At 37.7% G+C, this 144,179-nt stretch overlaps 6 protein-coding genes across 10 annotated transcripts; 3 read left to right on the forward strand and 3 right to left on the reverse strand.

Moving 5' to 3' along the window:
• Positions 1-2,596: 2,596 nt before the first annotated feature.
• Positions 2,597-35,345, reverse strand: MAPK13 (mitogen-activated protein kinase 13). Its single transcript, XM_083359743.1, has 12 exons — positions 35,061-35,345; positions 31,358-31,487; positions 29,461-29,519; positions 24,866-24,974; positions 20,277-20,306; positions 17,336-17,383; positions 14,326-14,440; positions 13,197-13,268; positions 10,973-11,052; positions 9,300-9,378; positions 6,762-6,938; positions 2,597-3,816 (listed from the first exon to the last, which is right to left on the reverse strand). Exons 1-12 carry the CDS (start codon positions 35,177-35,179, stop codon positions 3,737-3,739), a joined length of 1,098 nt encoding a protein of 365 aa, XP_083215869.1. The 5' UTR covers positions 35,180-35,345; the 3' UTR covers positions 2,597-3,736.
• A 3,276-nt stretch (positions 35,346-38,621) lies between these two features.
• Positions 38,622-83,216, reverse strand: MAPK14 (mitogen-activated protein kinase 14). Of its 4 annotated transcripts, none has more exons than XM_083358079.1 (12): positions 82,531-83,205; positions 75,203-75,332; positions 71,630-71,688; positions 68,082-68,193; positions 66,252-66,281; positions 65,788-65,835; positions 65,293-65,407; positions 63,971-64,042; positions 50,808-50,887; positions 48,654-48,732; positions 42,875-43,048; positions 38,622-40,656 (listed from the first exon to the last, which is right to left on the reverse strand). In XM_083358079.1, exons 1-12 carry the CDS (start codon positions 82,644-82,646, stop codon positions 40,589-40,591), a joined length of 1,083 nt encoding a protein of 360 aa, XP_083214205.1. In that variant the 5' UTR covers positions 82,647-83,205; the 3' UTR covers positions 38,622-40,588. The 4 variants fall into 4 exon arrangements, 2 of the variants coding, with proteins under 2 accessions (XP_083214205.1, XP_083214204.1); XM_083358078.1 differs by lacking the exon at positions 50,808-50,887 and adding an exon at positions 54,173-54,252 and having other exon boundaries at positions 82,531-83,203; XR_014491955.1 differs by lacking the exon at positions 38,622-40,656 and adding an exon at positions 50,596-50,720 and having other exon boundaries at positions 42,988-43,048; positions 50,808-54,252; positions 82,531-83,216.
• Positions 83,217-84,745: 1,529 nt separating this feature from the next.
• On the forward strand, positions 84,746-115,452 carry SRPK1 (SRSF protein kinase 1; the record flags this gene model as incomplete). 2 transcript variants are annotated; one of them, XM_083358305.1, is made up of 16 exons in its annotated part: positions 84,746-85,055; positions 85,532-85,592; positions 97,926-98,044; positions 101,277-101,385; positions 101,950-102,037; positions 102,579-102,666; positions 103,208-103,314; positions 105,085-105,250; positions 106,462-106,487; positions 107,629-107,839; positions 108,288-108,695; positions 109,318-109,418; positions 111,412-111,519; positions 111,995-112,064; positions 112,955-113,047; positions 114,634-115,452. In XM_083358305.1, 16 exons carry the CDS (start codon positions 84,746-84,748, stop codon positions 114,816-114,818), a joined length of 2,250 nt encoding a protein of 749 aa, XP_083214431.1. In that variant the 3' UTR covers positions 114,819-115,452. The 2 variants fall into 2 exon arrangements, with proteins under 2 accessions (XP_083214431.1, XP_083214432.1); XM_083358306.1 differs by lacking the exon at positions 84,746-85,055 and adding an exon at positions 92,388-92,481 and having other exon boundaries at positions 85,556-85,592.
• Positions 115,453-122,157: 6,705 nt separating this feature from the next.
• On the reverse strand, positions 122,158-126,848 carry LHFPL5 (LHFPL tetraspan subfamily member 5; the record flags this gene model as incomplete). The annotated part of the gene is made up of 2 exons (XM_083357364.1): positions 122,158-122,481; positions 126,437-126,848. The coding sequence occupies 2 exons, from the start codon at positions 126,846-126,848 to the stop codon at positions 122,204-122,206; spliced, it is 690 nt and encodes a 229-aa protein (XP_083213490.1). The 3' UTR covers positions 122,158-122,203.
• Positions 126,849-135,195: 8,347 nt separating this feature from the next.
• Positions 135,196-141,235, forward strand: LOC310637945 (colipase-like). The gene is made up of 4 exons (XM_083358579.1): positions 135,196-135,465; positions 136,917-137,039; positions 137,474-137,625; positions 141,098-141,235. Exons 1-4 carry the CDS (start codon positions 135,382-135,384, stop codon positions 141,162-141,164), a joined length of 426 nt encoding a protein of 141 aa, XP_083214705.1. The 5' UTR covers positions 135,196-135,381; the 3' UTR covers positions 141,165-141,235.
• LOC310638853 (colipase-like) lies at positions 141,235-142,245 on the forward strand (the record flags this gene model as incomplete). Its single annotated transcript, XM_083360214.1, has 2 exons — positions 141,235-141,326; positions 142,120-142,245. Exons 1-2 carry the CDS (start codon positions 141,258-141,260, stop codon positions 142,243-142,245), a joined length of 195 nt encoding a protein of 64 aa, XP_083216340.1. The 5' UTR covers positions 141,235-141,257.
• Positions 142,246-144,179: the final 1,934 nt, after the last annotated feature.

Below are 144,179 nucleotides of genomic sequence, written 5' to 3' on the forward strand. Positions count from 1 at the left end.
GATCCTGGCGCTTCCGCTGAACCCTGACAGCCTTGCAGCTCCAGCCATCTCTCGCTCAGGCTTGTGCAGTGCTGCCACCGGTTCAGCTCATTCCCCTCCCCCGCTACCACTTTTCTAGGATGGTCACGTACCACCTGCCAGGTGCCAATGTACCACAGGTGGTACCCGTACCACTGGTTGAAAAGCCCTGGCATAAAAGAGCAATGGTAAACTTAATTAATAAAGGTACAGAGATAATGTAATTTCTGAACTGGATGTTGAGCTTCTTGGATCATTTGGCACTGAACATGCTCCTGAGGAACAGTTGGGGCTCTTTTGGAGTACTTAGGGACATCTAGTTGCTGTGTTGGCTTATTGTCATGCAGGAAAAGAAAATCCAAAGCTACAAAGAGAAGATTACAGTGGGAACATAGAATGCAAGCATAAACATGGGAAAGTTCAACACAGAGAAAGATGAAGTAAAGTGGCTTCATACTGATATTTTCACCATCAGAAAATGGACAATTCAGTTTACTACTTGGGGCACAAAGATCAAGTGTTGCTTTAATAGGAAGGATGGAGCAAGAACTATTTGGGTACAATACAGTCAGTGGCTGAATAATACCAGACTTCACAGACAACCCTTTAATGTGATAGTTAAGTTCATGTTCCAATTAGTGATGTAGAAAAGGAGGTTCTGATATGTTTTATGGTCAAGTTCAATCTGACATCAAGAAAACATGTAAGATGTGCTTCATGTGACCCTGGGACACTGTGACTGTCCTGAATATGAATCAGCTGCCAAGCATCTGAATGTAAATCACAAGACCCTGGAGATGCTGCAACATTCCAGCTTATCAGCGCTTCTTCTGGGCTCAGAAGCGCCAGGTTCAGCGCCAAGCTCCAGCTGGAGCCTGGTGCTGATCCTGGCGCTTCCGCTGAACCCTGACAGCCTTGCAGCTCCAGCCATCTCTCGCTCAGGCTTGTGCAGTGCTGCCACCGGTTCAGCTCATTCCCCTCCCCCGCTACCACTTTTCTAGGATGGTCACGTACCACCTGCCAGGTGCCAATGTACCACAGGTGGTACCCGTACCACTGGTTGAAAAGCCCTGGCATAAAAGAGCAATGGTAAACTTAATTAATAAAGGTACAGAGATAATGTAATTTCTGAACTGGATGTTGAGCTTCTTGGATCATTTGGCACTGAACATGCTCCTGAGGAACAGTTGGGGCTCTTTTGGAGTACTTAGGGACATCTAGTTGCTGTGTTGGCTTATTGTCATGCAGGAAAAGAAAATCCAAAGCTACAAAGAGAAGATTACAGTGGGAACATAGAATGCAAGCATAAACATGGGAAAGTTCAACACAGAGAAAGATGAAGTAAAGTGGCTTCATACTGATATTTTCACCATCAGAAAATGGACAATTCAGTTTACTACTTGGGGCACAAAGATCAAGTGTTGCTTTAATAGGAAGGATGGAGCAAGAACTATTTGGGTACAATACAGTCAGTGGCTGAATAATACCAGACTTCACAGACAACCCTTTAATGTGATAGTTAAGTTCACGTTCCAATTAGTGATGTAGAAAAGGAGGTTCTGATATGTTTTATGGTCAAGTTCAATCTGACATCAAGAAAACATGTAAGATGTGCTTCTATTGGAGACTGGATTGCCAAAGTTGGAAATAGTAAGGAGGAAAATCTTCTGAGCCTAAGAAACAGAAATGGATCTGGAGGACAAACTTATCAGTTTCTGCCGATCGAATGATTTCATTGTTAACACAGCTTTCTTACAAGCCTATATATGTGTACGTTACCAGAGGTAATATCTAGAAATTAAAGTGGCTGTGCAGAAATTGATCTCTATAAGGAGTTGTCAAAAGACTGAAGATAGTATTAGGAATGGAAAATGAGTCTTCCAAAATAATCTCTGAACTCAATTGGAGGTTCCATGCTTGGATTGGTATACTAAAAAATACAACTGGACAAATAGACCTGGCTCTCTGGAGAAGTCTAATGTTGGGAAAGGTGGAAGAAAAGATAAAAGAGGACAACCATCAGCAAAGTGGGTGGATTCAATTCCAGTGGCAATGGGTGTAGCTTCAGAAGATCAAATGGGCAAAATGGGAAATGGATCATGCTAGAGAAGTTCTATCTATGAGGTTACTAAGAGTCAACACTAACTTGATGGCACCTAAGCAAAATAATAAAAACTAATACATTAGCTGCACAGTTTGAATAATTGGTGCTTTACTGTCTGAATATTTTTGGAAATCATGTCTTTAAAGCAGTCCAAAATGAATGTTCCTAGAGTTTTGTATTTTATCAATACACCAGATATGACTGCAGAAAGTTGAATGCTGCTAAATTTCAACACTTGTTCACAGGAGCCATTCCCAAACTAAAGCTGCCTCATTTTTACGTTGCAACTATTTGTAATTATTGAAACATCTCAATTTAGAATCATTTTTTTTCTATTTCTAAAACTATGTTACAAATCAGCAATAAAACACACTGAAAGGAGAACAGAAAAATGCAAGATTTCAACACTGAAATATATTGCTCACTAGTGATAATAGAACAAAGTGTTCATAAAGAGAATAATAAAATGTTTTGAAATTTTTTTAATGCAATCTTCTGCATTTCCAAATAAAAATGTGGGGTGAGGAGACTTTTTTTATTACAAGACATTCTGCAGTTTGATTTTCATTTTCTTAGCATTTCAAATTGAAAATTGAAGTGACAATAAACATGAATTATCATAAAATGCTTCTGAGTATTACAGTAATATGAAAGTACCCTTCATTTCATTGCATTATACATTTCAATCATTTTAAAGTACTAAATATTGCCAAATGATCTATAATCCAACAGGATATTTAGCTCTTCCCCTTTTTATCTTAAATTGTAAATCACTGGCTCTTTGTGTGTGTGTGTGTGTGTGTGTGTGTGTGTGTGTGTGTGACATACCTGTGCACACACACACATTCCAAATCATAAATTACAATAATAGAGTTAACATTCACAAAGAAACATACTGAGATACTTGTGAAAATCATGCCAGATGGGTATTATCAATGCTTAAAGATGTAAATGCTTCCCATTTACAATTCTATATGGCTAACGTACGGCCATTAAGAAGTGAGAGATCTGTTTCAAATGTAAAATATTTAGGCAGAATGAATCACAAGGAACATAATGTAACTGCTCTTTGCAACTGTTCCTTTATTATATAAATTGCTAAGCACATTGGTTTGTGCTTAAATTGTAAGCCGCCCTGAGTCTTCGGAGAAGGGCGGGATATAAATGGGATTAAAATAAAAAAAATATTTTTCATTTTTGAAGCATTGTGCTTTTTTATTTATTTGGAAATATTAGAAGAAAGAAGATTTTAGCAACATGTAGAGACATTTACTTTAACTTTTTAGACCAAATCTATGGAACCAGTTACAAAAAGTACAAGAAAAGGAAAAACATAGCCGTGACAGAGATTTAATGAAAATCACCTTGACTTGCAACACTCAAGGTTGTGGTATCACTCTGATGTTCAGAGCAAAATTGGCCTCTATTGATTCACTATTCTTGTGCTATATGTACATGGACTTTTTCATCCTGATTTATATTTACTCCTCTTTAGGATCAAAACACCGATGGTTGTTTATCATTGGAAAGATTTATATTTACTCCTCTTTAGGATCAAAATACGGATGGTTGTATATCACTGGAAAAGTTGATCAGCGTTAGACATACAAGAGTCTATAAGGTCATTCCACTTCTCCTCTTGGAATCTTTCCGAGCAATTGGGCTGAATGACAGTATTTCACTGTAAATATGCCCTTTAAAAATAAGCAAAATTTACATACATGTAAGTGCATTTTTGTTCAAACAATAAAGGCACACTGAGCACATTTTAACAAATTATAATGGATGGAGGACCGAATGCAGCTGAAAATAACTGTTACTATCCTAGTATAATTTTTAAACAGCAATAAAAACAATAGTAACAGGTGGCAATATTTCATCTTGTAATACATAGGCCCTCCTAAACTGCTCAATTTTTAAAAGTTTGTAAAAGACCAATTCTTACTAGCCCCTTCTATTGAATTTCCTCTCACAAAGAGATGGGTAATTTCTCTTGCTGTATTTAAATGATATTTAAGAACATTATTATAGGTGGCATTTTATGTTACTTTTATTAGGTATGGAGTTAGTTGACTAGCTGCTTTTTAAAACCTTTTAAATGTTATGATTTTATGATCCCACTATATTGAATTGTATAGTATTATACTGTTTTGACTGCTATCTTGAAGATAACAAATAAAAAGGTAAAGGGTACCCCGCACATGTGTGCTAGTCGTTTCCGACTCTAGGGGCCGGTGCTCATCTCTGTTTCAAAGCCGAAGAGCCAGCGCTTGTCCGAGGACGTCTCCGTGGTCATGTGGCCGGCATGACTAGACGCCAAAGGCGCACGGAACGCCGTTACCTTCCCACCGTAGTGGTCCCTATTTTTCTACTTGCATTTTTACGTGCTTTCGAACTGCTAGGTTGGCAGAAGCTGGGACGAGTAACAGGCGCTCAACTCTGTTACGTGGCACTCTGGATTCGACCCACCAAACTGCTGACCATTTGATCGACAAGCTCAGCGTCCTAACCCACTGAGCCACCGCGTCCCTAACAAATAAAGGTAAAGATAAAGGTTCCCCCGCACATGCGTGCTAGTCATTTCCGACTCTAGGGGCCGGTGCTCATCTCTGTTTCAAAGCCGAAGAGCCAGCGCTTGTCCGAGGACGTCTCCGTGGTCATGACTAGACGCCAAAGGCGCACAGAACGCTGTTACCTTCCCACCGTAGTGGTCCCTATTTTTCTAATTGCATTTTTACATGCTTTCGAACTGCTAGGTTGGCAGTAACAAATAATACATGGCTAAGAAATGCTTTAGATATGTGACTACTTAATAATCAAATATGGACTAAAAAAATGGACCTGTCATTGATAAACCTCAATTTATTAGATTTATCAGTTCATCTCTTCAAGTATTAGTGAGTCCTGTTCTAGCTTGTCATGCCATATCATAGACCCAAGAATGTACCCACTGCAAGGTGGGCTGTTCACTGCCTTTATTAAGGTTTTATAGGAAAGGATTATAAATCAAGATCTGCTTCTTTAAGTTTTCATTTTATCTTTCAAACTAGGCCATTACCCGCTGGCTCTTACTTTTATCTAGTAGATTCATTTTCTGCTGCATACCCCAGGCTTTAAGCAGTTAGGGTTATTTAATTTTTAACATTATAAAATGTTATATTATGTGAAGAGTACTCCAAATGTGGTTTATCCATAAATTCCCAAGAATTTTTCTATCTGTCAGAAAATGGAAGAGTGCCTCATTTCCTTTTTCACTTGCTAGAAAGATACCACCAACCAGTTTTTGACTATATTCTTTCCATACATGCCGTGTTTCCCCAAAAATAAGACCCAGTCTTATATTTTTCCCTCCAAAAAGGCAGTAGGTCTTACTTTCAGGGGATGTCTTATTTTTCCCCCGACACCTGCCTTGCCTCGTGGCGGTGGCACTAACAGCCCCTACTTGTGTGGCCACTTGCAGCCCCTCGCAGCAGGAGGCCATGTAGCTCGCTTCACTGTGCCAACACCACGAGGCGCAGGTGCGGGAGGGGGTGGAGCTGCCCCAAGCACCTCAGAGGTGCCCAAACACTTTTTGCACAGACGGAGAAATGACGGAGGCTGGAAGCTTCATCTGTTTGAAAATCGGGTGATTGGAAATGGAGTGAATCCCTTGGTTTCCAAGCGCCCCATTTGCAAGCATATGAAGCTTCCAGTCTCCTTCTGGGCAAAAAGCACACAGAGCATCTGGACCACCTGCCTCCCCCCGCCTCTGCCTCCGCACTGGACTTACCTGCGCTGCTCCAAGGATCCAGTGGGCTGCGGCTGCTGCTGGACACTGTTGCCCCCCATGTGGTCGCTGCCACTTGTGCTGGCCACACCTACCCACCCCTGGGCTTATTTTTGGGGTAGGGCTTATATTAGGCCCACCCAAAAAAATCAGGCTAGGGCTTATTTTGGGGGTCGGTTTTATTTGGGGAAAAACACGGTACATGAAATTTAACATGCCCATAGTTGCCAACTAGGCCAATAATCATCATGTTCATGTCCTATTCACAAGATTCCTAAGTCTAATGAGAGGTTGTTTGTTTTTTTAAGTATTCTGGTGAGATCTGAGCTGCTTGTGGCATATAATTTGGTGGTGTCTTTAGAAAGTATTCCTTTCATTACTCTTTTTTTTTTACTTTCCCCTTTTGAATAGTCCCTGGTCTTTATACTTTAGGAGACTTATTTCCCAAGTGCTTCTTGTTTGACACTCAATCTTAAACCTAACATGAGAAACGTGTTGGTGGATTAAGTGTCCCTCGTTATGGTGACAACGAAATGCAGTGTGGTGATGTTTCCATATTATATTAAAGTGTGCTGAATTTTTGTGTTTCTTCTTATCCAAAGAATTATGGGGTAACTAACAGTGGTAAAAAAAAAGACTGGGGGAGTTACCCGCAGGATTTTTCTTAATTAGTATTTGTGTAGGCCAAGTTGCAGTCTATACTCCTAGTTATGAATTTTATCTACTTCAGAGAGAACCTTTACTTCAGACTGTATTCAAAATTAATATAGCTAGTTATTAGGTGTGCAGGAACTGGAGGATTTCAGGTTCATTAATTCTGATGAGGATTGCACTAAGGGCAAGGATATATAAAAACTGTCCAGCTGAACTTACTTCTCCATTCATTTATTGAAAGCTTTGTACTCCCTATGGAATCATCATAGGAGTGCTGGGCTTCTGTCTCTTCCTCAACATCCCTGAATGGATTAAAGTATGAATGGGCCAGAGCCTGAGTTGCTGTGAGTCGTTTTTCTACATCGAGATCCAACATTTTGTCGAGCAAGTCCACGGCTGCAAGGAAAGATATAAATATTGTCAAAATTAAAGAAGGCTATAATTGTGTATTAGAGGAAGGATAAATCTAAAAGTTTAAAATGGCTGGCGAACTAAATTGGCTAAATTTGCTTCATCCAGTTTTCACATTTCAGTAAACAAATATAAACAAATATAAGTGGCTCACTACTATAGCTAAAGCTTATTGTAGAAGGACCTTGAAGCAATATCCTTGAAAAACCTCAGTACTAGAGCCCAAATATAAGTTAAGTAACTTGACCTATATATGATAAAGCTTACAACATAGTTAAATTAAGTAGAAGGATTCAGCTTGATGCATTGTAAATTGGCATGTAACTTCAATGAAGTTTAACTTTTAAAACGTCTTTTAAAAGTTGTTGTTGGAGTTACAGGCCACTTTACAACACATCAAGCTGAACCCTTCTATCTAACTACTTTATAATTTGGAATTTGAGGCAGGGTGAAACCCAAATGACTTGACCCATTTTTGTAAATTTTACCGTTACATTACTGGTCAGTTCTCATCATGGAGCCCGTGAAGAGTTTCTTCTCATTAAAGTAGAAGTTTTGGGAAAGTGCTCTTATCCAAACCATAGTGGGGAGGTAAGAGTAAAATTTAGAAATATTAGGAAGTAGAAAATACTTTTAATTTGAAAGTCAAAATAAAATCCAAATAGTCTTGAAATGAAACAGTGGAAATGGGACCACCTAATGTTCCCTTCAAAATCACAAAACTGTGCCTCACTTTTTTTTTGGCCATGAGGGGGGAATTCACTGGAGAAAGCAATTATGTTTAGAAGAGTTAGCGGTGAAAGGAAGGCTGCCAAAGAACATGGTGACTGGACACCATCAAAGCTGACACCAGTCAGAGCTTAGAATAACTCAAAGAAGTAGTGCTAGATCAGAAGATGCAGAGAGACCTGACCCATAGAATCACCAAGAGTCAGACATGACTGAATGGATAACATTATCATCATCATCATCATCATCATCATCATCATCATCATCATCATCCCCTTGTTTTTCATCCCAAACTCAAGAGGAAATTACAGTGTAGAGCATAGTGACTGCTGCTAGGCAATGGGCAGAAAAAATGATCAAGGTATGATTATTCAAAAAACAAATCCCTACTTGAAACAAGAATACAGACCTGCTCTTATCCACTGAGAAGAGAGTTACAGCTGCTTACAATATGTCAGCAAAATCTATATCTTGTTTCAGCAGGAAAGTTTCTTTCAGTTCTGTTAAATAAATCTTGAGGTACTGAGATAATCTCTGGTGTTCCTTTCAATTAATTTTTTTTTTCCAGTCTGAAGATGTAAGGCCACCAAGTGTTCAAATTCTATTTCCATAAATCCCTATCAGGTTGCCTTAACGTTTTCAATATGTGCCTGCCAAACTTCAACAAGCCACAACAACATTATTTTATTTATTGTTAAAGCAATTTATTATTATATTTATTTGCTGCCCGTCTCACAGTTTGAGATGATTCTAGGCATGTTGCAATGCGATAAAATTATGCTAGTATTCTTAGTGTTTATGTAACATCAGCACTGTTAACAAAACTTGTGTCAGAAGCACACAGTACATATGTAGATGCATTTGGCTTGCCTGCTTGCAAAATTAAGCACAGATAGTACATACGAACTTTAACTGGGATCCATTCACTTGTAAATGCTAATTTTCCCTAACAGTTTTATTTTAAACAGGGGAAAAAAACATATTGGCCAATCATCTGGCTCAGAGCAATCTTTTCTCTGCTCATGTGCTTAACTACCTCTCAACACTCACTCCCATATCATCAGATCCTGTCTAAGCAAATTGTAGCAGAGGTATGGTTGGCCCCTGCTGTCATATTGGCTCAACTAGAAAACATATGGGTAAGAAAAGGGAACCCCGTCACAAGGCACAAAGCAGCCCAGTTGGAGTGCTAGCAGTACTTGGAAGACTCCACCACATGACACTAGTTGAAATGGTAAAGTTATACTCTGGGATTGGATCCAAACTCTTGCAACTCCTGTTTTGTTTTGAATACCAAAAATGCCACTTGTGGCTGCTAAGCTGGAGAAGACTGGCATGTACTACAACATTTACTTTAGAGCATTTCCCATTATACTCAAGGGGATTTATTTTGACAACAACATCCAGAGGGTAATACATTATTCATGCTTAATTACATTTTGAAGATTTCTGTGTTATCAAAGCCGCACAGAATATGCTGGCTTGGCTAGAATCATAAAAGAGATTGTTTTGACATGTTCATCTGTCATCTGAATAAAAGTTAAATAATACATTTCAGTTATATCTTTCTGAGGAATGTTAGTTTTATCGTAAATTAAAACATATAAAAGAACTTACCCAGAGGACTGGCTTTGGGTAAAAGCAGAGATAAATCCATTTTGGGAATTTTAGGAAGTGTCTGTATGTAGTTTTTAGCCTAAAAGAAATAACATTTTCATACAACCATACAAATATCACCTTTGAAAAGTTACATCATATAATCAACTCTTTACTGATCGATTAGAAGCCCACATAGACTACTTCTTTTATATGAAGTAAAGGTCCACATTAGCCTCCTTTGAGCTATGTTGTACATAAGACAAAGTAATAATTTTACTGTACTAAGAATAGTAATATGACTTCATGGCTCCTAATATTTGCATCTCTCTTTATGTCAAGATGAAAGCTTGTAATCTAATGTATAATATATTGCCTAATTTCATATAATGAGAGAGTTTAGAAGGCAGGCAACTGGGAGAGAAACTATTCAGCCCTCTAATAAGAGCGGCCTCTTCCCCCTGCTAGTTAACTAGATAAGGTGGGCAATATAGTGAAAATGGGATTCAGGAAAAGAAAGAAAAGACATCTTTAAGGAAGAGAAAGAAAGTGCATCTTTCATCCCTATCTGGCTTTGGTGCTGATCATCCTAAAAGCAATGATTACCGCTTCAAAAAATAACTTTATGGTTCAGATGACAGTTTCTGCCTGTTTGTCCTGATTTCTCCAAGTAAATAAGGTGCAATACTAGTCAAAAATTAAAGCAAAGTAGGATTTGCATCTAAATAAACATGCGTAGTACTCCATCTTCAGTTTATGGAAATGAGACCTTTCAATTTAACTGATCTCTGAATGTCTACATTCCTTTGCTATTTTCATAAGAAGAATCTGTCTGTCTACAAAGATACTTTCTCGTGCTATGTTTATAGCAAGCACATTACAACTTATTTTGGCCTTTTTTCAACACTTTTGTCATTCCTTTTTCAATTTTGATAATGCAATAGCCTGTCCATGACAGAAAAACCTTCCTATAAGGGCAGGGAAGCCGTTTTTCATCAGGCTGTGGCAGTGGTGGGATTCAGCCAGTTCTCACCAGTTCAGCAGAACCAGTAGCTGATTTTTTGTTTCCCAGGCCCAGAATGGACTTCTGGAAGCAGCATCCACAGAGAACCGGTTGTTCATATATTCAAATCCCACCACTGGGCTGTGTGCAGAACAGGCAACCCGAGGCCATTTTCCCTTCGCAATTCTGCTTTAGAGAAGGAAAGTCTATTTGCAGATGTCTTTCTCTAGCTGTTAGAACACCAGTATTTCATTTAATTTCAGACTTGGTGTTCAATGATTCTTGTCAGGAGTTGAATGCAGCCAACAATCCTCAACAGCGATGCAGGAATGAACAAGTACTAATGACTATTAATAATGCATATTATAAAACTCAAAAATTATTAAAACAAAATGCTGGTATAATATCATTCAGCTTTCTTGTCAGAGAAGCTTACAAGGGTGGTAGTTTAAAGCACTTGATTAAAGCTAGGAAGATACCCATCACATCAGTTTTCTCTATTTTATCTGACAGGGTTGTTGGGAAGATTAATGGGTCTATGAGAAAGCACAGTACTTTGAGTTAATTAGAGGAGCGGTGGATATATATGTACAATAAGAGTTCATTTTAAAAAGTTGGGCAAAAAGTTAGACCTTCTAAAACAATAAAAACCTATGAGTTTGCCTCTAAAATGCAAAACAGAGTTTCTTACCGCTTTGTCTTCCAGTTTTTGCACAAACTCCTCTCCAGGACTTCCTGTCACTTTCAGGATCTGGGTTAGCTGATCAAGATCTGGCAGGCTGAATCAAGTATTACTAACAGAGGCCAGACGTTGAATTTGACAACCCCCCTTTCATAAATGGCTCAATTTACCATATATTTATCCTACTTTTTTCTATAAAAGGGCAAGGTATATACTCATTGTTTGCATCACTAGGCTGAGAGATATTGAATCTTTTCTGCTAGATCATTGACTGTTAGGGAGAATAAAGCCTGCAACCCACAATTGTTTGTGTTAAAGTATAGATAGTCCTCGACTTACAACAGTTCATTTATTGACTGTTCAAAGTTGACCATTTTTCACACTTACAACTGTTGCAGCATGCCCATGGTCACATGATCAAAATTCAGATACTTGGCCACTGACCCATATTTATGACGGTTGCACTATCGTGGGATCATGTGATCCCCTTTTGCGACCTTCTGACAAGCAAAGTCAATGGGTAAACCAGACTCACTTAACAATTGTGTTGCTAACTTAACAACTGCAATGATTCACTTAACAACTGTGGTAAGAAAGGTCATAAAATGGGACAAAGCTCCCTTAACAAATGTCTCACTTAGCAACATAAATTTTGGGCTCAGTTGTGGTCATACATTGAGGACTACCTGTAATATGAAAAACTTTAGAATATCAATTTATATCAGGAATGTTTAACAGCATAATCTATGATCTCCTGCCTAAAAATGCATTTCCATCAACAGAGATAAGTGTGCAGGTCAGTCTTCAGAGTGCTGAAAAGGTTGGCAGTTATCCAAGCAATGAGCAGATGTAGGCTGCCTCACCTGTATAGAAGCAGCAGGCCTCTTCCCTCTTCCTAGCCCCCTCCACCATAGGCACAATCAAGGGTTTACTGATTATTCATAGATGCCTTATTTCAAAGAACAGCAGTTGCTAGAATTCTTGTGTATATAGTAACCTTAGCCTTCCTTCTAGTGCAGGGGTGTCAAACTAGTGGCCCGTGGACTGAATGTATCATGCGCAGGCCATACCCACCCTGGCTCCACAAAGGCAAAAAAAATTGCAATACGTCACGATCCGTATTGAGTTTGACACCTGTGTTCTAGTCAATCTTGGAACTCTGCAAAGAAGGGAAGGAGAGAGAGGGGATGCTGGATGTGGTTGTTATAGAAGACTTTATAAATATAAATGTGGTTGAACTATGTCATTTCACAGAAAAACTGTGTTTGGTTTAAGAAGCTGTGCAGAAATTGAGATTTGATGAGTGAAATGTCATTTGGAGAACATGTGGACATACACAAGGGCGTGCATGTCAGGAGCGCCTTCAGCCCCGCATGACTTTTCCCAGGATTGTTTGTGGAGATTCTCAGTCATCCAGGTCATAGTTGTCCCAAAGATGATTTTTCACAACTGAACTTTCTTGTTTTTCTTTGAAAACGTTTCGCTTCTCATCCAAGAAGCTTCTTCAGCTCAGTGAAGCGAAACGTCTTCAAAGAAAAAGAAGAAAGCCCAGTTGCCTTGTGAAAGAGCATCTTTGGGATTTTCCCAGGATCATGCATCAGCTGAAGAGGCAACTCCATGAGTCTAGAAATAGAGACAACAGTTTTAGGATGTTGCTGACAAATACAACATGTGCCCCCACGCTTGTTTTTAATCCCATTCTTCCCACCACACCCTGATCTCTGCCCATCCTGGGACAGGAGCTATATTGGTGCTCAGTGCTCCCTGAACTAATTTTTGGTTTTGAAAATGAAGTCCATTCTACACTGACTGAACACAGCTAAAGATCCACCTGTAATGAACATCAAGCATCAAAGGGAGAGAGAAACATTAAATAAGCTCGTTTGCCACAATTTTGCCATTACTTAAAATCCTGCAACATGTGAAAATAGATTTTTAGATTAAACAGAGCCCACCGTAATTACTTTTTGCAAGTATAAGTGTTTTGAATTTTCATACTCAACTTCTTCCTACCGGTAACCCTCTACGTCAGGGGTGTCACACTGCCAGCCTGCGGGCCGGATGTGTCTCACAAAAGCCGCGCCCACCCCATTGCCGGCAATGGCAAAACCATCCTGATACATTGCGTGATGTCACGTGACGTCACAAGTTTGACATGTCTGCTCTACTTTGTTTACATTTTCAGCCCAAAGTATGAAAGCATCAGTTTCAGACGGGTCACAGAAAAGGATACAGTCTTTACCCTTAAACAGAGTTTTGCCAGTCAACATTTCTGCCATGATACAACCAACAGACCAGATGTCCACTGTTTGCAAGTGAGAGAAATATACAAGAAAGGATTTAATGCTAAGGTTTGAAACTGCAGCATTGGAAACTAAAATACACATTTTACGCATGCTTGTAACAGATCTGCTTGTTTACAAATTACATTACTGTAGCTTTAGCTATCAGACCTGGGCTGCAAAAATCCAGACAAGATGCAGCCAAGAGATACAGAAAAGTCTGACTCCTTGCTGCCATCTTGTGGTCATCCAGATTTTTTCAACATAAAGCTGATAGTCCTACTTGTAATATTATCTTTTATTATTCTTATTTTATAGTTTTGAAATCCTCTTTAAGTGATATGAGACAATGAGCTGTTTTGCATAAAGGCAGTTTTTTCCCAACTTGCTGCGCGCGCACACACACACACACACACACACACTCGATGGGCTGTGACATAACTTTTTCACAGTAGTAATAGTTTTGTCAACAGCTGCATTTGAAGCACAAGTGTCCACATATCACAATGCAAATGAGTTAGACATTACTCATGCTGATTCATTTACCAGGAGACACAGAACAGGATTCTGTTCTGTTCTGTTCTGTTCTCTGCAAAATAATTGGACTAGATTAATCTGAATGTCAGGAATTAATAGCAGTGAAAATCAAATTATGTAACACAGTCCATCGTAGCTGTCTGCAGTTTATGGAAGATGAGAATTCAATTCAGATGAAATACTTTATTCATCTATCTGGGTATAAGCATCATTGAAAAGAATACAACTTCTCAGTAAGCCAAGTAGGGGAAGCAATAGTATAATTAAAGTTTGAAGAAAAGTAGACTGCAAACAATGGGCATATCATTTGCAAAACTATATACTATGTTTTCAAACTGTAATTATTGGGATCATGCAATCTGAAATGCCACAGCTTAATACAGTCTGAATCAGGACACCCTGTGAGGGTTTGTATTGTACTAAGTGAAAAAAGGGGAAAATTAAATACATTAATAAATCACATAGAAACACCAGTGTTATCCAATAATCCACAACTTATTAAGAATTTCCCAAACCTCTTAATGAATAAATAATTTAACCCACCAGTCTGGTTGTAATGCATCCAGTTCAGAATCACTTCAGGTGCTCTATACCAACGAGTTACAACATAGCCCGTCATCTCTGTGTCTGTATGTCTTGCTAAGCCAAAATCCAAGATCTAAAAACATTTTTAAAAAAATCTTTTGTACAATGATGAATTTACAGAACAGAGTTGCCATGTATCCAAAACAATAGCAAAAAAGAAGCAGCAGCAAATTTTGTTTTTTTTCCAGAACGCTCCAAAGTTTCTTCAGTTCTTCCTAGAAGCAATAGATTGCTGTTATAAAGCCATTGCTTTATGTGATGGCTAAAAGCACCTTTAGTTGGCTTTAATGATGCCAGCTGGGAGCCCTTCCCCATTGTTGAGCCAAAGGGCAATCCACCCATCTTTGAGTCAGCAGGAAACTACACTGGCTCGCAATGTGCTGCCTATTTACAATGCCTAACCTGCCTCTGTTGCCATCTGTTCTAAGTCACTATCAACTTGTGTTGTCTTGATTTTGTGGGTACAGCACGTGATAAGCCAACAATTAGTTGATCCCTCTGGCTGTGCTGTCCTCTGTCTTCAGCATGTCATCAGTCACAGCACTGCAGCAGGACAACATCTGTCATTTCTCCTACCTGTGCCCTATCCTCTGGCATCCCAGTCTGTCATACTCCACATGGAATAATAATTTAAAAGGAAGAAAAAAAAACAGGCTGGAATCAGGAATGACTCCGAGTCAAAAAATAACACTTATTTAAGACTGCCCTCTTCTTCCTTTTTCAGATATACCACAAGTGCCATTTTTCAATGTTCTGTTATGAGAGGCAAAAGAGGGGTTGATCCCATCATTCAATGCCATTTTTCCCTTGGATCAAACCAGTAAAGGTATAGAATTAAAGAATTTACAGTAATGCCAACTATAGTGTGCAATGCTATTGCACAATTCTGATAAGCCAATGGCACTACACTGTGTCCAGTTGCTAGAGCAGAAATGGTGCAGAAAAGGGTGAAAGGAAGGGAGAGGATGTGCCTTCATCACCTGAATAGTCAATAATAATTCTCTGAACACATAGTTGACCTCTGTCATGTATTGGTGGAAAAGCATAACAAATTTTGCCCACCTTGATACTGTCATCAGATGCTGTTGGTATAAAGGGAAAACAGTGCTTTAACACTGGTATAGCTGAGGATAATTTAAACCAGCCTCAGCCATGGGCTAGGGACAAGAGGAAAACAATCTAATGAGAACAGAGAAGCAAAAATACATTGCCAGGGCATGTTTGTTCCATGACTAAGTACAGGTGGGAAAGGCCTGAGGGAAACCAGTTCTCTTTCATTTTTTGAGTGTTATAAACTTGTTTAGCCAAGACTCAGCTATTTTGCCAAAACACGTGTTCTAAAGGTGTGCCAAGCCTAGCTATAAATCAAGGGCAGAAAGTATAGCAATAGCAATAGTACTTAGAGACTTATATACCATCCCATGTTTTACAGTGCTCTCTGGGTGGTTTACAATATTAGCATATTGTCCCCAATAATCTGAGTCCTCATTTTATCAACACTGCCTTGGTGGAGCAGTGGGCTAATGCCTCGTTAAGTAACACCAGCTGCCTGCAAATTAGTGCAGGTTCGCATCCCACCAGGCTCAAGGTTGACTCAGCCTTCCATCCTTCCGAGGTAGGTAAAATGAGGACCCAGATTGTTGGGGGCAATTAAGCTGACTTTGTAATAATGCCGCTTGGGGTGTGTGTGTGAAAGCCCTAATAAGCAGGCATATACATAGAATGAAGGCTACTGCTAAGCTTGTAAGCCGCCCTGAGTCTTCGGAGAAGGGCGGGATATAAATGGAATAAAAAAAACCATCAGAAGGATGGAAGGCTGGGTCAACCTTGAGCCCCATCAGGATCAAAATCCAGGCTGTGGGCAGAATTAGCTTGCAATACTGAATTTTAACCACTGCACCACCAGGACTCCTTCCTGTATACTCCATTCTTTTGTATTATATTGACGTTTTTAAATACTTTGTAAACCGCCCTGAGTCCTATGGGAAAAGGGCGGTATATAAATTCAATAAATTCAATTCAATTCAATTCATTCCCAAGCACTGTATTCTTCCATAGAAAGAGTTCTGACAAATCATTCAAGATGCCATTACAGTGCGATTCTAAAACTGAGAGTGGGTTGTAAACTGCATTAATATTACTCTGCAATTGAATTCTTAGCCCTTTGCAGTGTAATTTTAAAACTGGGAACAACATTAAACTCTAATTCTATGTACTCTTATGAAATACAAAGGTTCTTCCAGGTGAAGGCTCTTTGTGAACATACTTTTTTTCCTATTTAATAGAAAATACATTCCCTGCCCCCCAAGGAAAGAAAATAGATCGAAAAATAATAGGAAATATGGGAAGTTTCGATGATGTCACCTAAAATTCCATTTCAAAGAAAGCAATTGCTTAATAAAATTCAATAAATGTGTTGCCCAGGTGCACTTTAAATTGGCTGGTTTCAGTGAATCTATCTTTAGATATCCCATCAAAATAAGTAGGTGTTATTTCCAAATAAAGGGACGTGGTGGCTCAGTGGGTTAGGACGCTGAGCTTGTCGATCAGAAGGTCGGCAGTTTGGCGGGTCAAATCCCGAGTGCCGCGTAACAGAGTGAGCGCCTGTTACTCGTCCCAGCTTCTGCCAACCTAGCAGTTCGAAAGCGCGTAAAAATGCAAGTAGAAAAATAGGGACCACTCCAGTGGGAAGGTAACAGCATTCCGTGCGCCTTTGGCGTCTAGTCATGCTGGCCACATGACCACGGAGACGTCCTTGGACAAGTGCTGGCTCTTTGGCTTTGAAACGGAGATGAGCACCGGCCCCTAGAGTTGGAAACGACTAGCATGCATGTGCGGGGGAACCTTTACCTTTATTTCCAAATAAACACACATGTGTTGCAGGAGAAGGTGAACTGAAGATTCAGAACAACATAGTGAAACCAGCAATGCAATCTACTTTTTCATTAAACAAAAACAAAAATCCTACCTTTAATTCACAGTCTTCATTCACTGCTAAATTGCCCGGCTTTAGATCCTGCAGAATATGAAACTCCATTGTGACTATCACAGTTTGATCCTAGAGTAGGTAATTACATAACAAGCACATTCTTTCCTCCCATCCCAGAGCCATGAATTGGGTTTTCTCCCCAACAGGCATTTAACACGACCCAGGTTGTCTGCTGCCCGTTTGGTCCTCAGCACTGAAAAAGCAGTTTCCTTGGCTAAAAATTTGAATGTGACCAGCCAGGATATTCAAAGGAAAAATCTGTTACTGATTACTATATAGATTGTCAACAAGGAAGGTGCTATAAGATTTAGGTACTCTGTTCCATCAATCTTTTTTTTAATTTTATTTTTATTCAAATAATTGTTAATCTATCCATTTTATAATTACTGGCTGGAATCAAAGAGGTTGTTTTTTCTTAATTGCACCTGGATTTGTACAGCCTTGATGCAGCTGCTCCGCACATAAATATTACTAAGTTGAAGATGTTAGCGTGTATGAGAGACATGTTGAACTATGGAGTCTCTTACATACATTCACATCCTTTCTCTCAAAACATTTGTGGCTTGTTGATCTGCTGATGAGTCACCCTTTCAAGCCATCTGCCATGTTTGTGTCTCTTTGCTGCCATCTCAGTGTTAATTGGGTCTGTACAGGCGAACATCACTGTATGTGGAAGCCATACCTTTTCCAGGTTACATTCTATGATGGGGTTGACTTTTCAAAGAACATCCTGTGAGGAAGGGAGGCAGGACTTCCCAAAAGCAGAATATCCATTGGAAAGGGAAGTGCAGGCTGCAAAGGTGCAAGAGCCAGGTCTATTCAATTAACCTTTCAGCTAGGGATAGGCTAGTCAAGCAAGGGATAGGCTAGTCAATTTGAGGTCTTTACACAGTCTAGATCGGCCAAGTTTGGCTAAAACACACTGAAGAATATGTGCAACCCACATGAGCCAGATGAAGGGAAGGATCCCACAGCAGAACTGCTAGCCCAAAGGTACCAGAGCAGAGAAAGAAGGTAATACATGACTTCAGCCTGCCATAGCAATGGGCTGACTATGAGATGGAGGCTGTGTTGTGAAGAAATGTCCTTGGGAAACAGTAATGGGGTATGCTTGTGCTACAGTAAGGAACTGCCAGGGATGAGTTCTTAAACTGTAATCTGGTTCATGCTGATTTAATAGTTTTCTTTTAAGCTCAGAAATTGGATACAATTTAGATTGCACTCTTCTTGCTGGTTGACAGCAAGTTTTTAACTCCCCTGACAGCTTTAGCAATATTTTGCCAAAGGGAGGGAAGGACACCAAGCCGGAATCTTCCTGCTTTGCCAATTCTCCACTGGCATAGATGTTCTACTAACAGTGCTGCAGGTGGATTTGCCAGATCTGAATGTCCTTATTCTTCTTAACAATTTTCTCCCAAACACCCGATACCATGTTGGCAAATTGCCTTCCATTTCATTCACCAGGAGGGAAACAGAGAAAACCTGTTTCCCTGTCTCTCCCTACTGTGCTACAGCAGCAGCATAACAAGCCAGAGGGGATAGTAGTCAGTCTATAAAGACCTTTCATTTCCCAATTCCTCCGTTGCAATTATTAAGAGCTAAATTCCTCTCCTTCACCACAATTAACGAGACTATGAATGGTCTCTGAGGTTCTGAGTATTGCTCTGCAATTGTGTGGTATGTACTAATAGGACAGCGTGAAACATGGCTGCTCCATGTGTTCAACCAGGGAAGCATTCTTCCTCTTTGAAAGGTACCTAATCGTCTCTCTCTAGACATTCATTTTCTCTCAATTCTGCAATGTTTTCATTGGATTATTTCCATGTTTAAAAACTGGCCTCAGGGCACTCACAAGGTCTGTCTAGTGATGTCTTCTGCTTGGGTGGCATGTAATATGTTTTCTTCAGGCAGTTTTCAACTGCCATAGAAAAAGGTGAGCCAACAGGCTGGATTACAGGGTTTGATGCTAAAATGCATGCGGGAAATGTCAAATGCAGTACATCTCAGTGAGGATAGAATGTATTTCCTAAGCGGAGGCATGCCGTGTAGCTCCCAACTTCCATCAGCAGCAGGGGAAAGGAAGACGGGAGACTGAAATTCTTATGTGAACATTGCACCGAGACTTGTGTTTATTAAAACATTGGCCTGAGCATCTTGTGGGGTATGATCTGGGCCCTGCTCCTGACAGCAAAAAGTTTTGGATCTGCACAATGATTTTTCCCCCCTCTTTCTAAGGACAGATATGTACAATTGGCAGGTTCCCATATTAATATGGTTTGCTAGTCTTTGGCTTAGCTTGTAAAGTGGGAAGCATTGCTAAACAAATCCCGATTTAGTTAACTAATTCTATCTTTGTAAATATATGGAAGGAGAACACCTCAACTCTTCTGTTGCTTTCCAAATACTGGGGATGGGTTATTTTATAAGGAAGAATCAGTGGGCTAAGAAAGAAAAAAAAAGGAATTTAGCAATTTTACACACACACCCCTCTATATTCTTGCATAAACATGTTTCTCCACATTAATGTTACAAAGGAAACAAGTTGGGGATAGGAGGATATCAGTTGAATAGGAGCAGCTGTGGTTATTTGAAAGATGCTGGTGGGCCCGAATTAGAACATTGCCACCAACTGCCAAGAGGCTTCTAGGGAGATGTGCAGGTTCTCTTCTGGGGAACGGAAAACGAAGGTCATTTGCTTTTAGCACAGCAATAGAGATTAGGTGATCTTTTTACATACCAAAGTGGTTTGAAAAGATTGACAACAAAAGAAGTTTAGGAATACGCACTAGTGCAGTCTTCCATAGCTTGGTGCCAATGGTGTTTGTGGCTGGGAAGATTATGCGAGCCACACCTGGATTTGGAAGGCTGCAGTGGTAAGCTGTACGCTCTAGAAAAGAAATAACTTTAAAAAAGAACATACCCTATGAATGATTCCAGCAGAGTGAATATACTGCAAAAGAAGAAAAACACCACATGAAGATTACATACAGCCTCCTCCATAACTGATATTAATCAAGATTCCCCATGATAGAGCATGTTCTGTGTAGTATCTTAGGGTACACAATGCATTTTTGTATGTGGATTAATTGTCTCAAAACAATCCTTAGAAAATGGAAACACAGTTTCTACTGAAAAGAAAAATAATCCAATATTCTTGAATTCTCAAATTCTTAAAAGCTTCTTGCCAACAAGCATAAAACAACCCTAATGAGGCCTTTTGTTCTTGTGAGGGTGACTCTGGTGAAATAAACTAATTTCTCTGCAGCTTTCTCTTGCCTTATTTTTGCTACGTCATGAGCTCTGGCAATCTTCCATTACTCTTCATATGCTGAATAATTAGCCCCACAATCCCCAGGGTGTGTGGTCACCGCTGGAAGGGCATGATAGGAGGTGTGAACCAAGGTGAGGACACTGATAATGAACAATTAACCACAGAGATAACAGCCATCTTGCTCATAACCAAGCTATCTTGGTTACAGACTGATGCTGTGGATGGGAATGATTTGTATTTCAGAAACGGGAGATGCTTCTGAGATGAGAAACTGCAGCTACTGTAAATGATGGTGTCCACTTCATGTGGACATAAGTATGTAAAGCAATAGGCCAAGCAAAGCAAGGATTTGTCTCCATACAAATGCACAAAATATGAGGAGCAAACAAGAAAAAATAGAAGGCTTCATGCAGAAAAGTGATTATGATTTAGAAGGCATTATAGTACTGAAATTTGGTGGGACAAGATTCATGAGTGGAATGCAAGGAACTAAGGATATTTTGATTTATTATTTAGTTCACAGTACAGGTAAGCCTCAACTTATGTCCACAATTGAGCCCAAAGGGTTGTTAAGTGAATCTGTCTCTCCCATTGACTTTGCTTGCCAAAAGGCCACAAAAGGTGATCACATGACCCCAGGACACCGCAACCGTTATAAATGTGAGTCAGTTGCCAAGCTTCTGAATTTTGATCATATAATCATGGGGATCCTGCAATGGCTGTAAGTATGAAAATCGGTCAGAAGTCACTTTTTTCAGTGTCATTGTAACTTTAAACAGTCACTAAGTGAATGACTGTAAGTTGAGGACTACCCGTATTTATCATTCAACCACCAAAGTAAGCAGACTTGAATACAATCTTCCTGTATTAAATTACAGACCTTTTATGGCAAAGAGATACAGGAAGATTTAAGCTACCTGGACATCTCTTAGAAAACCAGTTCAGCTAATACTGTAAAGTCCCCACGTTTGCTCTGGGGCCTTTTTGATTGTTTCATTTCCCAAAAAGCTGAGGAAGAGACAATGGAGTTGGCCCTTCTAAATCTTATCCCAACCAATAAGAAACAGCTGGTTGAAGAGATAAAAAACAAGATTTTGGGAGGAAGTGACAGTATCTCCTTGGGATTGAAGATACTGCAATTGGAGCACTCCCATACAAGGACACTAGATTTCTGAAGAATGAGTTTCGATAAGTACTGGGCAGGATCCCATTGATGAAATGCTCTGGACAAAGGAAGCACAGGAGGGTTGGAAAAGTCTCAGAAATAAAATCCTGGAAGCCCAGTTACAAAGCATTTCATTGAGAGAAAAAAAAATGAAGGGAGCAGTTCAAGAAATTTGTGAATGCATAGGAAGCTTTCAACTGAATTAAAAGATAAAAGGGAAATGGAAGCTTATGACAAGCTTTGCCTAATGGTTTGCTGAATTTATTTATTTATTTATTTATTTATTTATTTATTTATTTATTTATTTATTTATTTATTTATTTATTTATTTATTAATGGGATTTATATCCCGCCCTATCTCCCGAGGGAGTCAGGGCGGCTAACAACAACAAAAATTAAAGGTCTCTGTACAGTAAATTAAAATTAAAAATTGAAATAAATTAAAGATTAGTGTTAAAATTGTAAACATAATTAAAATCCTTGTCAGTCCAGGTCAGCCAGGTGGAAAAGGAGTGTTTTGAGGCCGCGGCGAAAGGACTGGAGATCTTGGGCCATCCGAAGCTCAGGAGGGAGCTGGTTCCACAGGGCTGGCGCTCCCACAGAGAAGGCTCTTCCCCTGGGGGTCGCAAGCCGACATTGTCTAGCCAACGGTACCCTGAGGAGGCCTTCTCTGTGTTATATAATTAGTAGTATGCTGCTAAATGTTTTAAGAATAAGCTCTGCTGGCACAGTTGCCATTGATGAGGCACACTCCTAGGTACAGAACAGCTAGGTGTCAAGGTTACCTCTGCTGTCAACCAGCTCACAAAATTCCAGAAAATTTAGCAATCAGCTCTTGCAAACACATACTGTATAATCATGCAAGAGGTACATGGAAATCCAAAAGGGTAAAGCACAAAAGAAGTTTAAGGACACAAGGGAAGTAAAAGCAACAAAAAGATTTTTTTTCCTGGCCGTTTCAATAGTAAATGAGGAAAAAGAAAAGAGATGAGCCCACTTGTAAGAGAAATGGTAATGTAGTAGCAGAAGACAAACAGAAAAAAAGGCTCTTTTCAACCTCTTTTTTCTTTCGTCTTCCTTGGGATATTTTTATTGCTTGTTCTATTAAAAGACAGTTCCCTCTAGGGAGGAGTGGCAATCTGTTAGGGAGCATGTGACTTCTGTGAACATGTTTAAATTGCCAGGTCAGACCAGATGCATCTGAAAATCTTGAAAGAGTTTGCAGATGTTACCCCCAAGCCCTTTTCTGTGATCTTTGAGAAATTATGGAGAATGGAGAAGGGCAAATGTTGTTCTGATCTTCATATAGGAATGGGGGGCAGTGGGGGGAGGGAAGGACCAGAATCACCAACCAGTATGCCTGTAATTGACACATGACAAAACTCTGCAACAGATTATTAAAGAATTGGTTAGGGAGAATTTAAAAAAAAAACATAAATTACTTGGCAGAAGCCAGCAAGCATTCCTCAAGAAGAAATGTCAAATTAAGTTGATCTTTTTGGACAAAGTAGCTAGCTTATTTGACTGCGGGAGTGTACCTTGAGCTCAGCAAACCACTAGGCAAGGCTTGTCATAAGACCTTAATAGGGGTGGGAGGGATTTGGGGATATTTTGTAAAATTTTGTTTTTGTAAAACTCTTTAATAAAAAAAAAGACCTTAATAGAGAAAATGGCACAAAGTTGACTGCCTTATGCTGTTTTTAGATGGAAACAGAGCGTGTACAATCACAATGAGTGCCATCATGCCACTATCAGGCTGGAAGGAATTATTGCAGGGGTGCATTGTAGGAAATTGGCTGGAATTCTTTCACCACATCTGCTTTTATTTTAATAAAGCTTCCTAAAGAGAACTTGGAGAGATCCACGTTTAGGAAAAATCACTTTCAGGTAAGGCAGCTATCAAAGTTCTGACAGACACAAAGGGTGTCTGTGTGTTGTGTTGAGGGAAAGTGTCAAGTGGCATATCACCTGGGTTAAACCCTGTGTTATTCAACATATTTATTACTGTCTAGAATGAAAGATTAGAAAAAAGTAATTATCACATTTGTAGATAGCAAATGTATGAGGAGATAGCACATGCCTTAGAGGACAATATCAAGATTCCATAGCGTCTTGAAAAGTTGAGAAAATGGGCAGAAACCAGCACAATTAATTTCAACTGGGACAGATGTAAAATCTTTCAATCATGTAGGAAAAACCAAAGGATTGGTTATAACTAATAGCAGACCGTATTCCACATCAGGACATGGAAAACAATCTGTATGTCTTGGTGGATTTATTATAAAATAATTATGAGCTAAAAGGCATCTGCCAAAAAGAAAAGCCACACCAACAGATGTAGCATGTCAAAACAAGAAAATCATTCCTCTCTATTTTGCATTGGTTTCACTGCACCTTGAATAGTTCTGACTATCACATTTTAAGAGGTTAGTCACAAAATTGCAACCAAGACCATAAGATGACTTGGATAGCAAAATAGATGAGAAACAGCTGGTGCTGGATGTCTTTAGCTTGAGAAGAAGTTTGGAGAGAAATATGATAGTGAAGCTGTCACAATATTTGAAGAGCTATTGTAGGGAAGACAGGGCAGAATTATCTAGAGTTGTTCCAGAAGACAAGAAAAAATGATATAAGTTAACAAGAAAAGGATACAGTAAGAGTCTTTTCATCAATCCACATGCTGCTTGATTGGAGGTCTTTAATAGCAGCTAGATGGCTCTTGTCAGGGATACTAAAGTAGTGGATCCAGTGGTGGGATTCAGCCAGTTCGCACCAGTTCAGCAGAACCGGTAGCTAATTTTTTGTTGCCCAGGCCCAGAATGGACTTCCAGAAGTAGCATCCACACAGAGAACTGGTTGTTCACGTATTTGAATCCCACCACTGAGTAGATCCATAAACTAGGCAGAGAGATAGACTTTATTATCTCTAAGTTTCCTCTCACTCCTTTCAATGCTATGATTCTATGTTCAGAATCTATTAAAAGATGTTGTCACTACAAAGTTACTTAAAAAATGAGATCTTTTGGAAAAGCTGGCAGAAATCTCTGTTCTGAATTTTTCTGAAGTTACTTACCTTCAAGCCTTTCAAAACCTGGTAGATCAGATACTGAATCTTTTCTTCACTGAATTGGTGTCCCATTATCTTTTGTAAATCTGTTTGCATGTATGGCATCACCAGGTAACTAAAAATATTTAAAAAGGAAGTATCAGGGCAAAATGTAAGTTATAATATGGTTATATAGTTCACTAGAAATAGTAGCTAATTCATGCCAAGACACGTACTGATTTTATAAAATTCCACTTCTGAAAATAAGAGTGCATGGCTATAATTTAGAACCAGGAATGGGAATACTAGATCATTAAATAAAATACTGTAGCAAACAGTGTTATTCCAACTTAATCTTTATACTTCAGTCCATGACAAAATCATCTGAACTTCTCTGAAACCACTACTTTTATTATCTTAGATAAGTCTATTGTTAATTTAATAGTTTAGTTGATGTGAGACTCACACTGCTGGCTTTTCAGATTCATTTAATCTATGCTTTTCCATTTCTGGCCCTGTGTCTGATACAATGCATACAACACAAAGGACTACCAGATAAACTAGCTATTGACTGGAAGCTGAGGGGCAGTTGATTTGCACTGACTTCTTATGTAGTTACCAATTACATAGGGGTAAGTGTCTTTGAAACCCTTAACTATGGTACAAACCATGGCACGAACATTTCCTTATGGTATTGCTTTTATATCCCAAGCCCACAGCTATGGCAGCTTAAAGTAATCTTAAACTGAACTGTTTCAACTTAAAGTGGTGTCCTGACACAGTTCTTGCTCTGGACACAATCTAGCACGTTTCATTGATGATATGGGTGATGGTCAGGATTTGGAACTTGCCCATCTTCTAGTGGATGCTCTAAGCTGCTATGGGCATCCTCTCACCCTCTAATCATGGGGACTGCCCTCCACAGTCATTTCAATTTGGACTGCAGTAAGCACGAGAGACATAGCTTCCACAGAGATACTTGCCTACATTCCAGATCGGCACTTCCTGAAGTATTTGTCAGATGTTATGCAGACTTCTTATAAAGATAGGCTTAGTGCCCTTTTGAAAGAACACTAAACTTATTATTCAAAAACAAGATTGCTGCTCAGTGCTGCAGAGAAGGTTGACTTAATCTGGGGAACAGGTTGGATTTTGCTAGTTCTGTCAAGTTTGGGTGCATTATGGGTCTTCTGTCAATAAGTATCTTTGTTTAGTTCTATATGTTATTGTTTCCATTACAGGGACATGGGGAATGAGTTCTATTTTGACTACTTCTTCATTATTTTGTCTGTATCTGAAAGCTCTGTTGATAGCAGTGTCGTTCTCCTTTATTAATTAAAACCAATTACTAATTAAAACTTCCAATTTCACTCTGTGCCCCACTTCCATCAATTTCAGAAGAACGCTAGACCCATGTCTGGAAATCGAACAGGCAAGAATATCAGAAAACAACAGCAAAATTTTAAAAATATTGTATTCACAAGTTGTACTCTGCAGCTTTTAAAACCAACGCACATTAAATATATAACTATGTGTTTGTTGTTTTGCATAAAGACTTTTTAAAAATGAGTAGCCCATTTTTACATGTATTTGAATATTATATATTCATATTTTGCCTTAGTGCTGCTGATATTTGTTTTACTTTTAAATTTATGTGATTAGTTTAGACTTTGAACAATTGTTTAGTATTCATTGTTCCTTCAAAGAATATAAAAAGGACAGATGTATAAAATTACAAGAAAGCACATCCTAAGTTAACATCCTAAGTTACCGCTTATGGAAAAATCAACTGCCTTGAAATGTAAATGCTAGTTGTTGCCCTGATATGCAGTGGTTTCTATTAAAGGCATTTATGTAGAAGTTAGATTGTGTCAGCACAGTGTAAGATTTGTATTTTAAATCATGCATCAAGCAAGTTTCATGAGACGACCTCTAATGTCTCTTCCAATTATGTTTTTATGATTAATTAATGAACATATTATAAATATCACCTCAATCAATCACCTCAGATTTTATTAAATATTGCAGGTCCCATAATACAGATTGTGTTTAAATTCCTGATTGGTTTTTGTGTGACACAGATTGCTCTCAGCAGGCATTTTTTGTATAAATATTAAATATTAAAACATTACAAGGATAAAAGCTCGTTACGAGATTCCAATTCTGGCAAAGAGCATATTCTCCTCCTATGTCATTCATTTTTCAAATGTAAATCTCTGTCATCAAAGCTCCATTTGAAAAAAATGCATGGCAGGGTGAAAATACCATTTCTTCATTGGGGAAGTTGGAACCAATGGGAATAATTTTTTAAAAATGTAAAAAGACAGGACATCTGATTATGGATAGCAATTATTTCATTAGATTGGCCCCAGAAAGTTTGTAATTTAAAAGCAACAATTAAAGACAGAATTTCCAGGATGCTAAATTGTGTGCAAAAATTAATGTCTACTTTACAATAATAACAGCAATAATAAACTATGTACTGACAAATTTTCCATCTGTCAATTGCAAAAAGCCACACTGCTTTTATCCACACACGCACTACATCGATACATAACAACTAAAGAACTAGCAGTTGTGATTTCATATTTTTGTGTATATGATAATAATGAGCATTTTGCCTATTCTGTAGTTCTTGCTTGCAGATAAATGGCATTTCTTGCAGATATTCCAAAGCATCATTGTTGCCACTTTGTCATGTTTCTTGTTAGAAAAATGAAGAAACTGAAGTATTCTGGGACTTCAGACAAGCATATGCCATATAACACCACAGACTTAACACTTATTGATAAAAAAGAGAAAAAAATCTGGATAATGGACATCGCAATACCCGGAGATAGCAGAAAAGAAGAGAAAGAATGGGAGAACATTACAAAATACAAAGACCTGCAATTAGATCACTGTGGCAAAAGAAAACAAAAATGGTTCCAATAGTAGTAGCGACCTTGGATGCAATCCCAAAACAACTGGAGCACCACTTGAACAACATCAGCATTGTCAAAATTGCTCTCAGTCAATTGCAAAAGGCAGCTTTACTTGAAGCAGCTTACATCCTGTGACAATATCATTAACACCATCAGACAACGACATCTGCCTATTCCAGGTTGGACTTAATAAATGGATAAAAATGTCAAACCAGCATAAACATCTGGCTGACTGTGAGCCAACCATAATAATAATATAAACTGAAAAAACAGTGGAACCCCTAATTAGCTGCTGCAAGAAAATCACACAGTCTGACTACAAAGAATGGCATGACAAAGAAGTAACAATGGTGCACTGGAATATCTGCAAGAAATTCCATCTACTTGCAAGCAAAAACTGGTGGCATCACAAAATAGATGAAATAATAGAAATTGAATTAATTGAAGTGCTCTGGGACTTTAGAATTCAAGCAGACTCTGAGACTTTAGAATTCAAGCAGACCAACCCCTGCCACACAACACCTTGTTGATAAGAAAGACAAAACAATGTCTAGATAGTGGATGTAGTAGTACCTGGAGACAGCAGAAGAGAAAACCACTAAATACAAACATTTCCGAAAGAAATAGTACAACTGCAGCAAAAGTCACACCTTGAGTACATTCCCAAAAGATCTGGAGCACCAATTGAAGACAATTGGCACTGACAAAATCATCATCACTCAATTGCAAAAGGTAACTTTACTTGGAACAGCTTATACCCTGTGAACAAACAACATCTGCCTATTCCAGGTTCTTGGGAAGGACTCAATAGGTGAATAAAAATGCCAACTCCAATCTAAACTTCTGGCTGACTATATGACCAGCCATAACTTATTAAACCTGCATACCACCCAAATATCAACAATTCACAATCATATGACATTGCAATAAGATCACTAAAACATGAAAGATAAAGATAACAATGACAAAGACAGTGAAGTGAGAGGTATTACTTTTCCTAACCAAAGGCCTGGAAAAAGAGCCAGTTCTTCATAATTTTTTAAAACCATAGTGGGATAGGAGCCATCTGGAACTTGGAAGGAACGTCATTCAGAGGACAGTGACTGCTACAGAGAAAACATGCTTTCAGGGCTTCAATAGATGACATTGCTCAATTGAAGGAATCTGGAGCATATCAAGATTGCAGGATTGAATTAGCTAGACAGATGCTATGTGAGACATGTGGTCCCTCAAGTATCCAGGCCCTATGCCATATATAGCTATTTATTTATTTATTGCTAAACTTAGTGACAGAACCTGTATAGACCCATGTTTGAAAATAACAGATTTTGAGAGAAAATGATTAATGGACCGAGCTTTAAAAGCAATTCTTTTAGAGAGGCTCAACCTATTCTTCAAACCACTTGAAAGCAGGACAAGAAGTAGTGGATGGAAACTAATTAAGGAGAGAACCAACCTAGAAATTTCCTGATAGAACAATTAATCAGTGGAATGACTTGCCTCCAGAAGTTGTGGGTGCTCCACACTGGAAATTTTAAAGAGGAGATTGAATAATCATTTGTCTGAAATGGTACAGGGTCTTCTGCTTGAGCAGGATGTTGGATTAGAAGACCACTAAGGTCCCTTCCCACTCTGTTATTCCATTATAATTCTGCACTAGAGCTATAGAACATCGTATGGTAGAAAATGCAAACTTACAAGTCCTGGAATCCATCAAATGAAGTAGCTGAAGTGAAGACATCAAGTAATCCAATAACCTGCAGAGAGGTAGACTTGGAATGTTATCTTACACAGTATACAAGAACATATCTATCTAACATGATAAAAACCAAGCCATGTTAATTGGCAACTTGAGGCCTTTCTGAGCAATGGGCTGGGAGAGGGGAAGTCTTATATTTTGTGATGTTCTCATAGGAAGCTCCAAGACCAGGGAATAAATCCAGGGATAGTTATACAGAATGTATGTTTCAAATTCTGGATGCACCAATATTTTATAAATTAATTAGAGCATACTGCACCACAGCTGACACCACTATAGCTGAGAAAATAAGAATTATAGAAAACTGCCAACATATATGTTTGCATATATTTTATTCTTATTAGAACTCAGACTGAATTCCCATTCCTAAAAGACTACTGAATTTAGAAAAGAAAGACTTTCCCATTAACAGAGTGTCATGCAAAATGATGTTGCAGTCTTCCTATCTAGTTCATGAAAAGAATAGGAGATTCCAACACACTAGACTAATGTCAAAAAGATGTCACGTAACAAGGATGTGTCACGTCTGTCCTTGCCACAATCATGTGCCTTGGACTTACTTACATAAAATAAATCAGAGTGAGAGTCACAGGAAAGAAGGTGCCATGAGTGGAATTTCTTAGATATCATTTACAGCCAGTTCTGGCTACCTTACACTTGCCCTACAGAAAGATAGCAATTGATAAAACTTGTGCTGTATTAGCTGGTACAGAGCTTAGTTAATTTTTTTTTAAAAAAACCTGTCGCTTAATGAATGCATAGTATGAAAGGACCAGATTTCTACCCAAACCACAAATCAGGCGGTAGCATTAAACCTGAAGTACAGAAATTCAGTACCTGTATCAGGCAGTAACTGCAATGCCTAGCCTGTATACAGTACTGTAAGTCCACTATTGCTAGAAAATTGGGGTGGAGGGATGAAGGAAAATGGATTAAGAAGTAACTATCACTATCAGGACCTTAGGAACCCCTCAGCAGAGTGCAAAGCAGGCTTGTTTTTACACTCTGGAGCCAGTGGTGGGATTCAAATATGTGAACAACCGGTTCTCTGTGTGGATGCCACTTCCGGAAGTCCATTCTGGGCCTGGGCAACAAAATATTAGCTACCGGTTCTGCCAAACTGGTGCAAACTGGCTGAATCCCACCACTGTCTGGAGCTGCTTGGGAGTATCTGAATTATTCACAGCATGTTGTAGATAATTACATTTTGCCAAGTATAATTTATCCAACCAATTATGTGGTTCTTAAATTTCAGTAAAAACTGAAATACAATTATCAGTAGACAGACCAGGGCATCCAGCTATGTTAAAGTCATGACAAATGATGCTTGTTATTGAAAATGAGTATTATAAACTTATCCCTCTTTTCATCCACTGGACAGTATGTTTATTACATCTGAGTTTAGCCTCAGATGTACTGGGGCTACAATTTGCAGAATTCCAAAGCATCCAACATATCTCAAACTCAATCAGGTTGAAAAAGGAAATATTAGAACTTGTCTGGCTGGTTGTCTTCCATCTTTGCAAGTATAGTTAACTGATGATCCAAACTTACGTAGTATGGCAGTGATTTATAACTTTTGAGTCAATATAGCAACTTGAATTAATGAGATCTATCCATCAGATGCAGGTCATTTTATAGAAGCTGTTACTGCAAGCTGTTACTCTTCTGGGCATGCATATTTTGCTATTTATTTGGATTTTTGCCTTGACTATCAACTCAGGTGAAGATAGAAATGATGATATTAAATGAAACTTCAGCTCTATCTTCTGTTCAATTGTTATTTGTGAAAGACACAATTGGGTACAAGCAAACATACGCAGAGTAGTTACTCACATTTTCATGCTGCATGTGCTTTAGCAGCGTGAGCTCACGATAGGCTCGTTTGGCAAAAATCTCAGACTGGAATGGCCGACAGAGCTTCTTGATAGCTACTTTGTCTCCTGTTTTCTTATCTATTGCAGAACTATGGCAAATAAGAGAAAAACATTCAGAAAGAAATTACGTGGAAGCATTACGCTGATCTGTGAAATCCTAACCATATTTATATGTAAGAGACCTTTTATTCATTGAAGTTTATGGTATAGTAAGCATAACTAGGACTGTAGCTTTATCTGTACTGCTGCAGTATTTGGATGAAAATTCACTGAATTTCTGTATATATCAATATGCATAAGGACACTTCCATATAAACTTAAGGCTTTGTTCATAACACATAGTGGTAAATATGTTTGCCATTGCATTTTTACATGGTGAAGAACCAAAGACTGCAGACACTGCCTGATTTATTTAACCATTCTGTTCTGGAAAACTGCATTATCTAGTTTTTGGGTAGATCTGGAATTCATCTACAAGATCTACTAATTTGCATTACACATGAAAATGCACTTTTATGCATTTTAGATATGGCTTATAGAAACATTTGTATAAAGCTAAGTCTATCTAAATTGGATCTTGTGTTACCTGGGGAGCATATCTACACAGACACTTATTTCTGGGTGCATACAGTGTACCTATAAAAACTTCTTTCTACATGTATTATAGGTTATAAGCAAAATGGAGGCTCTCTACTAGTTCTTCTCAACTGATGCCTTCTAGAAAATTTGGAATTACTATAATTCTCTGCCAGCATTAGTGTATTGCAATCTGGAGAATTGCAGATATTAGGTTTGGGAACCATAGCCTTCTCAAATAACGGGACACAAATTCAATATCAAAAATTGTAACTTTCAAAAACTCTTCCATCTCTCAGGACACTTTGTAACATCACCAATCAAAAAGTTCAAGGAGAGATTTTAAAATGTTGAACTATAATTTCTTAGCACTTAGTATTAATATTCACTTAAAAATGAATAAATAATTGCCTCCTCTCTGTACAGGTGGAAAGAAGAAGAACAGGAAGGGATATGGACAGCAGTATTGGAAATTAGTCTCTAGATTAGAGATCTTGGCTTGCATAGAATAGTGTGAGAATTCTTGAAGTAAAACTGAGTTTTGATTGTGCTTGTGAGATACTGGACAAAATGTGCCTCAACTGACTACCAACATCCTTACCATTAGAAAGGAATGTCAATGAAGGTGAATGAGGTAGGAATGAGTTACTGAAGAAGAGATCACAAAGCAAGAAGAGATAGAGGTAGGTTCAAGAATGAATGGGTGGCTTAATTAACATAAATTGAGTACAAAATTAAATGATCTGTAAAAATCATGTACGCTCAGACAGTTTTGTCAAATGAGGAATGAATGCATATGGAAAAATAATTCTAAATCAAGGAAGAGTATGTGAGCAGAGAAAATGTTGTAATTAGATAAAGTTGATAAGATCCTGAAAAAGAATCTTAGAGAACAAAAGACAATGTATGGACTTATGTATGGATATAGTGGAAAAAGAGATTAAAGACAATGTTCAAAGACAGAAAAGGGTGGAGAGCTATAGTATATTATGATAACCTTAATTATATTTAGATTTCCTTCTCTTTTAATTTCTTGCCTTTATTTTTTTACTCACTGGTTCTCACTCTTTGACTGAATTTTCTTACCTATAATGTTTATAACATTTCTTACCTAAAAGTGGAATAACATGATGGGCAGTTGTGTATCTTCTGAATACAGCACTTAGATTGGTTTTAATTAAATAATAATGATATTATTATTTAATTATTAATTTAATCATTTGATTTAAAACTCTCCTGTAATCTGGATTTATTTCTGTTTTAATTAGAAATAATGTTTATCTTTACTGCTATTATTGTTGATAGATTTTTGACAGTATTCAGTGGAAAGGGAATACACTTTTTACAGGCCATAAAGCACTTATTTCATTTTTCAAAAGAAACAAGGAAAAATGAATACAGCAGTTTTGTATCTGCTGTAATATAGTATTTGCTGACCAATACTAAAGCAGGTAGCCACTCAATGGACCTGTCATGTTTCATTCATTGGTTCTCATGCAAGACTGGATCTATGTGGGAAGGACAGCTTCCTTGGTCCTGAGAAAAAGCATTAGGGTCTTACCCCAAAGGAATTCCCTCCAACATTATTATATTTTAATTTAATGTTTGGCAGTGTTACTTGGCATTTATTCATTTGATTCTGAGGAAGAGATATACATCCAAGAGTTTAAACTCAGTTAAAGATCCAAAATAAATGATTGTCCTTTTTATTCACTTGATCGTAAACACAAAGGAATGGCTATAAACAAACTATTTAAATGCCTTAAATCCTCTAGGCTCTGCCTGTAGCTACAAAATATTATATTTCACATTACTCAGGATAAGTCAATACACAATTAACATTTCCAATAACTACTAGGCTGTCATGTGGAAATTTCTATCGCTCTGCAAAAATCATGGATGTAAATTTTAACTTTAGATACATCTCACTCAGAAGCCAGCATAATATAAAGAAACAAAATCACCCCACCCCACAAATATATTCTATGTGACAGAAGCATTGACTCACAGGCTCTGACTATTACAGCATGTCTGCTCCAGGCATTTCAGCCCATGAACCTATGAGCTGTAAAAATCACTGCACTTTAACCGAAGCAGAGCAGGTAGTTCAGAAAGAATAGTTTAATGTAAACAAGACTTTTCTGATAGCAGAAGCTGGGACTGTTGGACTCAATTAGTGTTGGGAAGTACAAAAGGAGAGGCCCTTCCTTCTTCCATATCACCTTCTTTGTTCATCTCAACACTCATCCCAGGCCCTATAACACCTTGACTAGCCTATATGAGAATTGTGGGTATTACCCTAACATATCTCAGAAGTACACATCTGGAAAGTCTTTTGCATACAACAATACAGTACAGCATTGTCATACTGCAAATCTTTGGCAGATTAATATTCTTTTTCTCTGGCTATAAATGTTTTGTGAAAAAAGACATCATTCCAAGCATTGCTATATTTACTTTCTATATGCCAAATATATAATCCAAGTCCAACTAAGTTGAAAAACTCTAGTGTGGAAACCGGAAGGTTTAAGCTGATCTCTATTACTAAGGAAAATTAGTAATTTGCTGGTGTTCCTAGAGAGTTTTTATACTAGAGTATTGGAAATAATTTAGCTATTTGGTCACTAGGAATCAAAAGTGACTTGATGGCACATAACCATTAGTTGAAAATCAAATGGTGCTAGAAGATGCGCCTTATTAATTTGTCATGCCAGCAATATCTGGACTGTTTTCCTTCCAACTGCAAACAAACAGCACAGCATGGTATTTGCGCTTCACCCTGTCTAAAAGGTCAAGATACCAAATAATTGTAACACAAGGGGCCTTGCAGAAAAAGGACAATTGGCAGCTCACAAGGTTTCCATACTCAGATACCTTTCAATATCTGATCAACTGACGCTTAGAATGACGTTGAAAACTGTGGCCGGAAGGAAACCAAATTTCTTTTCCAGAATGCAAATGTATATTCACCAGAGTCAAATGAAGTGATTCCCTGTTGTTCCTCCTCAAAATCCAGGATCCTATATATCCATATCCATCCCCATTTCCCGCTTTGCCAAAGCCCTGAGATCTAGAGAGCCACTCACCAGACAGAGCCATAAGCACCAGATCCTACAGGGATGATAGCAGTATATCGTCTAGGAAGTTCCCAAATTGTCTTGTTTACTTCTTGCCTGAAGAAGCCTTTTCGCCTGGTAAAGTTCATCTCCTCTGTGCCCGGAGTAGAACACTCCAGTACACCAAGCTCCAAAGAAACTCAGGGCCAATCCAGATTTTACCACAACTTCTCTTACGAAAGTCAACTGAAGATTTCTTTGTCTACTGTCTTGTGAACAATGAGTGTATACGATGAGACGTATAGCCCGCCTCCTTCTGCCCACACATCAGCTCAGGAAGAAGGTGTCAAGTTTCAAATTAGACACTCCTCTCGCAGGTACTTTCAAAGGACTCACCTTTTCTGTGTCAAAGGTAGGTTTTATAGTAATAGAAGTAGCAGCCATGCCTGCCTAATACAGTTTTACTGCTACTACCGATACTTTTCTGAAGTCTTACTAAACTTGCAGTGTAAATGAGTAAAGACACACTGTAGCTTCCTTTTATTCTTTGGATATATTTTTTTTAAAAAAATCCTTTAATAATTTTACTAAACTTATCAAAGTATAAAATACAAATAATGCAATTTAATCTTCATTCATCTGATTAGCATTTCATTTGTTAATCCCACGTCCTCCTTCTGTAAGAAAGAACATCCAAAACAAACATAGAGCAGTTTTAATGTATTGCAGTGACAGATACGATGAGGAATGTTGTAAGTTTAAAGGCAAAAAAAGAGTTTTTTGCAACATGGATTATTTTAGAAAGGTTTCTTTAAAAAAATAAAAACTTTGCTAAGGCTTAAAACTATATTATTTTATAATTCAAAATATGTTTTGTAAAAAGATATTACTACAATGTTGTTAAAATGTGAATTCTGATAGTAATATATCTATATTTGAGGTCAAAACAATGCAGAACAGAAATATTTTTAAATAAAATGGGCTTTTTTTTTGGTTGTCCTTCAGACCGAAATAAATTCCATGTATGTCCAAGACATGTTACTTTTTGCATATTAGTGAGGCAAATTTTGTAAAGAAAATTTTGTAAGATAGTATATGATAGCTGTAGATCATCTGATTGGAAGTTGAGATATATGAAATTTATAAGTCTATTTGGAATAATTGAATGGGCTGTACACAATACTTTTAGTTTAAGAGAAGTGTGTTGTCTTGTAAGAGGTGGACAGCCGTGATCTAAAGGGCAGCTGACTGGGTATTACTTTCCTGCCTGTCATCCATTGCTGGTAGTTGTTTTGAGTTGCCAGTCATGTACATTTCCTTGATCACATAATCACATGCCAATTGCGAGAGCTTGCAATTACGTGGATAAGTTAATGCAGCCTCTCATTATGAAAGGTTTGGTCATTCTGAAAAATGTGTGTCTGCAGTTAATAGGTTCCTGCAGAGAATGACAATCACAGACAGTTTTGTCATACTCATGGACTGTTCCATTCTTGTTCTTAAACAGAGGACATCTACTGCTTTATAAAAGGCACACCTTATGCTAACATTAGTATGTGTGTAGATCAGGTTTTTTTAGAAGACTGTCAGGAGTGGAAAATGTTTGTATAGTCATAATCTGAATATCTAAGTTGTATTCCAAAGGCCAAATAAACTAAATGTATTATTTATTCTTGGGCTGTATTTTGAAGAATTTCTGCTTTGCAATTGAGTGAAAAGGCCTTTTTAAAAAAGTTCACTTTATATGCAACAAGTGCATTTAAAGCCAATTTTAAATATAAATTAAGTTTTATATCAGCAGGTGGCAGCATCGGTAAAATCAATATGGAGGTTCTTCAAGCTGTGTGAATGCGGAGAGACAGGCTGGCCCATCTGCTGGTATGTAAGCTACTACCAAAAACATGTACCAATAATGACTTATTTTTGGCCAATGACGAAGGTGATTGCTTCATTCTGGCAATTTAGTTTGATCTAGACACAGCAGCAGCAGCAGCTGACTGCCCTTGCTTGAATTCCAAAGCTAAAATCACACCTAGTTAATTCTTGGAGGAACACAGCCAGGAAATTCCAGGGTTGTAAACTTAACAGGGAAGTCAGAGGGGGGGGGGGAACACCTAGTGGAAAACAAGTGCATACTTTTTCCGTTGTCAAGGAAACTGCAGATATCTCCATAGTATCACAGGTAGCGGTGCCACTTTTGAGTTTTGTGATGAAAAACGGTTGCAAATACCACTTATCTTCATTATGGTACTTTTAATGCTTCATAAAACATTCTGAAATTTGTTATTTAAAATAGTGATTTTTACTGATTTTTTTAGAAAAAATCTTAAGTCAGCAGTTTTCTGAGATTCAGAAGCTGGAAGGCAATCACACATGGGAGAGATTTTTTATTTATTTATTTTATTTTAATTCCATTTATATCCCGCCCTTCTCCGAAGACTCAGGGCGGCTTACAAGATCTTGAACATGCAGGGTAGAACCGTTGCCAGAACTCATTTCCAAACTGTCTGGGTTGAGTTGTGACTGTGATCTTTCAGGGCTTGGATATGGTCTTCCAGTGATCCAACTTTGAGCGCCTGGCGCATGAGCGCTCCAGCTTGGATCACTTCTGGGCACGGTGGGCCAAAGAATTGGAGCAGCCTATAACGCAGGGGTGAGATGAGAGAGGCTGCCTCTAAGGTGGGGCTTTATGCTCAGGAGCTAGAGGGAAGGCAGCAAATGGGCTCATCATTCTCAATAAGTATAATTTGGAGTTTTGTTGTTTCCCATAAAAATATTTTGTTTTGTGAGAGTTACGTTTTCCATCATTTCATAGACTGGAATTTGACCAGTGAGCACGGTGGTGTGCTATTTTTTACTTGGCCAAGTATAAACACTGTTTTTGAGAGGGGTTAGGGAGTCATCACACAGCTCCATATGTCATTTTTATAGGGTTGCATCACTACAGAAGTTTGAAGACCTTTCATCCCAAAAATTTACAATCCTTTGTATGCTTATAGCTTTGAATCCATGTTATAATATTGATGCAGCAAATGAAATATTTGGCTTTTAATGATGAGATTTACGTTTATTTAGGTTTAAATAAGCATTCCTCAATAAAAGAGAAGCCAGGTTATTTTTGACAAATTTACGCACAATGCCAAGAATTAGAAATGCAATACACTTTATTAAACTAAGTGGGTCTTGGGTGCAAATATTAATTTCTTCAGGTTTGTATAAAAAGCCCACTTGCCAAATTGATATTATTTTAAGTGAATACAGACATCTTTTTAAAAATCACTTATAGTGCTTATAGGGGGGACCACCAATATTTATTCACAGTAACTTTATCACCATGCACAAGGACCCATGGCATTTTTTAAAAAATTCTAATCATTTTTATAATTAGTTTAAACTTCAAACAGACTTAGTTTGGATTTTTATTCAACAGCTTACTCTCAGCGATGAAGCAAAGCAAATGCAGCATTTAAGGCAAATTAAAATATATGTGGCTAGTTAGGAAAATTGTTATGTGTAATACTGGGATCCAACTGTATGCATCCTCAAGAAACTATCACAATTAAACAGCAATTTATAAACACCATCAGTCCATTTAGTCTGAAAAATAACTTTATTTTAAAACCAGTTGCATTGGGTGATATCCTATTTGGCAAAACCAGTTAGAGCAGAATTCCTCTTTAAAGTTCGTATTTTCTGTCCAGAGATCAGACAGTACAATAGCATCATTCTAACTAGGAGTACACTCCACAGGGGCCCCTCCATCTAAAAACTCAGCTTTGAGAGTTCCACTCACATATAAACTTACATGTTGTCTTTTTTAAAATTCCCTTTGTAGTATTTATGCATGAAAGTCACACCTAGACATAAAATGACAGATAAAAATAATCTTCCTGTATATTTGACAGAATATATCTACATTTCCATCTGAATTCCCAAACCGCAGGTTCAGCAGACAGGTGATTTTGTTTAGTTTACAGAAGGCCTCTGGACAAAAAAGCATGACGAAGCATTGTTCTCTGGACCCCAAGCTAAGGTTTCTTTGCAGAGGGGACTGGACTGAAGAGAAAGGAAGGATCTGATGGTTTCATTATCCACATACCCCTTCCTTCCTTAAAAAAAAAAAAAAACAGCATCTCTGTACAAAAGGGATAAATACAGAAAATCCCAAATCCATCAGAAAAACAAAAATATTGCAGAGCTTTCAGACAGGCATGCAATTCATGCATGATGCCTGCATTATATAAATTTCAGGAAATATTTTAAAAATAGGTTCTTGGATATTCAATGCCTGATGAGCACAAAATACTTGAACTGAGGCCTCCCACTCATCCGTGCGTAGGAAAATGTTTCTTGAGTTCTTGAATACAATGAAGTGAATTTTTTTTAGGCACATACCAGTTGATAAATGAACTGATTTTTAAAGCCACTGATAGAAAGTTAAAGAAAGACGCATATTCATCAGTTCCTTTCCTGTTAAAAGTGCCCAAAATATTAACCATAAATTGAACAAAGTTAGATGGATGCTAAACTGTATGGCTCTAACTCTGATAACTGAATACATTAATTTATTGGCTGAGTTGTCTCTTCCAAAATAATATAAGCAAGACTACATGTTTGTACAACTACAACATGCAAATGACCCAATTGCTTCATGAGGGATGACTGGAATATCCGTGTCTTGATTACTAGGCATTTTGAGGCCTGCACTCAAAAAAGACGCAACCTCCAAATTCCATTGTTGAGACCATTAACTCAGACTTCGTTTTACTCTCAAGTCATTTAAGGCAGTGCTTCTCAACCTCAGAAACTTTAAAATGTGTGGACTTCAACTCCCAGAATCCCTCAGCCAGAACGTAGATTGGAGAAATCCAGGAGTTGAAGCCATATTCCTTAAAGCTGCCAAAGTTGAGAAACACTGATTTAAGGCACAAACTTTTTTTTTAAAAAAAAAAAAACATCATCAACACCTGTTTCATATTAAAGACAGCCAGACATTCATTAGTCAACTTTTCTGCTGTTATAAAATAGTGGGGAGACTTTGTCGGAATAAGTAACTGAAATAAATCCGCTACCCCCGCATCTTGGAAAGCAGGGAGCACAGTTCAAGTAATAGTTCAGTTTCCATTTTCTAAGTCTTTTCTTGGTAGAAGAGCCATTTAATGGCAACAATTTCCACTGAGCATCTGAAATCTCAGCTTCCCTGCATACTCTCTGCCTAGACCTAGAGCAATGAAAGCTGATTATCAGCAGTAAAGGCGAAAAAGCAATCAAACAGGTCTGTAGAAACATGTCCCAAACTGTGTACAAAAATACAAGAGTACATGCAATTTTATACAGGTTCTGTATAAATATTCCCCTCTGGATCTTTCTTTTCCTTCCTTTTCATTCAATACATTCGTACGTACATACACACACACACACACACACACACACACACACACGCACACATCCTCCCCCAAGGAGAATCTTCACGGCAAGAGGCACTTGAACAATATGTGGAGAATTCCTATGAAAAGATGTTCCCCTCACAGTGATATGGGACAAAGAGAAACAGATTCTCAGGATTCCATTTCCTCCTGGTCAAGTGGCGGTGGCACAAAGCTAACCACTTCATCGTAGGTCAGGCCTGGTGGAGAAAGAAAGATGGGTTAAGGCTTTCAATAGCTTAGAGATAACTGCTGATGATGAAAATAAATGACTCTAAAGTAAGATTTCAATCCTGTGCGATAACAATAGCTGTTCTTGAGAATTGGATGCTGATGGTTCCAGAATAAAGGCCATCTCCAACACTGCCATATCCCTGCCTTCTTGGCCTCTCCCTAATCTCTGGAGCAGCTGTATTTCTAAAACACATTGGAAAATGGATTAAGAGTCCTTTCTCCTGACAGAACGTTACTAGATTTCTTTTTAATCTTGTAGACTTGTGGAATTACGAGTCAGAACCAAATGTATTTTTTAGAGAAAAATGGCAAACTAGCTAACAGCAAACATAGTTCAATTTTTGCGGAACTAGATGTCTTCCAAGTTCTAATTCGCATATTCACTGTGGGCATGTGAGTAGGGAAATACACATATCAATCTGGATACACAGTATACTGCAGCCACATCCCAATTACCTTTGTGCAAACTGTCTTAAACCTTTGTGAATTACAAGTACTATATCTGTTCCAAAGGAGAATTAGAAATGAGTAGCTTAACTTGCCTATCTTCTCAATAGCATTGTCAACTCCCACTGAAAACACTCATAAGGAGAAATATGTGGCTCCGACCCAAATTTGTATACAGATTGTCCTTGACTTACGACCACAAATTTTGAGCCCAAAATTTCTGTTGCCAAGCAAGACAGTTATTGTGAGTTTTGCCCCATTTTACGACCTTTCTTGTGACAATTGTTAAGTGAATCGCTGCAGCTGTTAACTTAGTAACTGCCATAAATACATGCCACTTGCCAAGCGTCTTGAATTTTGATCACATTGACCATGGGGATGCTGCAGCAGTCCTAAGTGTGGAAAAACAATCACAACTCACTTTTTTCAGTGCTGTTTGTAACTTCGAATGGCCACTGAACAAACGGCTGTAAGTCGAAGACTACCTGTATATGTTTTGGGCAATTATAAAATTGTAACTTTGTTTTACAAAATTGTAAAAATTCTAAACTGTAAAAATCTCCACTCAGCAACTATAAGCAACCATGCACACTTACTTTTCAGTAAGTCCTATTGAAAAAATGGCTCTTGCTCCAGATAAATCTACATAGATATTGGTGTTTGTGTGTGCGCGCGTGCGTGTTCTATTTAATTTAGCTTATTCTGAAAAGCTGGGTAGAAATTGGACAAAAGCTTCTTGAGATACCTTTTCTTTCTATTCTGTTTGCTGAAGAAAATTGGCTGACAGAGAGGCCTTTAAATTGGATTACAAGCACAAAGAAGTAGAAGCATACTTACTCCTTATTACATCCCATTGATTCAATGGTCTTATTTCCAGACAGTGTGCTCAGTATGCAGTTAAGTATCTACAACCGAGGCCCCCTCTCTATCCATTTAAGAGTCTCCATTCATGGAAGGTTTGGATTTACCTGGATCCTCAGTTTGCATGGAGCCTCTATAATTAGTGAGGCCCTCCAGAACAGTCAGTCAGACTCTATAATGGAAGTTCCTAACTGATACCGTAGTAGCAGCTCTTTCCTCTCTCCTGCCTCGCCTTCAGCTTCCTGCCCATTTGCTTCAACAGTTTGTTTCTCTCATCATATTCTCAGCCAGAGGAGAAAGACAAAGCTAGTACGCTTGTTCCCATCTGCCTTGAACTAACAGCAGTGTCTTCGGTCTCTGTTTCAGCTTGCCTTCATCTGCCTCTTCCTGAATTCTTAACAAATGCAAAATTTTAAAAAAATTCCTTTTATTTATTTATTTGATTTGTATACCGCCCTTCTCCCTAAGGACTCAGGGCGGTGAACAGTGACATAAGTATCAAAATGTACAAATACAGATATTGAAAACAAATTAAACCCTAATGCCCAAATGCAGAAGATAAGTTACCTTTTAGGTAGAATACAAAAATTATAGTGAAGAAAAGGGTTTTGTAAAGCATTCCTTCACCCAGCATCATCAGGAGTGTTTTAATATTAATGGTGAGTCATACAGGCCTTGACTCATTTTAGGCAACTATACTAACTTTTCTCAGTTTCTCTATTTGGAAGGTATATTTCTGCACAATCTTTCCATTTTGCCAAACTGGATTTCATTACTTCCTGACATCTTTATCTTTTCACATGAACTAAAACAATAATGTTGGGGAATAGCATTAGCAATACTTAGTTCACCAAATCAGTCTACCAGAAAACTTACTTTTCCACTCCTCAATATCAAGTTCTCTGCTTTCAAAGGACTGATCATAAGGATCTGCCACTGGCTCATCATCTGGGTCGTGATACTGAGAAAAATAGCCATGAGCCAAAGCTTCAGCAGCAGTGATCCGTTTATCTGTGTCCAGTACCAGCATCTTCTCCAGCAAGTCTACAGCTTCAGAAGCCAAGGGAAGAAAACAAAGAGATTAATGTACAATTTCTCATAAAGCTCCAATTCACCTTAAAAGAAAATCAGTATTTCCCAGTGCCAATATTTGCCATTCAGTTTGTATGCAAGAAGGGACACGGTGGCTCAGTGGGTTAGGATGCTGAGCTTGTCAATCAGAAGGTCGGCAGTTTGACGGGTCAAATCCCGAGTGCCGCGTAACAGAGTGAGCGCCTGTTACTCGTCCCAGCTTCTGCCAACCTAGCAGTTCGAAAGCACATAAAAATGCAAGTAGAAAAATAGGGACCACTACGGTGGGATGGTAACAGCGTTCCGTGCGCCTTTGGCGCCTAGTCATGCCGGCCACATGACCACGGAGACGTCTTCGGACAAGCGCTGAGTTGGAAACGACTAGCACGCATGTGCGGGGGAACCTTTACCTTTGTATGCAAGAAGAAGAATATGAGTTTAATATCTATAAAACAACATTCTAAGAAAAATAAATGTACTTCTAAGAAGTGTGTTGAAGATTTGAATTCAGCAGGAACCCTTAGTTGCGTTTCTGAGCATAAAGGTAAATGGTAAAAATATTGAGGCTTGTGTGTGGTGTGTGTGTGTGTGTGTTGTATATGGCCAGGGAAGTCTGCAACGCTTTTTACAACAGAGTAGATCTGGCAGCCTAAGATTGCTAGTTTGTTAGTTTATGGATGCACGCTATCCACAGTGCACCAAGGGGATGACCTAGCTTTGCACCAATTGGCAAGCAGAGTTCGGGGTATGTTCAATCATGGGACTTTCTTCTGCCGACTTTGCCTCACATCCATGAAATATTGAGTAATTAAGTAGCAGAGCACTTCATTTAAAAGGAAAAAAGTTCGTAATATTTATTTAAAAGATCTGTATGGCCACCTATCTTAGAGCACAGCTCTGGACTTACTTAAATTGAATGCAACGTATGCGCTTAATCTAACTATCAATGAAAGCTGACATTCATTATATATGAAATAAAACAGAAGAAATGAAGATATAAAAAAAATCACTTATCTAAATTATTTATCTAAGAGGAAGAAGTGTATGGAGTTCTCTTTTGTCTCTTAAACAAAAATATTCATTTAATTAAGAAAAGGCCAGGCGAGAATCATAGAGGGACAGCTGTTCCCCATATTTATCACTCACCTAGTAGATAAAGCAGCTCATAGATGCAAAGAGATGAAGCAATCTCCAACAAAACATAAACATAGATACACAGACAGACAAAAAAATGATTCTGGGTGACAAAAAAAGTTAACAAAACGACACCAGACAATAGAAAAGGAGATGGTGTGTCCTAGTGGAATAGACATAAAACCCACTCCTGGAAGAGGTCCACATCCCATCCTAGCCCAAAGCCTAGGAAGAGACACAGGGTTTCAACCTTTTCATAAAGTAGAGCTGGGGCCATTTAAATTCCTGGGAGGATGCTGTTTCAGAGCCCAGGTGCAGCAAAATAGAAAGCATGCTTCCTGGTTCATATTGTTTAACGGATACGGCCTGGAATATGCTGATTCTGCCTGATCTAACAGGATGTGCAGACACAAAGGAAAACAGGTGGTTCCTCGAACAACTAGATACCCTACGCTGTATAGGACCTTGAATTAGAACCTAATAGTAACCAGTGAAGCTTGCAAAGCAGAGATGTTACATGGACTTCCCATAGTATGTCTTTTAATTGATCTCTGGAGGGCTCGGGACAGGGGATATTCCTCTGTCCTAGTCCTATTAGACCTCTCAGCGGCTTTCGATACCATCGACCATGGTATCCTGCTGCGGCGTCTCAGGGGATTGGGAGTGGGAGGCACGGTTCTTCAGTGGTTCTCCTCCTATCTCCTGGGACGTTCGCAGTCGGTGTTGGCAGGGGGACAGAGGTCGACCTCGAGGCCTCTCGCTTGTGGAGTTCCTCAGGGGTCGGTCCTCTCGCCTCTCCTGTTCAACATCTATATGAAGCCGCTGGGTGAGATCATTCGTGGTTTTGGAGTTGGATATCATCAGTATGCGGATGATACCCAGCTTTTCATTTCGACCCCAAACCACCCTAGTGATGCCCTCGACGTGATGTCCTGTTGCCTGGAGGTGGTTCGGGTCTGGATGGGGAGGAACAGGCTTCGACTCAACCCTGACAAGACTGAGTGGCTGTGCGTACCAGCATCTCGGGCTATTCAGAATATTCCATCTCTTTCTCTGGGGGGTGAGTTATTACCCCCCCGTAGATAGGGCTCGCAACTTGGGAGTCCTCCTAGATTCACAGCTTTCTTTAGAACACCATAGAGCAGGGGTGTCAAACTCAATTTCATTGAGGGCCACATCAGCACTGCGGTTGCCCTCAGGGGGCCAGGTGGGTGTGACCTGGGTGGGCATGGCCTACTGGGTGGGCGTGGCTAAAGTGTGTATGGCCTACTGGGTGGGCATGGCCAGCTCTACATCGTTCGCATCAAGGGTGCCTATGGGGGCCTGGGCAGGAGTGGGACAGATCTGAGGGTCTCTGGGCCAGGGCCAAGGCAGTGGGGGCCGTTCCCTCACTGTTTCCAGGATGGCTTCGCGGGCCGTATGAAACCACTTTGCGGGCCGGATCTGGCCCCCGGGCCTTGTGTTTGACATGTCTGCCATAGGGTAAATGTGACTAGGGGGGCCTTCGCCCAGGTTCGCCTGGTGCGCCAGTTGCGGCCCTATCTAGACCGGGATGCCTTGCGTACAGTCACTCATGCGCTCGTGACCTCTCGTTTGGACTACTGCAATGCTCTCTACATGGGGCTGCCCTTGAGGACCACTCGGAGGCTCCAACTGGTACAGAATGCAGCCGCGAGAGTTGTGTTGGGAGTCTCCCGATACTCCCATGTTACACCCCTGCTCCGCGAGCTTCATTGGCTCCCAGTTGTCTTCCAGGGGAGATTCAAGGTGCTGGTAATGACCTACAAAGCCCTTCATGGCATGGGTCCGGAATACCTCAGGGAGCACCTGCGGCCGGCATCAACTTCCCTTCGCCCAGTGCGCTCCCACAGAGAGGGCCTCCTCAGGGTGCCACCGGTCAAAGAGTGTCGACTGGTGGCCCCCAGGGGGAGGGCGTTCTCTGTGGGCGCGCCGGATTTATGGAACCATCTTCCGGTTGAGCTCCGGATGGCGCCCGACCTTCGCTCCTTCCAGCGTGATCTAAAGACTTACCTGTTTGAACAAGCCGGCCTGGCCTGATGGGTGATGGGTTTGGGTTTTATTGTTTTTTATGTATTTTAACTTATTGTTATAATTTTTGGGGCATCTTGTTTAATCTCTTTTAACTTTTGTATTCTTGTTTTTTAACATGTATTGCCCTGTTCACCGCCCTGAGTCCTTCGGGAGAAGGGCGGTATACAAATAAAATTATTAAATTAAATTATTAAATTAAATTAATTGTTCATTCTGAACCAACCTAACTTTCTGAATTGTCTTCAAAGGCAACCTCATCTAGAGTGCACTGTGGTAGTCCAAACATGAGGTAATCATGGCTTAATGGCTATTTAAAAAGCCCTCCAGTTTCAGGAGCATGTGCAATTTGCTGCATAATATGAATCTGTACAGATTTCTTCCTGGTAAAAGCTTCTTTGATCAGGAGCTATAGAAAGAATTCAAGAAGACCTTTAAATTGCAGCTATGTCTCATCTGGGAAACTCCAGCCTCATTTAGAAATACATATGAAAAGTCCCCAGAACCAGGCAATCTTTACATAGCTAGCCACTTGGTTTTGCTAGGGCTGAACTTCAGCCTGTTCCTTCATAGCCAGAGCCCCAACTCCAGGACCTGGGACCAAATGTTGATATTTATTATTTATTTATTTATTTGATTTATATACCGCCCTTCTCCCTAAGGACTCAGGGCGGTAAACAGTGACATAAATAATAGAGTGTACAAATATAGATATTGAAAATAAATTAAAACCTAATTTAGCCCAAATGTAGAAGATAGTTACCTTAAGATAATAATTACAAAAGAACCCATCAGACCAGACCGGATTGCTTAAACAGATGTGTTTTTAGGTCGCGTCGGAAGGAGCGAAGGTCGGGAGCCATCCGGAGCTCAACCGGTAAACGGTTCCATAGGTCAGGCGCGCCCACAGAGAACGCCCTCCCCCTGGGAGCCACCAGACGGCATTCTCCGAACGGCGGCACCCTGAGGAGGCCCTCTCCGTGGGAGCGCACTGGACGGAGGGACATGATAGCACTGAGGTAGCCATGAAGTTCATGAACTATTGGGCTGCTCCAGACTATACACTGGACGTAGACCGGATGAAAATTCCAAGGACTTTTAAGTCTTTGAGACTCCTCTGTTAACTGGTAACAAAGTCAAGCAGCTTATGTAGGGATCTCACTGAATAGCACGTAAGCTGATACAGCAGCAACAAATCAACCGTTCCCTAGAGACTAACTTCAGGCACAGGAACTTACATCTGGTTATCTGTGGTTCAAAACCCTGAAAAGCCATTAGAACCTTGCAGATGAAAACTGCCCCCCCTCCCCAGGCCATGCCAAACTAAAAATGTAGGAGGACTTATTTCAGCCAGAGGGATGCTGACCTCTGGGCCCGGGTCTTGATTGTGTGTGTCAGGTTGGTTGCCTCAGCCATAATAAAATTACCAACTTGGCATTTATTTGTAAGAAAAATAAATATATTTAAGAAAGTATAGGTTGGGCTTAGGACTTTCAGTTAATGTACTGATTCTCGTTTCCTCCAAATTATTTAATGCTACAATTGAAACCGTCACTACCTATGGACCATCTCTATCCACAGAATGTCCCAATGTTCCTGACTTCTCATTTGAACGGAGAGTTATGTTTTAATGAATAAACAAGTTGTTGCACTTGCTGGAAAAACCTCCCCTTGAAACAGGCTTTATGGCAAGGTGCATAATCTATTTTTAAATTTATTAAAATAGGTCAACGACATGAGAAAGTAAATTCAAAAATTAAATGGAACAAAATGCACTAGTATAACTTGAATTTCAAAATTCTATTCAGAAAGGAATTTTGCACAGAAATTTTCTGGTATCCTCATCTGAAAGACAAGCATTCAGTAAATTACATTAAACTTCTGGGTATCGGTGAAAAATGAGAAAAGGAATGAAATGCGAGAGATTTAGTGTTATGAATAAGCCTGAATGACTATAAAAATGAAACCAAAGCCATCTTCACTAGCCTTGGTGGAGCAGTGGGCTAATGCCTCCTTAAGTAACACCAGCTGCCTGCAATTAGTGCAGGTTCGCATCCCACCAGGCTCAAGGTTGACTCAGCCTTCCATCCTTCCGAGGTAGCTAAAATGAGGACCCAGATTGTTGGGGGAAATAAGCTGACTTTGTAATAATGCCGCTTGGGGTGTATGAAAGCCCTAATAAGCAGGCATATACATAGAATGAAGGCTACTGCTAAGCTTGTAAGCCGCCCTGAGTCTTCGGAGAAGGGCGGGATATAAATAAATAAAAATAAATAAATAAATAAATATATGGCAAAACTGCTTCAAAGCCTTTATCTGTCATGCCAAAATGGTGTTCACAAACTTGGTGTACATGCATTTTATATTCCTCTGCTCTGGTGAAACTATTGTTAAGTCTTACCTAGAGGATTTGCACCAATAAATACATTTTCAAAATTCATCTTCGGCATGTAAGACAAGGACTGTATGTAATTTCTTGCCTGGAAGAAAATAAAACATATTATTAAACTATGCTTCTTAATTACTGCAAGTTTCTATGTTGGCCTGTTTTTTTACTTTGATTTCATCTGATTTTAGTTCTTTTAATTACTATCTACCTTTATCTTCTCATTTATATAATCAGCATGATAATGATGCTATAAATAAGGGGTCCCCAACCCCTGGGCCACTACCAGGCCATGGCCTATTTGCAACTGGGCCGCATGAACTGTGCGTACAATCACATACATGCTGGCCTGCTGCTCGTGTAGCCCAGTTCCCCGCTCCCCCCCCAGCCGGACCGCCTAGCCACAAAGGCTGAGGACTGCTGCTATAAAGGCTAGAATTCGGGTCTTATGCACTGCATAAGCAATACCTGTGATATGTTAGAAAATAGCAATGGCACCTGAATGATCTTAGATGGTTGAACATTGATCCATTGCAGCATATTACAGCAGAGTAACATCTGCACAGGACAAGTGTACCAATTAGATGGAGGTATACAATTGTACCAAGAAGAATAGAAAAAAATGTGTGACTTTTTATCAATTTAGGTTTGCTTCTGGTTATGCCTTCACTGAACTACAGTAACTTGCCTATATGTAAAGCTTCTTGTGAAGACAGTTTGAAAATCTCATTTGGTACAAAGTACTGTACAGCTTTCGAACGTTTTTGGGAAATACGTGTTCACAGCACCTTTCTCTAATATTTTACAATTTGTACAGATTTGTTATTAGTTTTCTAGTACTAAAACTTTAGTGGATTGGGACAAGATTTTACTTGAAGCATTAGCTGTACTAGTATGGGCTTCCTTAAAAGTGCCTTAATAATCATCACATAGTGGGTACCAAAAACATCTTTTCGGGATATATAATGCTTTAATTGAATTGGATTCGGAAACGGGTTAAAGACTGTATGATAAAGTGGGCACAAAATATTCAGGAACCAATTTCGTTGGACACCTGGGAGATAATTTGGGTCAGAAATGTTAAATTTACTCAGGCTCAAAACTTAAGAGAAAATTTTTATAAAATGTTTTATAGATGGCATCTGGATCCCAAGAAGTTGTCCAACATGTATCCTAATTTACAGTCTAAATGTTGGAGATGTGGTAGTTTAGAAGCTACCTATTTTCACATGTGGTGGACTTGTAGAAATATAAAAGCTTTTTGGATCAAAATTTGGTGGAACATTCAAAAGATTTTTAAGAGAAAGATAAAGTTTTTTCCGCAATTGTTTTTATTGGGTATTGTTGTAGATTGTGATGTTAAAGAAACTAATTTGATGTTGAATATGATAACAGCAGCACGGTTACTGGTGGGACAATATTGGAAGAAGGATAGTTTTTCTACTATAGAAGAATGGGTGTTTAAAGTTTCGAATCTTGCAGAAATGTCTAAGATTTCTGCTTATTTGAAAGATCATTCACAGGAAAGATATATTTCAGTTTGGAGGAGATGGATAAATTATATTCAGAACAAATATGGGACTAAAAAGTTCCATTTAGCTTATGAGTAGATTTTAGTGGGATATTGTTATTGGTACTTTGTTTGTAGTTATGTTAAAGGGGAGTTAAAGCACATTATGAATTTGGTTAATTGTATATTATGCATAATTTTTATTTAGAATATGATTATTGTAACTATAATCCTGTATTTATTTCTGGGAAGTGGGGGGGAAGTGGGCGGGTATGGGGGGGATTTGGGGATATATTGTAAAACTTTGTTTCTGTAAAACTCTAATAAAAAAAACATCTTTTCCATTATCCACACCTAATGAATTGTTTCCTTTATAAATATACACAGTTCCCTATGTATTATCCTTTAAATACATTGTAAAGATAATTTTGTTTTAACTGTACCTACTGGAACACGAAATGATGGAATTACATGGAGAGAAGTGGAGGAACCAGATCCTCAGATAAGTAAGTACTTTTAGATAGGGAGTAGATTGCTATAAACGGCTTTATAATGCTTTAATTTTGGATGCCCTTGAAAAGTTAAAAAATATCAAAGTGAATAAAATAATCAAATTCTCTAAACTGCAGACCAATGTGCACATCCTCCTAAGATCTCACCTCATGGCTGGGCATCCTGTTAATGAGATATGCAGGGGGCGTCCCCGTCAGACGCATGATTTGCTGAAGCTGGTTAATATCTTAAAATGCCTTGTCAAGGGCTTTGTTACGATTTCAACAACAATGTCAATGCTCAAATTAGCTCTTTTGCTACATAATAGAGTGCCTTGAGGGTACAGCATCTAAGAAACTTTCCTATAGATATAAACTTTCAAAGCAAACATGCAATATTAGAAAGCACAAAAATACTAGTTTGTCAGTGAATAAAAGAAATCTGATTTAGTATCAACTAAAGCAAGTGTGCATAAGTGACTAGCAAAAAAAAAGTGCACATTAGTCTATTTAATTCCATGTACCACATTTCATTCTAAATCACAACCTGCCTGTAGAGGGAACAAAGAAAAGAGGTTTTAACCAATGCATGATATTGTAAATACCGAACTAAACTAAGGGATACCAGAGTATTCAATTTCAGAATGGTACTACAATCTATCGTTGTTTTGAAGATCTAATATTACTTTCTCAAGGAAAATATACTATTATCATATCTTTGTTTAAAGAACATCATTATTTTAGACAGCCACTAAATATTTTGCCTTTAGGCAGAAGCTCAATTCCTTAACTTTTATGGCAGATATATATCTTTATCTGCAAGAAGTCAGATTAGCATGTTTTCTTTTTATTTTTTTATTACTCACTCATTGCTGAATTTTTGTTATCAAACTGCAAGTCACATGGGAAGAGACGGGCAACTTGTTTTCTCCCAGATAAAACAAGCATAGAAAAGAGGCTGTTATAAGATGCAATTAATTAGAAAGGGAATTGAAGCAAACTTTGGAAAGTATAGGGACCCTATTTTCTCCTCCTTTGGACAACTAGTATAACTGAACAATTCTGGGGGGGGAAATCAACCAAAGAATAAGTCCTTAGCCTTGATATTGCCAATTCCCATACTAACAAGTAGTGCAAATTAAGGCAACCAGTAATTAACAATCAAGATCTCATATTGTTAGCCATATAAAAAGTGAGTATGAAGAGGAAAAATTATCCGTTGTCTTAACCAGGCATAGGAAAATACCATGATATTCTTTTAAGATGTTACTAATACTGACAACAAGACTCATCTATTCTCAAGGATCAGCTGAGCTACAGAAAAAAAAATTGGCTTCCCTATCTCTGAAACACAGATTCCAGGTTAGGGGGCCAGAATTTTTAATTGTTCAGCGAACATGTTGCTCTTCAGTACTATCATTTATTCCCAGAAAATCAATCCCTTATACATTTAATAAATCTTATACTTTGTATATGTTAATGTTATCTTTTATCAGATCCATAAGTCACACTAGTTCTTGAAACCAATGACTAGTCCAGGGGTCTTCAAACCTGGCCCTTTTATGACTTGTATTCTTCAACTCCCAGAATTCCTCAGCCAGACATGCTGGCTGAGGAATTCTGGGAGCTGAAGTCCACAAGTCATAAAAGGGCCAAGTCTGAAGACCCCTGGACTAGGCTAACCAAAATCTTTCTCAATTATTTGTTTGAAAGATGTTTCAGATAATAGGGTGCTGTTTGTCAGTGTGCTATGCTCTTTAACAACATTTTGCACTATTCAGCATGCTGTTTCCTGAGACCTTGAGTTGGCAACTAGCAGAGCAAAACTCAGCATGCATAAAGAAGCTGATATGACACTTGCAATCAATGAAGCTGTAGGGGGAAGAAACCCTGTTACCTGAAAAGTAGACCCTGATTTCCAAGCTGTCAAGCACAAAGACAAGTATTTTTTATTACATAACATACAAGGAAAATTAGTTTTCATGCTTTTACCAAACTGAAGCACATGCTTTTCAGATTACACAACATACAGGGAAAATTAGTTTTCAATCTTTTTACCAAACCGAAGCACAGCTATTTTCCCTTTTCTCAATAAGTTAAGTTCTTCTAAATCTCTCCAGGATTAGAATTTTGACTGCATAGTTTTCTTGAAACAAAGTTACTGAACCTGTCTTACTTTCACCTGCTTAAATAGTAAATGTATTTACTTATTTATATTTCAGATTTGTTAAATGCTCATCTCCCTTGAAGTTCTTCAACATTATTCTTTTTACCATCTACTGTATTTCCTTTATGTTCATTCAGATTTTTTTTTTAAAAAAATCAAGTTATTTTATATATTAACATCACATACAGTCCTCTTTTATTAAATCTTCCTAGACCTCATGAATTAAGCATTTTTCAATTTTTATGAGCCTAATTTCAGGAAAACACTTTGGGTCAAATGATATATGCATTTTTTCTAAAAATGTACTCATTCTTACCAGTTTTTTTAAAATTTCATTAATTAAATTATATTAAAAATCTACACATATAGAAAGTACATACTGCATATGTACTTTAATTCTGCTTACAAAAAAGACTAGAATAATTAGACAGCAATTTTATGACTCCATGCTTTTTACTCTGGATTATGCAATCTGAAGCACAGTTAGATGAGGTAACATTCAGATTTTTCAGCAAAGGTCATGCTAGCAAGGAATTGTTTTGCAAATGCATGAGGAACACTCCCAGGTTTGGTGTGTGAAGATTGATCTGAAACAAGTAATAACTGCAATTCAAGTACTTCATTTCATGGATTGTTACGTCTGTGACAATACAAATACAAGTTACAAAGAGCAACCTCTAAGAAATGCACAATCCATTTAATAGAGAAGGTACACTGTGTTATCAAGTCCAATGGCTTATTGGTACAAATTTTGATTGATGGTACAAAAAATAGATTCTTCCTAGCTAAAGAGCTAGATTTTCCTGAACAAATGTAGGGCATGCATGTAGGACCCAGATTGTTGGGGGCAATAAGATGACTTTGTAATAATGCCGCTTGGAAGGGGGGGCGAAAGCCCTAATAATCAGGCATATACATAGGATGAAGGCTATTGCTAAGCACATTGATTTGTGCCTTAGATTGTAAGCCGCCCTGAGTCTTCGGAGAAGGGTGGGATATAAATGGGATTAAAAAAAAATAGAAGTAAAGGAAAAAGATTCCAATTTCAGAGTTTGCATGTGCAGTACTGCATGTAGTTTCTCAATAGCATGCATGAAAATGACTATAAAGTACTAATAACATATAATAAAGTATATTTAATGTTTAGTTAAGCCTAATATAGCCTGCAGAGAAACAAAAAAATGAATAATATGAGGAACTAGGTAACTGAAAAACAATATAGAGGAAGAACAGTGAAACATCAAGATGCCTATAGAAATAAAGAAGAAAAAAAGCCAAACAAAAAAATACAGACAATTTTCATGACAGCAAAGAAAAGAAAAGAAATCCACATAAGGGAGTCATTACAATCAAATTTTAAACTCACAGACTCTGAAGAGATTTTCTTCAAAAGCTCAGGGCCTGGGGTTCCAACGAGTCTCAAAATGAGCTTCAACTGATCAATATCTAACAATGGACCATAAAGGAAAATTCTGGGACAAATAAAATGAAAAAGCAGCAGCCCAATAAAATAAAAAGGGGAAAACTTCAACCAAATAATTATAAGCAAAATTAGCATACCTCCTATGTATAAATGCATACCCCAAATATAGCTACCCTACCTCCTGGAAATTCTATAGTCAAATATATCTAAGTAATAAGGAGCACTGGAATTAAGTAACATCTGGAGGTGGCCACTCATTAAAGCAATGCAATTTCATGAAATCATTCTCACGAATGTGTGACTTTTCTTCTATAAGCTGTTATTTTCCTGTTCATGAAAGTAACACATAGTTTTGAATGCAATAGCAGTAATGTAATGAATACAGGCAGGCCTTCTTCAGAATTTTGAGAATCATGTCTTATAGATCGTATAAAACTATACAGCTGACCTAATTAGGTTTTTGTCTGAAGGATTAAAAAATGACAAGAGTATAGCTGAAGTTCAAAGATCAAGCAATCACTTGAGTTCTATAAAACAGTTTTATTAGCCATCAAAGTATTTCCAAGTTATAGTTTTCCCACCTCAAACCATTTCCTAACGCAATTCATTTTTGCAATACAATACCTAATCTATATACTGAAGACTGAAATGGTTTTAAGTTAAATGTAAATAGCTCAAAGTCACTAGCAAGATGAATATTCAGTGTCAGATACAAAAACTGAGGTGCTACCTATTTACTTCTAAAGCTTATGTTAAGTAGCATTTTTGAGACTATTTAATATAGAACAGTTTTTTTGCTTATAGCCCACTAATTCAATGATCTCTCTCAGTTGACAGTTTATCCCAAACCAGTGGATTTTTTGTATTACAAATATATTATCCAAAACCAGTAAGATAAATGTCACGACGATACATATTTGAAACAGGAAGAACTTCAGCTTCTTAAACTTATCTTCTTGAACTTTATCTGATAAGTTATAAATATAACTAAATAACTAAATAACTAAATAAATAAATAAATAAATAAATAAATAAAAATGATAAAAGTTGTGATTTACATTACTAAATAAAATTATTCTTATTTATTTATTAAGTTTATATAAATTCAATGAATAAATAATAACAAATAATAATAAGTTGGAAGGGACCTTGGAGGTCATCTAGTCCAACCCCCTGCTAAGGCAGGAAACCCTATACCATTTCAGATAAATCTCTTCTTAAAAACTTCGTGTTGGAGCATTCACCACTTCTGGAGGCAGGTTGTTTCACTGGTTAGTTGTTCTAACTGTCAGGAAGTTTCTCCTTAGTTCTAGGTTGCTTCTCCCCTTGACTAGTTTCCATCCGTTGCTGCTTGTCTTGCCTTCAGGTGCTTTGAAGAATAGCTTGACTCCCTCTTCTTTGTGGCAGCCCCTGAGATACTGGAACACTGCTATCATGTCACCCCTCACCCTTCTCTTCATTAAACTACACATACCCAATTCCAGCAACCGTTCCCTTTATGTTAGAAGTAAATAAATTTGGCCATAGAGATACAAAGCTTTAATTCTTATCAGTAAAATGCTGTATGTGTAATATCAAACAAACAAAACCAAGTGATCTAAATATCTTGCTTCCTCTAGGATATATGCTAAATAAGATAAGATAACCTTTATTGTCATTTTTTACTGTGGGCACAGCGGCACACATCAAAAATGAAATTTAGTTGTCCACTCTCAAAAGGAAACACATACATGACAACACACCTAAAACATACTATAAACAACATATGTATAGACCCATGCCCCTACATATACATAACAATAAAATATTAAATACTGTCCATCTTGAATACATAACGGAATGGTTTACATTATTTGAAAAATAATTTGAAAAATGAAGTTAGATATTACATTTTCTTGAAACTATTTTATCACATTCAAATTATTTTTCTCCCTTACCTATGTGCAATACAGTATTTTCTAAGAGAACTGAAGGTATGTAAGTCAGTAACTGATGAACATTTTGTATAAGCATTAAAAAATAATACTGAAATAGTATTATTTGAAACTGATCAAAAGAATCATTTGTGATCAGATATAGAAGAAAATTCTTATGCAGAATTATAACTTTGACATAAGACGACTTACATTCTGAAAATGATGCCACAATTGCTGATAGGCTCACCTTTGCAGTCAGATTAAAAGAGAAGATAAGAGTAATCTACAGCTGCAATGAGGACAACTTGGATTCTGAAGTATGGAAGAAGTTGACCACTTAGAAGGCAATGACAAAACATTTCTGTATTGTTGACATAAAAACTACATGGATATAAAGGAAACATTTATACAGAGCAGGGTGCCAAATAATTGATTTGCTATTTCACTAATCCATTTCTTAGAAGGCATCTGTTACTGGCAAAGAATGTCAAAGTTTCATAAGGACATAGTCAGATCCATGGTGGAAGAAAGGTCAATCACAGTTGGTACCAGAATTAAAAGAGAAGTTTTTTTTTATTTTGCTAGGGTGCATAGTATTGAAGCTTGAAATATGAAGCAGCAACCAGGCAAAAATTAGGCTGTCAAAATGAACATGAAGTGCAAGTGAAATGTTACTTCATTTTTATATGTAAGAACACAGTTATACATGGAGAAAAACATAAATGAATAATCAGATTTCAGAAAAGGCAGAGAGATGAATGAAGATGGTCAACAAAAACAGTGGACAGATATTTATTTACCTTTCTCTACTGATAACAGTAAAACTCTTTATTATGCAAAATGTGGAATATAATATAGCTAACCAATGTTTCAAAATACCTGATTATTCTTCTTTGGAGCAGCTACAATGAAGAAGAAAGCTTTGTTAAAAATCAAGTTAGAAGAAACAGATTTGATTGGGAAGCAAATGGAGAGAGACAAAGTGTGCATTTTATCCCTATATCTGTTTATTTTTTACAATCAATCTTTTATAATAAGACATGATAGATAGAATCAAATCTGAATTTTAAAACATGGACAATTTGAGATACACATATAGTATCATTTTGTTACTCAAAATAAAGAATGCTCAGAAGAGCAACAAAAGTTACATCAATTAGCATACTTAGCAAACTAACAAATGATGGTAAAGAAATAAGGGGACAGAAATCTTTATTTTCTTAGGCTCAAGAATAAATGAACAATAGCATGCTGAAGAAGGAAAGAGAAGATTAATCCTGGAGAGGGAGGCATGAGAATCTTAGACAAGATGTTGATTGATAAAGGAAAACTTCAAGAAAGGTTTTCATTTAATTACTGTACAGTTAATGACCAGCAAGATAAAACAACAATAGCCAAAGAGAACAGAGTAAGTGAATCAGACTTACATGACTCAAAGAGTATGACTTAATGGAACATAAAATATAAAGCAGAACTTTACAAAACTTTGTAGTGTGTCTACTTCAGGATTAAGACATATCAAAGCAATGAGGAATAGTTAAAGCAATGATTTTATGCTGGAAACTACCACAACTGTGAAAATAGGACACTGGGGAAAAAGAAAGACAGACTGCAAGAAAAACAGTCAATTAGTCCTGCTTCCTTGAGACAATAACCAAGAAGCATAAACTCATGAATGGATAATGCACTAGGAAAGCCTTGGTAGGGTTGAGAATAGTAGAAGGCAATGGATAAAGTAGATGAAGGAATCTAAGTGGTCACTGAAATGTCATTGAAAGAGTTACCAATTACGGTCAGGCAGAGATGGGTGGCATTTGTCCATATAATCATCAAGGTCCCAACTCAATGACACCTAAGTAAATAATTAGCAGAAGTAAAAGTAAAATAAGAAGAATCTCTCCAAAACAAAGTTTATTAAAAGAAAGACATGCAAATAGCAGTAAGACTCATCTTTAAGGCCCAAGAAGTCCCACAACTGAAGCTTGCCAAAATCATCAGCAATGAATTGTGTAAAAGCCAAATGTCTTATTCAGATAAAGCAAATTGTTGATCTATAATCAAAGTGAGTAATCAATAAGCAAATACCAAGACAAAATAATATTTTTAAAGTATTATATTTTGAAAAGTTTAAATAAATTAGAATATTTTCATAACATAAATTATGTGCCAAGATAGACAATTTCCTTATAACACTTTATGAGAAGAGAAGAATTTAAATTCAAGTCTAGTTCACACATCACACTTAGACATGTTGAAATGTTCATAACTTGGGCTTAATGTGACATTTGAAACCACCGTAATAATTTGTAAATCCCAGTTTATGGTCACCATAACTATGCTCAATAAATCATATGTTAGAACAGTTTACTAGTATGCAAACACAGCTTAAAAATTCACCTCAACTAAATTAATCACACACTTCCCAGAATACAACTTCACAATTGAAATATTACATTGAATGGGTCACGGTAGAAGAAGGAATATTTAAAGTTTATCCATCAGTTTATAACCTTAGATTTTACTCAACACAAACTTTGACTGAATATATTAACATGCTTAAATTCAAGTACCCAATCTTCTTCTAAATTTTTGAAACATGTAATCCAGATTTGTATAGCAAATATTAACCAATTGCATCTTCACAACTTAATTTCTTTTTATAAAAAGATATTAATAGTAAAATCTAATATAAACTAAATTTAAAGAAAGAAAACATAAGAGAACTGGTGCTTTGATGATCATATAAATTTAAAACAGCCACATCCATTAAACAGACTTCAAAAGGCCTCAGAGGATTAACTGTACCTGCAAATCAGGCCTTAAAAACAAGGCAATAAAAATTTCTTACAAATTATAGATTCTTTTTTATTTTTTATATATTCAATTTTATTTTCCCATTTCTTCCACAAACAAGTCAACAAATATATCACCATACATAAATACATACACGTATTTTTGGGTGCTGCTCGTCCATTTCCCCTTTCACTGTATATCCACCCTCCTTCTCTCTCTTCCCTTTCTCCCTTTCTTTCTTTCTTTCCTACTTCCCTCTTCTTCCTTTCCTCTCCTGTTTCCCTCCCATTTCTCCCCACTTCTCCTCCTCTTTCCCTCCAACCTTCCTACTTCCTTCCCCCTCCTCTACTCTCTTCCCTCTCTCCTCTCCTTTCTTCCCTCCCATTCCTCTTCCGATACAATTCAGGGGTGATGTCCGAGCAGCTCCTTTCCTTAGATTTTCAATGTCTACATTAGGTATGATAATATCCTTATCTCATTTTTTCTTCCATCTAAATTAGCGTTAGCTGTCTTTTAAGCATATTCTTTTTCACCCACTCATAAAATTTTCCCCAAATTTTGTAATACTCTGACTCTGTCTTATCTTTAATTATCATTGTTAACCTATTCATTTCCGCACATTCCATTATTTTCCTGATCACCTCTTCTGGAGGAGCTTTCAGTGCCTTCCAGTTTTGTGAAAACACAATCCTAGCTGCAGTGGTTATATGAATAATCAAATATGTGTTCTCTTTGCTATATTTCTCTGGTAAAATATCCAACAGGAATATTTCTGGTCTTAATTCTATACATTGTTGTATCTTTTCTATCCATGATTTGATTATGTTCCAATAGGTTTTAGCTTCTGCACACATCCACCACATGATAGAAAGAGCCTGGTATTTGACAGCATTTCCAACATTTCATAGATCTGTCCTTAAACATTTTAGCTAGTCTTTCTGGAGACATATACCATCTGTAGAACATCTTGTACATATTTTCTTTATATGCTGTCGCCATTGTCAGTTTATAGTTTCTTTCCCCACAATTAATAATAATAATAATAATGTTGGAAGGGACCTTGGAGGTCATCTAGTCCAACCCCCTGCTCAGGCAGGAAACCCTATACCAATTGCTGCCATCTATCTAATTCAATCGTATATCCAAAATTTCTTGACCATTTTATCATTGACTCCTTAACTTGTTCCACCTCTAATTCCTTATATAATAAGTAGCCATACATTTTTTAATCCATTTTGCTTCAGTTCCCGTATTTCATAACTCTGTTCTCCCCAAATTAAAACCATCTATTTTAGCATCTTTTTCATATCTAGATTGTATTTGCGTTCTCATGTACCAATCCATCTTTATTCCTTGTTCCTCTAATTGTTGTTTGGTTTTCAGCTTCCCGGTGTCTGTTAGTAGGTCTTTATATCTTATAATGTTTCCCATGTTAAACATATTGGGGTGTATTAACGCTTCCATCGTTGAGAGCCAATCTGGAATCCTCAAGTAATGCTTCCTCTTTATTTTCCTCCCAAAGCATCAATAAAGAATTCCTGATATGATGTCTCTGGAAATAGCTGTGTATTCTATTTTTCCCATACCATATGAACGCATGCCATCCCAACTGTAAATCATGTCCCTCTAATGTCAATAATCTAGTATTCCTCAGTAAAATCCATTCTCTCACCCATGACATTACTGCAGCCTGGTAATATAATTCCCAATTAGGTAAGCTAAACCCACCTCTGAGTCTTGCATCCTGTAACATTTTTAAATTAATCCTTGCTTTTTCCCCCTGCCAAATATATTTCAAAATTATTTTATTTAGTCCCTCAAAATATTTCTTTTCCAATCTTATTGGTATTGTTGAAAACAAAAACAACAATCATGGTAATATATTCATTTTGATTATTGCAATCCTGCCCATTAATGATAGTTGTAACTTTTTCCATTTATCCAAATCTACTTCGATTTGTCTTTTCAGTTTGTAATAGTTATCTTCTTTAATTGTTGTACATCTTGCTGTCAGGTGAATCCCCAGATATTTTACCTTCTTTACAATCTGTATCTCTAACTTTCCCATCAATTCTTTTTTTTTGTTTTTCAGTAATATTTTTCACCAACATTTTTATCTTTATTAATCTTCAAACCTGCAACCTCACCATATTTTTCTATTTGTTCTATTAATACAGGTCCTGTCTCTAGTGGCTCCTCCAAGATAAATACTGCAAAAGCTTGTAGCTTATATTCTTCTCTCTTAACTTTTATACCTTTTATATCCTTATTCTGTCTTATAGTTCTGTTTAGTATCTCTAGTGTCAATACAAACAATAATGGGGATAAAGGGCTCAAGGTTGACTCAGCCTTCCATCCTTCCGAGGTAGGTAAAATGAGGACCCAGATTGTTGGGGGCAATAAGCTGACTTTGTAATAATGCTGCTGGGGGGGCGGCGAAAGCCCTAATAAGCAGGCATATACATAGAATGAAGGCTATTGCTAAGCACATTGATTTGTGCTTAAATTGTAAGCCGCCCTGAGTCTTCGGAGAAGGGCGGGATATAAATGGGATTAAAATAAAAAATAAAATAAAATAAATCCCTGCCTTGTTCCCTTCATAATGTTAATCTTTTCAGTCATATCTCCATTAATCATTATTTTGGCTATTTGCTTATTGTAAATTGCTTTAATTACATTTATAAATTTCTCCCCAAAATCCATAATCTGTAGTTGTCTTATCATGAATTGCCAATTCACATTGTCGAATGCTTTCTGCGCATCCAAAAACATCAATGCCATCTGTTTTTCGGGATGTGTTTCATAATATTCTAATGTGTTTAATATAATTCGCATATTGTCTCTAATCTGTCTTTTGGGCAGGAACCCATTTTGATCCATACGTATAAATTCGTTTAGGAACTTTTTAAGCCTTTCGGCCATGATTTATGCGAATATTTTATAGTCCACATTCAGCAAGGAAATCGGTCTATAGTTCTTTATTTTCTGTATTTCCGTTTCTTCCTTTGGTATCAGGGTAATAAGTGCTTCTGACCACGAATCTGGTATCTTAGCTTCAGAGAGGAGTTTATTATAGAGTTCCAGCATTACACTGCCTAACAGTTCCTGCAATGTTCTATATAGTTCCGCTGGTAGCCCATCTGGTCCTGGTGTTTTGCAGTTCTTTTGTTTTTTAATTGCTTCTGTTAATTCCATCAGTGTTATTTTCTCTTCTAGTAGCTTTTTAAATTTCTCTGGTACTTTAGGTATCTCTGTTTTTTCCAAGAATTGTTTTATCCTATCATCTGTTGCTTATATAAATACTCATAATATTCCCAAGCTTTTTTTTTCTTTTCTTCATTCCGGTGTTGTAAAGTCCCCTCGGCATCTTCCAGTTGTTTAATCCATCTCTTCTCTTTCTCCTTTTTAATTTTATATGTCAACCATCTCCCTGGTTTGTTAGCATGTTCGAAAAAGGTTTGTTTAGCTGCCTTTATTTTCCTTGCCACCTCTTCATTTTCTATTAAGTTCATTTTATGCTTGTTCAACTCCATTAATTTTTTTTATCTTTTTGTTTTGTGTATCTTTCTGTAATTCTTTCTCAAGAGTCTTATATTCTTCCTCCAGTTTTTCCCTTCAAATTATGGATTCTCACTGCATTTATTTGTGGTGATGGCCATAGCATTCTTACCATGCCAAGTGTGTGTCATATGCATCTTTCAGATGTCCATATAATTCCTTGAAAAACAGGGAATTGAAAGAACTGGTACCATTCCCTACTCACCCTTGTTGAAGCTTATTCAAGAAAAATACATACTGATAGTATAGTGTGTGTCTTTGTACTACAAAAAAGGCACAAAAATACAACTAACACATACTATATAAAAATATACTTAGCTACCAAGATGTTTTTAATGTAAGTCTTCAAAATAAAAATAAATGCTTTCTACTGTTTTTATACTTGAAGGGGATTAAAACGGAAGAAATGAAAGAGATACCGGCTACCAAGTAATAGATAAACCCATTTTATCTCTGAATTAATGGGATATAATTAAAATTTGAGAAGTCTAGTATTGTCTTTAGGAAGACATTATTTTTGAAACATTAAGACTAAAGAGGACTACACTTTTATTTAACTAAAAAGCAAAATGTATCTTTTATGATTTGGAGAATATTCAAAGAACAATATTCAGTATAAGCTGTCATGGTTCCGATTCTAAGACCAACAAAACCAGAACTCCGAGGCTAGAAGTTTCCTCAAAGAACATGTTTATCAGTTACAAAATATTGGCATGATCAAGTGAAATCGAGTCTGAAATTCCTTCCAAAGAGTTACACTATTACAAAGTCAAACTTCCCATCCCAGTGCTATGCAATCAGCTACGTTCCCCCAAAGAATAATTTGGCAGACTTTCTAATTAAACACGCAACCCACTAAGCTATCTGATAGAATGACCTTGGTTCCCACCTTGGCACCCCCTCCCTTTCTTGTGGCAACCTAGAATGAGCAAGATGGCTTCAGCCAGGTTGATATAAGATATATTGTTATTCTCATAATATTCCCCTAAAGGTAAAGTTATAGGATCCCCCTGTCTAGTCGTGTCTAATTCTACGGGGTGGTGCTCATCTCCATTTCTTAGCTGAGGGAGCCAGCATTGTTCAAAGACATTTCCGTGGTCATGTAGCCAGCATGACTATATACTGCTGACGCACATGGAACGCTGTTTCCTTCCTAACAAGTATTCCCATACGTATTTATTTTTCTTAATGTAACTGGATGTTCTTAATGATTAATTTCTATGGCAACAATGCGTTTTGTCTTCTGAGCCACAGTTAAATACCAGGCCACAACAATCCATTTCAAATACATACCCAAAAAAAAAAGCTTTCTTTAAAAGAGAATGAAGTAATTTTCCTAAACTGAGATTGACAAAATAGCTCTGCAATAATTTGCACAAGAAGGAATTCAATATCATAGCTTCATATTAATTAATATGTCCTTCCCAGTTCAACCTGTTGTTTTAATTTACTTATAGATGCTTCTAAAGGATACGGTCTGTACCAGGGAACAGTGTTCTTCCAGTCAAAAGTTCAGCCATAATGCATCCAACTGACCAAATATCAACTGAGGATAAAAAAAAATCAAGTTAAAAGGAAATTAAGTTACAAATTTCAACAGAAATATTCTACTGCTAAAAAAAATCCATACAATCTGCATGTGGTTGTTAAGAATTAATGAAGGGAAAAAAAACTAATGTAAAACTAAGAGAAAGTGGTAGGATTAATGAAAGTGATCCAATATACACAGACACACACAGAGATACACAGAGGGAGGGAGAGGTAGGGGAGAGAGAGAGGAGCGCGCGCACACACACACACACACACACACAGAGGTATTTGTGTAAGTTTAATTATGAATGAGTTATAAAACATATATCAGAAAGTATGAACTGGTACCATTTAGACTATATGTGTACAAAAATCATACTATGAAAACTATTAATTACGCTGAATGTAACATGACTTTTGATTATGGCGATAATAAAAAAACAGACATGAGTTCTGGAACCTCAGAGCATTCTGAAAACATAAGCTGTGTACAACAGCAGGACTTCGCATAGTTCTTAACATGGAATGAGAAAGGTTTGTCAGGGGAAATAATTTTTTATTTTATTTAATGTAAGGGGAATAAGAAGTGCGTGTGGCAAAACAAGAAGAGAGGGGGTCAAGAATGAAAAGATGATAAACCCTGGATAGAATATAAATCTGAGTGACTGGTACAAAAATGTATATGGAAGTGGTCTGGTAATATATAGTAAGAATGAAAATGTGTCAGATTACAAAACCACTACTTGAAGAAAGCATTAATAAGTTGAAAGGAAGAGCAAGTCTAAGAAAGTGATGGTTGGATAAAGGCTGAAGAATTCCTCAAAGTAACTCAGTAAGTTTACAGAACAAAAGACTGTTTGAAATAGTATATAGTCCAGAAATGCATAGTAAATACTGTGGGTGTGAACTAAATTTCATCTTCCTTTTCTTGTCTTCTATATCCTGCTTTTAATTTCTTTTGCTTACGACTTCTTACTCCTTTCCTGGGCTTTGTATAATATCTATTCACCTCAAAATGGAATACAGTGGTGGTAATGTACGGTACGAAACAACTGCAATAAGTATCTAATACTAAAAGAATTAACTAGCATGGGAACTTAAAACATCTCACAAACGTACTGTAATAAATAAGAATAGGTAAGTTCAGGTAAAGAACTGTTAAACAGTTCCAAAAATAACCAAATTATACTGTAAGAATAATACACTGCTTATTAGGTTGGATCTGGACAACTGTATTATGGAGCACAACCTGATGAAACATCATACCTGTTTGATTGTAATGCATCCAGTTCAGCATTATCTCAGGAGCTCTGTACCACCTGGTCGCTACATATCCTGTCATTTCATCATCTGTATGCCGCGCCAACCCAAAATCCAAAATCTGAAAAACAAGAAAAACAGACTAATATTGACACAGTTAAAGAAGAATGTGAGCAAGAGAAGCAAAAAAGGAGGGTGAGACAGAAGCACACTTCTTTTCTAACAAGCTACCCTAGGAAAAAGTCTGAGATTAAGCAAACAGAAAGAAATGAAAATTTTAAAATACAACAGATATCAAGGATTTATAATACATCCGAGACAGTGAATGCACAACAACTGTAATACTGTATCATATTAACATGATTCAAGAATGAATTATACGCAGAAGAACATTACGGACATATATACATATGTACCTACACTTCACTATCATGGTCTTAACCTATAAGATTAGACATGCTTACTTTCCATAAACAAGGTGGTATACTAACTCCAAGTTACCTTCAACTCACAGTCTTCATTCACAGCTAGGTTACTAGGTTTTAAATCCTAAAATAAAAAAGAGAAAAAGAGAATCAGCTCCACTATATTAAAATAGCTGTTCAAAACCAAGCAGTTAAATACAGTCACATCTTATTTGTAATAATTTCTACAACCTGTACTGTATTGTATTAACAGCAACAAATGCTATACAAAAATATATAACATTATCCATAAAAATAAGCCATTTACAAACAATGCTGCATTTACTATAAAAAAGTTTCAAAGATATACTGCATTTTAACAGAAAATAAATGAGAAAGGTGCATAGAATCAACACAGTAACAAGGTTGGATGTATAATGTCTTCCTTTATATGGATATGTTTAATTATTTTCATTTATAAAATTTCAATATTTTGACTTCTAGGAGAACTATACTATATACCATAAATACTGTATGCTTTAGTAATTCAATAATACTTACTCTGTGTATTATATCAGCAGAATGGATATACTAAAAGATAAAAGTTTTAATATTAGATTTAGGGCATTATTTTCAATTTACTTATGTTTTTCCTACAGCATTTAATACAGCATTCATGATTTAGTAATTGTACTTTTTTGGGTCTGCCGTGAGCTTCTTTCTATAGGAAAGCAAATATTTGCAACTAGAAATTTTAAAAAATGCCTACATGAACAATAACGTAATGTAAGATTTTCATTCTTTAGATTTAATCATTTCTTGTTACATTTTGATTCAAAATATCCATGTGCAAAGTGCCTTGGAATTTGAGCAATTAGCTAATCTCATCAACACCAACAAATTTTAAGGGAATGTCTGGCAGTTTGGGAAGTTTCAATAAAATGAAAGTTGATTAAAGATATGCTAACTAATCCTGTCTACATACACTTTGGAGAGTCAACTTCTCTTACCCCAATTCCACCTTAATGTAACTTGTTACTGTTTGTGTTTTGGAGTTACCGTAACTACTACTAAACCAAACTAGAAACGCAGAGATTGTGAGTTCTGGTCCCATATTAGACACAAAGGTGGCCTTGGGCCTGTCACACTCTTTCAGCCCTAGAAAGGAGACAATGGCAAATGCTTTTGAAAAATTGCCAATCCCCCCCCCACCCCAAAAAACAAAAAAACTGCAGTGACTTGTCCAGGCAGTCACCATGAGTCAATACAGACTTATTGGCACACACACAAAAAAAGAAGTTACTGAGATGAGCAAATTCGTTATGGTTTATTTGGCTGATTTTGTTGTTGTTTTCACTCCATTTTTCCCCATTAGTTTCTAGTTTCCACAAAAACAAATGGGCAAAGTCAAGATTTATCCAGATACAAAGACATGTTTAAAATATCCCTCAATTTGTACACCAATATCAAAATATATATTCAATTTATACCCTATTGGACAATATAAAAACATGTTTTCCTCTAGGACTGTCCGTTTTGTTAACCAAAACAAATGAGCTGAATGTTGGCTTTGTATATTATTGTTCAACTATGCCACTATTTCTCTGGGCCAATATAGGACATTTCCCAACTCTGTGTTTCCTTCCTGGAGTGAGTACAGTCAAACAGGAATCACATGATGGGCAGTGCCAATAAAAAAAAATGTAGACCATATTTCCTGAACTCATTTTATAGGAAATTAGGGGGGAAAAACTGTTCCTGAATTTAATAAAAGGGTTGAGAAAATATTACTACTGGCTACATTATAAAATTATGTTTTTCATGTCTGTTGGGAGATCTTTCCTGTCTTTCTACCGAGACGACAAGGGGGGTGGGGAGGCAGTACTTTATGATGCTATCTGCAGCATGATCTCTTCTCCTTCAGGTAGTATTTTATACATTTGAAGGGATTAGGTGAAGACTTTCATGCCCCCTTCCTTCAAATGTCAAAAGCAGTCTCCTTTTCCTCATATCTTATAAGAATATATTTTTATAACATGCAGTACAATATATTCTTATAACATGCAGTACAAGCAAATTAAAAAATGTCATGAACTAAGAGCATTAATGTGTCTAATTGTGATGTAGAGCCAAAGCTGAGCCAATTCAAGTTCAGTTGTGCAAGAAGCAGAGCCAATCCAATAGTTGTGCAACAGCATTTTTGCTTCCATCCCAGATCTCAGAAAGGACAAACGTTTTTCAAATCCATTTAAAAGGAAGTCCCTCTACATAATTCAGGAGAGCAAAAATGCAATACTGCCTTTGCCTGAATACAATTTTCACCTCTATAGATCTTTTTAAAGGAGAAAGTAAGTTTACAGAGAGTTACTATAATTATAAAACCGGAAATACCTTCAAACCTCGAAGAATTTGATAGATGAGAAACTGTACATGGTCGTCTGTGAGTTTCTGACATTTTACAATATTATTCAAATCTGCTCCCATGAGATGGGTTACAAGATATCTGGAAAACAGAAGTCAAGCCATTACTTCTTTGTAAGACATCTGAACAAATATGAAAATGACCTTGACCTGGTGTAACCTCCCCATCATAGGTCCCATCACAAGCCTCTCACTGATGACTCACACCTGACCCATCACTATACCATCACTTGATATTCCCACACCTGAAGTCCTTATAAGCAGAAGAACACACTGACATCCCCTAAGTTCTGCTGAAGATGTTACATAGCCTGGTAACAAAACGTTCAGAAACCAACCCACAAGCTCGGAGAATGAACCTTCACCCTCAAATATAAATTCCTATGCAAAAATATCCAGAAGAATGCTTCACAGAAATCACTGACTCAAGTGAACTATCATTCTTTGAGGCATTAAAGCAGCCATCTCTTTCTTTGGAAGACTGTCTCCAGCTGTTTGCATTTACATGCACAAGCAATAATTTCCCCGAAACTATATGCAAAGCAAAGCATTGGCATGTGCACACGTAAGCGTAGACAATCAGAAACAACCTTCAAAGCAGACTTGAAGCCTTCCAGAGAACATGGCTGCTTTAATATTTGAGAAGGGAAGTTTTGCCTATGTTAAATTTCTTTGCAAAGCATCCTTTTCAAATGCTTTGCACAACTCAATTCAGCATTTCTGAGATTAAAGAAACATAAGCAGAGCCACTTAAAATCATTAATTATAAACAATATATGTAGTATAATCCAAGACATGTAACAATGTTTTACTTATTAATCACCATCTTCACCAGATTTGGAAGAAGTACTCCAACTGTAAAGTGGACTCTTCATTACTGAACCACAAATCCACTGACATCAATAGCAAAACATAAAATTAATTTTGTCAAACTCCTGCTCAGTATATTGAGAAAAGTTAATTTCATCACAACTGTTTTCACAGAGAACTCTGTTATTTTACAGAAGTATAACTTTTGATGTATTTTGTAAGTGCATAATCAGCACCATAATCCATTTAATACAAAAATATGAGATGTATGTATAAAATTGCAATTTACAGAATTTTGTGTGTTATTATTTGGGAGATATATCTAAAATATTCAAGATTATTCCTTTCAAATGGAAACAGGATAATAAAAACAAACACTGTTTCATATAGATTCTGACTTGTAGGTTATAAATGTGAGAAGATAAAGACATCTCATGACAATCTCCCTCTGTGTTCACAGAACTTTTATTATGAACTAGAGGTTAGATTCCACTCAGATAATTTATTTACCAGCCCAGGGATTCACATGCACTTCTCCTTCCATGCAACCCACCCATCCACTGCAGCCATAATCAACCACTTCCCAGAGAAATCATAATAAGAGAATAAGATTTTTCAGAAGTTAATTGTTCTTCCTAAGAATGAATTAAGGAGATATTTACAATGATTCTCTAAGAAATGTAAAAAGGTTGTACAGTACACTACAGGCTATATGAACTTATTAAAACAAGGAGCCTGTCTCAACGTGCCTTTGAAAACTGTTACATACAAGTTTTACAAGTTTTAAACTCAGCTCTTTAAAATGTTTGTCACTTCATAATCCACTATCTCTCATCATACAGCTACAAGTAAACGAGTCCTTTAATGCAAAATGATGGGACAAACCTTAAAATTCAACAATAAAATCAAGAAACTATAATCTTCCCTGTTATCAGACATTTTGCTCAGCTTTTCTTTTTCTAAGTCCTTCCTGCCCCTGCCTTTCCCCCAAAAGAAAAGTAGTGAATTCTGCTTCAGAAAGCAACTGCAAATATTTTTTTGCCAACCTCTCTGTTATATGAATTATAAAACCCAAACTTTAAACTGGTATACAACTTGCAGAAGCAAACACAAAACTTAGTAATGTGTGTGTGTGTGTGTGTGTGTGTGAGAGAGAGAGAGAGAGAGAGAGAGAGAGAGAGAGAGAGAGAGAGAGAGAGAGATGGAGAAATATAAATAATGGCATACAAATGGAGAACTTCACAAAATTCTGCATGCACTTATCCTATATTACAAGTTATTCAAATACTTAAAATCAATTTATGTATGAGATGGCTTAGAAGCTATTGTTACCACATGTACAGCATTTTCTAGTATCTTATCTTCCTTTCGACATCAATATACTTACCAATTATATATTCTATGATCCTGACTGGGTGCGACACATCATATTAAGTTATGACTGGGAGAAGAGGCCACAAATTCTAGAGTGTTTAAACATGTAGGCTGAAGTTGCTGCCTGAACCTCTCTTCCTCTGCCTGGTCAGAGACAGGTGCTTGCTCAGTAGAGTGAGAATGTTGTCTATTAGGACTTTAGCACTATCCTGCAGGACTCCAATCTAGGTACACACGCTGTGAGCATGTGTGATCGGGCCATTTTTTACAACCTGGTTAGAGGACCTGGAGTGTGATCTTGCAGGCTTCAAGCCTGGGCACCGTGCTCCAGGATATATCTCTGAGCAAGGCAGGTGGAATAGAGCATGGTCTTATAACACTTTGGCTTGATCTTGCAGGCACTCGTGGTGTACATGCCACAGGCTGACTTCATTACAGGTGAGAAATGCATAATGGCCGTCCTTGAGTATGAACGGCTATTAAGAGTTCATTCTGAGGCTGCTTAGCTGTGCCAAGTGCAGGGACCAGATTTTATCCGATTGTTGAGGTTAAACCCAGGCAAAGGATATGGTGGAAGGGGAATAGTGGTAGCTATCTTGAAGATGGCGTGCAGATTTGCAAGGTTATGTGGGATTGGACAGTCTTATATTTCTGATTGAAAAGCATCATTTTGCATTTGATTTTTGGCTGTTTGTTTCTAATTTTTTGTAAGATTTTTTTTTGTTTTGTAAGATTGTAGAGTTCCATTATTGTGCTGTCTGGTATTTAGATTACAATTTTATTATTAGGGATAAGTGATGTATTATTTTTTTTGCCTAGTCCTGGCCCCAATAAAACAATTGCTTTGGTTTGGAGGAGCCAACACGAGCTTGTTTATCTTGGGGGGGGGGGGAGGACACAATACCATCAGTTTGAGAACTTCTGCACTAAACTATAAGCCATAATTCGCAAATTACAATAGCTGAGTTTAAACAACACATAAAACAAAATCAAAGTATATGAGAGACTCAGGCCACCTTATCTATGATTTTACTATTTCCTCAGAGAACATATAGCGTGAAGCAGTCCTTATGTTATTTTTCATTCCAAATGCAAGATTTGATGTCAATGCATATGCACTTTTACAGCAACAAAACTGAGGCAGGTATAGAACATAAACTATTCATGTCCTTAGATGCATACTCCTACTCACATTTGCCCCATTTACTCTCCTCACATGCAGGGAAGTTTTCACCAAATTACAAATTTAATCCAATATAAAGGCTATAATTTTTGGATTAGTGTTTTTAAAAATATAAAGTATATACGTTACAAAGTTTTGAACTGTTGCTTACACATCATTGAACTCTTCAAATGTCTTCGCGGGTGAGAATACATCTAGAAGTCCAATAACCTGTAAAGAGGGGGAAAATATTCTTAACTAAGCATATACATTAATCCATTTTTTCCCCAATCCATTTTCCCCAACTGAAGTATATTTATTATCCTAATCCAGAGTGCCTGCTATGTAAATACATGATTTAAAGCATCAAATCCTGCTTTATTTTCACTATTTTATTGTTGCCATGAATGTTATGCTTCAATTTGTACCCAAAAACGGCCACACTGTAATAAAGAAACTAAAGAGTAATTTTATACTTGGGCAGAGCTTCTATTGGCACCCAATGTGCATTGCAAAATAATAATAATCGTGTATGGAGATGTATTGGCAAACCCTGGCGAAGGACAATTCACTACCTCCTACACAAAATGGTGACTTTATGGTGATCTATCCAACTTGCATTAGATATCACTTCATTAGTCCTAAGTGACCAAAATTCAGCGCTTTGGGATGTTATAAATACAGCTTTGAAGGCCTAAATCAGAGGTGCTTAGATTCATCTCAATGCAGTCTTTATCAAGAGGGTTTATTTGTTGGAAATGCCACAACAAATAAAAATGTTACCACATTATGGTATATGTACAAACTGATCAAAAGTACTGGAAACAAATTCATCAAAACATCCAGAAAATTCTGAAAGTAAAAGTTGATTCAAATATTTTATTAAGTATAATTCAGAATCATACTGAAATGCATTGCAATTTATTATGCCAACAGTAGCAAGAAATAAATCTGGCACAATCTTACCAACAATCCAAAACCGAAAGACTAAAATTGGAGAATACAGTATATGGCATTTTTATGACAGGTTTTTTTTGAAAGACTTTTATAAATGTATGGGAATTTTAATTATTGTGGGCCAAACATTAAAAAAAATACTGTATGTGCTAGACTAGAGCTATGTCATGCTTCTTTGATTTGGAGGAAGTGCTTTGGAACGTGCAGAAGTGTGAACAGAGCACTAGCTTGTGACCCATAAAGCAGCTGCATCTCTTTCCAGGACCACACATGCCAAATTATGGAAGCTTCTCTTACACTCGTAATGACAGTGCATTTCCACTCCCACATATTCTGTAGTGATTCTTCTGAAGTATTCACAGTTGTAATATCCATCCATCCAATATCCAATCCAATTTACGTGTGAAAACCTTTCACTGACATCAAAAGTAGTATTAAAAAGTAATGGAATATTCATTGTCAACAATAGAAACAGTGGTTAAAAAACAGATTTTTTTTTTTAAAAAAAACTATAGCTAGTTACCAAAAGCTAGATAAAAAAGGTAAGCAATAGTCATATGCCATGACAAAAGTGTGCTGGAAAAAAACCCTAGTTCTCAATTAGGCCCCTGAATGCTTATTGGGGAAAGGTTAAGCAAACTTCTAGGGCAGTGATGGCAAACCTTTTAGAGACCGAGTGCCCAAACCACAACCCAAACCCCACATATTTATTGCAAAGTGCCAGGGGTGCATCAGCATTGTGGTGCCCTCGGGGGGGGGGCAGGGAGGAGCCTCTGAGTGCCACCTCTAACACGCAAAAATCAGGGGTGCAAAAATGGGCTACCATGCTGCAAGGCACAAATACAGCCACTGTGTTGCCATGGGGTACAGATACAAGGCGCTGCACCACGCAAGAATGACGCAGGAGTAGTGACTATCACGCAGGCACTAGCCCCGCCCCGTTTACAGCATGTCCATGCTCACGGCCCTGTGTGCACATGCACGCATGTAAAATGCTTCCCCTTCCCTTCCAGTCTGCCAATCGACAGTGGTTGGTGACCTCTGCTCTACTCGTGCTTGCTAATCGGCCGCTTCGCCTCCTTTGTGCTGGACAGGGCTGCTGCTCCAGGTGGCAGTGGTGGCCTGATAGACCTGCTGCGCGTGCCACAGGTTTGCCACCACTGTTCTAGGGTGAGTTCCAAACTCTAATTTTTGACTAAGGTAGGCCTGTCCTTAAAGAGTAATAAAATATATATATGGGAAAATATAGCCTTTTAGTTTAATGTTTTGCCCTCAATATATTTCAGTAATAATTTCTTCACACACATTACAGTTACAAACTATCAGTCTTTGCTACATTCAGTGCTCAATCATTATCTGCAGAATGAAATCTGATAGTCCTTGAATAATAGCAATAGCACTTAAGACTTGTATACCGCTTCACAGTGGTTTATAGCACTCTCTAAGCGGTTTACAGAGTCAGCATATTGCCCCCAACAATCTGGATCCTTTTACTGACTCCGAAGGATGGAAGGCTGAGTCAACCTGGAGCCTGCTGAAATTCGAACAGCTGAAATGCTGGCAGTTAGCAGTAGCCTGCAGTACTGCATTATAACCACTGCACCACCACGGCTCATAAACACCTTGAACCAGTCAGAATCAAATTCCTAGCAATGATTAGCCTGCAATACTGCATACTAATCACTGGGCCACCACCATGGCTCACTATAAAAATATATTATTTAGAAACAAGGCATAATGCAATAGGAACTATAGTCTGAACTGTTATGCTCAAAAAGCTGACAATCTGATCATACAGGCTCATCTGCATCATTTTGTATTGGTGTTCCTAGCATTAAAGAGAAATTAAGAGATGCTTTCAATAGAACAACTTTTCCACACTTTCAGCATTTACTAATATGTCTGAAGAAGTATTTTCGTTAAAAGCAGATTAGCTGTACTAAATTTGTACCTCAAAAATCTCCCATCAGTTCAATCCTCAATACTGCAGACTTTACTCGAATTAAATTTGTGTAGGATAGGTCTATTTATTATATACTCATAAAATGACAGGCTTAATCATTTGATTTATGTAGCTGCTTATCTTAAAGCAGTGGCTCTAGACATGAACAAGGAATTAAAACCAAAGCAATACTATTTGCAAAAAATAAATAAATACACATCCAAACAATAAAATGTGCCTAGACATCTTTAAAAAAAATCAACTAAATTCTAATCAAACAAGATAAGAACTAACAAATCATCTGAGGGTTGCTTAACCCAGACAACAACTGCACTAGAGGATGAAATGTTTTTGCAATATTGTGTTCCAGAAATATAGAGAAGCTATGAAGCATTTCACAACAGGTCCCACAGCTGCAGATTGCAGAATTAACAGTTATATTATTTCCTCAAATTTAAATATGCTCCTAGTTAATAGGAGAATAAATACTGAACTACTTTATCTCTCAACTGTCATTCTTCGCTTGAAGACTGACCTCATTTTCATTTCATTATGGTTGACATGAAAACTGCCCCATGCAAACTCATGGATTGCAGTGTTCAATTCCAATGTGTGAAATGTGCTTTTGGATTCAGCAGGATCATATTCATTGTACCCGTGAGTGGCCCTTAAAGAAATCTTTAAAACTGTAGCTGTGCATGAGCATGCCAGGTCCAAAATCCCTTTCCTGCTCAGAATTTGAATACCTGCACACTTGTAAAGTGAACCAGGGTTAACAAACAGTTCATCCTCAACTTGGCTCTGAAACCAAATACAGTGTACAATTATGTTTTGTGTCAAACTCACATTTTCATGTTTCATATGTTTAAGCAGTCGCAGTTCGCGGTAGGTCCTTTTGGCATGTATGATAGACTGAAATGGCCTGGACAATTTCTTCACTGCCACACGGAGGCCAGTTTTAGCATCAAAGGCAGAGCTATAAAACCATTTTAAAAAAAGCATTAATGGCGTAAACAGTGTTAACATTTTATTATGAAAAGGTTATCATTTATCTTATTCTTTTGAGAGACCGTAACTAAATAACTTTGTAACTCAGAATATGAGCTCCAAAAGAAGTTGAAATATATATATATATATATATATAATATAATATTCATTTTAATATACTATATTAAATGAATAAGTGTGGGAATTATTCTGGCTTTATAAAGAAAGAATGAAAAATTTTGCAATCATATAATGACTAATAACACAGAGATATGACAATGACTTCCCCTAAACTCTTTGAACGTTTCAACCTCAAAATTCACATATTGTGACATTTCAGAAACAAAAGCTCCCTATATCCATCTTGAAGCATGATAGCAAGCCAGTTATGGAAATAAAGTCCAAACTCCTCAGAACTGTAGATTGAATAACTTAACTCAGAAATATCTAGACACAGTTTTTTTCAGACGCTTGGAAGTGGTGATGATGATTTTTATTGCCATGGTTTCTGATCTAATCAGATTGACAGACAACAATAAAGAGATACTGTATACTCATTTCCACATATTTTTAAAAAATCCAGAGCATATTTTTATAATTTTTACCAAATAGCAAACAAGTACAAAATGTACAAAGGACCACCCATCAGATCTGAAGATGAAACAGATACTGTATATCTAAGTTTAGTTCAGTAAGAAATAATTTGAACTGTATTTGAATAGAAAAAACATTTGTCAGAATAAAATTATTTCAATACATAATTTCATTGTAGCAAGCCAATATAGGCAATAAATAGCTCGGATTTCTGTCTGTTTTCTATTAAAATGTATCCTAAAGCTAATGTACTGATATCATTTTAGCTTGAAATTGAATGGAAAATCTTTTTTCGCTCTTCCCCAAAGTCAGTCGTGCCTGCGCTAAATTTGAAAATAATCTCTTATGTGTTATTAACCACACTGAAATGAACATAAAAAGAGACATTCCCACAATGGATACCCAATTATTTAAGACTAGCAAGTGTTCTAGTAATATGTCTGTAATAGCTATATTGGCACAGGAAGAACTGATGTCATATACCATTAAATGACTTGATTCCTCATCATGCCAAACCTCCTTAGTCCCAAGGAAAGGTTCGTATCATCATTTACCATCTTCTCCTCTTCCTTTATATAAGCAGGTGAATAGTTTTTATTCTAATTTTCTAAGAATACTTTTGAGGTCTAATATGAATCCTAGCTGCATTTACTCAGTTAGACAAAAAAAATATGAATGCCTGACATTTTGCCTTATCAACTTACCAGGAATGCAAAAACTACTATTGTTCCTTTGGGGTCATGTCAAACTGGCCATCCCTGGTAAACTATTCCAGTTTCTGATACTGGTGTTTCATGGTTCAGTGTCTTCTAGAACACCAGGAACCAATTCTAGTTTTGAAGATTAACTTCTGGAAAATTTGCCAAATTTCTCTCAGATTGGTTGAACTGGCATGTTTAAAAAGTTCCAGTAAGCAGTCTAGTGAGCACTAAGTGCTATACGTATATAGAAGTATCCTGTGGATGTTTTCTGTGCAATAGCCAAAACAGATACCTTGTATGCTTACTTGGTTGCTAGCCTGGATTCTTCAACCTATCTGGTTTAATAGTTTAATTATCTTTAACTGATCAAATTATATACTGAATGTAGTGGATAAATCCTTAATCTTGATGCCAAACTATATGCAAAGGCACTGCTTTACATCAGGCAAAAGGAAATATAATACATCAGATGCTTAGCACTTTGATAGTATTTGTTCAAGTGTAATACTGGCAAACTAAAACGAAGAATTCAATTTAGTCTATAATTAGGAAGTTCTTTTAACCTGTGCAATGAATACACTGTAAAATATTTTCGATGACTTAGAAGCGCTCATCACCATATAGTCCAAAAATACTGTAAGAATCCTTGGGTTCCCTGTGCTATAAAGATAATGGATGACTCCATGGATAACATCTGTGAAACTTTCATGCACCAGAAAAATGTTTTTAAAATTCCAAATATGTTCATCAGTCCATGAGGCTTCAGCTCAACCCTGACAAGACGGAGTGGCTGTGCGTGCCGGCATCTCGGGAAATGCAGATTATTCCATCTCTTACTATGGGGGGTGAGTTATTACCCCCGTAGATCGGGCTCGCAACTTGGGGGTCCTCCTAGATTCACAGCTCTCCTTAGAAGACCATATAGGAGCTGTGACTAGGGGGGCCTTCGCCCAGGTTCGCCTGGTGCGCCAGTCTAGACCGGGATGCCTTGCGCACAGTCACTCATGCGCTCGTGACCTCTCGTTTGGACTACTGCAACGCTCTCTACATGGGGCTGCCCTTGAGGACCACTCGGAGGCTTCAGCTGGTGCAGAATGCAGCCGCGCGAGTAGTGTTGGGAGTCTCCCGATACTCCCATGTTACACCTCTGCTCCGCGAGCTGCATTGGCTGCCAGTTGCCCTCCGGGTGAGATTCAAGGTGCTGGTAATGACCTATAAAGCCCTACATGGCTTGGGTCCGGATTACCTATAGCAGCACCTGCTGCCGGCGTCAACCTCCCTCTGTCCAGTGCGCTCCCACAGAGTGGGCCTCCTCAGGGTGCCTCCGATCAGAGAATGTTGACTGGTGGCCCCCAGGGGGAGGGCGTTCTTTGTGGGCGCGCCAGACCTATGGAACCGCTTGCCAGTTGAGCTCCGGACGGCCCCCGACCTTCGCTCTTTCCGGCGCGATTTAAAAACCTATCTATTTGAACAATCCGGCCTGGTCTGAGGGGTTTGGATTTGGTTTTAACATTGTTTTAATTATTGTATTATATTGGGCATAATTATTTAATCTTTTTAAACTTTTGTATGTATATTTTGATATTTATTGCCCTGTACACCGCCCTGAGTCCTTCGGGAGAAGGGCGGTATAAAAATTTAATAAATATAAATATATGAAGACTGAAGTTCTGAATTATGGCTACTAGAAAAGTACTCATAGAACTCAACTCCAGGCTTCGCGTTATTTCAAGATATGAAGGTAAAAGCCCCCTGAAGAGTGAAAATAATCAAAGAAAAAAAGTATTTCCTTTAACAGTAATGTCCCATCCTCATATCAAGAATTATACATTGGACAGGTGGGGGATTGATTAAGCCAATACCCATCTCACAACATTCAGGTTTCTGTATTAATGGAAGCCAATAATCATATCCAGTTCTCAGTAGGATGTTTTGTAGAGGATTCCTATTTCTCCTTTAAAAAAAGATTTGAAAATATTTTCTACATATATTTAAAACTCTCTCCATTCTATAACCATTTTCATTGTCTACAAGAGGTCCTTTTTGCTGCCTTGAAACATAAATCACCAAACTGTTTGAAGAATCCACAAAAATATTCTGTTTTATCCTCAGCCCTTAAAATGAATGTTCTTGTGAAATTAGACTCAGGTCAGCTTAAAGCAGAAACTTGTAGAACAATTTATACCTAGAGGTGTATGGAGAATTTGACTTTTCCTCCTTTCTAATTCAATGGAGACCCCATCACACATTGCAATTTCTAATGCTAGAAGCATTAGCTAGAAGCATTAGCTGAAATAGTTAGGTTATCCTGGAAAAACTATAATATGGTTCTCAAGATGGGACAAAGTATAGGAAGTTCTCAACTTATAATCATTTGTTTAGTGACTGAAGTTACAACAGCACTAAAAGTGACAAGTTTCTCACACTTACGACTAGCTCTTGGCAATCAGCATGTATCTACCATGGTTGCAGCATCCTGGGGTCATGGGTTCATCATTTGTGACCTTCCCTGATGGTTCTCACAAGCAAAGTCAATGGGGGAAGCCAGATTTGCTTAATGACCACACGATTCATTTAACAACCATGGCAAAAAAGGTCATAAAATTGCCCCCGACTCACTTAAAGCTGCCTTGCTTAACAAAAAAAAATTCTGGTCTCAGTTGTGATCATAAGTCAAATGCCTTAAATGTAGAGTAAAAGAACAGTGAGATTTTTTAAATTGAGTATCCAGACATAGTTATTTCCCTGCCTTAAGCTGCTTGGAGGAAAGAGGGAGAAAATAGCTATTTAAAACTAGGGAGCCTGCCACAGTATGACAGAACTATACTGGTTTGCCAAAAAAGTCCTACTATATCCTATTCACATTTACCTGACACTGAATCCCACTGAATATGTTATTTTTGAACAGACAGGAGTAGGAAGTAAAATCTAAGTCTTAATTAAATCTTCGAGGCCACAAGGGCATAAAATATAATGCTAAATTAGGAAATTTAATAATCATCTATATGAATTTAAAATATACTGCTTTTCTCATGTGTTGAAATGAGAAAACAATGTCTCAAATTCTCAAAATTAGAAGTGTAACATAAATAGACCTATTTTCTAGAGATATAAATATTAGAAAGAAAACTTAGGTGCTAAATCTTTAAAAACTGAACCACATTTTTTACAGAAATAAAAGTATGCTAATTCTCTGTACATCTGTATATTAACTATAATATACATAGTGCTTTTAGATTGGCTCAAATAAATCATTAAAAACTCATATAAACAAACTCTTAAAAATACATTTCTAAATACATTTTGTTGCCAAAAAAGCATGTCCAAACTGAATTTGAAATGGCTATATAAAATCTGTATCAAGAAACTTATAACTTTTATAGGTACCTTTATTTGAGATATTTGAAATAGATTGAACAAAAATATTCATAGATCCAAGTAGTCAGTAGGCATGTACATTTATTTTAAAAAACTTAACAAAATGTATTTTAATATTATTCCAATGTACTTTCTGTAGAATAAAGGTAGTCCTCAACTTACAACAGTTTGTTCAATGGTCATTGAACTTACAACAGCACTGAAAAAAGTGACTTATGACTCTTTTCACTTAAGACCATTGCAGCATCCCCAGTCATACGATCAAAATTCAGCCTTGTCAACTGATTCATATTTATGATGATTGCAATGTCCAGGCATGTGATCATCTTTTCTGACCTTTGGACAAAGTCAATGGGGAAACCAAATTCATTTAACAATTGTGTTACTATAGTGAGACACTTAACAACTATGGCAAGATAGGTCGTAAAAATGGGGCAAAATTCACTTAACTGTCTTGCTTAGCAACAGAAATTTTGGGCTCAATTGTGGTCGTAAGTCGAGGACTACATGTATATGATGCATTTTGAATAATGGTCTACTATTTCAATTTTTGATTTCTGGCACAATGTTATCTGAGAGGTTCAGTGCTGAATTCATTTTCCCAAAGTAATGTACACCATTTAGAGAAGCCATAAGAGACTAATACAGTATGAACTAAAATCACTGATATGTCTATTGACTAATCCTACTGCATTTGTTAAGCAATGTACTTGTCAAAAGTACTTTACTTCCTTCTGATTTTTTTTAAACTTAGGGGTAGGAAAATTTACCAGCATAACTGACTTTTAATGTTTTTGTAGATTCTACTGGAGAATTTTCAGGCATGCTATACAAAGCCAGACCAGCCCCTAGCAGCATTTGTTATTTACTTAACCTCCATAATGGAAAATAAAAAAAATATTGTTTCATTTGGAATCTATCCTCCTCCTCTTTAAAAAGAAAAAGGAGTGGCAGAATGAATCTATAGAATCTGTAAGCTATTGCAATAAAATGTTTTGACTAGAGGCAGTAATCATTATAACCATTTTTAAGATGCCTATAATGTTAGCAAAAATCTAGGTATTTCCACTAAAGCAAAAAGGTAGACTACCTCTGCTTTATTCACTAACTTAACATACCGGAGCTATTATTTGTAGTGATTTGTCACTGAAGCTGGGTTTTTTTAACCTTCTTTCTCTATGAAGCACAACTACTGTATAATATTTGTGTTATACTGATGCACATCAGAAAATACAGTGTAAGTTGTCATTAGGAGATACACTACAATTTCACCTAATTTCTTACTCCTTTTCAACTATTTTTACAATGTCTTTACGCTCAGCCTGTACAACTCACAACCTCATTTACAAAAGTATGTAAAGTATGCTATTTTTATTTAAGATGGTCCTATTCATACACTAGAAAATCCACTTTGGTTATGTTGAACTTCAAATCCATGAAGCCTTAGGTTAGTCCTGGTCAGCCTAACAGACCCAACAATCTTTGTAAGAAGAAAGACAATGGGAGAACAGAAAGGGTTTATGCTGTCCTGAGCTTCTTTCAGGAAAGATGAGATGAAAGCAGTAGATTTGGCTGGCTATTGGCTGGCTAAATCTCTATCGTCATGCAGGGCTGAAGTCACTGCTTTATTGATTATAGGCCCAACAGAAAGCATCACACTAACAAGAAACAATTTTTTGCCTGGAAAGATCCTGAAGTTATCAAGGCACTCATGCTTTTTCCTCAAAGACAGATCTCTCTAAGACAACCTACCCAGCAATTCCAAACTGAAACTGGGACAACAATAATTAAGCAATTCCTCTCTCCCATAGCCTATCATTTAGGCACCAGAAAAGCAAGATATTTTATGCATATTTGTTAAATTTTTATCTGGCCTTTTCTTTCCTCCAGCTCAAAGCAGAGTACAAAGCACTCACTTTGTCCTCTCGGCCCCCATTAACCCTGGGAGGTAAACGGGGGGGGGGGGGGCAAAAGAGCAACCGGAGGAAGGAAAAGTCCAAAACTGGCCAAAGAGCTTCCATGGGCGGGTTCGGTTTGCACTTGGTTTCCCTGGTCCAGGTCCAACAGGGTAACCACCTACCAGATGATTGCTCAGAACAAAATAAGTAGAAAGTGGCCACAAGGGAAAATGAGACTGACGGGACAACGTGAATGTAAAGCACAGGACAGCATAAAGCTGCAAGCCCCGACTTCAGAGAGCAGAACAGAACAGCCCAAACCAGTTCCTTCTGATACCGCAACTTGGAACAAGCTTTCTTTTGGGGTGGGGTGGGGTGGGTGGGAGGTGAAGCATGCAAGGCCAATCATCCCGAGAGGCTTTTTCTTTTCTTTTCTTTTTTTTTACAAACTGCAAGAAACAGGACTCCCATCGGGGTGACAGGCCCCGGCGAGAACGCGGACAACTCGCAACTGCCAAACGGCGCTGAAAAGATGCCCGTTCGCCCTTTTTGCACGTGCAGCGCAGACGGCGACGTTTCCTCCCTTTTTTTTCCCCCAGGAAAGATTGCAACTCACCAGACGGAGCCGTAAGCTCCGGAACCCACCGGCGATAGGTTCTGGTAACGCTCGGGCACCTCCCAGATGGTCTTGTTCAGCTCTTGCCTGTAGAACTTGGGCCGCTCCTGGGTCATCTCGACCCTCACGTCCGCCCCACCCAGCGGGGCCGGGAGGGAGGAGACCCTCGAACAGGGACCGCGGCTCCTCCCCTTGCAGCGAAAGGGAGTTTCCCGCGCGGGAGGAGGAGGAGGTGGGAAAGTCGCCCGCGCCTAGCTGCAACTTCGGCCGCTGGTCGCGACTCGCCTCGAGCGCCCTGCACTGCTGCAGCCCCTCCTTTGCAGGAAAGGAGAAAGACCTCTGGAGGAAGAGTGGCCGGCGGGGAACCGCAAGTGCTCACTTCTGCAGGCTGACGGGAAAGGCCATCGAACGCAACGTCTCTAAGGAGACCGAAGCTGGTTTAAGAGTCGAGCGGAGGGACCCGAGCAATGACGAAGACGCGCCAGTCTGACTTCTCCGAGCCTCTTCCTAGAAGATCCTCGACCAATCGATCGCAGAGGTATCGCGAGATCTGCGGCTCGGAATTGCTAGTGACAATGCCCCAATATGGAACCTAATTCTTGCGGCCGATTTGAGCGTAGCCTTCTAGGATGGTCTCGCGAGATCTATAAGGAAAAAGAGAGAGAGAGAGAGAGAGAGAGAGAGAGAGAGAGAGAGAGAGAGAGAGACGGAGGAAGGCGGAGTTTGAGATAATTGTAGGAGTTCCCTTCCTGGGGTAGTTTGACAGCCCGAGCCCGCTTTTATCTTCTTGCTTTTCCTCCCTGTTGCTATGGGAAAGACTGCAGCTCGGAGCTTTAGGCCAGGGGTAGGCAACCTCGGCTCTTTTATGACCCATGGACTTCAACTCCCAGAATTCCTGAGCCAGCTTGTCTGGCTTAGGAATACTGGGAGTTGAAGTCCATGAGTTATAAAAGAGCCGAGGTTGCCTAACCCTGGTATAGCCTCTTGTGCAGGGGTAGGCAACCTCGGCTCTTTTATGACCCATGGACTTCAACTCCCAGAATTCCTGAGCCAGCTTGTCTGGCTTAGGAATTCTGGGAGTTGAAGTCCATGAGTTATAAAAGAGCCGAGGTTGCCTACCCCTGGTATAGCCTCTAGTGCAGGGGTAGGCAACCTCGGCTCTTTTATGACCCATGGACTTCAACTCCCAGAATTCCTGAGCCAGCTTATCTGGCTTAGGAATTCTGGGAGTTGAAGTCCATGAGTCATAAAAGAGCCGAGGTTGCCTACCCCTGCTTTAGGCGAAGAAGTGCCGTAATTTTCATTGCGACATTTCTAAGGCAAACTCTTTGATTTATCGATTAACGTGAATTCCTGTAATGAAAAGTGCTTTTTTAAAAAACCTCGTTTTCGCTTAACCAGCCTAAGTTACTGAAATTGCTGGACTTCCGCTTATTTTAAACCCAATTTGCTTTACTCCGCAGCAGTGTTGGCCAGACTCTCTCAAGAAATCAAAAGCGCGCACTCTGCTTCGTTTCCTCGTACGGACCCAGTGTTGATGCCGTCATATTCACTCGTGTGGAGAATCAAGCTGGTGTTTTTACTCATTTGCCCATCTCTTACTCTTGGCAAAGGGGCAAATTACTAACGTGCAATACTCGTTGCCGTCTTTTTTGTTTCAGGAACGGGATCTGTAAGGGGATTCACGCTTTATAAATTACATTACCTTCAACTTATTTGTTAAATGTATATATAGCCACCCATCTCACCCAAAGTGATTCTGGGTGACCTACAACAATAAAAAATAACCCAAAATTCATTTAAAATAAAAATATTTCTTCAAGAATGCGAAAGTAACATAGCCCTAAATCTCACATTAAAAGTCGAGCCCCAAACATATCAGGAACGCCTCTTAACAGTCGCCTCAAAACGGCTCACACCATTCTGCAGCGGTTTCGGACGCTGCGACCTGCCCCGCTAATCGACTGATGGACGAGGACCCCCGAAAGGCGTTCTGTCCATTCAATCTCAGGTCGGCTGTGCGTGACTTGAAACTTCGCCCGCAAGCAGAATTGACGGCGAATACGTCACAATTCTCTTGTCTAGCGACAGCACCTCACTACCGCACGCCAGGCGGAGTTTTTACCACTGTCCCGCTCTCTGAGCCCGCCAAATCCGGCGAAAACCGAAAGGGAGAACAGCGGGCTGCGGAGGGGGAAGCGCGTGCGCACCGCACATGGGACAGGGGGAGGCGGGCGAGCAGCCTAACGCGCGGCTTTACCCTCCCATGCAGAGGAGGGGACGGTGCCGCCTGCGCTTGGAAGAACCGGGGGGCGTGGCCTTCCTTAGTAGTCCTAGCTCGCAAGGAAGTAACAGCAGCGGCGCCGAAGAAATTTGGTGGCGCGCACCACGGCGCGCGAAGATACCGGCCGTACGCACGCGCCGGCCGGCCCGCCCACGCCCGGCGCAGGCGCAAGAAACATCTTTAGAGCGCACGCGCGGGAGCTCAGCGGGGCTGCCGTCGCTGGCCGCCATGGAACGGAAAGGTGAGTGCGTCGGGCTTTTTTTTGCTCCGGTTTTATTTATTTTTTCCCCCCTTCCTTAATTCACGTCAGGAAGAGGTGGCTCTTCTTGGTCCTCCTTTAATTTGAATTCATCCCGCTGCCGTAATCTAAATGACCTGGCTTTGGGTTCTTTTTAGTATACTTAATAACGGATGCCTGTTGCATTTTGAAGGGATGTTGACAGGGATGGACTTAAGCGTCTGCTTAATGCTCCCTTTGTGTGTACGAGGTAGAGAGTATGATACTTTGTCTCCACTTAGGTTACGTTGTTAAGGAAGAAAAAAAAATATCTGACGGCATACATCTAATTGAAATCGAACAGAAATGGTGCCTCTAGTTAAGGCTTTGTAAACTAAAGATGATGCTTAAAAATTAAACTTACCCGGATTTGTAAATTCAGGTTTTGAGTTGAACCAGATTTTGCTTCAGCTTTCTTCTGCTTCCCCATCTCTTTTCAGTTCTAGCATTGCAAGCCCGAAAGAAACGGACCAAAGCCAAGAAAGAAAAGGCCCAGAGAAAGTAAGTGTTCCCCACTGGGTTTCAAATGAAGGTAATTCTTGAAAGTTGTATTTTCTGAACTGTAATAAAGAAAAAAAATGTCTAGTAAACATTCCTGTATAATCCAGTCTTACCACTGATCTTACCAGCCTGTCCTTAGGGCAGCATGTGTATTAAAAGTACGTGTTTAATCTCTGTTAATACATTTGCCAGTTTTCTAAAGTTCAAAGAAATTAATCATATAAAATGCTACTAGGATGTTTGAATACCGGTAGCATATAAAACAGAGTTGGACTTACATTGTATCTTCTGGCCAGCCCTGGGTTTTTTGCTACTATACTTAAATTTTCACGGTTATTATTTGGGTCATAATAACCATTTATGCACTTTATGGGAAACCCTTTGAGGGATCTGAAATATTTAAAGTTCCTTCTGGATTTGCACCATTTTGTTTCCTTCTTGATTATTGTCTAACTAAAGTCTTTATTTTGTGCAACTTAAGTAGTTCAGTTTAGTTCCAAAGCTTCATTTTATAGCCATGGGCAAAGCAGGAACTCCACATTTTTAACAGTACTGGTTTATACCTTGCCTTTAGCTTCCACCTTCTAAAAATTCCCATTGATTTCAGTTAGACTTACTACTAAATAGCTATATAGAAAATTATTGCTTGTATGCTGAGGAGCTCTTTATTTACATTTCAATAAATTCAATTATCAATGATTTACTACCCTGTGGAACATTTTTAAGGCTGTAGTGTACACACTGGCAAGAGTGTAACCCATTGCACACTAATTTATTTACTTATTGGATTTTTATTTTTAAGGAAGTTACCATTATGTGACTCTTGATGACTGCCAAGAATAAAATTCCATGGTCCAAATAATATTGTAATAAATGCAGCCATTATGATGTGTCATTAATTTGCTATCAGAATGATATGTAAATAATCCCTGAAGCTCTGTACTAACTACTTAAAAAAACATCCGCAAGAGCTCTTTTAACTTGCTTCCAGAAGACCATTATGGTCAGTGCAAGTCTAGCCTCTTATGTTACATCATGGGTTCCATAACAGAGAAGATCTCCTGGGTTATTCTGATTTCATGAAAATGGAAAACTACAATGTATTTAATTTTTTGGGTGTGGGGGGGGGTAGGCTGATACTGAATGTACAGTCCTGAATGTACTTCAGCCCCTGGCCATATAGAACTGCAGTCATGAGAAGCTTATGAACAGAGTAAACCTTTAATTTACTGTGCTAATAAAGTGAAAAGATGTCCATCAAAGTAGGGTATCTATAAATTATATGTGCATAAAATTGGGATAAGTCATTAGGCATGTGCAGTTATCGTACATCAGACTGTGGGAAATGGTGACTAGATATGGACAGATTGTTGCATCTAAGTTCCATTAAGAGGTATATTCTAATGTTAATATAAAATATAAAATAACCTGGACTGTCTGCATATTTACTTTCTCAAATGAGCTCTGCAATGAAGCAGCAGCAGTCAGGTCTCATTACTTCAGTTCACAAACAACAAAAGCAAAAATGCACTTTTTCAACTGTTGGTTTGAAGCTGTTTCCAAATGCATGTGTATGAAACATAATTCTGACATTTGGCATTCAAAAACTACAGAATCATAACAGTAAGAATTCTTGTAACGCACAAATAGTATATAGTTTTGCATTTGACAACCTGCATGTAAAATAAGTGTTATATGTAGTGATAATAGCATGATATTACAATCAATGAACTCTTCACAGAAAGAAATTCAATTGCAGCACTAAATGTGTCGGACATGTAGCGGTGTTACTTTTTATTTATGCTTTTATGTTCCTTCACACTGTCACACTACTGTATGCCTTTAGCTAATCCAGGCAGTGGCTAGCAGGAATGAATTTGGCTAATGCTTTCTCCAAGTTTCTATGATTTAGAGGAATTTAAACAGAAAAATGAACCATGCAAAGTGGACATATTCAAAAGTTCTGGAACAAAACTATAGTGCTTTTAAATAGTTTTTTTGGTTTATGACATTTAATCCACCTTTAGGCCGTACATGGTAATTTGTAGAAATAGAAATTACAATCAGTCTTTGGGCATTAGTAAAATGTTGCTTGGTTTTGTGGGAAAAACTATAAATCATTAATAGGCATCAACAAGTAGCTTCTGGTTATTTTTATTTGTTTATTCTGAAGAGCTTATCAAAAGGAATAAATATATCTGGCCTTTAGTTAAGTAACTTGGGTCTGATTACTACTTGGATGGGAGAGTACCAAGGAATACCAGAGGATGTAGGCTATGCTAGGGTGGGGGGAAAGGAAACAGAAGACAATGACAAAACTGCTTTTATGTTTTAAAAACATGAGGTTGTCAGAAATTACTCACCGAAAATTTCCTTTTTAAAAATCTCTTAAAATATTAAATATATTTTACCCTAATTTATGCTTGGTTTTTTATTCATTTTGTGACTTTTTTAATTTTCAGTTTTTAAAATGTGTTAATTCTTTAAAAGTATTGTTCTGTAAAGTTCACGGATAAGCTTCTTTGTAGCAGAAATAAGTGTAAACTATGAGAACTCATTTTAAGCCATAATTGTGAAATTACTTTTTGCAGTGTTTTATTATGTAAAAAATATCCAAGATTTCTGAAATACACTTGAAACATAGTGATCAATCTGATGGAAATATTTAAAATATTTTTATATTTTCAAATAGCTAATAAACCACAGAATTGCTCTGCCTGCCTACACATATTTTTGCTATTTATCTGTCTTCTAAAAGGAAAAAGAACTAACTTTGGAAAATTTCCTTCTGTGGAGTTATGCCTTGCTCATATTTGAGCAAATGGTCATCAGTAAATTGCAGTACTGTGTGTGATATTTGATAAGAACAGGTATCAGATTCTTGTGGAGAGTTTATTTTCTGGGAAGAAGTCACATATTTGATGCAAGTGGCAGGTATATGTATTTACATGTATGGAATCCTTTATTATAAATTGCCTTCTAATCTAATTCTCAATATTAAATTACAAAATATGCCCATCATGCTTTTTTCTGCCCAAGCACGGTGCAGTTTCCTAGTCCTTACACCTGATTCTGTATTGTTTTTATTGGATCAAGTGACCAGCATCTTTTTCCTAATTTGTTGACTCTGGATTTTATTAATGTCTCCTTCCCCCATATTAACTCCCCCGCAAATAATAATAATTTTTTCTTGAATCATGATGTTTGTCAAAAACTCCCTCTGCATGTCAAAGTATTGAGACAGCTTTGGCTCTTTGCTAGACTATTAAAAGAATGCCTAACAAGTGTTGTCATCCACTTCTAACCTCTATCTACCTTGACATGAATAGAATTTGGGAAGCCTGACCCCAAAAATTCATATGCCTGTTTATTTGGAGAAAGGAATATTTTGAGAATTGCCCTATACCTTACAGTTTCCCTGTTGTTTCACTGATGCTTGTATCCAGTTTTCTGTGAAAATTACTTCAAATGTGTTGGAAGTGAGATGCTATTAGTACATTGCCAGAAATTTCAGGAAAACTTCATTTTTATATGCATAAAATTGTATAAACAATATAAAGAACATTATTTCTATTTGCATTAAGTATAAATGTTGCTTATCATTGAATTAATGCAGCTGTGTTTTACTTTGTCTAGCATATCTGGGATGTTAAAATTTGTATTGGCCTAAAAATAAAAGCTTAAGATTAGGCTGTTTTTCATTCTGTTTGAAAAACATGCAGTCTTTCCATAGAATCAAAATAAGAGTTAATGAAACGTTTTAATGTCTGTTAGTTTATTATTTAATGCAAAGAAAATGCTTACTGAGAAATACTATACAAACTATACCATGTGTCTCCTAGTACAAGCAGAGTGTAGCTTGAAAAATAGATCAAGAAACCCCATGGTTCTTCAATAATCAAATTTTAATATAGGTGGCCCTTGCTTAACAATGGTAATTGAGATCGGAATATCCATTACTAAACAAAGTAGTTGTAAAGCACAGGATCACCTCACGTGATCACAACTTCTAACTTTCCCATTGACTTTGCTTGTGGGAACTCAGCAAGGAAGGTTGTGAATTACAATTGTATAACAGTCAAAAATCTGCCTGATTGCTGAGTGCAGATCATATGACTGCAGGGGCCCTGTGATGGCCACTTTGATGACTGGTCGTACCACTCATTCAGTGGCTCTCTCAAATTCAAATTCTCGCAGAGTGGTTATTAAACAAGGATCACCTGTAATATCTCCATGTAATTGACCATCATGGGGAATTATTGAATAAGTTTGAATTTGCATTATTTGTGTAATCACATAACTCATAAATGAAACATTTGTAATAAGAACTTCAACTAAAATGAAAAATTAGGCCATTGTATTTTGAAGTCTGTGAAAATGAGGTCTTTAAATTGAGGACTTACTGTTACTATTTTTTATACATAATTCAAGGCAGGGAATATACATAGTACTCCTCCTTCCATCTATTTTCCCCACAACAACCCTGTGAGGTGGGTTGGGCTGAAAGAGTATTGGCCCAAGGTCACCCAGTCAGTTTTCATGCCTAAGGTGAGACTAGAACTCATACACTCCTGGTTTCTAGCCTAGCACCTTAACCACTACAACAAATTGGAACCAAAACTGATTCCAATTTGATTATGTATTTAAAAGAAAGGTGTTTTTTTCTTGATGGAGGATTGTAGTTATTGTATGTCATAGATTATGTGGAATTAAAAGAAATGTCTGTTTCAAGTGGCATGATTTAATATGATTTACAAGGAGGTATATTAAATATCTTCTTTAGATATTAAACTGATGAAAATGTAATCTACCATCAGTTCATGGTAGTAAATAAGTACTATATATTTGACCTTAATTTATAGGCACAGTTTGTTAGATTGCTTTATTTCTAGACAAAAGATTATTTTTAGTAAGTCTTTTCTGTGGTGCTGTGCTAACAAAGAGCAATCAGCAATATGTAAGAAGATTCACCCATGGTTCTAACCCCAGCTATAGCTCTTTCATTCATGTTAAATACAGATTTTTATAATTTATAAAAAGGGGCAATGTTATCTGCAAGGAGATGTAATTTACTAATTTATTACTAAATTCACAAATTGGTAGATTTGCTAAATAAAAGATACAGTTCAAAGGAACAGAGAAAACAAATCTGGATGGGAACAAGGAAAAGGAAGAAAAGGGGTGTCAGTCATGCTCACAAAAGGCCTGGGTGAAGAAATACCAGTAGGGGAGGGGCCATTTGATTATTGGGGAAAATCTCATGTCAGAGGGCACACACTACTACAGAGAACGTGCACTTGTTAGGTCCTGATAGATGACATTATTTAATTAGTGAAACCACAATCGGAACTGTAAAAAGTTTCATTAAACAATGTGGCTATTAAGTGAGGCATCATGTGACCCCTGAGATGCTGCAACTATTGTAAATGCAAGCCAGTTGCAACTGGTCGTAAATCATTTTTCAGCCCCATCATAACTTTGAAAGATTGCTAAAGGAATGGTTGTAAGTTGAAGACTAGGAAGGAGAAGAAAGATTGACAGAGTATTTGGGGTCTGTATTCAGATCTAGACATTATATACTTTGGCAAATGGACTGATGCTATGGTTATACCATTGTCAGCTTTTAAATCTTGGGGGGACAACTGTGTAGTTTGAGCAGATTCCAGTTGCATTCTATAGTATAGTGTGTGTGTGTGTGTGTTCAGCAGTGTTTGTTGATATACTTTGGTTTGATCCTTATTAACTATTTATATACCTAAATTCATGTTTACTAGAATAATGCAGGAATTAGTGGTAAATACCTGTAGATAGTTCAGTTTCTGGCAGTTATAAATAACAAAGTTGGATGGGACCTTTGAGGTCCTCCAGTCCAACCCCTGCTTGAGCAGGAGACCCTATACATTGATTGTCCAATCTCTTCTTTAAAACCTCCAATGATTGAGCATCCACAACTTCTGGAGGCAAGCTGTGCCATTGCTTAATTGTTCTCATAATTAATCTTAATCTTTAATTAAACTATTGATTAGTATTTAATATTAAAAGTTAATATGGTTTGAGTTAGGGGCCAAAGAAATGTTTTATTCAGGTGCCTTGCAAATTAGACTGTAATTCTTTGCAAGCAGATCTGTTTTGGGACTTGCATGAGATTTGAGATGTCACTGAAAGAAATGTGTAATAAACATTAGTTTATGTGGTCAGGACTGATTTTCACTTTCTGTTGAGCTTATTAATTTCTCAATATAAATTTCCAAGTTTAAATAAATTATATTCAGTTTACATAAGTTGAGTGACATTCCCCAAAATTTCTTTTATTCTAGGAAGAGCTAGAATAGTTGCAAGAAATAACAACGCATTTACTAGGCTTTTAAAAATGTCTCTCCTTCCCTGATACTTTAATCAGAACTCCCTTGTAGTCAGAATTATCTCCTGTGGATTTGTAAAAAGTTTCAAAGGAGGTAAATTATTCACCCGAAAACTGAAGGTTCTATTATTATTATTATTATTATGAAAGCTAGACAACAAAATAGTTATCTGTGAAAAAGTATGGAAAATGGAAAGCGTTAGAGGAATGTAATAAATATTCTGCCATTCCAAAGCGTAGCTAAATTTTGCAGGAAGCAAATCTGAAATCAGTCCTTCCCAGTGATGTTGCAAGCTATTTACCTGCAATGCAGTGCTGTACATCTGCAGCTAGGTGGTGGAGGCATAGTCTGCTTTTTCTTCCTTCTGCACAAAGCTTTGCTGTATTCAGGGACGGCCAGCACCCTATTTACAATTTATGCATCCTATTACCAGGACTAGTGTGCCATTTGGGTTTTATGGCTCTTTTGAAAATTGTTGATCCAGCTTCAGAGATTCCTCCTTCAATGGGTGTGCGTGCTTCATGCAGGTAAGCTCCCCCCATCTCCATTTTCTTACTCGTGGGAGAATGTGATTTCAAGAATCAGAATTTTTCAGAAATACAGTACTTGAAATCTTTGGAATAATTGTAATAGCTCTGTCTCCACTTGTAAATCATCTTTTGATTTGATGGGAATAAAGTAACAGTTGCAAAATTACCTTCAGATTATTCTGTCTTTGATTTATAGTCCGTTTAAAATAAATCTTTTAACAGCATTATTTGATTTTTGAGGACTTTACAGAGTGTGTGCAGATTTATACTCCTGGCCTATAGCAATAATAAATGTGGATGCATTTAAAAAAGGTTGTGGCAGGAAGAGTTACAAAGATTGTTAAGAATCTACTGTAAAAGTATACATTCTTTGTGAATAATAAATAGGATAGGTCTCTGAATTTGTTCAGACTTATGTTATATTCTCTGACAATAATTGTAATTTTAAAAGTGTAATGTTTTAACATGTTTAAAGGCAAAGGTGATATGATTCTTTAGTTTCCTTTAGATGAAGAACAAAAGCAGCCAAATGGTTTATGGAGACTTTCTAGTAACTTCCTTGCTACAGGAAAGTTGTGTATGTTGAAGAAACGAATGCTTGCAGAATATCAGACAGCATCCTACTAAAACATTATTACTGAGGTTTAGCAAAAAGCCGAAACAGCTAAATAAGCATTAATTGATTGAAGTATTGTACAATTTGCCTTAAAGATTCAATTTTACAGTATTTATGGCATAATAAAAAAGCTTTGCAAATGGGTGTAGCTTTTAGTTGGATATAAATCTTATTTGTTTGATCTCTGGATTCAAGAATTAATTATCCTTTTCTATGTTGCTCAGCTGTCAAATTTCCTATTAAACTACATAACATTATTTGATTTTCTGTTTATGTGGGTTCAGTTTCTGTTACTTCTATGTAGATTTATTATTTTTTTCCTTATATAGAAGATTTGAGCAAATCTGCAACCAGATTTACTGGGGAGGAATGTTCATAAAGAGAAAGATTATTCATTGTTCTAATAGTGCATCTGGATATTACTTGTAGGGAAAGAATATTTAATGTTTTTATCAAATCACAAATGCATGTAGAATGGGATATTTTAGAAATTCTTTTTACAAAAATAGATATAAATTATCAGATAGTTCTAAATATTTCATTATTTGAAGCTTTTATATCTCTAGATATAAACTATTTTTCTATGCAAGAAATGTGTGTATTTTATTAATCTTTATTGCTATTTGGTCACATTGGGAGGGCTTTCAGAGAAGTAGTTCCATATCTGGAATTCTATTCAGTTTCTGCAAGGCTGTGATTCATAAAGGTAGCTGCAGTAGGGCTATAAGAAGCTTCATTTCTTTCCAATGAAGATTTGAATGAAGCATCCCAGTGAAGTTTTGAACAAAGCAACAATGGTTCCCTCACAGAGAGGTCATTCAACAGGCAGGACAATAATCTGTTAGGCAAGCTCACAAGAAACCGTGAGATCTTGATAAGTAATTCTGTGCCGAAGTAAGGTTAAATCATATTCTAAGAATTTTAATGATAGCTTTAAGAAGAAGCCTTATATATAGAAACAGTATTTAACTTGTGAAATCATTTTTTGTTCTGTTCTTATGTATCTGGTCCCCTCTTAGTATGGGAGGCTTGGTTTTCATCCGTTTTGGCAATGTCAGTTTTGCTATTGTGCTGTTTTTCATTGTCTATATAAGAAGTAACTCTTATACTTCACGTCTGAGATGAAACTGACTGTTAACTTCACAGCACCTTCCATCTTTTAAAGGTTGTACTTTTCCTACAGCACCACCTAAGGGCTCTCCTCAGATAAGCAGTTGCACTGTGAGTTCTGGGGAATTCAAAGATTATACACTGAGCAACTGAATTCAGCACTACAGCATGTGCTGAATCCCCTTTAGCCAGAAACTCCTTGAGTTATTTGCTTGAGCTATTTGGCCATGTTGAGTTGGCCAATGGCACCATAAAAGCTTTTCTCCTAATAAGCTATCAAGAGAGTCTACTGATGTACATCCTTTTATTTACGTTATTTATTTATTAATCAAATTTATACAGCTGCCCATCTCATGAGACATCTTGCCTTTTGCATCACTTGCCTTCTATCACTGCCAGTGAATGAGAGAGGGAAGAATATGGATGAGTTTATTGTATGTTCCTGGGCTTTCCCATCTGTTTGATAGCTGATATATGTTTATCTGTCCAGCAGCATACATCCTTTTGCATTGTTGGCATTTTTTTGATCTTTGTCAGCAGATGAGAATGCTTCAGAGTTGTGTTCCTGGATTCTCCCAACTACTCATCAGTTGCAAGCTCAATGGTATGAAAGGATGCATCCCTTCATGCCTCTGGCCTTTTTTATTGGAAGCTGACCAATAATGAAATGGGGCCAAAATCCTTTGGGGAGTCCTTGAGAAAAGCCTTATGAGAAGAGCCTTTTTTATGCCCATCCAGAAAGCTCTTCAGACAATGCATTTGAGAAGATAATTCTGCCACACTGGCCAAAGTATTCAGTGTGCATCACTGAAGACATGTGCTGGAGATCTTCTAGGTAGGGTAATGTTAGGAAGACTGCAGGCAATCCCAAAATTGCTTGGTTTGAAAACTTCTCACCCAGCCCTGGAGAAAAAGGCTTACAGGAGACTTCTCCTTCAGCATAAGCCTGTAATAATATCAGGTCTCACAAATTGCTTTGTCAAGACAAATAGGGTGTTAGCTTTGGAAGAGCAAATTGGGTTGCCTGTGCAACCAGAATTACTTCAGATCAGTGTTTGAATTTGCAGGCCTAATCTGCAGTAAGGTAACCGAAACAAACCAAAGCCACTACAGGTAGTCCTCATTTAGTGACTGCTCGAAGTTACAGTGGCGCTGAAAAAAGTGACTTATGATCAGTTTTCACAGTTATGACCTTTACAACATCACCGTGTCATGAGATCAAAATCCAGGCACTTGGCAACTGGCATGTATTTATGACTGTTGCACTAGGGTCATGTGATTACCATCTGTAACCTCAGCTGGCTTCTGACAGGCAAAGTCAATGGGGGAAGCCATATTCAATAACCACATGATTCACTTTTAACAACTGCAGTGATTTGCTTAACAACTGTGGCAGAAAGGTCATTGGGCCCAGTTCACTTAACAGCTGTCTTGCTTAACAATGGAACTGTTAGGCTACATTGTGGTCATAAGTCCAGGACTTATGTCCAGTATAAGGAGATTCTATAGGAAATAATTCAGAATCCCAGCATTTTTTTATTTGCAGCAGCTAATGGCTTTCTCTGCAAGCATTTGGAACCAGCATTCCTAGTCTAGGAATTATTATTCGAAGTAATTCTGAGAAGCATGAAAGAATTAATGATATAATTCATAGATATTACAACTTTAGAGAATTGCATGAAAAAGATGTACAGCGGGGGTCGCCAACTCCCTGTCCGTGGAGCTTCACTGGGCCGCGGCATGCGAGAAATCGGCCCACGCAAACAAGTGAAGCCCCATCTATAGGATGCAGGCAGCATGTGAAACCATGTCCCCTCTGCTCCACAGAAAAACCTTTTTCCACAGAACCACTCCCTGGTGCCCAAATTGTTGGGGCCTCTGATGTACAGGGTGGATGGCAAAACCATATTCTCAAATCCTACTTCACTGTGTGATTTCAGTGGTTGACACTCCCTTTTGAATGTTATTTTTCTTCTGAATTGGCATTTACAAGCATAGAAATTTGCTCCCAAAAATAGAATTTCCCTCAGTGACCTCTAGTATAAAACCTTGTAATATAAGAACTATATAAAGTATAGTTGTATTTGTTGATAATGTAGCATTTATGTAATTTGCAGCTCTTTTAATATCACTAATTTAAATATTGAAACTGAGATTGATATTGAGAGCCAGTTTGGTGTGGAGTTAAGGTGTTTCCCAGGAGAATGTGAGTTCAAAGCCTCCCTTAGGCATGAAAACTGGCTGGGTGACTCTCTTTGCTCAACCGTACCCTATTAGTTGTTACCATGGGGGAAATAGCTGGGAATATTAGGTATGTTCACCCTTTTAAGTTTAACAAAAAGCCAACATAGATTAAAAAGTCAGAATAAATAAAATAATAATTCAGTGGTTATAGATTTAAGCCATGACAGCAATTTATATTTAGTCCTCACTATATTTTCAGCAAGCTTCAGCCAGTTTCTTAACATGTATTTGTTAACTGTTGTGTTCACCAATTTGCTTTCCTTGTTTCCATTCTTTAAAAATCTTAGGTAGATTATTTAGCAGAATATCTATAAATTCTATTTTGTGGGCCGTGAGTATATAAAATGAAATTAAGAAATAAGATCATTTTTGAAAATCAGTTGATCAAAAACGAAAATGTGGCTAAATTGTTCATAATGTAGATGATTTAGATGACAAACCAGGTATGCACTTTTTAATGTTGTCTTAAATTATTTAAGAACAATATTCTTCATATATTCATTAGATATTGCCAGTTTTCCTTTCTGATGCATTCTCAAAGTGGTAGACATTGTAGAATTTTATATGTAATGGCTTCATGGTAATTTTGAGAGTCACATGGGCTTCTACACACTGTCTTTTTTTCAGCTATGCCAATCTGTGGTAAAGTTAGGTTTTCATTCTGATTGAAGCCATCTATTCCTCGTAAAAACACCAGTGAGCACCCATGCTAATAAGAGTGATCCTTGAAACAAAACTGGAAAATAGCTTAGAATAGAGTAGTTTATGAATCTCTCAGACATTCCCCCCCCTCCGCCCCCCCACTCCAAGATCTTGACAGCTGTCATTCTGAAGGTGTTCAGGAAGGCTAGACTTGGTCTCTCAGACCTTAAGGTGGGGATGCCTGTGACACTCCTTTGTTTGGAGTGATTGAGTTTTTGTTGTGGTTGTTTCATTGTTGATGTTTTTGTCTGGACTGTATTGTGGTATTTCTCTTTTTTATTTATGTCATTGTGTCTATATTTTGTTTTAAATTGTGAGCCGCCCAGGATCATTCTGGAGTTGGATGTGCCAAAATCAAATTTAAAAAAAAAACTTCTTTATTTGCCTATCACTAGATAAGTGATAGGGGATTGTTATATCTGCCCTATGCCTTCAATGAAAATCTTTTCTAGTTCTCAGAGAATCTTTAAAGTAAGTCCAATTTTAGGGAAACCAACTGGAAATGATAGCAAAGGGCTGGTTTTCAGAAGTGGGTGGGTCTGAAAAGGTTTGCATTCTCTGCAAAATTACTGCACAAAGTTTTGTATCATACATGTAGTTTAGTATAGCTAACTTAAGTCAATAATAACATGAGATCTGACTTTTTTTTAAAAAAATGAGGACTCTATTTATATATCTAGCCTTATCTTTAAACAACATTTTAGTCCTTACTTATTCTTTCTTCCTCTCCTTATAAACTTACAACTTAAAAATGTATGCTGTATCTTAGGCCTGAAACTCAACATCGTGGCCCTACTGCCCATGCAGATAATGACCTTCCTGAACAAGAAGAAGAAATACTGGGGTCAGATGATGATGAACAAGAAGATCCCAATGATTATTGCAAAGGTATGAAATTACAATTCTACATTTTCAGTGTGTTTGTTTTAGGCCAGTAACTCTAGGCTAATAATATGAATGGATGAAACCTTTGCATAAGCCACATTATGAATTTAAGGGAAAACAGGAATCCATTTATTGAGAGGAAATCATGGCTTAGAAGATTTAAATCTGTTTATAGTTAAAAGCAGTTATCCCCTAAGGGTATGTCTTCTTTGTTAAACTAAACTTAACAATTTAAGTTAATAACTTCAAGGTGAGGGAATATGCTTATTTCAGGTATATTTTATATACCTAATATAGGCATGAAAGTCAGCTGGGTAATCTCGGATAAGTCACACTCTCTTAGCCCAACTCATTTCACAGGGTTGTTGTGGGGAAAATAAGAGCCGGAAGGAGTTTTAGGTATGCTCACTGCCTTAAGTGATTTATGAAAATAAAGGCAGAACAGAAATAAATTAAATTTAAATAAATATTTAATTGCTCCACAAATTGCAGAAGGAGCTGCTGTTGCCCTTCGATGGGCAACACGCTTGAACTTGGTGCTTCCCTCAGAAAAAGTCTTGTCTCCCTATCAAGGTCCTACACTTAGGTTTGCTAGCCCAGAGAATGCCCAAGCATGTCTGTAAAAGATAAGAGCATTGGCTTGTGGTTTGTCCCTTTCTCCAGCATGACGAGTGGAGTATCCACAGATGGGTTGATCTTGCCTTTCTGCCCTAGAGACTAAGTCAATCAACCTTTGCCACGCCTCTCTTCCTCTGGCTAGGAATCTCCAGTCATGACTTAGTCTTAGCCCAAGAGAGATGTAGTGAAGATTGGCTCTAGCAGAAAGGCAACACTATTGGATATTTCTCCAGGTTGTATTTTTCCTTCCCTTCCCTTTCTCAGTGCTACAATTTAAACCACTGTGGGTCTGAGCAGTTTTTACAGGCTTCGGCTGAAGCCTCAACATATTTTTAGCTTCTAGGCAAGCCACACGTGTAGCGGTCGCCATTTTGGGTGCTGCTTTTGTTGTTCCCGGGTGGGAGGGGATCCTCCCTTCCAGCGAGGGCAATTTAGCCGCAAATAGACTTAATTTGGCACATTCAGCTAGCAGTCTTCTTACCCCGGCCATTGAATCTACTGGCACAATCAGTTAATTGTGTCCAGGTCATTTTACCCGTGGCCGCCATTTTGAAAACAGTACAATGACACTCAGGCCTTTCAGAAGGCCGGAATCACGAGGCGTTTCTTCAGGGTGCTTATTCAATTTCAGTCTCCTTCGCAGCTCTTATTATAATCAGAAACAGCAACAACAGCCTCCAGCCTAACAGCTATTACAGAGGTGTTCAATCGCTCCAGGCATTTCCAAAGGCTTCAGGGCGTGGCTGGGTGCCTGCCTTAACTGCCGCCATTTTCTTCACAGTTTTTACTGCTTATGTTTATTCCTGATGTTGCTCCTGGGAATCTGGAGTGAGGAAAAGTTATGACAAGGAGGAGACGTCATGAGGAGGGGATGCCCTCAGTTTCTCTTAAAAAGTAGCTGAATTAGGGCTGGGGAAGAGGAATACCTTGAATACCAAATTCAGTCTGTTTTCCATTGCTTTCTGAATAGGAGTTTTTTGTTTTTCTTTGGGGGAAAAATGTTAGTCATGCCCTCATTCACATTTCTTAACATCTCCTAACCTTCACCATGCCTGTAAATCAGGAATGAAGATAGCCTTTATGTTTTCCAGGAAAATATGTTTTAAATATTAGCTTAGTAAAATGAGTTGAAATATTCCAGGACATGGAAATGTACTTGCTGGTTTGAGACATTGTAGCCGCTTAGTAACACATGCATGCACAGAATTTATATCAGACTCATACATGTAACCATTTTAAACTGCATTGCAGTTTTACTCTCTGCTTGATCAGGGTGACAACTAGTTTGGGTACACTTTGATGCAAAGCTTGGAGTGCAGTCTAGGTGCACAATACTTTGTGTATACAAAGCTGGATTGCAGCAAGAATTTATTCCAGGCATACCTAGTGAAAACAACAGGCCTAGGAAATTACACAAGTTTCTCCAAGCAAAAAGGACTCTAGCTTCTTGCACACTTAAAATTCAGTTACTGTCCGAAGATATACCAATGAAATAATTACTTTTATTCATAGAAGGGAGAGTGTTATAAACATTAATACTAGAAGGAATAGGAAATAATAGTACTACAAAGTTTCAGAACCATGTCATAAAGCTTTCATTACAACTATTATTATAAGGTACTAGAAAAGGAAAAGATAGTTTAAAAATAGTTTAATAAACACAAACATTTTAGAAGTAAAACACAATTAAAGAAATGGTTCAGTAGCCCAGAAAATGAAAGAAAAGCTAATAGCCTTTAAATGTTTGATGGAAGTAAATTCATGTAATGCCTAAATGCCTAGTGTTTCCTGATTTGCCTTCTAGTTACTGGGAAAGGCAGAGGTATTCATGAGAATCTCAGTCACCACATAGAAAAATGGTCTACAGTTAGAAAAAGTGTTAGATATTATAAAAATGGTAGAATTCTTTGTGTTCAAATTACTATGTAAATATATTTAATTCTACTAATGCAAAAAAGCATTTATATGATATAGCAAAGATTAATAATTTCTTCCACTGAAATGCATTTCTTACTCTTTAACGAAAAAGAATTTCTAAAATCTACCAATTATGCAATACCTGTCAATGATAATTCTGCTTACATAAATCCAGTATTTTAGCATCTCTCTTAACAAAATAAAGGCAGCCCTCATTTAACATTCATTTGGTCAGCAACCGTTCAAAATTACGATGGTGCTAAACAAAGGGACTTATGACCGGTACTTGAAGTTAAGGCCATTGCAGTTCCCCTGCATTCATGTGTGAAAATTTGGGTGCTTAGCAATCCGCCTCCCCTTATGATTGACTGCATGGGCACTGCGACTGCCCCTACCTGCCCATCTCCTCTTCCCAATCTCAGTCACTCACCAGTGAATGCAAAATTGCTATAGCACTAAAGGCCAGGCCTGCTACCCACTTCATCATACCCAAGAGAGCTTTCAGGTATACATGATGATTTATTAAAATGCAGTATTGTATTAATTTAGCTTGATTTATTGGTTTTTATACTGTAAAACTGAGTTTTCTGCATTTGAGTCTATATAAAGTTATGCAAATAAATTTAACTTTTTCTGTTGAAGTTACAGCATGTCCTCAATTTAACAGTATTGATTTAATAATTCATTATACATTTTGTAGGTGGCTATCATCTAGTAAAAATAGGAGATCTGTTCAATGGAAGATACCACGTAATCCGAAAACTGGGATGGGGACACTTTTCTACAGTGTGGTTATCGTGGGACATTCAGTAAGTCTTTGTTCTTTTAGTTGGAGTTTCTGTTAATTGTTCAACAATATTATAGATAAATCACTTTTTTTTTCTTTTCCTATTATTTTGAAATCCAGAACATTCCTATTGTGTTTTATAAACACAGTGATACGGATATAATGTTCAAATGTATTTTGTCAGGATTCATCCCTTTGTATCATTTGTTCATGGTTGCGTTTCATAAGCCTTGGGGATGATACTTTGCTCAAGAATGATCTAGAGCAGGGGTCCCCAACCTCCAGTCTGTGGCCTGGCACCGGTTCATGGCATGCCAGAAACCAGGCCACACAAACAAGTGAAGCCCCATCTGCGAGATGCTGGTAGCTCACAAAACCATGACCCCTCTGGTCTGTGGAAAAACCTCTCTCCACAGAATTGGTCCCTGGTGCCCAAAAGGTTGGGGGCCGCTGATCTAGAATTACCTCTTTCCAACCACTCTCCACACACTCACTACCCACAGGAGATAGTTCTAAACTATATTTTTATCTGTCAGCATTATGTGGTTCCTAAGAATAATTTGAAATTAAACTTTGTGTCCATTAGGGGGAAGAGATTTGTGGCAATGAAAGTTGTAAAGAGTGCTGAGCATTACACAGAAACAGCTTTGGATGAAATTAAACTCCTGAAATCTGTGAGTATATAGAAGTAAATTATTACAATATAGCTTCAAACTATATTGTGAAAAGCGCTGTTTGTCACAGCTGGCTAACCTTGCATGTCCTGTTTCCTTTCATACGTAGATAATAAGAGAAATTTCAGTTTTTATGTGCTTAAAATTTGGTTGGATTTAGTTATAGGCTTTAGTTGAGAGTGGGGAATATACTGTTCACGTCATCATCTGCAGATGTCATTAACATTTCTAATAGTATGCTTTCAGGAGAATTTTATGAAGGGATTGAAAATAGGAAATGAAATTTCACTGGATGGAATATGAATTATTGTCTAAGTAGATAATTTGGAAATATGCTTTTTAAAAAACTGGCATGTTAAGGAAAAGAGGTGTTAATATGAGAATGTGGCTATCTAAAGACAGTCAGAAATGATGATTCATTTGGGTATTAACTTAAAAAAGCAATAAGAGGATCTGGAAAAATTCTTAGAAGGTTTGGAGGGATCTTCCTGTGCTCATTTTGTTCTGTCATTTGATATATATTTTTCTCTCCTTTATACAGGTCCGGAACACTGACCCAGATGATCCAAATCGAGACAGAGTAGTTCAGCTTTTAGATGACTTCAAAATCTCAGGAATTAATGGTTCCCGTATCCTTTGAATAGAATAAATCACAAAGCATTGGTTCAAATGACAAATTTACATAGCATTTAATGTACCGTAACACTAATTTCTGTCCATTGTTCAGCTATTGCAACTTACGGGTTTTTGACTTTGCTGTGAGGTATAATAGCAGAATTATTAGTACTTACATCCCAAGCTTATCCAACTATGCCAACTATAGTTGTTAGGGTATTTTTTTTAAAAAAAAGATGTATAGCTTTTTAAACGGGGGGGAGTCAAATTCCTTTAAGATCATAGGGGAAAGAGGTTTATTTTGGTACTAAAAGCTTAAAAAATAATAATTTCATCCCATGTGGTTCTGATCTGCTGTATAATCTCTGCATTCAAATATGAAATGGTCTATAAGTCTTCATATTGTGCCATCGCCCATGTTTCTTGATATTCAGTCACAATACTAATACAGATGCTCTATAAAAGTTAATGCATACAAAACGAATACTAATGCAACATTTCAAGAGAAATTTCATTATTGGAATAGTCTAGAAATTCACCCTTGACTCAGCTCAGATATTTGTATGGTATTTGAAGTTTTAGGGCATCATCTTCTGAAATGGATCATCAAATCAAATTATCAGGGGCTTCCACAACTTTGTGTAAAACAAATCATCCATCAGGCAAGTTCCATATCTCTTCCATGCATTTCAGTTCTAATTTTGCTTTTAAAATTTGTTAAAAATACTTTCGTCTTCAGGGTTTATTAGCAAAACATGCTGTTGAATGTGTGAGATAGTCCTTTAGTTACAATGGCATTTGGGATTGGCATTGCCATTGCTAATTAATATGGTTGTAAAGCATGACGTCATCACTTAGTGATGGCAACCCAGACATTCTTGATTGTTATTGTAACCCCAAGACATATTAGTCTGCTTGTACATAATAATCAGTAATTTTTTTGAATCAGTAAATAGCACAATAATTTTATTATTGCCCTTTAATAACTGTTAGTACCTCTGGATGGGGCTCATTCTCCCTGACTGAACTGGTTTGTAATCTGAGAATCCTCTTGACTTAGAACTTCTCAAGAAGCAGGTGGCAATTTTGGCTAGGAGAGTCTTTGCACAATGCCTTCTTGTGTATAGAAATTATGGCCATTTCTGTATCCAGAGGCCATAATCCTACTTTGATCTCCTTTCAGTTGGGCTGTTGCTATTCACTCTAGATGGATTTGACCTGAAGACCATCAAGAAGATACAGTAGGTCCCTGAAACAGTGACTGGAGTAGTTAAGGCTACTTATCAATTTACTTAAATAGTCACTACTGCTAAAGCTGCACTGGTTGGCATTTGGCTTCTAAATACACAATTTAGGGTGCTGGTGCTTGCTTTGGATCTGAATACCTGCAGGACTGTTTTCTTTTAAAGATACTGTCCCATCCGATAAGATCTAGTAAGGAGGGCACCATTCAGATTCCATTTCTGATGGATTGTTGTTATTAGGGACAACAGGATTGTGTCTCCTCCATCTCTACCTTTCACCTTTGGAACAAGGTTCTACCTGAGGTCATCATTAACCCTGTTGGCACTAGAAAAGCTGCTCTAACGTGGCTATTATGGAAAGCCTCTGGAGGCTTTGTAAGACTGATCATCTCCTTAGAGTATGTTCTTATCCCTGTTTTGGGGGGAGGGTTGGTAATAGTTATTTGGATTGTTAGGTTTTTCTTCTTTTATCTTTGAAAGGTGCCCAGAGTCACTGAGAGTGAGTTGGCCAGCCATGTGCATTTTGTTAAATAAATTAATTTCTACATTCTTTGTAAGCTGCATTTGGACTTCTTAGCTACATATAAAGTGCAGTAAAAATGTTATAGAAGTAAAGTGGACAGGAAACTTAATGTGACCCAATCAAAGTGTCATAAGGTACTTCTGAGCTATAATTTTATCTCATGGTGAAATTGTTGGTCCTTTTTTGCAAAGCAGGGCTGCAGGACCATAGATAAATAGCTTTCTGTAGAAAAATCAGGCAGAAATGGAATATCTCACTAGGAGAGACCACAGATCACTATTCTGACATGCAACATTGAGATCTGAGCTGTATGTTAGCATGCCATCTCTTCTGTGAGGAGAAATCGTGTGAGTTAATAGGAAGTTAATAGGAAGTAAAAAGCAAATAGTATTGAGAAAATGCTGCAAAAAGGAGGTCAGATACCTTAAGCATGTACTTTTTCAACAGATGTGTTTAAAATTATCTCAAAGGAAGGCAAAGAGGAAATTATTTCTGCACTGTTGCTCCCAGATTGAATAGATATGTACATGAAATCACTAGAAATTAAGCTTGATTCAAAGATTACTTTTATCTTTATTAAATTTTGTCTCTTCAGTATTCCACTAAATGTTCTATGTTGTATGCAACCTGAGTACTTGATTTCTTTTATCTTTTGTGTTTTGCAGGTCTTGCAAGGGCTGGATTATTTGCATTCTAAATGTCGGATTATCCATACTGATATTAAACCAGAAAACATTTTGCTGTGTGTTAATGACCAATACATCCGTAAGCTAGCTGCAGAAGCTACTGAGTGGCAAAGATCTGGAGCCCCCCCACCTTCTGGCTCTGCAGGTTTGTGCTTCCTGATTGTTGTCACTTCAAATTTGGTTCATTCTCATGACAACTTCAACTATTCTGACCCTCATTAATCTTCTTAATTCTTTTTTTGGCTTGGATGGAGGGCAGGTGTTAATTTCTTTCTGGTGATCTAATTTGTTCTGTTAATAACCCAAACTGAAGAAGGAGAGATAAATTCTTGAAATAAATAATATGGAATATTTCAGTTTGTTTATAAAATGAATGTGTTTTATAAAAAAAAGCTTGGGAAGAAAATATAAATTGCTGTAAACGTAAAAGACTTAGATATTTAAACTATTAATAATTTTAGGTAGGTAAATGCAAATATGACTCTGATTTCATTTAAATCTTTTTTTTTAAAATGGCTCTATAGGTAGTCTTTGATGTATGACCCTAATGTGGAGCCTTCTTTTCAAAACTATATTTATGACTTTTTTTAACCACTTTTCTCTCAGTTACTCATGTCCTGATCACCTCCCAAATGGATTGCTGTAATATACTTTATATTTGCCTGCCCTTGAAGAATATCCCAATATACTTTATATTTGCCTGCCCTTGAAGAATATCAAATTAAGGACTAGCTCAGATAACTTGGTTAAATGCCATATCTAGCATATGACATTTAACCAAGTTATCTGAGGGCCACTTCTCGCCATCAGGTCCACCAGGATAGGCATGTTGTTGTTCTAGTTGGTTAGGGAGCTTTATTTGATGAGCTTCCTATTCAAGTGCTGATCTGGCTCTGCTTATCTATTTTGAGATCAATCAATAGAGTCTGTGACGTTAAAAAATGACATATAGAATATTTCAGCATCCTCCCCAAATATGTTTTTCTGTGGAAAAATTGGGGGAAATTTCATTGCAACAAAATTTCTGAAAATTTTCTCTCAAAGAACATTAATGTTTTAGAGGTGAATCATCATTATTGTTTGTCACACAATCAGCCAGATGTTCAGACTGAATCTGGCATTTTTATTCACCTATCGAGTCCTTCCCAAGGACTGGGGATAGGCAGATGTGAATGTTTGACTCTGTGAGGCTTACAATGTGATAAACCATTCCTGATGGGTTACATTTTAATGTGAATATCATCTTAATAGAAATAATATTCTGTTTAATAAAGATTTGTGTATTGTATAACTTGTACAGTGTCATTGGCTCCTAGAATGGAAACATGCTAATGATGCTTTTGCTTTATTTCACAGTGAGTACTGCACCACAGCCCAAGCCAGTAAGTTTGATTATTTCCACTTTTTATATTTAGATGATGCATTACATGGTGGGAGAGAATCTTGTTGTCATTAGCTGTGTCTGGGACTTTAGATTTTAAGTGTTAAGAGATTTGGGCCATGCCTCTTTCTGAAAGCAAAGAGGTAATGGAGTTCATTTTAATGAAACACTTTTTCTTGTCACAAAGCTCTTTTTGTGGTGTCACTTATTAAAGCCAGAAGAAGCTTCTGTCCCAACTTTGATGAGATTGTGCTGGACAATGTCAGCGATACTGTATGTTGTCAAGAAATAAAACAACTTTGCTCTTTAAAGCAACAAGGCCACGTTGCTTCTTTAAGAGCATTTCACTTAAATCCTCATGGAAATGAAATATTCCTTCAAAAATTTGCGCAGCCCTACAACATATATACTTAAAGAGCATATAGTGGTTCTTTATGTAATCAGTGACATATAGACAACAGTAAAGTGTTAGGGAGAATTGGCATTCCACAAACAAAGAAATAATGATACAGTTTAACAGTTTTGTAATTTTCAATTTTTAGTGAAAAGTGTAAACACTTGAAACGATGGCATTAAACCAGGGGTCCCCAACCCCTTACGCCGTGGCCCATTACTGGGCCTTGAGCCTTTCAGAACCTGGCTGCAGAGAGGGCAGTTGAGTGCATGTGCCTGTATCTTCACTCATGCAAGAAGTGGGTGAGCTCATGCATGCACACTCATTTGCATGAGTGTTGGATGTGCATGCCTACCACTCACGTGGAACCATCCCTTCCCCCTGCCAGTCTGCAAAGCCAAAAAAATCTATAGGTAAATCAGCTGTCACCACAGAGAGTTTCCATGTAGCATCTTTGCTATAGTATACTTAATAGCCAATGAAATCATGAGAACAGGAGAGAGACTGAATTAAAGCTGAACTTTACAATCCATATGATGGCTGCTTAGATGGAAGTATGTTCTTTTGAACCCAGTGATATTTCTTACTAGCCATTACAAGTTTTCTGTGTACGTAGTATCTCTCTTTAGGGATTGCTAAGGAATTCCCCTTTTATTATTTATACGACTTTGGAAAAAATGCCTACTAAATTATTATTGCAATAAACAGTAGACATGTAAAAGTTAGCTGATTTGCATTTATCTCTTAGGCTGACAAAATGTCCAAAAATAAGAAAAAGAAATTGAAAAAAAAGCAGAAACGACAAGCAGAACTGTTGGAGAAACGAATACAAGAAATCGAAGAGATGGAGAAGGAATCAAATCCTCTGCAAACTGAGTCTGAAGAACAAGAAGTGGAGAGACCAGTTGAGCTAATTTTAAAAGAGAGCTCCCCAGATGAGGAGCTGCCAGCAAAAACAGGTATTGATCTCTAGAAAAAAAATGTTTGGGATCAACTTATTACTCTAATCATGCATTCTTTGATGTAATCATGCATTCTTTGAAGTTGAGCGGGTATTAAAAATAAAGATTTGAATTGATCAAAGTTTCAAGAGATTTAGACTGATAAATTTTAATTGGCTAAATTAAACTTTCCTAACGTGTAATAAATGTTTAAACCTAAATAATGTTCAGACCATCATTATCTCTGGGCCCAAACTATCTCAGAGGATGGTGATGGAGAGAAATGATGAGAGTATATTTATACCATCTTAGAAAAAACATGGGACACCAGCAGCAGTGATAATAATTTTTTAAAAAATGGTTGACTGGCCTGTATTTCCAGTTGCCCCTTATCAGGATTCATTGTCTTTCGTTTTGTGTCTGTTCTTCCCTTGACCCATAGTTTCTGCTTTTTCTCTTTTTTCAGAGCAAAGTAGCTTAATGGAGGGAATTGAAAAATGTGTAACAGAAATCAATTGCAATGGATTGGTGCAAATTTCTGCCTTCTCAAAATCTATCAGTCAAGTAGCTGTGAAACTCGAGGAGGACGTTCATAATGCCAATGATTTCACTGACCCTTCTCAAGACCAGGAAGAACAGAGCAGTGCTTATAGCCAAACCAATGGTGGTTCAGAGAACCTAATACAGGAAGCAATATCACAGCTTCCTGTGCCCTTAATTTCAGACGTTCTGGGTTCAATGGTTTGTCAGGAATCCACATGTGAGGAGCAGTATTTAAATGAACAGCAAATCAGCCAATTACAAGAAAGCATCCGGTCAGAAATTCCTTCAGAAGATGAGAATGAAAATAATGGGTCTTCTGAAAACAGTAAAGGTACAGCACATTGATTCTTTGTCATAAATAGTTTGTTTTTGAGAAGAATATTCTTTTTTAAAAAATATGTAACAATAAGCTACTCAAAGTAAGATGGGTGGCATATAAATTTAATCTTAAAACCCCTAATATTTTTTGGTTATATAGCTTTTTTTCTAAGCACTATCCATATATGAGTCTAATCTTACAAGGATCTTGTACAGTATGTTAATATTTTTAAAATTAGGCCATTTATAATCCATAATTTTGAGTTTGACATGTTTTGAATAAATCATATTTAAGTTTATTTCTTTGGCTTAAGGAGATAGCAAGCTTAATTCCCACTATGATTTATAGTTAAACCATTGTTTATTGTAATTTCTAAACCACTTCATTGGTATGAATTTTACGAAAGATGTTCAAAGGTGTTTTTTTTGACAAAAAGTATCTTCAAATTACATTTTTTATTGTAAGCTGCCCAGAGTGATGGATGGATGGATGGATGGATGGATGGATGGATGGATGGATGGATGGATGGATAGATAGATAGATAGATAGATAGATAGATAGATAGATAGATAGATAGATGATAGATAGATAGATAACAGACGGTTGAGCTAACTAATGTTTATGCTGAGTCTAGAAAAAGCTGCTGCTGGAAATTTCCTCTTTAATCCGCTTGAGCCTGGGAATGCAGACAAACTCAAAGTGAAGATAGCAGATCTAGGAAATGCTTGCTGGGTGGTAAGTTTATTATTCTTTCCCTACTGAATGCCAACATAAACCTAGTTATCATTTAAAATATATTAACAGACTTCTACAAATGCAAACTTAATTTGTTCATAGCTCTTAAATTGTACTGTGTTCCCTTGAGAAGATCAGTTCTTTGTCATACAAATTTTCAAAAGACTTGATTTTATTGGGTGTGCTGTAAGTACGCTGTCAGAATTTCACCCTAAATTTGTACTTTAAAGTGACTCCAATTTCCAATCCAACATCAGAAATGAGAATTCCAGAATCCATGCCCTCAATTTGGAAAAGGTATCTTATCTCATATATAAATTTAATAAAATAAAATAAAATAAATAAATCTCTGCTAGCAACCAGCTTATTGTGGCTGCTATAAAGCAAAGAGGTATTAGTTTGTTAGATTAAAACAATGTGATATATTACTCTGGTTGTGTATTCTCTTGTAGAAGCTCTTAATTCCATGGATAGCATAGATGGAATGGCAATATCGTTTTTCCCCCTTTTTATTTTGAGCTGTACTATATTTAGATCAGAGAACATTAACTTTCTACTCAGAACTGAAAATAAATAAAGGTATATGACTTTTCTGAAGGTTATTGTTGTACAGGTACCCTGGCTCATTTCTGAACTTGTATGAGGCAGTATTCTGCTTATTATCTATGTGAAACTATTCAATTTTTCCTATACAGATTAAAGAAGAAAAGATGGAATATGTTCCACTATCCCTTTCACTGATAATGCTGAAAGCCATTCATATGAAAGCATCCTAAGATTTTTTTAAGCCAGTTAATTAATATATTAAATGTTTGCATGACGTATGCTGTTAGAATAAAAGGCAAATTGGAGTTGATTCTATTATTTTTGTTTTTCAATATACTTTGTATGTAAAACATACAAAAACATTATATCCAATCAGTTTAATTTAGGGAAACATATGTAATATTATAGCATCTATAATATGCAATATTACATACGTAAAATATGTAAAAAGAACTAATGATTAAAAGTATGAACATTTATGTAAGACAGCTTGCCCCACAGTTTCCATGATCTTGATCCATGCAGCCCAACCTCTTCAAGGTACATGGGAAAGCTGCTTTTAACTGTTGATTAACAGACCATGCATCCCAAGATTCATGGTTTATGCTCAGCTCAGCACATTTTCTGCATTGAATTAATTTTGAAAATAATCTGATTTAGTCTTAGAAGTTCCACTAATCTTTCTTTGAGAAGGCTATATTTTTTATAGAATGGAGGTGGGAAATTTCGATCCCATTGTTTGTGTTGCTTTTCTAACTTTTTTTTATTCTGCAGATTCAGATTCTAGGGCTGGTTACTCAGATTCATTGCGCACAAAAGGATTTCAAGATGCCAGAAAGCAATAGGCACATATTTCTTTTAGCAGAAGTACTAGTTTAGGATATAGCAGCGGGATGGCCTGCCTTGAGCATCTCCAGCTCTGCTTCTAAGTTCTTGAAAAATGATGGAAGAGGACACTGCTTGCTTGCTGTCCCTAGTGTGTGGCTTTCTTTTTTTAAAAAAATAATTCTTCTGCTTTTGAAAATGTAACGTTAAGTAGTTGCAATTTATTTTAAAAGAGAAGGACAGAACAGTATGGGGCAAATGTTTAAAACAGCATCTTAATGGAAACTAAGATAGAATGAAATACATGTATGAGAGAAAACAGAATAAAAAACAGGTAATTATTTACCATCTCCTTCCATGGCTACATTGCTAATAATGCTATGGATCCCCTGGACTTTAATTGATGCCACTAGTGAACTTTGTGGGACTCGGTTTTGTTAAAAATGTACAAATATAGAGAATTCTCCCAGAGGTGTATCAGAATCTTAAGCCTCCCTCGAGGATTTATATTACAAGTGAGTCAGATCATCTTCCATCTTAAATTTTGAAAAACTAGAAATTAGATAAAAACTTTTTACTAATCATAGAAATTTATTTTGCTTGTAACACGTTTCTTTTACAGCATAAACATTTTACTGAGGACATTCAGACAAGGCAATACAGAGCTTTGGAAGTACTGATTGGAGCAGGATATAGCACTCCAGCTGATGTTTGGAGCACTGCCTGCATGGTAAGCTTGGTTATACTACCTAAACTTCTTGTATGATGTTGATTTGCAATTTGGGAGGATCCTATCACAAAAAAACCAACTTAATTTCTACAGTCGGTGGTGGTTCATTTTATGTTGTATATCACCCTGAAATCTGATGTGCTGAAAAACCAATATTTGTTCCTTTTTTAACAGAGCACTTCATTTAATGAAAATGATTTTTTCATTTTAATTTTATAACTTACAAGTACTCAAATCTAATATTCAAAACCACTTACAAGTCTGAAATCCAGTTACTAATTTACCTACTTACAAAACAGTAAGCAAGAGACACTGCCTTAAATCAAATTTGTGAGAATCTGACGTATGTTGCAAAGCACGTCTAGGACATGTCTAAATTACAGAGTCATTACACATTATGGAATAATTAGAATTATGCTTTAGCAGTTTGATAATTTACCAAATAAATTCTGACAATTATCATTTTCATCTTCAGGCCTTTGAACTGGCTACAGGTGACTATTTGTTTGAGCCTCACTCTGGTGAAGATTACTCTCGGGATGAAGGTGAGAACTATGCCAGAATTGTGTTAGGTAGCAGAATCTGGATAGTAAGAAAATCAGCAGAGAAATATGTGTGTGTGTGAGGGAGGGGGGGGGGTTAAAGAAAATCAATCTTAGATTCTCATATATAGTATCTTGGAGAACATTAAAGTTTGCAATAATGGCAAATAAATAAGTTTGGCTATAAATTAGAAGCATGGATGGCAGAATCAATTTCTGTGATTTTGCAGTAATGATCTCAGCAGCATTTATGTCTGAATTAAGGACACAAATTTAACACATACATATATTTCAATAAGTATTTTGTGAAGTTTGTTTTACATTGCAGAGTAATGTGGGATAAAATTATAAAAAGAACCATGCAAAATGACATGAGCCACAAAGAGACAAACTCAGAGGTTCCCTCATAGGCATTAACTTTACAAAAATGCCTTGCACTACATTTCAGGACACAATTAAATGTGTTCAGACCCAGGATTTCAGTTGATCACTATATGTTGCTGATTACCTTAAAGTTCTTGCTGTTACGTTTGAAGGCCATGCAATAGAAATTCAGTCGGTCAAAATCATACCACACAAGTACATTGAACTACTCTAGCAGAAAAATATTTAACTGGGAATCATAATTTATCTCTTACTTATTAGAATCACTCACAACTACTAAAAAAGCACAAACTGTTAAGCAATCCAGAGCAATATTTTCTGATCTCTGAGGCCTCAGGAAAGCCATGTTTATGAGATTTCTGCATATTAGGAAATCCCAGCAAAATGGAGGTAGACTTTTTTGGTACATGCCAAAAACTACGCATCCAGTCCCAAGGTTCACAATAAAGTCAATATGAGTTCATTCTAATTCTTATGGCCTCTGCCTTATTTTCTCTCTGGAAGCACAGATCATATTGCATTGATTATAGAACTTCTGGGGAAAATACCTCGTAAGCTCATCGTATCTGGAAAATATTCCAAGGAGTTTTTCACCAAAAAAGGCAAGTGGGAAAATAATTTGAATATTTTAAGATTTTATTGTAAAGTTGAAAACGTTTGTACTGCATTTCTGAGACATTTCAAGAACATTGTACTTCAAAGTACAATAAAAATTGAGTCTAGCCTGCTTCTGTCTGTCTAGTTTTATTTATGGCAAGAGCCCCCAAATAGCAAAGAACAAATATAGTATAAAATAAAATAATAAAGTAAGGGACACGGTGGCTCAGTGGGTTAGGACGCTGAGCTTGTCGATCAGAAGGTCGGCAGTTTGGCGGGTCGAATCCCGAGTGCCGCATAACACTGCCACCTAGCAGTTTGAAAGCACGTAAAAATGCAAGTAGAAAAATAGGAAGGTAACAGCGTTCCGTGCGCCTTTGGCGTCTAGTCATGCCGGCCACATGACCACGGAGTCGTCCTCGGACAACCGCTGGCTCTTCGGCTTTGAAACGGAGATGAGCACCGGCCCCTAGAGTCAGAAACGACTAGCACGCATGTGCGGGGGAACCTTTACCTTTACCTTAAAATAATAAAATCAAAGGCATCCTTAAAGCCTCTACAGGCAGCAAATTGCCTTTCAGGAAATGGAATATTTTTCCTCCCAGATATGCTACTATAAAACATTGATCAGTTATTCTGCCAGGTGTGAAATAACCTGAGCATTTGCTAAAACAAGGTATTCCTCATGAAAGATTATTTTTTTTCATTAAATTACTATATTTTTAATAGTAAATTTTATTAAAGATTATAATTACAGTAAGAAAAACCAATAGAAACAACAACAACAACAAAAGTAATTTGTGCTACTCAGTTTTCCCAGGATTGATAGCAAGCTAAACTTCCTATAATTGACAGGGTCTTTTATTTCTCTCTTCTTATACAGGTAGTAAATGTGAGAAACGGGCACTGAAAAATACTATTTTCCAGTGCCACTGTAACTTCAAACGGTCACTAAACTGTCTTAAGTCGAGGACTAACTGTATATGGAACCAATGGCCCTATTCCAACCTGAAGGAATTAAACCAGAATTTTTTCCCCCTGGAAATAGGGCTGCTAATAGAGGGTCGTACCAATGTGGTTTTGTTTAAAGAGTTTGATTGATATCCTTTTCTTGCTAGAAACTTTACCAGAGTTTATTATTGAAATAAGAAATTTTGAGATGAAGAGAGAAGTGTTCTTAACTCAGCTAGCAATTACTCCAAATGAACCTGAAAACTAAATGTTCCAAAAAATGTATAATATCACTAATGCAATGACAACGTCCAGTTTCCTATGTTTCTGCACATGTTTCTTCTATACTGAAAAGAATTACCTTTTATTTTGGGTGATAAATATACTTATTTGGTCTCTTTGAAGATAAGGAAGAAAGCTTAGAATACCTGATTTCTCAACCATGCTTTGGAATCTAGATTCTGCCTAAAATATATTTTGCTCTGCAGTGCTGTCTGCCTGCCTCCCTCCCTGCCTGCATAATGGAAATTAGGAATTTTGGAACAGAAAAAAGTGTTTCTTTTCTTTTAACTCAGTTCTGTCAACTATTCTGTTGGCCTTCCTGCGCATATTATATTAATATTTCTGTTATTATTCACAGGGGACCTGAAGCACATTACTAAACTAAAGCCATGGGGTCTCTTTGAAGTATTGGTGGAAAAATATGAATGGTCCCAAGATGATGCAGCTGCATTCACAGACTTCTTATTACCTATGCTGGAGCTGAATCCTGAAAAAAGAGCTACTGCAGCACAGTGTCTCAGGCATACCTGGCTCAACTCCTAAACACTCCAGTCTGATATGGTGGCCCTCTTAATTGGATTACAGCATAAAATATATATATATAAACACACACACACACGCACACACAGACCTAGATGTCCCAGCTGTCCCTTTTCCTTCTTCCAGGTCAACTTTTTCCTTGTTGATTTTCAGAGTGAAGCTTCTCCTTGAAGGCTTTTTAGATAAATCTAACTGTTCATGTGAGATTGTGTATTTGACTTGGTGGGGACTATTACTAGCCAGTGGACATCCAGTATGATTTGCAATGATTGGAGTTTGCCAAAGAATTTTTGTGGGAATGTGAAATTATTGCATAGTCTCTTCCTTACACAGATACCTTACCTAAAAGGAAATCTTCACGGGGATAAAGTCCCTTAAGTATATTGCAGTCATCCCAAGGGGGATGTGAAGAGCTTGTGAATCCCTCCTTAGCTCACTGACTCTGGGAGTCATTTCTTAGTGCACATTCAGTTGCTGTTGCAGTAAGAGGAAAAATAGCAGATGGCACCAAGGGTAGTAGCTCCATGAGGAGCACTAGATTCAACTAAATCCTTAAGTGTCTGCTCTGCTGCTTGGATAACTTTTTTTTCTTATTTGTTTGGACATACTTTAGCCATTGAATCTTTTGAAGTTTTTATATATATATATATATATATATATATATATATATATATATATATATATATATATATATATATATATATATATATATATATATATATATATATATATATATATATTACACTTTTTGATCTCTTTGGTGCTCAGGCTATATATATATATATATATATATATATATATATATATATATATATATATATATATATATATATATATATATATATATATATATATATATGATACACTTACGCACACCTGCCATTTTTGATCTTTGGTGCTCAGGCTAGTTCTGAGTCCAATAAACTTTGCTCTCCAAAGGTGGGGCATAATATAAACCTGAATAAGTTTCACAAGGGAAATAAAATGAAAGAATGTGGTAAAAGTAACCATTTCTGCAGTATGTTCTATGCATTTATTCGCTGCAGAGGGGAGTCAAAGAGTACCCATATTCTATGCCAGGTCTGTCCAGTATGTAGCCTCGGGCAATATGTCATTGCCAACTTGAGCTCGATAAAGTATTTCTGCAACCCAACCTGGAGTTCAAAAGTAGGAATTTACCAAGTTTGTGGCAGTCCACTTGTTACGTAGGTCTGCTTTATGCCATTGATGTCATATTGGCCATGCGTGAAATTGTATTTTTATTAGAGAACAGTTCTCAGAAAGGTAGATTATATCCTTACTATAAAATAAGGAAAGGTGGTATTAGTGCTATCTTTTCAACCTTGCTATATGCCCAGACCTAGAACCAACAAATGTTAATGAATGTAATGTTATCAACTGTGTTAACTAGTCTAGAATGCTAGACTTTAGAAATTACCTTTTTAAATAGAATGCCGTTTTTACTTATATATTAACTTCAGGACAAATAGTCTTAATTTTCTTCCAGTAGAGATGAAGTGACAAATTCTGTTTCCAAAATCATTATAAATATACTGCTCAACAGAATATATTGTAACTTTTAAACTCTAAGAAGAAGAACTGGTTGTGACTGAATCTTATCAGATTTTTTTAATTAGAAGAATATAAAACACTTGTTAGTTTTACAGTAAGCATCTCCTAGACTATCCCTGGTTACTTTCTTTTAAACTTCTTTTGTATCCAGCTGTAACGATAGGTTTGGGGTAGTTGGGACTTCAGTTGCCTTCCCAACAATGGACCAAATAAGAATTTTGAGATTAGAAAATTCTCCAAGGCTGAAAAATGCTAGAGAACTGATACTTTTCAGGCCCTGTTTGGGACAATTCAGTGCATATGCCAGTAGCAAGGTCATTCTTTTCATTGTGTGGCAAATCCCCATTTAGAGTCCTTTTAAGATGCTCCCCTTTGCTGAAAAAAAATCTGATTAGCATGTGTTAACAAAGCACCATATCTCCTTTTTAATTTGGTCATGCTACCGAGACTGGGGTCTTAGCAAAAAGTTTGTTTCTGTTTAGAAAAGCTTAAATAAAGTTCTCTGGGCATAATCTTAAAAGGAAAATGTTCCAAAAGTTTTAATTTTATTCATATTATTTGGGGTATCTTGCCTCCCAAAAGCACTTCTGTGCCTGTCTATAAAAAGATTTAGGGTAGGACTAGAATGTATGTTTGTATTTCCTTTCTAAATACTGTGAAGACATTCTGGCAAGAAGAATTGAACTTCTGGTGACAATGTAGCCTGGCTATCTGACTAGAACAAGAGGCATCTCTTGGTTGTAACAAAGGCTTCTTCTCCAGTGAAGGAGACTGCTCACAGCTCTTTTGCACTAAAAGAGAAGTTTTGAGATAGTATGAGTGGTAGCTTGTCTGGATTGTCTGCGTACTTTGTAGTTCACATCAGGTTCACTCAACTTCCAAATTGCCATAAAGTGCTCACTAACCAATTTGTACTTGTTTTGTTGACCTAAAACTAGAAGGAAAATACATTTTTATTCTTTCTATTGGGTGTATTGTCTTTTTTTCTTTGTAAATACAGCACAATAAACAGATTATCCAATAATCCACAGATACTTTGGATATGCTGTCTATGTTCACCTGAAGTATTTGTTGTAGAGCTCTTATCAGAAGTCCTGTGAAATATAAATGATTTAAGCATAAACGTAATATGACATGTGGAATAAGATCAAACCTGTCACAAAGTTTAGGATGGTGTTTGAGCCTAGTCAGTGAAAAATTAAATATGAGCACTACTGATGAAATCCTATGGTTACTAAATATAGTTTTGTAAGTTATGGATAGGAGCTCCTATAATGTTATTTGGCTGTTTTGCTCTTTATTTTTAGCCAAATTTATCATCAGAGCAGTACTTGGATCAGAGTGAGTTGGAGAGAAAAAAAGCTGGGAAGTTATATGCAACTGCATTTAAGGAAAACATTTCATTCCTGAGGCTAATTTTTTCCTTTTAAAAAAAAAAATGAAATGTGTGTGCCTGCACTTGCTTGAGCTCTTGCTAGGCTCCTCCGCATATGCTCTTTAGGAACAGGAGAAGCAACAGAACCTCTGTCCAGAGAGGGCAAACAGAAACGAAGGCAAACGGAGGGAGGAAAACTATCCTTCCATTTCCAGTGAATCATGTGAGAAAGGCAGGATTCTGAACTGTAAAAATATAAGTTAGGAGCTTCGTTTAGTCTTTTTAAAATTGCCAACACTAATGAATATGATGATAGAAAGTCAGCTAATGTAGTGGTATTGGTTTATTAGAGTGTCATATGTATGACTGTCAGTTGAGCATAAATTGAGTTTATATTTAATGCAGTGATCTTCTGATTCTTCCAACGTCTCCCTTGAAACCAAGTTAGCTTAGCTGAACATCCTTAGGAAGAAAGATGCAAATAAGATCTGACATATACCATCTTATTTCTAGGTTAATAGATTTCTTGCTGTCAATGAAATGGGAATGGGAAAGGACTTTTCAAGGATAAAGGGAGGTGTACTCATAGGAAGAATTCAATCCTTGGATGTGTTCTGCTGAAGGGAGCAGCAGGCTTTGGGTTGTAGATGAATCAAGCGTTAGAAGCGATAGGTATAGTGCTTGTGGACTTAGAATACTATGCTGAGAAGCTGTTGGATAGTACCAAAAGCAGCTGTCGGGACCCACCCCAATCCATGTCTTAGGAAAACAAAAACTCTTGGAGTCAGTTCTAGTCCCAAAGGAATTTTTACTAGGACATGCTTGGTTGTGGAAATACAAGACAGGACTTGGTATTGTTTTACAAATTGAAAGTTTTTATATAAAGAGTTCCCGGTTCAATTCCCCTTCCCTCAACCTCATTTGGTCAGCCCCCCATCATTTTACTTTGTGTCATCCCTTTTGTGTGAAAAAAGGGAACTTTGAATCTTTATGGTTATTGCCTTCTTCCTCTACAGATTCAAATGGAGACACAGGCCAGATGCCTTCTTCTCTAACCCTCCCTTTTGTTCCCCCAGTTCAAAAGGTTTCCCTTGGTCTTTGAAATAACCTAAGGCAGGTTGAATACACATGCGCTCCTCCTTCCTCGGGAGATGGCAGAATCCATGGAGGCGGGGGGAATAATTTTTTAAACATACATTTATGAATGTGATATAAATGGATTCTGACAGCAGCAGTCCACATTGGATTTAATGATATTTCAGTAATCAGCCAATTCTGAAAACCAAATGTAGGCACCTAAAAGCATATTAAGGTCCAGGGCTGCTTAAGCATCCTTAAAAACATCTGTTCCATGAATCAGCTAAAAACAGGTTGGAAGTTCCAGTGCATAGATTAAACGGGTGCCATGGGAATAATTTAGATTGGGCACTAATCTAAGACACTTTGAGTAAGTCAAACCTGCATAAGAGAGACTCCACTTGAACCAGAATAGAACCAGGATGATTGACTATAACATGAAGAAAATAGAACAGTTCTCAAAACATTCCCAGTTTTCTGGGAAAACTGGCAAGTGCTCCCCATCATGACATTTCAAAAAAATCCCATAAGTGATACCCACATTGTTGAAGAAGGGTTAATAGGAGAGAGAACAAGACAAAGGGTCATGTAAGATGCACATCAGCAACATTTGAAAAAAGACACTGTAAATGTGTTCCTATGTAAAGGCATAGTAATCAGAGCCATTTAATTAAATGTTACAAATGATAACTTTGATATGTAACAAATCCAGTAGAATGATGTCATAGGGATATGGTCATCCCTGAAAAAGACCTTTATAAAAAGAACAGCATGAACTGGGATGGAGGTGCTCTATATCACAGAGGGTGAGGGTGTGTATATGTGTGTGTGTATGTACGTATATATATAAAACCTTTAAAAGATCCATATTTTTTCAGAATTGCCTTGTGGCAAATGTAAATTGGATATACAAATATAAATATACTGTCACCCCCTTGATTGAAATGCAAACAGTAATCCTGAATAATATCTTGGTCCAAAAGCTCCAAGTTGTAACTCCTATGTACAACCTAACTTTTTTCGGTTCATATTAACTGGACAAATGAATTAATGGGGACTGTAGTCATTTGGTTTAAGGAAAGCAAAATCCCATAACTTATGTCAATGCATGTATCTTAACAAGCCTGAAAAAAAATACAATTCTGGTGAGAAGGCTTGGGCAGTTGCCATATGTGCTACATAGACATTTTAACTTACATAGGACTCACAAGACTTAAAGGGTTACATTTTGTTGAAGTAGAGTTTGCAGGGCAGCCATATGCCTGTCATAAGTAATATTAAACTAGCTGAATGGATGCAATATTTAATTCAGCAAAATGTTTTGAGGTCTATTATTAATTATCCAGATCTGTTGGGCCCCACAGTTATAGAACAATATACAAAACATTGCAAACAGTATGTGGAGATCGAAACCAATTAGTGCCATGCTGAATAAAATTTACTTTGTCATAGTCGCCTTTTCTGGAAAAGCGCACTATTTTGCAGAATCACTCTTCTATAATACAGACTGATGTGTCTAGATAACTGGCAGAATCCACATTAGCATTCATGTGTGTCAAGTAGCTTGAGTTCAAAGTCAAGTTGGGGTGCTCAGTACTCAAGGGCAGAAGTAAGTACACTTGCGATTCCTTCAGTATTCATCTTCATTTATTTGCTTCCTCTGCAGGACAAAAGAAAACCATAATAATCGAGAAAGTGCCATTTCCCCTCCCCATTTCTCCAAAAGCAGCTAATGGAATAATAACCCCTCTTTCATGGTCTACATGTTTTTCAAATTTGGCCACTTGAAGATGACTTCAACTCCCATCATGCTGGCTGAGAAAGTCTGGGAGTTGTTTTATTTATTTTATTTTTATTACATTTATATCCCGCCCTTCTCCGAAGACTCAGGGCGGCTTACAAGCTTAGCAGTAGAAGTCCATACATCTTAAAATAACCAAGTTTGGTCTAAATAGAAGCTGTGATGTCACACGCTACACATAGGATAGAATTTGCCTTTAGCGCTTGATGAAGACTGTTGAATTTGTTGAAGAAACCTTGACTAGGGTTATAAATCCAGGGAAGAGAAGGCTCTGCTTTGGAGTAACTTAGTGTTGCTATGGTAGCATGGCAATGACAATTAGTGACAACCAGGTCAAGTTAATATTTATATGTGTCACTAAAAAAGGGGGGGTGAGTAGCATCTCTCAGCTTGAGGGCTTTACCAAGTTTTTTTTTTTACAGCATCCTGAAAGCCACTCTCTGAAACTTGTAGTTTTTATTTTTAGTTTGTTTATTATTTTGTTTTGAAGTTTTGGCAATAACATCCCCAATAATCTTTTCCTTCTTCAACAGAGGGCACTGTGAAACCATTTTTCCCATGTTTTCTGACATTGAGAGAGAGAGGGGAAAAAAAACACTGCAGCCTTTTTTTGCTAACAAGCAGAAAAGACATTAATTGAACAGACAGGTGCACATTTGGAAAACAAGTGAAAAGGCAGACGTTTTAATCACCCATTTTGTTGCTTGAAACTTCTCCAAATGGGAAGACTGGGCCTGACATTTGGAAAACATAAATGATGCTAGTACTCTATATAAAATGCAGCAATAATGTCCAAATTGTAGCCTTTTTCATTCTAAAATCCCAAGCCCCCTGAGCTGCACTAAAGGCCAATGGAATAATTTCATTTTTATCAAAACGGGATTTTGCATTTTACAGATGTCTAAAACTTAAAATAGTGATGAGACACAAAGTAACAGTCTCATGTGTATCGTGCTATTTTAATTATTAGCTAGGGAAAGGGAATAATTTAGTTTATATAGTAGCTACAAATACCAGAAGCGTGCTTGAGGTTTTTGTTTTAAACTTTGGAAGTTTAAGGGCTTCCAAACGAAAACTGCAGAAGCTTTTGCCTTGCATGTTTTTCTCCACTGATTTATAATGCATTCATGATTCTGCTCTGCTCCTTACCTGCTCAATCCCTCATTTTCAGTGAACTAGAATATTCTATTAAATGTATTATTAATCCCTGTACCAGCAGAGTCAATTATACAATCACCGAACTCAGCCATTGCCAGGGACTAATACAGGGGCACATTATGGATTTTTACAGGAATAAACCATATAGCCAAAAAAATTTGCCAGTAGACATCTTGTAGCTTGCATATATTGCCTTTTGTTGAACCATGGAAGAAAAACAGGATACCATGAGAAGAATTTAAATTAACTAATAGAGAAAGGTTCTGACAATTCTAACGTGGCATGAGCGCTAATATTAATAATCTGCAGACAAGACAAGCTTATACACTTTTTGTCCTTATAAATTTTATGGAAGTAAATGTCCACATCTCATCATCTATAGTTCCGCTGTCCTTGCTATTTTGACTATGGGAGGGGTAGGTTCCTCTGGGAAAAAATTGGCTTACCTTTGTTTTCCACCTGAAAATCAGAGGGTAGAAGATTGTCTTGCCGGTTGCCAAGCACAAATGCTAAAAAAGAAAGGATGAGGGCATCAAGAATGCCGATGATGCAAAGGATGTATGCCCAGCGCACAGTGCAGACCCCCAGGGTGTATTTGTCAGTCTTCTCTCCACACATGCGTTTCACCTCAGGAGAGTCCCAGCCATCAGGGTAGAGCAGGCAGCCAATGGACAAGCCTGCGCCTGGAATGGAATGTGATGATATTGAAAGACACAATTGCAACCTCAGTGTGGTATCTCCTCCCGTGGGTTTTTCATATAAAGTTTTCTGCTTAGGCTCCTGATTATGCAAGCTGGGCAAGATAGATAGATAGATAGATAGATAGATAGATAGATAGATAGATAGATAGATAGATAGATAGATAGATAGATAGATAGATACAGATGCAAAAGGAGGTTCAAGTGCAAACCATGGCATGACAGTACACTGTAAAGCAGACATGTCAAACACAAGGCCCGGGGGCCAGATCTGGCCTGTGGTTTCATGCGGCCCGCGAAGCCATCCTGGAAACAGTGAGGGAACGGCTCCCGCTGCCTTGGCCCTGGCCCAGAGACCCTCCTCCTGCCAGAGACCCTCAGATCTGTCCCACTCCTGCCCAGGCCCCCATAGGCACCCTTGATGCGAACGATGTAGAGCTGGCCACGCCCACCCAGTAGGCCATACGCACTTTATCCACGCCCACCCAGTAGGCCACACCAACCCGCCCCCCTGAGGGCAACCGCAATGCTCATGTGGCCCTCAATGAAATTGAGTTTGACACCCCTGCTGTAAAGTACTTTCACCATCTTTTACCACCTTTGACAAATGGATAGTCCTGGTTTCTATTCTCTCTCTCGTGAAATTGATCAGAAAGCATGATACAATATTGTTTTTCATCTTGCTGTCTTTGCTAAAACCACAATTTCAGCTAAGCTTACTGAAAGCTTGAATTAGTGCAAATCCAGGCTTAATTTGGGAACTAAAAAAAAGCTGTAGTCCTGGAAACTACAGTTAGCGTCAGACCCTTTCTTCCTTGATTGAATAACCACAGGTCATCCCCTTATCCAGGGCATAGATCATATGTGACTACTTTTTGGAAATAAAATACCTATGATTAATACTTTATAAGCTATTCTTAGGTGAGTATAGTAAGAGAGATCTGTAACCTGTCCAAAACACTCATACTATTAGAGTTTAACATGCAAAGTAAAAAGAGGAGCATTTAATTTCTGTTCTTGGAAAAAGTGGACAAGCACAGGGCATTGAGAATTGCTTTTCTTGCCATTTACTTTATGATCACATGATATTCCTGCAAGAGATCAAGAGCTATGAAACTTATTTTTACTTCTATTTTCCAAAGAAGTATTACCATAGTTAACCCTTTCCTTTGGTTCCTTTAGTTAGGCTAGTTATTTGCTAGGGCACATTTGCTACATTCAAGAAGAAAAGATTTTAAAATATCTACTCATTCCCTTTCTTTGCATCCTGAGTTTTAATCTGTGGCATACAGGCAGTCCTCACTTAACAACTGTCCTGCTTAGCAACTGTTTGAAGTTACAACAGTGTAGAAGAAAATAACTTTAGGATGAGTCCTCATACTTACAACGGTAGCAGCATCCTGGGTTATGTGATTACCATTTGCACACTTCACAGCCAGCTTCTGACAAGCAGAGTCGATGCAGAAGTGGACCATTAAAATCGCAAGTTGCAGTCACGTGATGGCTTGCTTAATAAATACATTGTTTAGTGACAGAGTCACCTGTCTCAGTTGTGGTCCTTAAATAAGGACTTACCTGTATTTTAAGATGTAAATTTAAACAGCCAGGAATTTATATGGAAATATGTTGAGGTTTCCAAGGTACTGGATTCTGTGGTCAGTATAACGCATTATTATTGCTGTTATTGTGAGGAAGGTAAATTTTCAGATGAATGAGAGTGTGTTACTTGAATAGACACATGTCAGTAGGTGGCCATAGCAATTTATTAATTTATTATTTTAAGAAAAGCTTTTATACCCCTGTACTCCTGTCACTTAGGATCTTTACAGTCCTCCAGCACTGTGCTCTTCAGCCAATGTGGGTTAATCAGAAGCCTTTTCAAGTCTCTTAAGTTATTTATCTTTGAGGCCAGCAGGAATTACAGCTTTCTTTAATGCCATGCCTGTCCTTACAGCTTATTCGAAACGCTACTGCTAAACCTGTTGCTGTGCTGCCAGACTTACTTTAACCTCTTTCGCTCAATGCATTTCTATTTGCTGAAGAAGATAATGTAACCAGGCTTTGTTCACTGGCATGAATATTTGAAAAAGGTTTCAAATATCATAACTGGCTTCAGCATCTTCTTACTTTAAGATTGCTTTCTGCAGGTCTATCTCACTATGGAAAAACTGCAGAGAATTTTGCTCATCTCTGGCATCCCCTTTACAGGCAAGGCTTAATTAGCTTACACATATTAAGCAGGATATTCTAGGTGGAATGGAAAGTCATTACCTAATCCTGGCTCTAATTTGAATTTGTGGTAATTTTTAGAAGATGGAAAGCCAAAGTGTGTTTCATCAAGCAAAGGATGCTGGTGTTTTGCATACTGTAACATTAAATAATGCAACTCATTTATTTCTCTCAGAATGAGGTGGAAGAAGCAATTAAATTTAAAAAAAAACTTTGCCACTAATTTAAAAAAAACCTTATAAATCAACAGAGAGAAGGCAGGATTTATTTCATTTTGAGTTTCGGTCTACATACTATATTTCCCAAACAGCATTATTTAATTTTGGCTCTATTACCGTGTGTGTGTGTGTGCGTGCTGTGTGTGTGTTATGACTTGCAATGCTTGCTAGGCTCAGGTTTCCTTAAATATTATTTTCTTTCTATACCATCGCTGACAAATACAGGAACGCTATACATAGTTTTATATGTAAAGCATCCCAATTAAAACTGATTAGATCTTAAGTCCAAGTATTTTTGGTGAAGCTATTGTAATTATGGCTATGTTTGAATCCAACCCACTATTTATTCTGAATTACTAAAACTTATACCCTTTTGCTATTAAATGTTGCAGTAGTATACTTTACCCTCATCACAACCTTCCTACAGCAACACTAGCAGGGAATTATAGGAAGTATAGCTTAACATATATGAAAGGTGTCAGTTGGTGGTGACTTACATTGCCATGACATTGATTCTGTTATGAATCACAATTTCTCCCTGTTTTTCTTCTTAGGCTGCAACTATCTTGATGATTTTCTGACTTTTCTCATTTATAAAAGGAAATACAAACAGAAGCTCATTTTCCATCTGACCTCAGAAATTGCTAGCTGCCTAATTAACACACCTTCTATATAGTCACTTCATGATTGCATCCTAGTTTCACCAGAGAGAGTGGTTGTGGCAGCCACAAAGAGAGCAGATTAAGGGGAAAAACCATTAAAACATAACTTCGTTTTTTTAAAAAAAATCAAACAATCAGAAAAATTGCTTGTTCTTCAAATAGATTATACAGTTAACTGTAATTGCATATCACTTAACAGACTACAAGGTACTTCAAGAACAGGTCATCTTTAGATTATGATTGTTTCTACTTTTATACCTTGTATTTAGCTCTGGGAAGTCGGGGAGGGGGGAGGGGGGAGGGAGGTGTTGGGGAGGGTTGGGAAGAGGGGAGGGGGTTGGGAGGGGTTTTGTTTTGTTTTTTTATAAATAAAATGTACTGTAAAACTCTTCAATAAAAAAAGAACAGGTCATCTCACTAAAATAAACACATTGCTAGCTGACATGAGAACTAAAGAAATTGAATGTTTTGGTTTCAGCGACAGCACATTCAGGAAGAAGCTGCCAATGGAACGTGAATCCAAATGACAGATGTATATCCACATGCTGAAAAGCATTGCATCATCAAGGAGCTAATATTTACTTTGCAGTACCACAAATCCATTTTGCTTTCTCATTATTAGGAATGATGCCAATAGAACTTTAGTCCAAATGGCAAATTTACATATTCACTTTAAAAACTTGCCCTTTGCACTGCAAATCTGGGAGATAGAGCAAAGAGGTTCTGGTATTCCCAAGCATAATATACTTGAGCAGAAATCCCTTAGCACACTGAAGGTACGTTTAATGGATGTCTTAATCCCCCCCCTGGGGTTCTCTATGTCCAACTCACATGCTGCCAGTTGCATCCAAGCACACACTTTGTAGACAGTGGCTGCATTGCAGAAGAAGAAGAGGCTGAAGCAGAGGATGCAGCCAATTATAAGGAAGGTAGAAATGCCCACAAAAAACATGGCTGTTTTAAAAGCACTTGAAGGGATGGTGCCAAAGTCCAGAGGGCTGCCCTTGCAGATGAGTTCACCAGTCAGAGCATTTCCAATGCAATAGGAGTAGAGGCCAAAATAACCAGCTTGTGGAGTATCAATGCTGTCTCCAATCCAATAGGGCTGGATGAAAGTTACCACCATGATCACAGCAAAGCAGAGGGTGAACAGTGCCCACAGCACTCCCATGGCTCGAGCATTCCTCACGTAGTTGGTATGATAGATCTTTGCCGCTTCCTGTGCTGGAAGCATCTTTGCCATGGCTTCACAGAGAGATGGCTATGTCTTGCAAGACATGCCTTGAAGTTTAGGATCAAACAGAAAACAATTGCCTTCTCACTCCAGGAACTTTAATGAGGAGCAGCACATAGGGAAGCTGAATCCAAGGAAGAGGGGCTGCAAGGTTGGCTTTCCACCTCCCTGATAGATCAAGGTTTTATGAAGCAGCTCTTGCCTTTCCCGTGACTCTGCCCCAGCCTCACACGCTCAGATGACCATTTGCAACAAAGGCTATTTGTTTCCATACTGAACAGCTCGGTGGGAGGTGCTGGAGCCTGAAGTGTGCTTGCTTAGCCTTAGTTGCTGCTGCTGCTGCTGCTCCTCCTGTTCTTCCTCTCCCACCACCCTACATATCTGGTGCTTTCCAAGAAGTTGGCATTCGCTCCCTGTAGAGGGAATATCCCTCCTGCTTCCAAGCAGCGGAGAGGAAGCAGCTTATTTGTAAGCTCTGTTTCAGCACCACAGACAGCGATTGGCAGAGAAAGCCAGGAAGCCCAAGACAGATGAACCGACCAGGAAACACTGTTCCCCATTAATTGGGAACACGCATCAGAGGGCAATCACAGACATCCTTGACAAGGATAGATGGAGATTAACCCACCGTCCCCATTTCAAATTAAGTATTAACAATTATACTTTAGAAAATAGTATGTTCCTGGACAGGACATATAAATCTTGTTCAATATAGAGTTAACATAAAAGCACATTGTGTTCATCCTACAAAAGAGAGCAAGATGCCAATTTGTACAACAGCAAGGATGTACTGGTTGTTCCAGGTATTGGCTTTAAAGCTGGATTGATAAATCACACTAAGCTATTTTATGTGATTTGTATAGTTTTGACCATAAACATTTCTAAACAGTACAGTTAGTTCACTAAATATTATGCAACCTTGTTAATAGTGTCTAACAAATAGTAGGCATGTAAATCATGGTTAGTGTCATGTATGAACATTCACAAAGTTAACATTTCTATATTCCTATATTAACTCTGTATTATTCTATCTTAATCAGATCCCGTGCAGATCTATGCTCCCAAAATACTGTGTATATAACCCAAAACCTAAAAAACTATTGAAAAGTATAAAAAAAATCCTTAAAAATTAATATATGGCTATCTAAATCTATCATAATACAAAACACTCTCAACTAACAAGTTAAATGCTCATTAAAGCTGGTTTGAAGCACAGTTGATCATCTGATTTTAATTGCTTCAGCACAGAGCCTAGCAACATTGTCTATTATACCAGGATTAGTGTTTGAAAGAAGTAGAGAGGTATAAAATTGTCCTGTGTGCTTTGGGTATTTATACAGTATTGTTGGGATGAGGCTAGACAAATGTTTCTGCAGTGTGGATACTGGAGGAGCACATGCCCTATTACAGGGGTCCCCAACCTCTGGGCCCTGGACTGGTATTGGCCCATGGTCTGTTGGGAAGTGGGCTGCACAAGCAGTGGGTGAGCGAGCGAAGTTTTATTTACGCATGCATGAGAACTAGATTGCTCATGAAACCATTCTCCCGCCCACCCACCCCACCTGTGGAAAAATTGTCTTCCACAAAACTGGTCCCTGGTGCCAGAAAGGTTGGGGACCACTGCCCTATTGTTTCAGTATGGCAGGAGTCACAGGAACATTGCCTCTTTGGGTAGGGAATTTTTCTGTATCAGCTTTCAAGGACAGCTAAGAATAAAGCATCCCACCATGCCAGAATGAAGGCCTTCTGGTGGCTACCTACCTACCCACCTACTTTGAGATTGGTTAAGTATATTATGAGAGAAGCAGAGTACCTGTTGGATTCACTGGCAGTAAAGTTTGGAAATGTCTCTTAGGTCCAATTAGCACTCAGTACCTGCTATATGCTGCTTAATAAGAGCTTTAGCCTGGTCATATCCAATGCTGAGTAGAAAAGCTGGAGAGGAGCCCAGGAATAAAATTTTAGTTGTCACTGCCTTTTTTATATGTGGATTGAAAATCTTCCCCAGGGCAAGGACAAAGCGGAAAAAGAAATACTTTGAGCCAATATCTGAGCATGGTCATCCACACTCTGGCTTCTATACTCTGGCCTTCACTTTCCACTTATCTTCTTACTCCAGGAACTTTAATGAGAAGCAGTATATGAGGAAGCTTTTGAGCACTAGCTGGACTTCCCTGCAGTATTGTGCTGACCCTTCTCTTCCATCAGTTTGCGCATCAGAAGGGTCAGTGCATCATGGGTGGCAAAATGCACTGGTGAGCAGAGATCCTGATTCTTTAGCAGCAGGCAGACACACATAATTGTCAACATGACCAAAACACGAACCTGCTACTTGGAACTCCCCAAGTATAATGTTGATGTTTATTTTTGTTTGTTCCCTGTTTCTTCTCAGTTGGAATAAAATTAGGGAGCCAGTTCCTTGGCTATCTAATTTGTACAAATGTGATTGGTATTTTCTAAGATGGCCTCTTGTTGCTGCAGGACATCTGACCATTTCTGAGGATTTCTGAGAAGCCAAGTATTCCAGTCCATTATTACTGGGAGCCCATTGAAAGGGAAGGTACAGAACTCCCTTAGCTGGTTGAAGATTAAAAGTACAGCCACCTCAACTTGATATTCAAGGTGCTGGTGATGACCTATAAAGCCCTAAATGGCATGGGTCCGGGTTATCTTAGGGAGCACCTGCTGCCAGCATCAATCTCCCATCGTCCTGTGTGCTCCCACAGGGAGGGCCTCCTTAGGGTGCCGCCGGTCATGAGTGCCGGCGGGTTATCCCTAGGGGGAGGGCATTCTCTGTGGGCGCACCTGCCCTGTGGAACAACCTGCCTGTGGAACTCTGGACTGCAAACTTTCGTTCATTTCGCCGGGACCTAAAAACCTGGTTGTTTGATTTAGCTGGCCTGGACTGAGGGGTTTTAAATTTTTAAATTTTAAATTAAATTTTAAATTTGGGCTAATGTTATTTAATTCTATTTTAATTTTAACTGTATTTTAACTTTTGTACTATTTTAACTGTTTTTAACTTTGCCCTGTAAACCGCCCTGAGTCCTTCGGGAATAGGGCAGTATAAAAATCTAATTAATAAATAAAATAAATAAATATTATCAAATGTATTGGAACAATTGACTAAAATGGAAATAATAATAATAATAATAATAATAATAATAATAATAATAATAATAATAATAACAGCAGCAACAATAACAACAACAACAACAGTAACAACAACAACAGTAACAATAATAATAATAATAAAAGGTTGGAAGGGACCTTGGACTTCATCTAGTCCAACCCTCTGCTCAGGCAGGAAACCCTATACCATTTTAGACAAATGGTTGTCCAGTCTCTTCTTAAAAACTTCCAGTATTGGAGCATTCACTACTTCTGGAGGCAGGTTTTTCCACTGATTAATTGTTCTAACTGTCAGGAAGTTTCTCCTTTGTTCCAGGTTGCTTCGCTCCTTGATTAGTTTCCATCCATTGCTTCTTGTCCTGCCTTCAGGCACTTTGGAGAGTAGCTTGACTTCCTCTTCTTTGTGGCAGCCCCTGAGATATGGGAACACTGCTATCATGTCACCCCTAGTCCTTCTCTTCATTAAACTAGACCACGGGTCGGCAACCCACGGCTCCAGAGCCGCATGCGGCTCTTTGAGCCATCTCCTGCGGCTCCCAGCCGCCCGGTGCGCGCGCACCTCTTCAAACGGGCAGTGGTGTGCGCGCACCTCTCCAAATGGAGAGTGGCACCGCCTGTTTGGAGAGGTGCACGCGCACCTCTCCAAATGGGTGGAGGTGCGCGCGCACCTCTCCAAACCTTTGGAGAGGTGCACGCGCACCTCCGCCCGAACAGACAGTGGCGCCGCTCGTTGGGAAAGCTGCCGCGGCCCGTTTGCACAGCTGCCGCCTTCAGAGGAAGGCGGCAGCCTGCAAACGGGCCGCGGAAGCTTTCCTAACAAGCGGCGCCACTGCTTGTTCTGAGAGGTGCGCGTGCACCTTTGGAGAGGTGCACACGCACCTCCGTGCGAACGGGCAGCGGCGCCGCTCTTTGGGAAAGCTGCCGCGGCACGTTTGCAGGCTGCCAAAGGCGGAAGCTCTGCAAACGGGCCGCAGCAGCTTTCCGAACAAGTGGTGCCGCTGCCACTGGGACCAGTTCCATCACACACACAAAAAAGTGGCAACTGCGGGTGTCCATGCATGCACAAGAAAAAATGTTTTGCGCATGCGCAAAATGTTTTTTGCGCATGCGCGTGCATGGATGCACGCACGCACGCAGCTCCCACTTTTTTGTGTGTGTGATGGAACCGGTTCCCAGTGGCTCTTTTCCTTTTTCAGGTTGCCGACCCCTGAACTAGACATACCCAATTCCAGCAACTGTTCCTTATATGTTTTAGCCTCCAGTCCTCTAATCATCTTTGTTGCTCTTCTCTGTACTCTTTCCAAAGTCTCAACATCTTTTCTACATCATGGTGACCAAAACTGGCTGTAGTATTCCAAGTGTGGCCATACCAAGGCATTGTAAAGTGGTATTAACACTTCATGTGATCTTGATTCTATCCCTCTGTTAATGCAACCTAACATTGTGTTGACTTTTTTGGCAGCTGCAGCATACTGGTGGCTCATATCTAAGTGATTGTGCACTAGGACTCCAAGATCCCTCTCACAGTTCCTACTATTGAGCAAGGTACCACCTATACTATACATGTACATTTGGTTTTTCTTGCCTAAATATAGAACCTTACTTTTTTCACCATTAAATTTCATTTTGTTAGATAACACCCAGTGTTCAAGTCTGTCCAGATCCTCCTGTATTTTAAGCCTATCTTTTGGAGTGTTGGCTATTCCTGCCAGCTTGGTGTCATCTGCAAATTTGATGAGTTCCCCATTTATCCCCTCGTCCAAATTGTTGATGAAGATGTTGAAGAGCATTGGGCCTAGAATAGAGCCCTGGGGCACCCCACTACACACTTCCCTCCATGTAGATGCGGTTCCATTGAGGACCACATGCTGAGTACGGCCGGTCAGCCAGCTACGAATCCATCTGGTGGTGATGCTGTCTAACACATTTTTCTATCTTATCAAGTAGTAGGTTGTGATCTACTTTATCAAATGCTTTTCTGAAGTCCAAGTAAATTATATCCACAGTATTCCTCTAGTCCACTAATTTTGTCACTTGGTCAAAGAATGCAATAAGATTTGTCTGGCATGATCTATTTTTGACAAACCCATGTTGGCTTTTAGTAATGACTTTGTTTGCCTCTAGGTGTTCGCTGATTCGTTGTTTGATTATCTTTTCCAGAATCTTCCCAGGTATTGAGGTCAGGCTGATAGGTCTGTAGTTTCCTGGATCTATTTTTTCCCCTTTTTTGAAGATGGAAACTACATCAGCTCTTTTCCAGTCTTCTGGTAGTTCCCCAGTGCTCCAGGATCTTTGAAAAATATAGTTCAGTTCTGAGATCACATCTACCAGTTCCTTGAGACCCTTGGGGTGTAATCCATCTGGTCCTGGTGATTTGAACTCATCAAGGCTGGACAGGTGCTCACTTACTATTTTCTTGCCTATCTTAACTTGTGTTTCTAATCTGTTTTTTATGGTACTGTTTTGATAGGTTGAACTGTTTTTTCCCTTTGTGTAAAGAGAGATGCAAAAAACGAGTTAAATAGTTCTGCTTTCTCCCTGTTGCTTGTCACCTTCTTGCCACTTTCCCTCACTAACGGACCAATCATTTCCTTAACTTTTTTCTTGTTTTTTACATGTTTGTTATTTTTTACTTTAGTTGCGAGCCTTAGTTAATTTTGAGCCTTAGCTTTCCTCACTTCACCTATGCAGACTCGGACTATTTGCTGATATTCTGCTTTAGTTATGTGCCCCTCTTTCCACTTTTTACACTTGTCCTTTTTATCTTTAAATTTATCAGAGAGTTCTTTATGCAGCCATGCTGGTTTCTTCTGAGACCTTTTATTTTTCTTCTTTGTTGGTATTGTGCTAGACTGGGCTTTTTTATCTCACTTTTCAAAATTTCCCAAGCTTCTTGAGTTGTTTTCCCCTTAAGGATTCTCATCCATGGAATCCTTCCCAAGCTCTCTCTAAGTTTATTGAAATTAGCTCTCTTAAAGTCCAAGACTCTAGTTTGACTGTGTTCTATTGTGCTTCCATAATGTTGAATTCCAATATTGCATGATCACTTCCCCCAAGGTTCCTGTGGCTTCAACACCTTCTATCATTTCATCTCTGTTAGTGAGTATTAGATCCAATATGGCTAATCCCCTAGTTCCCTTCTCTACTTTTTGTGAGACAAAGTTGTCTGCTCGGTTTGTCAGGAATCTGTTTGATCTTCCACTTGGTGCAGAGTTTGTCTTCCAGTTGATATCAGGGTAATTAAAGCCCCCCATTACTATTGTGGTGTGCTTCCTACATACCTTAGTTAACTGACTAGCAAAAAGTTAATCTATTTCCTCTGTTTGGTTGGGTGGCCTATAGTATACACCTATGGCAATGTCATTTCCCTCCCCCCCCTTTTTTTATATTGACCCAAATGCATTCAAGACAGTTTTCATCGTTGTGCTGTATTTCTGTATAGTTATTTCTTATATAGAGAGAGCAACTCCACCTCCTCTTTTATTTAGTCTGTTGCTTTTAAATAATTTAAATTCCTCTAGCTGTGTGTTCCATTTGTGGGTTCCATCCCACTATGTTTCTGTAATGGCAACAATATCATATCTGCCTGCATTTACCTGAATTTCTAGTTCGCCTTGTTTACTGTTCATACTCTGTGCATTGGTCTATAGACATTTGAGTCCTTTATGACTGACTCTGTGTTTACTAGTTCTTTATGACTGACCCTGAGATAAGCAAATAAAAGCATGAGGAATATTCACACGGTGTTGGAAAAATCTTCTGCCATAAACTATGGCTAAGGTGATGAGTTGGCATGACTTCCTCAAGGTCGTAAATGGTGAAAAACTATTATCATCTGTTGCCAGTGTAAAATTGTTTAGGCTGTTGCAGTGTAAAGAATCTTCTTGAAAACAAATGTATGCCTATTTATAATATAACATGGCTTGTATATTTATTATTCCTAATTACATGAGAATATTTAAATGAATATGCAGGAATCATATCAGTCTGTTTGTATTTTCTCAAATCCTTGCAGAGAAATGTCATGCTCATTGTTAAACTATAACCAGCATAGACCTTACCAGAGTGTTTGCTTTTTCTCTGATAATACTACTTATTTCTTGACATGGCTCCCATAGTTCTCAGTCAGGATCAGGTTAGAATAGGCAGTGTTACATGTCTAGATGGAGAATAATATTTCTGCTAGGCATTATCAACATGCATCTTACTGGCTGATTAGTCCAGGATCGCATGACAAATATTTGGATCCTGAGAAAGTTCCAATAGGCCACATCTGTTGTTGGTTCCAGGTAACTTCTTATTTCAGGCAACCTGGCATGCAACTTTGAGAAATAAGGTGTCTTTCACACATGTTATTATGGCAGGATTTTTCCACTCGACTCTGCTGAACTTCCCATATCAGCTTTGCCTGATACAGTCTCTAATAACAGACTGGAAAAATTCTTATCACTCTCTGCCAGCAAGGCTAGACTGCCAATCTATACAGGTGTTCAAATGGTCCAGATGGCTCTAGACTGGAAAACGTTATGCTGTATAAAAGTATTTTAACATAAATGATGGGGGAGGGGGGAATTCTAGAATTCTCTGTTTCTTTTTTAAATAAGCCCAACTAGAAAGCGAAGGGAAGAGATTTATATTTGCTCTTATTAATTTTTCTTCATCAAAATAGGTCTATTACTTCAACAATGTTATTGATGAAAGGATCAAACATTATTCATGAACTGATCTAGACCACACATCACACTAAATCAACAAGGCAAAAGCTGTAACATTACACTGAGCCAGAAACTCCAGTGCCTGGGTTTTCAACTCCAGTGCCTGGGTTCACAAACACATTCAGCCAAATCCTAACAAAGGATTGAGCAAAGTTTTTCTGAGTGTCACAGAAAACTGACATATTGGGCAGGGATGGAAAATTCAAGGACACAAATTACATATCATATATCATGGTTTGTTGAACATATTGCACTTGTTAGATTAACATATAACACTAAACTTTGAATCCTGGTTTCCAATAACTGACTGACCTCATAGAATATTCCACCTAAACCCAAACAGATCACCAAAAGGGCTTTTGGAATGTATGAACCTATCAGTGTGATGACCACCTTGCTGATATTGAGGGTCCTGATCTCTGCAGATTTCAAAATCAAAAAGGACTTATTCTTAACTTAGTATCCCAAGGTTTGTAGACTGCAGCTCTTATATTTTGCTTGTTTCTTTACTGCTTAGTCTGCTGTTTCTTTCCAGTTCACGTCTGTTATTGCTATTACATGTTTTCATGAGATGCATTCATTGGAAGGAAGGATTCATGTGACTTTGACAACGTGCTTTATAAACTGCAACTTCCAGCTAGCTCTGAACTCTCATCCCAAGAGTCCTTGATTAATTCATTGGCTGCCCAGAATCAATGGACAGACTTTGGATTTTGTTACTGCTGACACTTCCCTTGGCAGAGTCTTCCATTCATCCAAGAGGACTGTTTATTAACTTAGTAAGTGAATGTGATATATCCTTGTTTTAATCCTTCCAGAATTATCTTCTTTTAAGTTTGGAGATGTATGCAGCTAGGAATATGCTCTTGTCCTATTCTATAATAATAATAATAATAATAATAATAATAATAATAATAATAATAATAATAATAATAATTAATAATAATAATAATAATAATGATGATGGTGATGATGATGATGATGATGATGATGATGATGCTAAATTAATCCACTGGGCATTGTGTAAAAAGTATGACTTCCCTGTGTCCGAAAAGTCATTGGAAAAAGGGTGGAAAAAGTTGTTGAGAATGAGAGGGTGAAGATCTTGTGGGACTTTCGAATACAGACAGATCGTCATTTGGAACACAACACACCAAATATTGCAGTTGTAGAGAACCGAAGCATACAGCTGATTGATATCACTGTACCAGGAGATGCCAGAGTCGAAGAAAAAGAACTGGAAAAAAATACTAAATATCGTGACCTGGCCATCAAAACTGTGCGATTATGGATGAAACGTGTAACAGTGATACCCATTGTGATCGGGACACTGGGAACTATGTCCAAAAACTTTGCAAAAGACATCTAGAAATTGCAGCTTCCTGCAATAACTTCAGCAATGCTACAAAAAACTGCACTACTTGGAACATCTTACATTTTAAGGAGGTACCTGGTTGATACCTAGCATGCTGGCAGCAACCCGTGCCAACCATCAGCACCAGTCAATTTGAATGTTCAGTTGACTGAGGTTCATGTTTAATGAATAACAACAACAACAACAACAACAACAACAACAATAATTAGCAATAAATAATAATAATAATAATAATAATAATAATAATAATAATAATAATAACAATAATAATAATAATAATAATAATGTTGGAAGGGACCTTGGAGGTCATCAAGTCCAACCTCCTGCTCAGGCACGAAACCCTATACCATTTCAGACAAATGGCTGTCCAGTCTCTTCTTAAAAACTTCCAGTGTCGGAGCAATCACCGCTTTTGGAGACAGGTTGTTCCACTGCTTAATTGTTCTAAAAGTCAGGAAGTTTCTCCTTAGTTCCAGGTTGCTTCTCTGCTTGATTAGTTTTGATCTGTTGCTTCTTATCCTGCAGCATTTTTATTCAATTGATAATTGAATAATATGCTGCAAATAATCATATATGCAATCAATCTAGGGTACTGTGTAAATCAGAATATAATCAGAGATCAATGTAAACACACGACATACCATCAAAATTCCTGTGACGTGATTATATAGCTGGTATAGGCCAAGATAACCTGATTATAACTCTGTGCGGTAATACATTTTTACAGAGAATGTAGTGATGAATCTAAACAGTCAAGGCCTTTCACAAAAGGAACCACATAGAAAAATGAAAAGAATGGAGAAATTGCTGAATTAACCACCTTGTTTCACACATGTGAGCTTTGTTTTCCTCTAGGACAATGGGGAGCTATGTCTTCAAAGCGTACAGTGCAAAAGCCACTGCTGTCACCGAACCAGCGGTTTAAGTCTTGCTCGCTGTGCAGACAAGGCAGCTGAAAACCAAGAATGTTCTCTAAAGGTGACTGTCATTTTTTTTAAAAAAATATGCCTATTGAGAGAGGATCAGAGAGATATATTCTGTTCAGCATGACAGCAATTAAGTGTTCAGCTAGTAGGATAGAGGACAACTTTAAAGTAACAGTGATATGCGAGTCTTGCATAAAACAAACACTATGAAAGAAAATCATATATCAAGCCATTGGCATCATTATTGTAGTAAAATGAATAGTTTAAAAGTGAAAAAACATTTGTATGGAGAAACATATGTCAGGGGATTCATAGCTTAATGTTGGTCTGTATCCCAGGCTAATATCTCTGTTTTCTGTACCTTGGGGAAAGTGTCCAAGACTAGGGAGAGGCTGATATGAATAATAGAAAAACTTATTTTCATTGCTTGAATGGGTCCTGTAAGTCTGGAGATAATGATCTTCTATATCTTTCTGTTTCTTGCAGAGTTTGTATGGAATTTATTACAAGTGCCCTTGTGAGAGGGGCTTAATCTGTGATATTGATCGGACCATTGTGGGAAGTATTGTCAACTCTGACTTTGGCATTTGCAAGGACCCATCAAATAAAATCAGCAGTGAAAAAAAAGAAAGAAAGAAGTATGATGGATAGATTTACCCTGGATCCTTTAAGTAGCCAGATAGGTAAAGATGCCATGGCTATAGCCTAGACTGGGAAGCTGAAACAATATCCTGACAAAGTATCTGAATCAACAGGTGTGAAGATACATCTTCAAAACCTGTTACTGCTAAGCATGTTCATTCTCTTTTAATGATATGTTCATTCTCTTTTAATGATAATATCTTGCCCCTCAGTACTACATTTCTAGAATGAATAAGACAAAGATGGGAATTTATCTTTCACAAAATCAGAGTGTGGGAGATAGAAGTAGTTTTTAAACTCACATGAAATTGCAGATCAGGAAGTGAGCAGAAAATAGACAACAACAGCAAGCAATGAGCAGAGCTTCCTCTGACATATGATAATTAGGAAAAGATTTTTTAAATTAGGTATTAAGGCAATGATTTCCACTCTATTCTGATGGTCTAGCAATGTAGTGAGTTCTAATAACTAACCTTCTCTCTAAGGGGCTTCCAAATTTGATTTTCACAAGAACAATGAAAGTGAGCTAGAATGTGGGATAAGAAGTGATTGGGTCAAAAACACACAAGAAACATCATGACTGGAATGTCCAGGTCCAAGTCACAGTTCAAAAGTATCAGTAAAAGCTCTTCCAACCAAGCTGGCCTCCGGTCATTTCATGGACAGCTCTATATAGGTTTCTTTGTAGCAACATGAATAGGATTCCTGTTGCCTTCTTTGGGATATTTTGTTCAACTTCCCAGTCTAATTGGCAGTCTTACTATGACCTACAAGAGTAGCAACTGTGTTTAGCTTCCAAGACCAGACAAGATCTCCAAAGCACAGCCATTTCAAACATGCAGGACTTAATTAAATAATGCTACATTTATCACAAACCAGTATTTGCTGTCCATCCTACCGGTATTCCACTGTTTATGTTGCTACGTCTTTCCTATATTCTTTTAAAAATACATAATGAAAAAGGAAAATAATAATATGGACTAGCAACTGTTTATCCCAAATTGTCCCTTTGACTAAGCTTATCATTTTAGTCTTTATAATATTCCATGCCTTTACATTTCCTCTTCATTGTTTTCGTTCTTTGATCATACATCTCTCTGTTTTGCTATTGCTCTAGTTTGTCTTCCAGCTAGTTTTTTTTTTCAGGGAAAATGTTACTAGACTTAGGAATATTCAGAGGTCGTGCATCAAACAAGGAAGTGTTTAGAAGAAATTGGTAACCCATTTGGACAGTTAATAAAGTGTATATAACACATTATTGATGGGTCCTGACTTTTGTGTCTATCTGCCTGCCTGCCCACCTGTGTGCCTCCCTCTCTCCCTGTATAACTACTGCAATATGTCCTAGTTTGAATCATTTGAAAGCTGCCATTCTTTTGGAAATGACTTCTGGGTGAGAGTTAATAAAAATATACAATCAAATGCCTTGCCATTCTTCATGATTTGTCACCCACACCTCTAACGTATTGTACTATTTCTGACAGCTATTTCATTTTAAATTACCTGCTGTTCTGGGTAATGTTTAATTGTGATGATGTAAAAGCCCAAATGAAATAACCTAGACATCATTATGGACTGCTTAATTTTGACTTTTACATCATCCCAGTTAATCCTGAAAGAGAACAGTGATGCTTAGAAGTAACTTAATTAAAATAGGGTTATAAGAGTAATATAAACAGTAGTTAGGCTGAAATACCACGCTATAAATGTAATTTGTCAAATAAGGTACCATGAGTTGCTATTATATCATGTTATGATATAACATGGCTTATATATTTATTATTCCTAATTACATGAGAATATTTAAATGAATATGCAGGAATCATATCAGTCTGTTGTATTTTCTCAAATCCTTGCAGAGAAATGTTATGCTCATTGTTAAACTAAAACCAGCATAGACCTTACCATAGTGTTTGCTTTTTCTCTGTAAATACTACTTATTTCTTGACATGGCTCCCATAGTTCTCAGTCAGGATCAGATTAGAATAGGCAGTGTTACATATCTAGATGGAGAATAATTCTGCTAGGCATTATCAACATACTTTTTAGTGGCTGATTAGTCCAGGATCGCATGACAAATATTTGGATCCTGAGAAAGTTCCAGTAGGCTTGTTGTTGGTTCCAGGTAGCTTCTTGTTTCAGGCAACCTGGCATGCAACTTTAAGGAATAAGGTGTCTTTCACACATGTTATTATAGCAGGATTTTCCCACTAGACTCTGCTGAACTTCCCGTATCAGCTTTGTCTGATACAGTCTCTAATAACAGGCTGGAAAAATTCTTAACACTCTCTGCCAGCAAGGCTAGACTTCCAATCTATACAGGTGTTCAATTGGTCCAGATGGCTCTAGACTGGAAAATGTTATGCTGTATAACAGTATTTTAACATAAATGATGGGGGAGGGGGGAATTCTAGGATTCTCTGTTTCTTTTTTAAATAAGCCCAACTAGAAAGCTAAGGGAAGAGGTTTATATTTGCTCTTATTAATTTTGCTTCATCAAAATAGGTCTCTTAGTTCAACAAAGTTGTTGATGAAAGGATCAAACATTAATAATAATAATAATAATAATAATAATAATAATAATAATAATAATAATAATAATAATAATAATAATAATAATTTTATTTGTATACCGCCCTTCTCCCGAAGGACTCAGGGCAGTGAACAGGGAAACGTACAAGAATACAAAAATTAAAAAAGGAATTAAACAAGATGCCCAAGTTACAACAGTAGATTAAAATACATTTAAAACGACAATAAAACCCAAACCCATCCCCCATCAGGCCAGGCCAGCTTGTTCGAACAAATAAGTCTTCAGATCGCGTCGGAAGGAGCGAAGGTCGGGCGCCATCCGGAGCTCAACTGGCAAATGATTCCATAAATCCGGGGCGCCCACAGAGAAGGACCTCCCCCTGGGGGCCACCAGATGACATTCTCTGACCTAGACCACACATCACACTAAATCAATAAGGCAAAAGCTGTAACATTACACTGAGCCAGAAACTCCAGTGCCTGGGTTTTCAACTCCAGTGCCTGGGTTCACAAACACATTCAGCCAAATCCTAACAAAGGATTGAGCAAAGTTTTTCTGAGTTTCACAGAAAACTGACATATTGGGCAGGGATGGAAAATTCAAGAAGGACACAAATTACATATCATATATCATGGTTTGTTGAACATATCACACTTGTTAGATTAACATGTAACACTAAACTTTGAATCCTGGTTTCCAATAACTGGCTGACCTCATAGAATATTCCAACTAATCCCAAACAGATCACAAAAAGGGCTTTTGGAATGTATGAACCTATCAGTGTGATGACCACCTTGCTGATATTGAAGGTCCTGATCTCTGCAGATTTCAAAATCAAAAAGGACTTATTCTTAACTTAGTATCCCAAGGTTTGTAGACTGCAGCTCTTATATTTTGTTTGTTTCTTTACTGCTTAGTCTGCTGTTTCTTTCCAGTTCAAGTTTGCTATTGCTATCACATCTTTTCATGAGATGCATTCATTGGAAGGAAGGATTCATGTGACTTTGACAACATGCTTTATAAACTGCAACTTCCAGCTAGCTCTGAACTCTCATCCCAAGAATCTTTGATTAACTCATTGGCTGCCCAGAATCAATGGACAGACTTTGGATTTTGTTACTGCTGACACTTCCCTTGGCAGAGGCTTCTATTCATCTAAACTTAGTAAGTGAATGTGATATATCCTTGTTTTAATCCTTCCAGAATTATCTTCTTTTAGGTTTGGAGATGTATGCAGCTAGGAATAATTTGCTCTTGTCCTATTCTTTTAATTTAAAAGCCTGCAGCATTTTTATTCAATTGATAATTGAATAATATGCTCCAAATAATCACACATGCTATCAATCTAGGGTACTATGTAAATCACAATATAATCAGAGATCAATGTAAACACACGACATACCATCAAAATTCCTGTGATGTGATTATATAGCTGGTGTAGGCCAATATAACCTGATTATTACTTTGTGGGCTAATATATTTTTACAGAGAAAGTAGTGATGAATCTAAATAGTCAAGCCCTTTCACAAAAGGACACACATAGAAAAATGAAAAGAATGGAGAAATTGCTGAATTAACCATCTTGTTTCACATATGTGAGCTTTGTTTTCCTCTAGGACAGACATGTCAAACACAAGGCCCGGGGGCCAGATCCGGCCCGCGAAGTGGTTTCATGTGGCCCCCAAAGCCATCCTGGAAACAGTGAGGGAACAGTCCCCGCTGCCTTGGCCCTGGCCCAGAGACCCTCCTTCTGCCAGAGGCCCCCAGATCTGTCCCACTCCTGCCCAGGCCCCCATAGGCACCCTTGATGCCAATGATGTAGAGCTGGCCACGCCCACCCAGTAGGCCATGCACACTCTAGCCACGCCCACCCTGGCCATACCCACCCGGCCCCCTGAGGGTAACCACAATGCTGATGTGGCCCTCAATGAAATTGAGTTTGACACCCCTGCTCTAGGACAATGGGGAGCTATGTCTTCAAAGCGTACAGTGCAAAAGCCACTGCTGTCACCGAACCAGCGGTTTAAGTCTTGCTCGCTGTGCAGACAAGGCAGCTGAAAACCAAGAATGTTCTCAAAGGTGACTGTTATTGTTTTTTTTTTAAATATGCCCATTGTGAGAGGATCAGAGAGATATAATCTGGTCAGCATGACAGCAGTTAAATGTTCAGCTAGTTAGTAGGATAGAGGACAACTTTAAAGTAACAGTGATATGCGAGTCTTGCATAAAACAAACACTGTGAAACAAAATCATATATTAAGCCATTGGCATCATTATTGTAGTAAAATGAATAGTTTAAAAGGGAAAAACATTTGAATGGAGAAAGATATGTCAGGGGATTCATAGATTAATGTTGGTCTGTATCCCAGGCTAATATTTCTGTTTTCTGCACCTTGGGAAAAGTGTCTAAGACTAGGGAGAGGCTGATATGACTCATAGAAAAACTTATTTTCATTGCTTGAATGGGTCCTGTAACTCTGGAGATAATGATCTTCTATATCTTTCTGTTTCTTGCAGAGTTTGTATGGAATTTATTACAAGTGTCCTTCTGAGAGGGGCTTAATCTGGGATACTGATCGGACCATGGTGGGAAATGTTGTCAACTCTGACATTGGCATTTGCAAATAAAATCAGCAGTGAAAAAAAAAGAAAGGAAGAAGTATGATGGATAGATTTACCCTGGATCCTTTAAGCAGCCACATAGCTATTATTACTTTCATTGCAAAACAAATTCTGATGCTTTTAGATGCTGCTCCAATAAGCATGCCTTTTGTTTGTCTAGATTTCAGTTAAGTTCAAACATTTTTCTCATCCACTCTAGACTGGGAAGCTGGAACAATATCCTGACAAAATATCTGAATCAACAGGTGTGAAGATACATCTTCAAAACCTGTTACTGCTAAGCATGTTCATTCTCTTTTAATGATGCATATCTTGTCCCTCAGTACTACATTTCTAGAATGAATAAGACAAAGATGGGAATTTATCTTTCACAAAAGATGTGGGAGATAGAAGTAGTTTTCAAACTCACATGAAATTGCAGATCAGGAAGTGAGCAGAAAATAGACAACAGCAAGCAATGAGCAGAGGAAGAAGACATATGATAATTAGGAAATGATTTTTTTTAATTATTAAGGCAGTGATTCCCACACTATACTGATGGTCTAGCAATATAGTGAGTTCTAATAACTAACCTTCTCTCTAAGGGGCTTCCAAATTTGATATTCAGAAGAGCAATGAAAGTGAGCTAGAATGAGGGATGACAAGTGATTGGGTCAAAAACACACAAGAAACATCATGACTGGAATGTCCAGGTCCAAGTCACAGTTCAAAAGTATCAGTAAAAGCTCTTCCAACCAAGCTGGCCTCTGGTCATTTCATGGACAGCTCTATATAGGTTTCTTTGTAGCAACATGAATAGGATTCCTGTTGCCTTCTTTGGGATATTTTGTTCAACCTCCCAGTCTAATTTGCACTTACTATGACAAGAGTAGGAACTGTGTTTAGCTTCCAAGACCAGACAAGATCTCCAAAGCACAGCCATTTCAAACATGCAGGACTTAATTAAATAATGCTATATTTATCACATACCAGTATTTGCTGTCCATCCTACCGGTATTCCACTGTTTATATTGGTAGGTCTTTCCTATATTCTTTTAAAAATACATAATGAAAAAGGAAAATAATAATATGGACTAGCAACTGTTTATCCCAAATTGTCCCTTTGACTAAGCTTATCATTTTAGTCTTTATAATATTCCATGCCTTTACATTTCCTTTTCATTGTTTTCGTTCTTTGGTCTTACATCTCTCTGCTTTGCTATTCCTCTAGTTTGTCTTCCAGCTAGGTTTTTTTTTCAGGGAAAATGTTACTAGACTTAGGAATATTCAGAGGTCATGCATCAAACAAGGAAGTGTTTAGAAGAAATTGGTAACCCATTTGGACAGTTAATAAAGTGTATATAATACATTATTGATGGGTCCTGACTTTTGTGTCTATCTGCCTGCCTGATCACC

Source organism: Vipera ursinii (genome assembly GCF_947247035.1).
Source record: "Vipera ursinii genome assembly, chromosome: 3".
Taxonomy (NCBI): Eukaryota; Metazoa; Chordata; class Lepidosauria; order Squamata; family Viperidae; genus Vipera; species Vipera ursinii.

Coding starts and splice junctions, on each gene's coding strand:
- MAPK13 (XM_083359743.1), bottom strand. CDS start 35,179: ATGAACTTTACCAGGCGAAAAGGCTTCTTCAGGCAAGAAGTAAACAAG. Junction 13,269..14,325: donor GATGCATTACAACCAGACTG/GTGGGTTAAATT, acceptor ACTTGCAAACAG/TGGACATCTGGTCTGTTGGT. Junction 9,379..10,972: donor AAAAACTGGAAGACAAAGCG/GTAAGAAACTCT, acceptor TATTTCTTTTAG/GCTAAAAACTACATACAGAC.
- MAPK14 (XM_083358079.1), bottom strand. CDS start 82,646: ATGACCCAGGAGCGGCCCAAGTTCTACAGGCAAGAGCTGAACAAGACC. Junction 71,689..75,202: donor AACATATGAAACATGAAAAT/GTGAGTTTGACA, acceptor CCCTCTTTACAG/GTTATTGGACTTCTAGATGT. Junction 40,657..42,874: donor TGATATTGAGGAGTGGAAAA/GTAAGTTTTCTG, acceptor TTTCTCCACCAG/GCCTGACCTACGATGAAGTG.
- LOC310637945 (XM_083358579.1), top strand. CDS start 135,382: ATGGACAGACTTTGGATTTTGTTACTGCTGACACTTCCCTTGGCAGAG. Junction 135,466..136,916: donor GAGGACTGTTTATTAACTTA/GTAAGTGAATGT, acceptor GTTTTCCTCTAG/GACAATGGGGAGCTATGTCT. Junction 137,040..137,473: donor ACCAAGAATGTTCTCTAAAG/GTGACTGTCATT, acceptor TGTTTCTTGCAG/AGTTTGTATGGAATTTATTA.